At 38.2% G+C, this 123,444-nt stretch overlaps 1 protein-coding gene across 3 annotated transcripts; it reads right to left on the minus strand.

Annotated features, from left to right (window-relative positions):
• Positions 1-1,205: 1,205 nt before the first annotated feature.
• LOC117388933 (E3 ubiquitin-protein ligase SH3RF3-like) lies at positions 1,206-118,638 on the minus strand. Of its 3 annotated transcripts, none has more exons than XM_055230664.1 (11): positions 117,985-118,638; positions 42,661-42,936; positions 40,205-40,300; positions 32,079-32,387; positions 31,006-31,121; positions 27,601-27,771; positions 20,334-20,575; positions 12,608-12,939; positions 6,588-6,773; positions 6,140-6,312; positions 1,206-5,843 (listed from the first exon to the last, which is right to left on the minus strand). In XM_055230664.1, exons 1-11 carry the CDS (start codon positions 118,384-118,386, stop codon positions 5,675-5,677), a joined length of 2,472 nt encoding a protein of 823 aa, XP_055086639.1. In that variant the 5' UTR covers positions 118,387-118,638; the 3' UTR covers positions 1,206-5,674. The 3 variants fall into 3 exon arrangements, with proteins under 3 accessions (XP_055086639.1, XP_055086641.1, XP_055086640.1); XM_055230666.1 differs by having other exon boundaries at positions 5,538-5,843; positions 12,608-12,924; XM_055230665.1 differs by having other exon boundaries at positions 5,538-5,843; positions 12,617-12,939.
• Between the last annotated feature and the right edge of the window lie 4,806 nt (positions 118,639-123,444).

Raw genomic sequence — 123,444 nt, forward strand, 5'->3', positions numbered from 1 at the left:
ACTTTTGAAATAGGATTGTTAGAGAAATTTCTATGCTGTACTGAGCAGGCAGTAAGTGCCCTCAATACAGCACAGACTTGGAATTTCTCCAACAAGGATGCTGCTGAATTTCAGGTGGCATCAAGATTCTGAAGATTTTGTTAAATTAAGATGTGGGCTTATGCAGATTTTGTGATGTGGGATGCTGGTTATTAAATTAAAGATGCACTGTACCTTTTTGGGTTTAGGTTCAACCACCTGCTTGTCTCCATGACAATAGTATTGCATCGCATTGCTTATTATGTTTCACAGCATGGCATAATAATGATAAAAAAACCTTTTTTTTTTTTTTTGTAAAGCCAGAAATACTTTTTGATTACGTAGATTTACTTACTACAGACTTTTGAGTATTTTCTTCTATATCCTGTTGGCTTTACATCAAGGCCATCCTCTTCTTGCCTTGTGCCCTTGTCCCGTGTGAAGTCACTCTAAATGCAAATGTCGCAGATGAGTGGAGACAGAGCACTGCTGGAGATCAGACTGTCATTTAAGAGAGTCCTGCTGCAGCCCCATTTACACTTCGTACTCAGACTGTGTAAGTTTAACCAGGCACGCAGGGACAACAAGGACTACACGGGGAAAGAGGAAGTAATGATGTAAGATAGTAATGAAGAGCAAACTAAAAGATGTTTCTCATTGAGTTTTTATAATGTTAAATTGTCATGAAAGTACAGCAGTGGTCCACTGCTTATAACAGGATGCCTCCACGCACTGCCTGGAAGAAGAATAGGTCACATTTAACTACTTAATTTTTAGTGGCAAGGGAACAACAGCCAGTTTTTACTGCTTTTAATAAGGAGTATCCAAATGGAAAATTCACAAATGTTGGGCCCGATCATATTAGTAACTAGCTCCCACAAATTTACAGCAAAAGTCTGCATATTAACTATGTCATTCTCCTAGTCTAGTTCTGATCTCCATCTGATATTTTGTTTTTCAGTATAATTATACAATACTACTACTGATGCAGTTACAGGTACAGCTGCTCTACTGCTGGAACTATGAACTATTAACTAAATATTAGCTATGATTAAGGTGGTATACTTCTATTATGGTGATTCACACGGGACCTGTGAAAGCATGTACAATCCATAAGGTAGGGTTCTAGTCAGACTGTTGCAATATAAATGAGCTACAGATAGGAGAAAACAGACAGAATCATAGTTAAAACAAAGGCATTTATTGCGTAAAATGCACTTGACATGAAAAAACAATCAAATCAACCACGGCTCATCAGTACAAGACGATGTGTAATGACCACATGGTAGAAAGAGCATGACTTCAGCGGCACAAAAGGCCTATAAATATTCTGCACAATATAGAATCATTATATATACTTTTGACTTTGAGCTCCCCTTTCACAGCCAAACCCCAACCAGTCCCTGTGCAGTATTAAAGTCCACAGCACATGTCCATGAAACTCATTATTTATGTAAAAAGCTACAGAGGCCCTGCCCATTTGATCCCCCCCTTTCACTCACACTCACATACACACACACACACACACACGAGCGCGTCAGTATCCATAGGACCAAATATAACATCTAATTCAAGATGGTAAAGGCTCAGGCTTCCTGGAGGGAACAGAGATTTAAAGGAACAGTTTCATGATTATTTAGGTTTGCTTTGGTTATTTTTATTGTACTTAGTTACCCTCTCAGTCAACTATAATTCTACCTTTAAAATAGAATAAAGGAAAGAATTTTATCCAATTATTTTGTTATCCCATATCAAAAATGTTGTAATAATTTTAATGCCAATATGTAAATCACAATACAACTTTGAAACTGAAATTATTACTGAATAAAATATGCATAATGCCCATTAATAACCATAATACAGTCCCTTTAAATCTGTCAACTCACTAATACAATGTTATGTCCTGTTTTGAAAATGCAACAATACAAATCAAGGTGAAAATCTGAGGCTGAAACATTGTAGAGAAGTAGTATTTACAACCAGGAAGCCCAGACCAGTGACAAGCATTTTAACATCAACAAGGAAACAGAAAAACAAATGTCCGATCGGCGCTTCAAGTTATTTTACATAAAGTGAACACTGTGCCACCGCGGTTAGGTTCCTGATGTTGTAAACTCCCTCACAGCATAGACCTCAACACACAAAACAACATTTTCAAATATTATTCAAAATACAAATCAATACAAGAAATCCTGCCTAGATTTGAATACTGAGTTATGATCTGCTGGTTTGTGCCTATAGATCTAACAGAACATTGAAAGACACACATTATAGCCAAGTTGTTAAACCAGAACAAGAGACGAAACTGCTTCGATAGTAAACAGTGTGTGTTGGCGTTTATAGGCACTAGGGTCTGACTGACAGCTTTCAAAGGCAAGTGATTTATTTATACATCCATTGTTAAGTGGAAGAAAAGTAAAACAATTAGTTGAATGTAAACATATAAAGTCAGTACTCTCAGTGAAAATGTACAGGCATTTATCTTATGTGAAGTTTATTCGTTACTGTAGAAAGAATATGACATAAAGAAGCTCAATAGTATGGGCTTCACAGGTCCAATACTCACGTTGCTGTTGTGTCCTTAGGCAAGATACCACCTCTAGCGTTTATGAATGCATTAGTGTTTCTGTGTGGTGGTTGGGAGGGCTTTTGGTGCAATATGTAAATGCTGTAAATGTTTCACAGCGAGTACTGAATGTATATGTCTTACATTTTAAACTTGAATTTGTTTATGTGCTCCCTGGATGAATATGTTAAAGGTGCACTGTGTAATTTTTCTGGTGGGGTGCCCGCTACATCTTCATGGAGATGTAATTGCTTTGGCTGGAATGTTTCACAGTATGGGATTAAACATTTTTATCACCATGAAAACAAGCAGATGCCAAGTTACGGGTCAGATCTGTTGAGACCCCTGCCCACTCAGTAAGAATACATGTATTCAAGGTGTCTTTGAGCAATAAGAACACATGAATAGATGAAAAATAGTAAGTTTAAGGCCATACTGTGGAATATTCCTGTAGATAAGCAGGTAGTGGATAACCCATCAAAAAAGTTGCATAGGCACCTTTAAGAAAACATTTAAAAACATGACTAAATTGCACAATCAGTCAGTCTAGCCCTAGTCGGCTAGTAGCTTTTGGTTGTTCGGATGCACAGGATTACCCATGATGCACTGCAGGGAGATGAGCTGATTAATCCCCCCTCTCTCTATAATCATGTGTGAGTATTTACTTGGTCCAGTTGCTCTCTGCTTTTGTCCCTTCACAGCTTTAACACATTTTGAGCAGATTTCCAAAGGAACACACAAAGTACAAATCTCTTGAGCTTTCATCGACTTAAAGTTAATACCATCACAGTTGTCTTTTGCTTTTAGTTCAAAGTAAACACTCAAAGGCAGTATGAACACATTTTTTACATTACTCCCACTGATATTACTTGTCTTTTTGCCTCTTGGTCTATACAGCCCTCAGTTAAACCAAAATGATCACTAAAGAAAAAACATGAATCAATCTCATTTTCATCTTAGCATCTGTTATTATAATGTGAACAATCTCCAACACTAGTCATTGGTTTCAGTTTCCTATAAAAATCTATAATATTTAGTTATAATTTTCTTCATTGCTATGGCAACGGTGCTGAAATTTTCATAGCTCGAACCAATGTATAGCAATGGTGTATGTTCTCAATCTACAAGGTCTTCCCTCTAGCAGTAATACGCAATCAGGCGGTGAGAGATTCATCTTTGACATTTGTGCTAAAGCAATGCCTATTTTTGTGATTCTCCTGTGCTTTTATTCTGAAAATGTATCATTTTTAAGTTAGCATCTTCAACATTCCTATTGAAGGGTTCTGTGTATTATTAAGGCTGTATTTTTCAGTTAGTTCTCTATGCGTGAGGATGGAAAGTTATTTTGATATTGTATATTTTTCTGGGAATTATCCACAACAGCAGAAAGCATTGATGAGTGCGGTGGTAAACTAGACAAGCCTTCAACATGTACTTAAATAGCTGGAGATGAGTGTTACATGTTGTGTCAATATCTTCAAAAAGTCATGAAATCGTACAAATACAGTACCAAATCTTAGACAAATAGCACAAATACTTTGAAACTAGACATACAGCAAAAAATTGGCAATTTTTTTTCAAAGTGCCTTTTTGTATAAAACGTTTGGCGCAACTTTCACTGTCTTGGGATGTTAGGTAGGCTTGTTTGTGAAATGGTCATATTTAAATAATAATAATAAAAAAAACTAAACAATTAAAAAACAAAATGAAACATAAATTACTCCAAAACATCTAGCCAAATCGACATATAAAACATAATGCTACATGCACTATTATTACTTATTTAAAAATTGTAAACTTAACATGGCAATGTGCTTACAATGAGTTAAAATTCCTTTCATTTTTTCGTATCAACAATAAAGCACCCATATTCAAGTTGTGAGGTCTCGGTCCGAAGTTTTTGTGCTAGGTTTTGCTGGTGGATAGATGTCTTATAGAGGAGAGTTAATAGGCAGCTTGCATCTCTCTCTGTGCTTCTCAGTAGTCTCACACAGTCTAATAAATGCCCTCTGAACTTTGACCTTTGAACCCAGCACCGTCTGCAGTAAAATGATCCAAAGCTGCCATGCTCAGAGTGTAGGAGGGTCGGCTAAAGACAGGGTCAGCACTTCTGTCTGAGGATCAGTGGGATCAGAACTGGTTTCTCCAAACTGCTTCCTTTTTGTCAGTATGAATGTAGCTATGCACAAGGTTTATTGTGTTTAAAAATTTGTTGAATTTTTTTAGCCAAGAAAACATCAACAGTGATATTGGATTGTTAAGTGTGACATCATCACAGCTTGTTTTGGTCCAAACGTTCTGAGTTGCCCAGACAACGGCAGAAATAGAGACCTGCTGATGAATAAAAGACATCGTATTTCACAATAAAATCTGTCGTTTTTGCATTCTTATTTTAGGTGCTAAATTAAAACTGATTTCGCTGGCTCATTTTGTGCTGTTTTAAATCTGAAACTGGCATTATATAAAGTCCTAGAGCTGGTTGAAATCTGCCAAAATTCCATTATAGTGAATGGGGCTGGAATTACTTTGGACCTGGAAATAGCCAAAGTGATGACATCACATACTGTATGAGTATAATAGGTCAGAGTTTGGTATATTTAAGATTTATAAAAAAAAAAAAAAAAAAAAAAAGTTGTACCATTTAAATTTAATCACTATATGTCAATATGGGACAAATCCTTAAGTTTTAGATGAAGGATCAAAGATAAGGCATTTACCCTCTAACTGCTGTTGCTGTTAGGATTAGGCAATATTTGCTGTTACAGGTCGGTTGAGGTCTGTTTTCTAAAAGTCTTTAAGGCTATTCTGTTTCTTTCTGTCTCTTTTTGTCTTATAGCCTTGTACACAACCCAGTGGTGTGTAAAATGTTAATTATACTAGACATTATTTCAGTGTGTTTCAATAGGAACTTGCTTAATTCTAATGCGACAACAAAAACCAAGGAAAGGAATAACTATCTTTGTAAAGTTCAACCCCCTGGACTTTTCCTGCTAATACTCCAAAGTGCATTTCCAGAAGCCAGCCCTGATCCCGCTTGTGCACTGGTCCAACGCTTGTCCTCTGAGTGAGTCATTGTCCGCACTGTTCACTTCAGAAACTCTCCACAAAGCTGCCAGGAAACAGGCCTGTCTGCCCATTCCTCTGCAGTGTGCCTTTGTACCAGCCATCCTCGCGTTTCTTATGCACAAAAACCACGTCGCCCTCCCTCAGCTCGATCTCCGCCTCACTCTGGGGGGGGTATGGTACCACCACGCGATACCTGCCGGTCAAAACAAATGGTCTTTCAGCATATTCAAATTGGCCCAACATGAAGCTCTGTGGAACTAAATATAAATATTATTAAAAAAAAAAACAATTAAAAAAAATAAATAAATAAATGTCTATGGGGTAACCACAAAACTACTGTAATCATGTCCAAAATTCTTCTATAGTTATGTATTGGTAAACTAAAATGACAATAACAAACTAAATGTTCCATACAGTTTCCATACAGTTCTTTATTGAGTGTAACATTTTAAATCCTATAACCACAATAACTGTATATGCTGCACCTACCTCTCTCTGGACAAGGGTTTGGGCTCTGGCCGCAGCACCATTAGAGCATTGACGGTGCGCGTTGCCGGGGGTGACATGGGGAAGTTTGTATCCAAAGACCCAGACTTCCTGTGCAGTGGCTCCAGACCGATGGCCCCGCCGTCAGTTTCGATAGGACAAGAGCCTGCCCTGCCCTGCCAGTACATGTTATTGTTGAATAAACATGATTACATGAACATAGGCTAAAACGATTGCTATTAATGTAAAGCACACATTACACAATTTGATCTCACATATCTGAAGAGCCTACAAAAATATCTTCCATACTCTATAGCCTCAGATATACAGGGAAATCGGGACTAAATACGGTATCCTTGATTAGGTCCACATCAGTTAAAAAATATATTGTGACAGCTGTAGCCACAATAATAGTAATAATAATAAGAATAATTCATCTTGACATTCTCACCTGTGAGGCCATGGGACAGGAGCCTGAGCGTGGGTGGTAGTGGTGAGGGTGCGGGTGGGAGGGGTCTGTTGCCACGGCGCCCAGTGAGGGGGCATGGGTCGGCGGTGACGAGGGAGGGGAGCGTGGTTTCTTCTTAGCTGCTGCTCCGGACAAGAGCTTTAGCAAACCGCCAGCTTTTCTTTCTTTCTGTGGATAAACAGAAATACAAAAACTTACTGAGTTACATTGATAATATATTTATTTAATCATAAGTTATTCTTTACCATTTGTAAGTAAAACATAAAATAATAAGCATCAGAAACTTTAAAATTATTAGTCAACAATTATACGTGTAGTTTCTGTTTATTTTTACTTTTCACTTCTAGGACTTCCACACCATGTGCTGTCTACAAGAGTGCTGTAATTTTTACATATTAATCTAACAGATTTTAAGATGGATGCCCTTCCTCCCACAAGCTCGCCCATGAATCTATGACAAAAAGAGCACACTGGCTTGTATCTTTTAATGGTTAGTTATAAACTTAGTGAAAGGTTCTTACTTTGGTTATAACTGATTCAAAATGACTTTTCCCTTTCTTTTACAGAAACGCTCTAGAAATATCAGCCCAATATTTTAGAAAAGATAGGATAACATTTTATCTTCATGCTTCATTAATTGCAATGTCCCATGGTGGTACTTAAATCTCTTGCAACATAACAAACGTGTTTTGTTTCTTGTCACACACTCAGTCCGAACACTGCTTCCGATCAATACTCATCTCACTTTTTATTGACGCCTGAAGGTTTGGATCTACTGCTTCATAGATAAAGCTGTCATCCCCACTGCTGGAGACTTAAAATCAATTTAAAATCTAAGAAAGACTAACTAGTACTTGTATTATTATTTTTTTTACAATAAATATTTAACTGTATCATTTATATCAGGCATCCATCAAAACTTGTCTTATTATAATGGTAGATATTCTTCAACATTAGTATATCAAATAGTGGCTTAAAGGTGCAAGATATGTCTTATGGTGGAAGATCTGTCACTTTTTTGTCTCATGAAAATGCTATTGCTTTGCCTAGAATGTTCCACAGTGTTGTATGAACTTATCTATCTTATTTATTCAATTACAGGTGTCTTAATTACCTACAGGTGCTTGGTTTGGTGGTGTCATTTGCTTGTCTCCATGCAGATTGCTAAGCTATATGCCATTCTGTTGAACATCATCAAGACAAAACAACAGGTCTAAAGAAAAAAGAAGGTTTGGACATTCCACCTTAAAACAAATATAGTTCCCCTTTTTGTCACAGATGGTAACCTATGAAATGATACCAAAAATTTATTTGTATAAATGTTGCTTAAGTTAACTTATGCTACTATCAAACCAAATCTGCAAACTCCTCAGACCAAAACAGGGCTCTTTATGATGTATGTCATGGATATTTGCAAATAAACATCACACTTTGTCCTCAGTATCTCGTCTTATCCCTGATCTGTTGTTCTAATGCCAGCTGCTGCCTCTAACAGGGCCTGGCAGCTCTGCACCAGCTGATGTGACTCCAGTAACATTGACATGGATTCTGGATAAACTCTGCACTTTTTTACAACTGAGGAGGATGCTAATTTAAAACTGCTGCCCTCCAGCAAATCAATGTTACAAGTATATCAGGCTCAGTAAACAGCCCCAGTTCAGCTCTGAATCTTACATCAAACATTATGGTAATCATGAAGGCACACAGGCTGGATCTTGTTATGTGATGTGGTGTCATAGTTTGAGCAGATGCAATGAAATCAAACACTGTATTTACATCTTGCCTATGCATTTGTGCGACTGTGCGAGCAGTAGACGGGCAAGACACAGTATGGCAACTAGAGGTGTCTTGTCACAACCAAGTGAGTGAATAAACGAGGCAGCAGATAATAAAGTGACTTTGATACTGATACTGATACTGATACACAATTGTTTATACAAGAAAAGTTGCATTATAGCAACCTTGGTAATGGTGGGTTTGTCTCTATTGCTTTGTCTGGAGAGGTGAGCCCACAGACAGTAAGAATGCATGTTTTCCATGGTAATTTTAGAAATAATAATAACACGATTTAAATAAAAATATGCAACATAAATGGGTTTAATGTCATACTCTGAAACATTCCCAAGCAACAACATCTCCATGGAGACAAGCAGGAGATGGTCCCTCACCAGAAATGTTGCCTAGTGCACCTTTAAAACGCAGTGTCGTTATCATTTGGCAAGGCAATTACTCAACTCGACATCACTGTCTATTTGAGAAATTTATATGTGTCAATGAATGATTAAACGTAGCTTAAACATTTTAGAGAGGAAGATCACAATACTAAAGTGACCATGGTGTAACTACTGAACTTCAAAACAACATCTATTGCAACCAAGGGAGTAATTGTTTTTTATTAACCTTTCCAGAAGCTACACTTTGGTGAGTAGCACTGTTCATTCAATATGAATCTTTATATTTATATCTTTTATCATCTGAGCTCTGATCCCCAGTTCTCTTACAACACTGAAATACTGTAGTGCTTCTTAAAGATTCGATGAAGGTCAAGTAAAAAGAGAAACATTAAGGATTCATAGTTTATTGACCGGTCTGATAGAGGGAGGTGGGCGAGAAAAATGCTGTGCAAAGCAGGGAAGACTATAAAACCACAGCATACAGGGACACACACGCACACCCACGCACACACACACACACACACACACACAATGCAGAGACCAGAATACGACCAAAAAGATACTCACTTCTGGCTATGAAAGAAGGGGTTTGATATATATATATAAAATCTTTGAAAGCTTTGAAAGACTTTGGTGAGGATAAAAGGATAGAAATATATGATAATGCATGTGAATCAAAGCTGAACAAAATGATGAGTACTTAAATGAGCAAAGTATAGGTGGAGTAGAAAGTGTCAAAGTCACCTCTCTTTTCATCTACAGGCTTAGAGTAGTATTAAACCTCCCCATGATGTGACTATGCTTTGATAGGCTGCAAAGTTGTGACCAAAATTGCCACCAGAGGGCAGTGCGCATCAAGGAATACTTAGATAAAGATGTAGGCAGTATGTATGTGATTATTCATGATGAAGTGCACCCAGACGCATTAGGTTATCAAAGAGGAAATATTACTGAACCAGTGGGAAAAAGCTACATGTTTCACTGTATTTTGTTGCACTGTATGTTGGTGTAGATTTTAAATGAACTGCCAATTTGTAAGTTCTATTTTACAGACTGTTTAAACACTTTGGTCAGTGAACCTTGGTGAGTCACAGGTGCACTAAATATATTTTGTGTTCAGCTTATTTGAAGTTTTAATATTTGTTTAATCACATATGAATCATGTACGATTATGAAATAGGTTTGACTATACAAACAAACAGTGATTTGCATAATGATTTAACAACCCTCAACAGCATTAGAATATGAAGTTGGTGCTCTATTTAGCTGGATCATGTGTTGCTACAAAACTCTACAGATCAATGTTCCACTATGACACGGTAGTCAGGAATACAGATGTATAAAGGCTATCAATCATCCTTTTAAAAATCCAATCATCTATAGAATTTACACGTTAAAACCAAAACTAAATGTGCTTTCTTAACTATTACATTTGCGTTTACATAAATACAGCACGCAAACTAATTTAAATGCAGTTAAAAGACACACTGACATAGCTTTAAGTGCTATTATTCCAGCCTATTTGGGATTTTATGTCTTGTCTGCAGTCCACATTTGACAGTGATTTCATTAGGAAGTTGCAGCTTGTTATGTGAAGACTTCTTGGAGACGATACAAACATGTCCGTTGTGGTATGTGTCTGTAATGCTGGCTGTAGAGACAGTGTGACCAAGAACTCAGAGGAGATTATTCAAACTATGTCGAGCTAGACCGTTATCTGAGCAGTTTTATCATCATATCATGCTTTGTAACATAGATCCAGTCTGCGAGGCGTCTGAGCGACTTAAATATTTCACATTTATAAAACAGAAAAAGGATTACAGCTTCACTAATGGGTTTATCAGTGCTGTTATTTTTGGATTGCCTGTTGATGTGCGTGCTGATTTGAGTTAGGGGATTTGCTCCCCCATAAAATGCTTTTAACATCCATGAACCAGGAATTCACCAAAGCTAAAACTATATTCAGTGTACTGTTAGCATGGCAGTTGTTAGTAGTGGTGCGATGGCAAAATTCTGCTCTGACCGCTGAAAGTTGGTGAAACATGCGTATAAACATGATACAGTGAATAATTAAGATACTAGGAATGTGTGAGGGAAATAAGGGATAAGTTGAACCACTATTTAACATGAACTAGTTCAGTTTTTCATGTAAAAATCAGATACAGTGTCATGTACAGCCAAAGAAGATATTGTTACTTTTTATACAGAGAATGAATCACTGAGTCTCACTAATCCTAGGTTTCTGTTGTATTGTGACCAAGGATCAGAGAGAGCGCAAAGTCATACATTTTGAGCCTAGATATTGCAGTTATAAGAGTAAAAAACATTTCTCCTAAGTTAAAAGATCCCAGCAGCAAATCATGTAATGGATACTGTATTTACAGTTGCAAAACTGACCCAGTGTCTCCAAAATATATTTTTTGCACATGCAGAAATACTAAAATAGGTTACATTATAAAAAAGGGACATCATCTAACATACATTTAAATAGCTTAATTCCTGTATACGCAACATGACAAAACATGATACTATTTAAACATGTCTAAAAAGCAAAATTTGTATGATTGTTTGTTTAGTGGGATGCTATAAACAGGACTGCTGCTCCATAGTCAAAGAGCTGTTTGTCAGTTGGCCATGTACTTAGATTAGCTGTCCCACACACTGCAGCCAACACAGCAACAAATGGAGCATAGACAGATGCCATCCTTTAGTGTCAGCGCTGCTTGATTTACCATCTTCAGCTCAGAGGGACCCACCAAGATAGAAAAACACGTCATACCAAACCCTGTCATAAGAAGGAACCTGCAGAAGCAAGGCGTCAACACACCTAGCTTTCACCTGCTGTGGTGCTAGAGGCAATTAGACTGGTTCTGACACCAACAGAATTCGATTACAGTCTGCTATGCCATGTATTGTACTCGTGGGTATGCAAATAAGCAGAAAAGGTCACATATTTTGGTTGTTAAATAAGGATTTTCTTGTATCTACATTGGAATCAGCGCAGGCATTGGGATTAATTAGTTGATCCAATTAGCTGCACACTATCCCCTCAAATTCCATCCGTCTCTGTGCATCAGTGGGCGATGATAGTTGTAGGAGACAGTGTTTGTGTGTGCCTGTAATAGAATCTGGATCTCACTTTTGTAGATAGTAGACAGTTCACCACAATAGTCAGAGTTCTAGTGCTACTTACTGCATAGTTGGTAGAGTGTTCAGCCACTAACCCAAAGGTCAGCGGTTCCTTTTAAGAATGCTCCTTCTTTCATGTAAAAGTGCTTTGTGCGTCCAGTGGAGGTGGAAGAGAGCTTTATACTATATACAATATATGTGACAGTTTATGGTTGTTTTCAAAGAGGTGTGGAAGTGGATAACAATAGGGATTAAAATAACACAGGCTCTCTCAATCAGATCAACAAAAAAACACTTGTCTTTAAATCAATCAATCAATATGACTTTATTTGTCCCTTAAAGGTGCTCTACATAACTTTCATGGAGGGTCTGCCACCTTTTTTTATCTTTGAGACGTTATTGCTTAACCTGGAATGTTCCACATTTCCATAGTGACAAACAATGGGTGCTACCTGGCCATGTTACTGGTCAGATCTGTGGACAGTAAGAATGTATGTTTTTAAGGTATTTTTGGAGCAATAAAACACCTGTAATTGAACAAAGCCTGTAATTGAACAAAGGCATAATAGACATGTTTAGTGTTATACTGTGGAACAATCCAGTCAAAGCAGTGACATCTCTATGAAGAGAGGCAGGTGATAGAACATACACAAGAAAAGTTACAAAGTGCACCTTTAACATATTACAATTAAGACATACCTTCTCTACCTTAGGTGCGAGTCCTCCTTGTATGGTCACATGGGAGGGTCCCGGTGATGGCGGCTGGACTGGGCTGGCGGGTTCACTGTGGAGGAGGGCGGCTGACATGTTTGGGGGGGTGAGGCAGGAGAGAGGGGAGGAGAGGGTGAGCAGAGGTCTGGAGGCGGGGGAGGAGAGTGGAGAGGGTCCCAGACTAGGACCAGGGGACACCATGGAGAGGGGGCGACCAGACTGACGGGAGGGGGAGCAGCTCTGAGGGCGCAGGGGAGAGACGGCTACGGAGGGGCGTTCAGGGCTGCCGGCTGGAGGACTGTGCACTGAAACACACAAACCTAATACATATAAGTATATATGAGTGTAAGAAAAAAAACAAGCTAAATAATGCTGTTTACAGTTTTCTTTAAGCATTTTCTAAGCAATGCCTTACACGTATTAAAGCTGAGGTACCTGACTTTATTTGTGTAAATGAGTAAATGTGTTTTCCCCCCATAGAGTATATTGTAAAAAGAAGCACCCAGGAGTAAGAGCCACAAGCAGTATTAGAATTTACTGCATATTGATGTCTATCCCATTTTCACTTAACTGCATGAAAAACGTGTTCTAAAGCCATACATTATGCATTTCAATATTATCGATGTGCTAAGTGTTTGTGAGGGCTAGGAACTAGTTAGATATATCTAAATACCTACTTCCTATCTTCGCCATTTGAAAATCAAGTATTTGCAGCTCAAATGTTATTCACAGCGGTAGAGTGCTTTCCAGCCAATAAACAGGAATTATAGGTTTGACTCTAGGCCGTTATGCCATGTATGCACTAGTGACAGTCAGTCAATCTAAAGTGCCACAGTGCTGCTGTGAGTGCACTTGCCCTTTAATGTACTGGACATTGTATCCCATCTCAGGCCCAAAGTATCAGGGATAAACTCCAATACCACATAAACCTGACAGGACAATTGACAAGAGAAGCGAAAAGTGATGCAATAATGATGTGTAATTGAAGTTCAAAAGAATCAGTCATATACTAGTCCCACCACAAATCCAACAAAGACAGGTGATTTGAAGTCTTATTACTGATGGAACAGGCAGACTTAATATTGGATGTACTGTACATTTGTGGAAAAAAAAAAGAAAAAAAAAACTATCAAAGGACTCATATCTGAGGAGAATGAATGTGTAGTTAAAGCAGTGAATGGTCGAGAATGAGAAGTCAGTGGATGGCCGTGAATCTTAAGGAACTCATGGTATGTAGTACAAAACGTCAACTTGTTCAGACATCACTTGAAATTATTAGATTTCAAATGAAAGTCTTTAAGCACAAAATAGCAAGCTTTCTACTTTAAAGAAGACCTACTGTGCTTGTGCCTGCTATATAATTATAATCTACGACACCCACCAATCATTATGTTGTAATTTGGACATTTTAAAACTCAATATTCATCTAAAACAACTTAGTAAAAGAAACAAGTCTGCTAACTTCTGTGTTAGAAAACTGCGGTGCCCAATGGAAGCTGATGTCATCACAACAAAGAGCTGTGAAGCTGTCAGCCCCTCCTATGGATAGCTGCACATTTGTTTTCATTTGTACCAAAATGACTATGGGACACTGCTGAATCCTACGCATTTCACAAATTAAAAAAAAAAAATACAATTGGAGAACAAAGTTATTACAGAGCAGTGGGTGTACATCGGTGGTGGTGAAAATGAGGGATTAGCAACATGGGGTCTTGAAATTAAGTGACTAAAGAGTGCTCAAACATGCACAAATCATCCAAACACAACTTTGGGTAAGTAAATGATGAGGAGAAACAAATATAATATGGTTAAAAGCTCTGAAAAGATGCTGCTTTAAAACACAAATGTTCAAGAAAGTGAATTTTGAAGGTTGGTCATAATAACAAAGATATATGCATTATTTATGAAGGTCCCTAACAAGCAAGAATCTAGAGAGAATAACCAGAATAAAAAAACCTAGAGAGAATAACCAGACATTGCTTCGTTAAAAGGTTTCAGCCTTAGAACAAATAAAGCAGTTATGTCAGCATCTTAGTGTGGCATTTTGACTCCAAGCTCAAGCTCTCAACACACTAACACAGTGTGAAATAGCAGAAGTATCATGTTCCCTCATTCCCACTGGCACATAATCCCTTTTTATTAGAAACACCAACAAACAGTAACCACATAAGTCTAAACTAACCCCTGAAGAAACCTAAACTTGCTGTCCTGCACTCTGCATACTTGTCTGAGTCCTTTAATCCCCACAGTACATGAAGTACAAGTGAGGATAAAAACATACTCCCACATATGCACTCTCTCTATATACACAACATTACACAACATTACAGCCACCTGCTTCACTCTAGACCAGAGAAATCCCATGAAGACGCTTGTGGTCATGTGACAACAACCACCAAATGCCAAAACTATGCGCATGCTTGATTTTGTAATGGGATCCAGATGCAAATGTGTGTGTGTGTGTGTGTGTATTTGTGTGAGAAAAAGAGAGAAAGGGAAAGAGGTCGTGGTGCTCTGTCATTACGCCTCCATAAAACAAAATGGCAGTGATGTCATTCAGCTGAGTGTGGTGTGAGTCTATGTGTGTCTGTGGTAATGCACATTTGTACTAGAGCTGAGAGTCTCGAGCTTTTCACACCATGGAAAATACACTATTTATCTTAAAAGTGCGATCTAAAATGGAGTTATATATTAGCATTAAGACTAAAGCTGTTACAAGGAGTAAGTCTGAATCTGCACAGGCAAAACCAGCAATAAACCCTGCCTAAACTAGGTCTAAGCCAGTTACACAGGAGAAATCTAGGACTAACTCAGTCAGCACTAGCTAGGCTGGAACAAGGTTTACAATAGGGCTAAACCAACTCACAACCAAGGAAAATCTAGAACTAAACCAGAACTAAACTAGGTCTAAACTATGTCTTTGCCAGGGCTAAATCAACTTCAAAATAGAAAATAAAGAACTAAGCCAGACCTAAGCCAGGATTTATCTAGATCTAAGAACTAATCCAGGACTAAGCAGTGATCTATATAAATGGAATAATGTCCAGTAGACAGGACTCAAAAGGGATAAAGTAAGATCTAAAATGTACCTAAATGTTTAGAACTAAAACAGAACTAAACTTTGTTTAACAGGGACAATGCATATGAATGAACACCTGTGCAGTTGTAAATATGCTAACAGAAAGAGTTTCTATCCAAACCCATACAAAAGAATTATGTAAATATACATAATACTTAAAAAAAAAAGGTCTAAAGTGAACTAAATCTGGACTTCAACTGCTAACGCTGCCTGTACTAGAGTGCCTGTGTTTTTCTTGGCAATACTTCTCTAGTCCTGAGAAAAACCTTCAATGTTTTTCTCCCACAAAGCTACGCAAAGAAAAAAGCTGAGAAATGGGCGCTGTGGAGATGAATAGGCCCTGAGTGGAGAACAAGGTTGATATGATCTCAGTCTTGCAGAAAACAGAGAAGCGCGCACGTGTGTGTGTGTACTGAGAGAGAAAGAGAGCAGAGGCAAGAGATAAAGAGAGAAGAGAATAGAGAGATAGAGAGAGGAGAGAGAGAGACAGTGAGAGAAGGAAGACAGAGGGATGAGCAGGCACAAGCTGTACTACAACATAAACAGTGTGCAAATGTTGTGACCGTAACTCATGCAGCTTCATTTCAACTTGTACAATGACCTAGTTATAAACTGTACTGTACACTGCATTGCATAAAGACAAGTAACACCCTATCTCTAAGGGAACACACAGCCACCCTGCGGAGGAAACCCATTTCGGCTGTTTGTATCAGCGATCTTGTCCTTTCCTTCATTACGCAAAGCTCATGGCCATAGGTGAGGGTAGGAATGTAGACTGACCGATAAATCAAGAGCTTTGCCGACAGTCGAACAGTCCGACACAGTGACAGCATAACTGGAAACGCTGCGTCGATCCGCCTCGAGGTACTTGAACTCCTCCACTTGAGGCAAAGAAAGACCTTACCAGGAAGGCTAAGGAGTGTGATTCCCCTATAACTGAAACACCCCTCATAATTGAAACACCCTCTCATCCCCCTTCTTTGACAGAAGGACCACCACCCCAGTCTGCCACTCCACAGGCACTGTCCCCGAACACCACGCAATGTTGCAGAGACATGTAAGCCAAGACAGCCCCACAACATCCAGAGACTTAAAGTACTCGGGACGGACCTCGTCCACCCCCGGAACCTTGCCACCAAGGAGCTTGCCAACCATCTCACTGACTTCAGTCAAGGTGATGGACGAGTCTGCCTCTGGGTCCGCAGTCTCTGTTTCTTCCTCCTTGGAAGGCGTAACACTGGGATTGAGGAGATACTCAAAGTATTACATCCACCATCCGACAACATCCCCAGCTCGCCACCTGCACTGTAAACTGTGTTGGTGAGGCACTGCTTCCCCCTCCTAAGGCGTCGGACGGTTTGACAGAATCTCTATGAGGCCGTCCGATAGTCCTCCTCCATGGCCTCCCTGAACTACTCCCAACCCCGAGTTTTTGTCTCCTCAACCCCACGAGCCGTGGCCTGCTTGACCCGCCGGCACTCAGAAGCCCCACAAGCCAGTAAGAACGGCATCCCTTCCGGTGTCCACTGCCGGGTTGGGGGGTTGGTGCTGCAACAAGCACTGCTGAACTTATGACCACAGCTATGAGCAGTTGACAACAGAGGAGGAAAACATGGCCCACTCGGAATCCATGTCTCCCGGAGGTGTGAATTGCAGACCCCTTGTGTCCTTGTGCCACATGCACTGATGGAAACCCTTGTGTTCGAACATGATATTCGTTATGGACAAATTGTGGCTAGCACATAAGTCCCGTAACAAAACACCACTTGGGTTCAGATCAGGGAGACCATTCTTCCTGATCACACCCCTCCAGGTCTCACTGTTGTTACCCACGTAAGCGTTGAAGTCCCCCAGTAAAACAACAGAGTTCTGTCTACTACCCCTCCCATGGACTCCAAGAAGGCTGGATATTCTGCACTGCCGTTTGGCCCATAGGCCGACACAACAGTGAGAGATCTGTCCCCTCTAAGGTGCAAGGACACGACCATCTCGTTCACCGGGGTGAACTCCAGTAACATGGAGGCTGAGCTCTGGGGCAATAAGCAAGCCCACAACAGCTCGCCGCTGTTCCCTGCAGGCAATGCCAGAGAAATGGAGAGTCAAGCTCCAGTCAAGGAGTTCTAGAGCCCAAACTGTGAGTGGAGGTGAGGCCAACTATAACTAGTCAGTAATGGTCAACCTCCCGCATAAGATCAGCCTCCTTCCCCCCAGCGAGGTGACATTCCTTGTCCCCAGAGCCAGACTTCATGTCATGACTTCATCATCCGGTTGTCGAGGCCTGGTCACCAGGCACTTGCTGTCAAGCACCCACCCCAGGCCTGGCTCCAGGGTGGGACCCTGGTAACACCGGTCCGGGCGACATAACAGGCCTTGATTGTGTCCTCATCATGAAAGGCTTCTGAATCCCCCAGGACCTGTTTGCCATGGGTGACCCTACCAGGGGCATGAAGCCCCTGACAACATAGCTCCCAGGATCATTTGGGTGCTCAAACCTCTCCACCACATTAAGGCGGCTGTTCAAGGAGGGGTGTGATTAAAAAATTTTCTTTATAAGTCTTTAAAGCATTGTGAGATAATTATACATAAACAGTTTACGTACCTCATATTCATAAGTTTCATGTATTCAAAGAGGGAGTGTTATGCATTTTTTTGTGATGTGATAACGTTGTTCCCTCATCAAAAACATGCCTGAAGAGGTTTTAGTGGGCCTGTCACAATAACAATATGGAAAAAAATATATATATACAAAAAACGTTAATATTGAAACAAATTTATACCACTGACCCAATGAGTAGAATTATCCATAAAAACTATTCTACTCTTCGAAATGTACAATATGGTTTAAAAACACAAACAGCAATAAATAAATAGCAGAATGAAACACTTTGATAGTTAGTTTGTATTTATAATGAGTCATAGAAGTTATTTATTCAACCCTCCACAGCTCAAATCTAATCGTGCAACAGGAAAAAATAACAAAAAGTTTCCAACTAGTACTAAAAATGATTGTTCCATCTAACATATATTGAATGAGAAGTCAATATCGTATTTATCGTGACAGGCCTAGGTCAGATGTCATTCATGCATGTTTAAGTAATTTTGCAATCTCTCCTGGGCCCTGTTCGAATCCCCTTATGGTTAGCTATAAGATTCTGTGCAATGCTCAGCCCAGAAGCCTACACCATCCATGCTCCCACATGAGAGTTCTTTATAAATATACAAAAGCATCATACAAAACTATACACAGCTTGACAAACCTGATGCAATGTGCAGTACTTTCATTAATGGTATGCATGCCGTTTGTAATGTGAGAGCGCTATGAAGAAGGAGCAAAGGAAGGGGGGACTAGAGCATTAAAAACTGAAGTGAAACTTATTAAAACTTATAAAACATCTTTTTAGAGAATACAGCAATTTCAAAACAATTAATTTTTTTTATGTGTTAGCTGTTAATACCCCATCGAAGTGAAAATACCCCTATTAAAAAAACAAACAAACAAAAAAAAAAAACTAAAGAAAAAGAAACAAAAAAACATTCGTAATCTTATCAATAATTAAATATAACCCTATAATTATATATTACCCTCTAGTTTAACTTTCATCAAAAATCTAACATAGCCATCTGTGATTCATAATGTAACTGCATCAGTTTGATCCTCAGCCAAAATAATTCTTTGATAGATATATACCACAGTAAATAAATAAATGTAGGTGTTGCATTTAGATGCATGCTGTGTTGGAGAAGTGACAGACACCCCACCTAGAGCGAACTTATTCACATTTTTTTCTTTCACTTTTTAACAGTCCCCAGAGACACATATAAACAATCATCTGTCCCTTCAGCTGGATCTTTTTGTGATGATCGTCTCCTGACAGCTGCTTGTCATTCACATTGGTATCACTGCAAGTTCACCATTCACTCTAATGCATTTTGATTCTAGATACTTTCTAGATCTTTCTCATGAACTTTCTTAAACAGAGTATTGAACAGACTATTTAAAGGGGCACTGTAACTTTTACGGTGGTTAATCAGCCATTATGATCTCCATGGCGATGCATTGTCCAGAATGTTCCACAGTATGGTATTAAACTCATCTATCTTTCATTAGGTGTTTTATTACTATAAATGACTTCAGTAAAACATTAACATGGTTTGTCTCTTCTAAAATATTCCACAATTTGGCATTAAACTTTCCTCCATGGAGACATGCAGGTGACACCATCAGCATTTAGAGACACCTCCAGTAACCAATAATTATTTTAGAGAAATATATTCAGTGACTATTAGATTAGTCAAATAATTGTTTCTATTATAAGATCTTTACTTAACATTTTCTTAATCATATTAAGAAAGTTGATGACAAAAACCTTCTTGAAAAAATCTTTTCATTGAACTCACAAAATGTGTATCTATCTGAATTAATATCTATCTGTGTTAATTTTTATATTATGTGTTTTGTTTTTAAAAAAAAACTACAATACCAGTGTATCTGCTAACATTTGCGCCGCAAAACCATTTCAATGTTAATGTTTAATGCCACTTGAATATGCATCTATAAATAACTGTAAAAATGCTTAGATATCAAATTCTTTGTATCACTCCTTTACTACTGTGAAGGTATAGATTTCTGCTTACCCAGCTGCATGGAGGTGCGTTGGTTAACCGTGTGCTGACCGGACCGGAGGCAGTTCTTGAGTTGGGCGGCTGCACTTTGAGGCGATGAGGCAGGACTGGTGTGGTTTACAGAGTTTATGAGAGGTGTGGACGGTCGAGACGAAGAGGGACCAGGGGACGAGGGGTCAGACACTTTACTACTGCTGCTGCCCCCTACTGGACTGGACAAACAGCTCCGGGAGGAACCCACTCCAAATGGGGCCCTACAGGAGAAACAGAGGGATGATACTTTTGAGTTGAAAAGTCATGGCATTCTATGTGGGGATCAGGCAAATTGATGATTGACATAGGCTAAAATAATAAGCTGTGCAATTTCTCTACCACTCACTAATTTATCAAGTTGTGGAATTTCGTTTTGGACCATTCTATGTAAATTACTATATAATACTTATGCATATGTCCCCTTATTCTCCTTTCTGAGCGTGTGTTTAACCAGAAATGTTATACAACTATGCTGTAATCATAGATTGTGCAAGTGAGTGTGATGTCACCCATAGCGTCCGGCTCTAGTCAAATGAAGCTTGTCAAGGCAGTTACGGGGGTGAATTTGGAGCCAAGTTCCATATTTGGAATTCTGATTGCAATTATCATAGCAACCAAAAAGCCAATCTGGAGCGAGGCTGATGAAGGTAACGTCCCTTTCCCTGCTCCCTGCTAAATGAGCACTGTGGGCGCTTAGCAACACTGTCAATCAAACCTGTTGCTAATGCTAGTAGGAACAACCTTGGGGAAAAATGGATCACATAGAGTGGGTTAATACAAACATTTTAAGAGCAAAATGACAGGCCTTGGAATGCAGCGGCTTGCAGGTTAGCTCTGTCCATTTATATATACAGTCTATATTTCTATAGTAGGGAAGTACTTTATCTTTTATGGTATATTCTTAAACCTAGGTCATGGTTCTGTGCCAATATGCTTCATTCAAAATAATCAGTATATTCAGCTAATGACCTCAAAAAAGGTTGCACTTAAAATATATATTATGTTTAAACCAAACTAAATACAAATACCTCCACTTTTACCTGTGATGCTCTCCTACAGCCTCATCACACCTGCTCACCTGTACCACTTACACTTCTGTCAGAGTGAATGATTCCTGTGATGTTATCTGAAGCGCGATCGGCTCTGCTCTGTGTCCTGCTGTAACATACATGAAGCAGGGCACTCATGTTTCAGCCCAGAGACTGCTGAATGAACAGAACAGAGCACAGCCGTATTATTGACTCACTGGTATTCACAGTCTTATGGCTTCCTATCGACTTCCCATCACATACACAGGGAGTTATGGCGCTCACGGTGAATGGGAGCATCCAACAGCAAGATGCAGTACGCAGACAATGCTCATTCACTTGTACTGCTGCTGAGAGTAATAGGAAAACTAATAGGAAACTTGAGTTGGATCAATTTTAAGTAGGCCTAAAGGAGCAGACAAATGCAGAGTTGAGATGCTGGGATGGAAGTGTTGGTCTTGGTTCAGATATCCTCACATTTATAAGGCTATAAGCAGTGTGAGTTTATACGGAGCCCAGTGTACCAAAACCAAGCAACAACACACTTTTAACATTGTGAGGCTACATAAAATAGATAAAAGAATAAAATAGTACATGCCTACAACTGTGTAGTAAGCATACAAAATGACAACATGTTTCACATCAACAGCAGACTCATAGCAGAGAGTGAAAGAGAACAATATAATGAGATACAAAATTTGAAATGAAGATTTGTTCGTACTTATAATTCTAATGCTTAAAAAGGAGTTTGACCAAGTTGCCATCCAGAGAAAATGCTTAAGGTTCTAATCCTCTCATCATAATTGTAAAGAAAAGAAAAAAAAAAACACTACCTTTACACAACAACCTCAAAAATGTACAAATAAAAAACAACATAATTTTTACATTTTAAAAAATCAAATAAAATCCAACTTCAAATTTTACCTGGAAAAACATAGCCTTCAAAAAAATAAAAAATAAAATAATAATAATCACTGAATTGAAAGGTTTACTGTTGTTGTATTTTTTTTATTTACTGTTGTAACTACACAGACAACTTAAACAACCTTTTGTGTCCCTGAGTCCTCGTTCTGATTTGGTGCAGTTTTGGCAAGGTCTGCTAACACTTTCCCCAGCTCCACCACTGGCAAAGGCAGAGGAGCGCCAAGTGTAGAGGGAGGGAAGGAGAGGAAGGAGACAAAGGAGGCAGGAGGGAAAGAAGGAAAGGAGGAAAGGGAGATGGAAAAGAGGAGACAAAGAAGGAGGAAAGGAGGGGAAAAGACAGAAGGAAGGAGATAGGAGACATGGGAGTAAGGAAAGAAAGAAAGGACAGAAGCATGACTTAGGACATAGGAAAAGAAAGCAGAAAGAGAGAGAGAGGCAAACAAGGGAGGAGAGAGGATGAAAGGAGAGAAGAAGACATGGAAGAATGAATAGAAAAAGCGATAGAAGGGTAATACAGGTGAATAAAAGGAGAGAGGGGGACAAAGAAAGCGATAGGAAGCAGGAGGAGAAGAAGAATGCTTGGGAGGAGAGGAAAGACAGAGACACAAGAAGAAAATGAGACATAGGAGGAATAAGAGGAAATGGACGCATGAAGTAGAAATGAGGCATATCAGGAAAGTAGAGAAGAAGATATGGGAGGAAGGAAGGAGAGAGAGAGGTAGAAGCAAGAAGGGTAAAATACAGGTGAAAGAAAGGAGAGAGGGAGACATGGGAGGACGGAGGGATGGGAGATGGGAGGGAGAGAAGAAGACAAAGCAGGAAGAAAGGAAACAGGGAAAATGAAGGAGAGGCAGAGGGAAGGACACATAGGAGGAGGGAAGGAGACATAACAGGAAGGGAGTTAGACACAGGAGGGTGGGCAGAGGAGAATGCTAGCGTAAAAATAACAAATTGCCTTTCATTTGATTAGTTGCCCAAGCGTTTCTCTTTGTCTGTCTCTGTGGCAGGTTGCATAACGGCAGAATGTGAAGCAGCCATTGATATCCTTTGGAGGGGACACCTGCTGTTTTTCAGGTTGCATCTCCTTCATTCATTTTCTCTTTCCCCATCACCTCTCTCCCTCTCTCTCTCTCTTTTTAACAATTATATTTTAAAAGTACAGTATATAAACTTCACCTGCATCCATGGAAATACAAAGTTAAAACCATATACTACGGAACATTCTCTGTGTAAATATATATGTTTTATGCCATACTGTGGAATATAATAGCCAAATGATGAGGCCCACCTCCAGGCCAAATAAGAGTCAGGTTTGTGGAGCTGCAAGCCCGCAAAAAGATGCAGTTTTGCTTGCTGCAATCAGAACATCCGTAAAAAAAAAAAAAAGTTACATACTATGGAGTTGAATATTGTGAGAATATTGTACTTTTTAATAGTAGTTAATGATGCGTGGTGAGGAGGGGGCTAAGCAGTGTATGTGTTTTTATCGGAGTTTTAGTTTTAAAACTGTTCCTCTTTCAAAACATGAGACTATCTCCCTCTATCTGTCTCTCTTTTTTCCTTGCTTTTTTTTCTCTTCTCTTTATTTCTCATCCAAATCTCTTTCTTCACTTTGAACAGCAACTTCGACCTGCCTTAAATTCCCCAGTCGTCCATTCAGCCTCATTAACCCCCATCATCTTTGTCTATGCCACTTCTTTCATCCTATTATTTTGAATATATTTTTACTTTCCCCTCCTAATCCATTTTTGTATCATACCTTGCACATTCACTGCACCACAGAGCAGAATACAGATGAGGTGAGCAGGCTGTGCAAATGTTTTTATGCACGCAGCAATAATGACAGTAATTAAATTGCCAAATATGATTCCCGTACACCATTTTGTGTTTTAATGGCTTTCAATACTAGCATATAAAATGTAATGATGAAAATGATTATCTTTTGTATTACGCTGCAGTAAAGTAGGAGTTGAAAAGGATATCTTTTGTTTATAGTTTTACATAAGACACTGTAACCTACCCGATATATAGGTGGTTTTCAGATTGTGATGATGTCATACTCCCAGATGGGGGGCAAGAGCCAGTTTTCCAATGCACCATGCACTTTGACATGAAATATCCAAAAAAGGTAAATTCACAAATGTTGAACCTGATCATTTCTATACAGCCTAGTACTTGTTATATGTAAACAAAAATCAGCATTTAACAATATTAATTTTAGCTGCCCATCTGGCTTAAATAATAGAAATAGCTTTTTCAGCATGTTTTTAGATTTTTGGGTTTGTGTTGTTTGTTGGACCAGACAGAGAACAGTGTATAAAGGTGGTAAAGAGCGTGGAGAGACATTCAGACGCATAAGCATAAACAGCGTCTGGAATATGTGCTGCGAATATAGGAAAGAAATATATTGAAATACTGATCTGAGAATGCAGATTGTACTGTCTTCTATTAAAAATATATATATCTAAAATACTACAAAAAGAGCAAATTAAGAAAAAAAAAATCATCTCTGAGACAAGGGTACAAATTTTGTAGGTAATGTAACATTTTCTATCTCAAGATAAAGGTATGTTTTTCTAATTATCGTAAATAAACCTAGAACACCGCATTGAAGCTTCAGTTGGAAAAGCTCATCAGCAGTGTAGACATCAGAATTAGTTGGTTCTCAAAATATATCTACAATCTTTTCCTCCTACTTTAACAATTAACTAATAAATTTACTTGCTGCCTAAAATGTTCCGACTCACAAACAGTTAAGTAAAAGCAACCATCACTGCATTGTGTTTTGAACAGCAACAAAGATGTATCCATGGCGGTCTGTTTTGTTCTAGGGCACTCAGGAGGGGAGCATTTGTTTCCCGCGGTGAAAAGCTGCTGATAAAAACCCATTATTTTGTTCCTTGTGATGGCCAGAGGTGAAATCAGTGGGACAGTGGTGTGGAGAGGAGAGTGCTTGGAGAAACTCAAAGAATACATAATAAGAGCAATGGAGACAGCACTGCCAAAATACTGTTTTTTATAGTGCACTATGGCATGACAACACAATAGTAGAATTACATACATTTGCAAGTATTACTGGAGTTCTGCCAGCTGTGTTTCCAACTTCGCCAGTAAATTATGCCGGGAAAATGACATTGAGAATTATAGCTACAAGGGAGAGGCTGGATTTATATAGCAACCTCACAATATGGAGAAGGTCAGGGCGGTAGTGAAATTATTGCCTGATTTAAATGCATTCATAGCAAAGTAAGGTGAAATGAGGTGCACTCTCACTCAATAGTAAGGGTATGAGTGGACTTTTCAGGGAGATGCTCTGTATGTAATAGAAAAGTTTTGACAGAAGAGGTACAATCGATGGTCATATTTTAGATCAAGTTGAAAACTGTCTCTATATAAATCTACTGCACTATTAGAAGAGTAGTAGATCTGTCACTGCAATCTTAAATTAAAGATACAGGTTTTGTTTTTTTTCTGGTACCACCTACTAGTCTCCATGGAGATGTTATTGATTTTTTTCTGGAATGTTCAACAGTGTGGCATTAAACTTCATATATCTTGCCTTTAGTCAATAAAAGGTGTTTTTTATTGAGGAAAAAAAATCATCTTTACTGTGAGTGGGGCTTGCTTTTCCACACATCTGACTTGTAACTTAGTGCCACCATCTCTTTGTCATGGAGATAGATATGCCAGTACGCTAAAACATTCCATGCAAAGTAATAGCAATAAGCATCAAGTCAAAATCTTCACATGGAACAATACATCTAGAGCATAGTTTCCTGTTCAGCCCAATTTTTTCATACACTTTAAATGGTGAATGCAGAAGCCCTCAGTGAGCCATAACATCACCAATGCCTTGTAAGTCTGGGTAAATATAGAAGGTAATCCAATACTGACTATCTTCAAAAAGTGATCCTCTAAAATGCTATATATACACACACTATATTTTCCGAGGAATATAAAGACAGGTACAAGTGTAGGTAAATTGTAGAAAAAAAAATCTTAACAGACGATTGCATTCGTTGAAGCCTGATTTGTCTGCGCGGGAATGAGACTTAGCGACACTGGCTCTACTGTGCCCTGGCAGCCTCAGTGATATTGATGATAACTGATGGAGGGAAAATAGCCTTGGGTCTCCTCAATAGTTAGGGCCAGTGCAATTCTGCCTCATATCTGTCTGTGTGTCAACACAAAACCTGTTTGCGCGGTTTGATAAGTGAAGTGTCCAATGAAATAAAACCATTTTAGAATCGGCTGTGTCTTGTATCTTTGGACAAATTGGGGCAGTGTTGAATTCCAAGACTTTTGGTTGAGAGTTGTGTAAATTTGTTTATTTTTAAGATATTTTCTATTACTTAAACAACCTATAATATGCTAAATTGAGATTTTCTAAACATTTCCTTGTCAAAAACACAGCTATTTTTAGTCCATTTAAACCAGTGCACTTGTTATGGATATATTTAAATTATAGATTAACTTGTAGAACAAAATTATGTAGTGAAGGTGTTTCAGTCTTGTTCAAAAAGTTTGAATGATTCATAATAGGTTTCTAAATATCAGATTAACAAGTCAACAATACTTAAATGTAAAAGTTATGATTGTATGTAAGCCCTTGAAGACCAGTGACCAGATATCAGTCACTATTTTTCAATCTTTATTTATTTGAAAATGTGTTTACAAATCTTGTTTGACTAGTTGACTAGGCCTGTCACAATAAATACTATATCGACTTATGGCTCAGTTTATGATTGCTGGAACAATCAGTTTTGGGGGTCAATATTTATTGTGGGTACTTTTTTATGCTTTGAGCTGTAGAAGGCTGAATTAAGAACTTCTGTAACTCATTATGAATGCAAGCTAAGTACTTAAGTTGCATTGTACATTTAGTATGTATATTTAGAATACTTTTTTGAGATAATTCTGCTTTATGGTTTGGTTTCAATATTACTGTTTATGGTCTATATTTACTTTACAGCAATAAGTAGCACAAATCAGCTGCCGAGGTTGCTCTCCCTCGCGTTGGCAACCGGTTTGATTGACAGCGTTGAATAGCTTTGTTCCAGATGGGCTCTTTGGTTACTATGATACTTATAACTGCTACCCTCGATGAGCTTCATTTGACTGGAGCTGAACGTTACGGGTGACATCACACACTCCCTTAGCCCACTTCTTTATACAGTCTATGGCTGCAATAGAGATATTTTTCCCTTCAAAACCCATTGGTCTTTTTGTTGCTTTCACAGTTTAATAATTTGTTTTTATCTTGTTACTTAGTTTGAGCTTTTCATTCTACCCACCTGGACACTGGAGTCACGTAGTTCCCCGGAAACACTCCAGATGCGGCCGTTCGGAGCGAGGTGCCTTTGAACCAGCCGTCTTGACACTTCTCCGTGACGCGATACATTTCACCTTTCCTCAGCTCCAGCTCGTCTGCCTTCTGGGGTTTGTAGGCGTAGAGGGCCAGGTATCTGAAGGGAGGAAAAACAGTCAAAATAATATGTGTGTGATAAATATTTATAAACTAGCATTTTTCTACATTTTTATCAGGAAAAAACCCGAAAGTGGTCGTGTTTGGAGAGTGTACAGTGTCGAGGATCAAAGGATGAAAGCCTCCATGGCATTGATGCTACAGCAGCTCTTTTAGTACACCCTCCCATTTTTTGATGTACAACGTGTTTGTAAAGGCAAGGAAAAGAGCTGTCTGGTCCTCCTATGGATACAGCCACTCTATCAAAATGATACATCTTCATACCAATAACATGCTGGGCTACTACGATACATATGACGACTTTTACATAGCCTTTTGAATAGCTGTGTAACTCATTGACTTTTACTCAAGACTGAGATGCAGTCTTTTCTAATCATCAATCATCAGCTTGGGTAAAAGCATGTGGTTTGAAGCACAGTTCAGATTTTTTTTAGTGTTGTTTCTTTTCAGGAAGTTCATATTAAAAGCTGTTTTAATTTGTTAATAAAACAAAATACAATGAAAACAAAAACTCATACCCATTAGTGATATTGAATACTATAAAGTGCCAGTACATTTTGCATTAAATATATATCCATGACTAACATTGAGAGCGTATTCTATAAGGGACCACTTCAAACATCAAATCAGCCGTAGCTCAAAAATGTGTTTTTCAGTCAGAGCGAGACAGTATATTTTCCAGCTCTCTCCAAGAAACTAAAATTAGAAGTAGAGAAGAGAGGTAGCTGTTAGATGTAAATTAAATGTATGTACATTTTTGAATGACCAGCCACCACTGTCTGCTAAGCCACAAAACACACAAAAAGATATAACATGATGGCCATGAGATTTACATTAGCTGTCTTAATGTCTTGTAGGTTGTTCAATCAGTGCCAAACATTTCCCACACCTTGTATGGGTATGACTGTGATGTGTGAGTGAGAGCTTGGTTATCCAAAACCCAAAACATTCACAATAGGTAGAATCATCCAGCTTAAGTCCTGACCAACTCTATCTCAAGAACTGGAGAGTACAAAAATTGTTAAACTACTGGATCAGAGTCTTAACTTCACTACATTTTGCCATTTAACCACTGTTCATTCATTCGACCACAGGTAACAGATACTAACCATAGCAGATCTGAAAGACCCATAAGAGCGGCAGTATTGGTGTTGTCAAAATATTAATATTTCGATACTAAGAGAAAGGCTTTGATAATACCACAGTGATAATTAAAAACACTCTTATACAATATAAGGTAATTCAATACAAAAATTTGTTTATTTTATATTTACATGTGGTCTCATACTTGTTTCAATAAAGATTAAGGCAATTCAACAAGTATTCAGGCCAGGGAAGGTCCAAATTTGTCCCATTAATGTGATTTTGGTCATTTTGATTGACAGTAACTACAGGTGACATAACTTCAATAGCACCTTTATGTAAAATCCCAACTCACTGCACACAATGAGCCATTATAACCAGTGAAAAATGACAATGGCATACTGAGAAAATTGCTGTATTTTATTCCAAATGTGGCTTGGGATTTTCTGTTTCTATTGCAATCATAGCTGAAACGTCAAGTGATTTTTCTTCAAGGAACGAACGCTGCCACAGAAAGATGAATGTTTTTTTCTTTCTTTCGCAAATGCTGTGCTTTGCTATGAAGTCATGCCTAATCAATATGTCCCCATTTCCCGGCCAAGTTGTGATAGATGAAGCGTTTAGCATCTTAACCTACGAGGCAAGTGAGCAGTGAGCACTATGTTTAGTATTTCCAGCGCGTTAACATATAAATGAGTTTTCTCTCCGCATGTCTTTTTGGAGACATGTGTAGTTTATGTGCTGCTGGTGGTACCCTTCTCTGACAGTGGGGACGATAAGACCACAGTGTAAACAAGCCCTATATATGCGTCACTCTCTCTCTCACTCACTCTCCATCCCTCTCTCTCCCCGTTGCCTTGGTAACAGATGCGGGGACCATCCTCCCGTCTCCCCATGGCAACAGAAACAGTTGCCAGGTCAAGATGGAATCGTCCGACCTCATCAGGAACACTGAACTCACTCAGGACATGTGCTGGTATTCAATGTGTGTACAAGTGTTTGTGTTTACGGGGAGCTTTCAATTTGATGTTATTAAAACTGACATTGTGGCTGTATTCGTTTCATATTATGAAGCCAAGGCATCAGTTGACAATAAACAGTCTCAAGCCCAGTATTTTAGGCAAGATAAAATAAATGTACAAGAGCATTTGTTATCTTTATTTGACCCATTTTATATTTTAGTTGGGTAGCCTGTCTCTCAGTTAATTGGAAAGCTTAACTGTGCACTATGCAACTTTTCTGGTGGAGGGTACATCACCTACTTGTCTCAGATGTTATTGCTTTACCTGGAATGTTGAACCTCTATGGAGATGAGCAAGTGGCCAAATTACAATTCAGACTGGTGGAGAGGAAGAAATAAAAATGCCAAGATGGATATGTTTAATGCCATACTGTGGTACATTCCAGGCAAACTAGAAACTTCTCTATATAGAACAGCACAAAACAGAAGCTAGATAGTGCACCTACAAGTACAGAAGATGAAGAAGATGATAGCACATGGGAAACAAACATGTAGCACACTTACTTTGGGATCAAGGATTTCTACTAACAAATGCACAAACTATTTCAAAACATGTGACCCTATATCCCTACTGAAAAGTTTACAATAGCAGTAGAAACACAATCTCCTTGACGAAACCTGTGTCTTTTACCTGTTCTCTAGATTAATTATGAGGCAATTTATATAACAGTCTTGTGGCCATCTGTGCCAAGGCCATCTGGAAGTTGCATGTAAGGCTTCATTTTCAAACAGATGTAATTCACTTTGTTTATGGATCATGTGGACTTGATCTATTTAATACAGTGGCCATCTCATTAAGTTAATACAATATGTAACTTTAATATGTAAAATAATGAATTAAACAACATTACACAGCTGTTTGCTAATCTTATGCTATTAGCTATAAGACCTCTGTAATTCATAAATAAAGATATAAAGGTTTATGTCAAATAACATTTCTGTGAAGATAAGCAGGTGACCGACCACCTCAGAAAAGTTACATAGTGCATCTTTAAATCAATGTAGTGGATATTTTAATAGCAACAATTCAAAGGATAATTTTTTATCAAACTGCAACTAATTCAGCAACCTAAGAAAAACAGTATTTGTGTGAGGTGGTGGTGTACTCACATATTGAGAGGCAGCTGCACCTTGGCATGGGCCAGCAGCTCAGAGGTAATGGACGCCACTTTGGGGGGCACCATCACCCCTGCCGAGGAGGGGGAGGGACCAGGAGGGGATGCATCCTGACAAGAAACAAATAAATGGGCAGTTAGAATTTTATTAGAATGTACTTTTTAACATAAATACACAAATTCACAAACGTTAAGCCTGATATTTTTGTTAGAGGTAATAAAAAACGATATCTATACAGTAGCTGATTTACTAATATCTTTACTTCAAAATCACGCATTTCATAGAGACATTGTACTTGTTAGATAGTGTTGCAAATTGTACATGGTAGTACGTTATAGAGTTAGGTGGTGGTATATATAGTATGGACACTTCACAGTTGTGCAGTTTTTTCAAACGCTTTCTGAATGTGAGAAAACAGAAAATTAGCAGCTAAATGTAAATGCAGCTGGATGATGTTTATATGCGATGTGTTTGGAAGTTAAATGGTTTTGGTCAAATAAAACTGACAGACTGGAAATGGAAAGTAAAGGGAAGTAAATAAACCAGTGCTCACTGCATTCAAGCTCCTGTGTTTACGGCAAGAGCTCACAGGTAAATCAATGAATCAATCAGACTGATGTGCTACAGGCTTTGTAATCTGCACATATTTGAACAGGTGTGTCTACACTGAGCGGCTCTACACTAGAAAATCAAACGTGTGAAAACGTTTTTTAATATCTGAACATTTTGGGATATAATATTTAATAGATTCTTTTATTTGATAGAGGTTGATTTACTAATTTCCCTATATTAGAATCAGTGGTCTTCTGTGGCCCATCAAGTGTGAAGGGCTGAAACAAGTTAATTGATTGATTGCAACTGATTATTGAGTTGAATTATTTTTGAACTGTGTTATCTGTGCTATAAAGACTCCAAAACATGCCACGTGCCGAGAGAAAAGGTCAAATTTTGTAAAAAAAAAAAAATCATATTTAGAGCCGATGGAATCTAAACAACTAATCAATCAAAAGAATAATCACTAATACCAAGAAATGTGAGAAACCATTTAAATTTAACCCTGTATTTACCTGGATGCGTGCGGCTGCTCTTGGGTCAGAGGAGCTGATGAGCACTGGGTTGGAGATCTCCATACTGTGTCTATTGTTGAGTTGTGCTGCTCTCTGGGTGACTGACAGCGCTGTAAACGAATGCCTTTTCTTGGCGTTTTTCTTGCCCTCCCCTCGCCGCGGGCCAGAGCCGTTCCCATTGGATGGTGAGGCACAGGGGGAGGGGCCAGATGAACAGGAGCCCAGCGTCGAAGGCTCAGAGCTCGGACCAGGAGCGTTTGTTGTCGTGGGTTTGTCAATCTCCATGAGCTGTTTGGCGGTTTCATTGAGCTGCACGTGAAACAAATGATACAACTATATGGTCAAATATTTTACAGTACTATCACTTTATAGTATAAATGATTCAATTACATGGTAGCAGAGGTGGGACTTCCTTGTTTAAGTGTAAGTCTTTTACTTCAAGTCCAAGTCCATCGCACACAAGTCAGAGTCAAGTCCTGGTAGTTCCCAATAAGGTGTAATAAAAAGCAAAAAAAAAAATCATGCTAGACAAATACATTGCGCTATTCAATGTAGCCACAGCTACTGTGAGGCCTCTCCGACTACCACTCACATGAACACCGCATTGAGACTTAGACAAGGGCAGCAAAGTGTCTTGCCCAAGGACCAGCTAAAGTGTACCATGCATTTATTGGAGATTTAATTGAAACGTTAAGCTTCTAGGTAAGAGTTAATGATCATATGACTATTGATTCATGTTCATGATTCATTCAAGTTAAAACTGCTATTTTTATAAAAAACTACACACATCTTTTTTGCCTGTGTTGTATGTGGCAGGTTTGTCAACTGGCAGCATAACAATCATCACTTAGAGCAGCTGGTCTAGTGAGACTCTGTTTACCACATTCTCCTGTCAGGCACAAAACAACCCAAAGGTGAAGCACTGCACCATGAATTTTGCTTTTCTCTAGTATTTGTAACTGAGGAAACTCCTCATGTTACAAGAGGTATGCAATGTACCAGATTCATACTATCACAGACACTATCACTCCTTAAAAAATCATGTTGAATTAAATTTGGATGTTCCTTTAATATTTAACACAGTTAGTTGTACTACTGTATTTTTAATGCAGGAATGTAATGGCCCATTCTGTACATGAATCAGGGACAAAATATTATGGCTACAGTATATTTATTTGAGCTAACTAAGACTAAACCAGCACTAAATTAGGTATAAAAAAAACAAGACAAACAGGTTTAAACTAAACTAGGTCAAAATAAAGATGTTTGTAAATTTCCGTCAGACAGAGAATGATAACATTACTGCATACGTCAGGGACATAGCATCTAATCAGGAGTTACCAATAACCACCCATCTGATTACATAATTGTGTTGTACAACTTCCATGTATAATGACAAATAAATAACTTAACATAACGTAATCTGCATATTCCTGCAATTCCATATCACTACGCCTATTTTTCATTGTCTAAATCAACACCAAAAACAGTGCTATCATTGCAAACTTGGTTCTCGATGAGCTGGTTGTGATGATTACAGCATTATATAGGCCTATGTAAGCTCCCCCTCTGTGGTGATTTCAGTGGATTTTCGGCGGCGTCATGTTTATCACAGGAGAGTATCTGCAGGGGATTTGAGAGCTCTTTGCTTCCTCTGTTCGGCTTACTCAGACCTGTACTAGGACACAACAGAGGACAATGAGTCACACAGGAAAAAAAATTAAAGGTGCACAATGCGACTTTTCTGGTGGAGGATCTGCCACCTGCTGTCTCCAAGGAGAGGTTATTGCTTTGCCAAAATTCTTCCCCAGGATAGCATTAAAATAATCTATCTCCATGGAGACAAGCAGATGACGCCCCCAAGTGAAGTTACAGATCAGATTTGTGAGGAGATGAGCCCGCTCACCTTAAGAATTTATATTTTGCAAAGTTTTTTTTTCTTTTTATTTTAGCAATAAAAGTGTATGCAATTTAATACATGAAAGACAGATAAGTTTAATGTCATACTGTAGAACAACCCAGGCAAAGCAAACATTGCCATGGAGATGTTTTCTAGTGGCTGAACCCCCACTTATATATTATTATTCTACATGTCCATAGCTAATTATAACTGATAGGTTGTAGGAAAAGTTGCTAGATGTATTTTACTAAAATGAAACTTAAAAAACTCAACACTTTTGGGAAACAGTCATTTTTCTACACAGACACTGAAGTTGGTGTGGTAATGTGGCTAATGTGTCACTTTTGAGCAGAAATCATAGACATCTGTGCTGTTAAAAATGTAAGAACGCAGCCTCCTGTGCTGCATTTTGCCTAGTACTTATTTTAGAGAGAGATTCTTGTAAAGCCTTTATTGGGACTTAATGGATTATTTCATCTGAAACTGAACATACAACAATTCGTTTCTCTAGGTACAAAGTGAAATCACACTACTAATTTGCCTCGCCAGCTAAGACTGCACACTTTTCCTATACTTCACAAGAACTGAATGTTCAAATGGGAATGATTGCAAGGCAGATTAACCAAATCGAGAATTATGTACTGTTGTTGCTTTTTCATTCAAACACAACACGTAAGGGACTGGCTTAGCCAGGCTAATCCATAAAGGGATGGCATGATTGTATTTTATACCAATGCAAAACAGGTTGGTTAACCAGATTGCCTGGTTTATAATAGCTTGGCACAGTCAACAGTGATATATTCTTATCAAATATGCAGAAACACTAACCATTTTGCTACCGTACTCCCAACCCCTACTCCCAGATCCTTTGGCGGCTTCATTCAAATTCATTCACTATCTCAATTATTCACTAATTCACAATAGATAGAGATAGATAGATTTAAATCCACCACTTCATCTGAGACATCATCATCTTAACCCACTTGTAACTCATAAATTTAAATTTGACACCTAATCACCTAATAACAATGTAGGTAATACATGGGGTCCGTTAAAGGCATGACAATATGGCTTACTTCACCTCTTCATCCTTCAAAACCAATTTACGCGGGACTCAAATCTTCTTAGTGGAACCTTAACTATCTAAACCCCCTTAGAGTAATAACGGCCATGCATTTGTGTTTGAGAGATGGGAAGTGTATGGGACAGACCTAGCTTGGCTCAGCCGTAATGTAGGGCTGCAGCATTTCCATATTAATAGAAATGCTAATCAAAGCAACTCGTATGCTAATGAGTGTGATGGATTGATGCAGTGCTATAAGTCAGTCTGCCCTCACGAGACCAGACCAAAGTCGCAGTCTAAACACACTCCTGCTTAGACACAGGAGGTCAGAGAGGCATGCACCGGGAACCAATTATCTCCCTATTACAACCTCCTTTTCACTGCTCATAGAGAGGATTCAGCAGACGCCCCACACGCCTTCGCTGCTCTGTCAGTTTTCCCCCCATAACTACTGCCTCCCCTGCATCGCCCTGGACACACTACAGCGGAGAGGGGAGTTCATATTCTTGATAGAGACAATTCTTCACTTGGTGTTTTTGGCTGCCTGAAATCTCCAAGGTCATCTTTTGTGTGTTAAACTCAAACTCGCTTTGTTCTTTTGCGCTTTTTGTGACAGATGAGCGGCCTCTCTCTGTTGCTCTCTATCTCTCTCTCTTCCTCTTTTTCTCTTTCTCTCTCTCTCTCTCTCTCCTCTTTTTCTCTTCCTCTCTCTCCATTTCTTTCTCACGGGTAATAGCAGTGAGGTTGGAAGTGATGATCTGATATCTGCACCACGAAAAGGGTGAAGCTGATAAAATACATGCAAACATGAACATCAGGGTTTGTACAAGAAAATAAGAGTAAGATGTGAGAAAGATAAGTGAACTATATTAAAGTAATAGAGATATGTTAAGGGAACTTTCTGTTTATAAAGATCGTATTTCTTCATTTCTGGCTTTTACAAAATTTTACATCAGGTGCCCTCCCTGATTGGCAGTTTCTTCTGGACTGGTACAAATGGGTGTGCTCCCATTCAATAATAGTTACTTTTCCTGTAATTCATTAAACATATTTGGTGAAGAAATAGCTACCATTTTCATTAAAGACCTTCATTCATTCAAAATGTCACACACTGTTTCAGCACACTTAAGAACAAGGCCACAGACTTCAGTACATTCAGATCTCTTTGTTATAAAATGAATCTTATTCAGTTGCTAGATATTCACACTACCAATCACAGCGTGCAACTATATTAGAACTTTGCTCACTCAAGAAAAAGAACAAATATGCGGTACAAAATCTCTAAGGAAAACATTGGCCTGTTGACAGATTCGTTTTTTTGGGCAGTGTTGATCTTAAGTTTTGAAAGTAATTGTTTAAACATCACCACATGTAGCAATAATGGAAACTCCAGACAAAAACAGACACCAAAAACATATGTCATAGTGTTGCCATTACCTGCTTTTTTCCATGCAGATATTATAGTGTATATTAAACATGTCTAAAAAACATGCACTCTTATTGAGAGTGGGCTTGTTTATGCACAGATCTAACCTGTAATTGTCCTGGTGGTGTTTGTCTCCATGGTACTAAATTTGATGCCGTACTGTGGAATTCTCATTTCTGCCTGGAGACAAACCAGTGGTGGACCCTCCAAAGTTACATAATGTAGTTGTAATTTGCATACATCAATAAAATGCATATACTTTCAGATCCCAAGTGACAGTGTGATTCATTCACTAGATTTCTTGCCAAGCTAACTTGGTTTTCATTTTGAAGGATACCTGAGAGAGACGTGCCAACGCAAACTCACTCCTGAATCGTTTATCAAGCTCTATAATTTCACCTAAAGGGAAATGAACGAAAGTATCCTGCTCCAAGTGCTGGCTGCCAATCACTTCACACGTGCACCATGTAATTTGGGCCTATTTTGTCATCTCTATCAAATCCCTAATCACCAGCTTAGGAACATCATCTCCATTGCCAAATATTAACACAAGCAGGCGGTAAAATCTACTCCTGACAACAGCTACAAGAGGCTCTTTACCCGATAGGCACTCAGACAGACAGGAGAGGGGGCGTCCAGCTGGGCCCTCCTCATTAAGGCTTTATCTGTGGCTATGAATGCGCCCTAGACTATATTAATATACAGTACACCACTCAACTGCAAGAGTGCATGGGACTGTGATTTCTTAGAAGCCATATTAGCTGTATTTTTTTGCAATGTTTGTATCTTGTTCTTTTTGACCTACAAAGAGGAAAAAACTAAACCCATTTGTGTAAACTTTTCTTTAGTTTACTATATAACACATTAAGTAAATTAGGTCTTACCGGGTCTATTAAGCTTTATTGGGAAAAGGCTTATAAAAGCTCAGTAGTATGCAGACAAAGTTAAGTAGTTACATTCCCCAATATAGGAAATGGAACAACCACTCATTCTCTCAGTCCACTTCATTAAAGCTATTAAAGACTTTATATTTAATTGATAAACTCATGTTGTCATTGTTCACTGTAAAAACAAATTGTAATTCTTACGCAATAATTTGTATTTGTATAATTTGTACCTTGAGATTTTCAAAACATTTAACCAAACATAACTATGATGACTAAATGCTTCAGTGCTTCAGTCAATGGAGAATATTTACAAATAAAGAGTATTCTTGATTAAATGATTGATTAAACTGTGTATTTTATTTTGACAGTTGATTTCATGATGCTACTTTATGTTACAAAAAGGTCTACTACTTCTACTATTACTACTACTATACTTCTACAATAACTTTTTATAGTGGACTACTTAGTTTATTAATCGTTGCAGCCCTATTCGCTTCTCAAGTTTATTTTAACTGAAGTGTTTCGCAGTGCTGAAGTAAGTCTACATTTACAAGAGATTTTCTTCCCTGTGCCATCCTGTGTCAGCCCTGCACATGGGACGTCCAGCTGTGGCCTCCTCATTAAACGTCCCCACACACAAACACCAGCTCAATATGCCACTGGGCTGCTGCGTCAGCCTGATCAACGCCTCTAAATTATTGATGTATTTTCTATCTAATAAGTGCCCAATGGTGTACGCACTGCACCGTCTATGTGTGTCTATATAAACACCTTCACCTATGAGAGTCGTTTGGCTGGAGAGCTCATTTCAGGGACCTTATTGCCTTTCAGAGAGGCTAGGTCCATGATGGCTACTAACAAAGAAAGTGTTGCGGGAGAGTGGCGATATGCGGACTGTGAAACATTAAAAACAAGGGAACAAAAACAGCTACTTGAATGGAGTTTTATGATAATTCTTTGCAGATGAGGTCCTAAAAGAACCATTAGGAAAAGGAGTGAGTGATAAGGGATGCAGCAAGTCCTGGTTTGACTTGTAATTAATTTCTTATCAGAAATATGCTGAGTGCTTTGGATGTGATGCCAAGGCGCAGTGGGAGAAATCCCTGGATGTGTTTTTCTTCCATGTTAATTCTTTCAGTAGGACTGGGTAAAAACACGTAGGACTCTATGCTGTTGTAATACAATACTATGCCCCAATTTTGCAGTGATGAAAGAAGTTCTCAGTTTTGTTACTTAAGTAATAGTACATATACAGAAATAAAGTAAAAGTATCATATAACAATGTAATAAAAAAGTGGGGTCGAGTAAAAGTAAACACTTTTAATGAATTTATTATTTATTATTGTTGAATTTTATCTATATGCTTTCAGGAACATCATCTACATTTCATTCCAGTTAAGAATGTAGAGGAGTAGAAAGTAGAAATACCTGCAACTGATATTGTGCACTGTATATTTAAGAGAAGCAAGCAAATAAGAATTGCATTTTATAGTTTAATTAAATTTTTATTATTAATTAATTATGTTTTTACTGTGTACCAGCAAATACATTTCTTGGAATTGTTTAAATGTAGTGCAATAAAAGTAAAAAGCATCCACTGTAACATTTACACAAATAAAATACAGATCACAGATACCTAAAAATACTATACTTTTAAAGTTGAGGTACACTTAACCTTACACTGTAGGGAAATTTGTCCTCTGCACTTGACCCATTCTTCAATGCCACCGAGGCAACCTGTCAGGAGCAGTGGGCTCTTTGGTCAGTACTTCCTTGGCTGAACGATTTTACCTATTGTGCATGTTTCGGGTTTTACTGTTGTACACTGCAGTACTGCAGTTTTGTAAGTAAAAGACACATAGTGTGGAATAATTCACATTTGGGTTTACAGTTCATTATAAGAAATACTTGTCAATTTACACCAATGATAAATGGCCCGAGCATGTGCCCTATAGAGGGATACTATTGTTTAAGCAGAAGTGACATTACAGGCTGCAGTGCCTGTGGGTCCAAAGCAGTATAAAAGGGCATTTTTTCAGATAGTTCTACCAAAGCAAAATAAAGAGTATTATAGGATTGTCCAAACTTAATTAGCTTTTTGCCAAGAAAGTGCACCTATGTGTAAACTTTTATTTTCCCCTGCTTTGCAAATTGGACAACATCCTAAAGAAAATAGAAAGGAAGAGTAAATAAAGCCATTGTTAGGTCTATTAAGGTTTATAGAGGAAATACCTTAAAGGAGAAACTGCTATAAAAAAAACAAAAAAAACAAAAAAACAAAACAAAACTGCAGTCTGTGCAAACAAGAGGATTATACATATATTGTAAAAATCTTAAAGCTGTCTCGCAATGTAATGTAATTGTAAACAAACTTCCTTATCGACCATAGCTGCTTGGAGGTTGATTTTGTTTGCCGTTAACCAGAAGACTATACGGATATTGGTTTTATTGTTACCACTGCATAATATACAGGCATCCATGTTTCCTGCAGCAACATCAAAATCATTTCGAAAAAAAAAGATTATCTGCATGACTCATGACACTGACATGCACGGATGTCACTGCATGTGCGTGTGGGTGTTATTTATCACACTGTGGTAACAAAAATTTGGACACTCAATTCCTACTTTATGGGGGCAAAAATCAGGACTCATGACGTAAATCCTTTATTATTAGATCAATAACATGGTTAAAAGTAAGATATGGTTTAAATAGGTGAAGGTTTGGGTTTAGAGTTAGGTTAGGTAAGTATAAATTATGTTTAAGGTTTTGGCTACTCTACAGGAAATGAGTGCAAGTCAATGTATTGTCCCAAAGAAGCATAGAAATCCAGCATGTGTGTGAATGTACCTCCACGTAGAGTATGGGGAAAATGCCGATCTTGTCTCCCAGCATGCCCTCTGCCCAGTTCTCATCCACTCTCCTAATGACCGTCAGCACCTCGTCCTGAAACAGCGGAGGAGAAAGAGGAGTCAGGGCAGGTTTGTAGTGACATGACCTATCTTTTATTAATAAGTCACTCTCACAGGGTCCTGTTTTAACAAAATTACACTCAGGAAATTAGTTTGAATTTAGTTTGGAATTTCTGATACATTATTGAATTCTTCTATGTAATATCACTATACTTCTGTTCAAATGAAAGTAAAACAAGTGGCATAAGTTCACACCCCAGCCACATTATTACAATAAATTACAAATACTCTTAACTATATATGAATTCTGTGTAACTACATTAAACTGCCTACAAAAAACACTAAATAAAGAAATGAACAGTGCATTTTAATATCAACCAAAGTTTAATTATAAATCAAGATAATATTATAATGTGTATCCTATGCAATATGCAGGTTACCAGGATCACTAGTGTTTTGGTTTTTTTTCCCAGTTTTTGCTCACAGTGGAAGTAATGAAAAAAGTTTTTGTTTCTCAAAATAACCACAAGTAGAATTTGACACTGTAACTTTCATTTACACAGAATGAAAGTCCATATCATTTACACAGAAATCCCAAATAGCCGTAATTGTTTTGATGCACATATTTCACTTCCCCGCTGCTGCTCCCTGCACAGCTCAATATGGCGGCAAGGGGCCATTATGGAGGCCAGTGATAATAGAGCTAAATGAGATGTGTAAGGCTCACACTGAGTAATTACGATTTACAGAGAGAAAACAATCTCTCACACACTGCTCTGCACCACCGGGACACACAGCCCTGCAACACAGAGTGGATCCCCGTGATCTTCACTCATTACCTGTTGATTAATTTAGGCCTAGAACAATGGACGGCTAATTAGAATGTGGTAATACTACTGCAGCTATCTATGACAGTGGTTGGACAAAAGTGGGCAGTCATTTAATTGGAAACACTTCAGAATGACTCACACTGTACAGCAATAGAAGAGGGGTAATTAATTAGTCACTATTGCAAAAAATTCAAACAGAAATGGAAATAGAAAAGTTCTTATACAATTTTTTTCTTAAAAACTGCAGATGTCCAAAGTTCCTGGAATAACTATATGAATAAATCAAATTCATTTAAATACAGAAATGAATGTATTTTTATATGTATACAGTGACCAGTATTTTTGTAAGAATAATAGCAAATGTATGACGTTCAGTGGCAAAGATGATGACTTAAAAATATTTGATTTCATTTGTGGAGAATAAATGTCACTAATTTAATCAATAAGTATTGTCAGTATTGTTTGTAACAATTTGTTTTAACAATACATTGATTGAACAACAAAGTGTGGTTTTATTGTGGGCTCAGAGGACTTGTGACAACCCCAGAAGCAAAAGGTGGATTCTGTTAATTCATTCATCTGATTGGTCAATATCTAATGTTATATTATTGTTCATAGTGACAAGTTAATTCCAAGTGAATTATGTAACGATTATTTTGTCTGTGAGTATACAGACAGTGGAGGATTTGAATTGTCTATGTTCACAAATGAGCATAGGCAGCAGCAGAAAAAAGGAGCAGCAAAGCAGCAGGGAATACAAAAGATTGTTCAGGACCCAGCCTTGATACTCTCACACAACGTGCGTCTCGCAACATTTGAACTGTGTACAGAATCAGATCGATGTTTGTTTGTCCTGTTTGAAGTAGTTTGTGTTTACATTTTCAGCGCTGGCTACAGGAGAGAGTCTGAAGCTATAAATTATTAAGTGCCACAAAGCAACAAGCTTTTTTCCAACATCACACAGTAGTTTCATGTAAACACTGAAACTCGTGAATGAAATGCTCCTAGAAGTAAAGGAAGACTTAACTGCTTAAAGGTGCACTATGTAACCTTTCTGGTGGAGTGTCTACTGCCTGCTTGTCCCCATGTAGATGCCATTACCGTGTGTAATGGCATCTACATACCGTACATACCGTATGTTCCACATTATGCCATTAAACTTATCTACATCCAAGTAGGTGCCACCTATATCTGTCTCTGTGTCATTTAATAATGTACTGTGGAACATTACAAGCAAATTAATAATGTCTCCATGGGGACAAGTAGGCTAAACACAAAATTTACAAAAGTGCACATTTAACTAAAAGATTTATATGTATTTCATAACATGTTTGTAAAAGTCTGAACTATGGCATTAGCAGTTTATAAATAATGAAATCCAATAGAGACAGGATCTAATTACAACAAATTATGATTCCATTGTGTTTCATCTTGCAGCACAGTGAGCAGTGCATCTATTGACGTTTATGGCAGCACCAAGAACTAGGCAGATGCTCCTAGATTGTCTGCAATACAAAGACGTTACATTGATCGAGTTGTGTGTATAAATGTGTATTTTGTTCACCTTGCTAAATGCCAGACAGTCCTTATCTTGATCTTTGTCTTTGACCTCAAAGTCGTATAGCGCCTTTCCCTGTGGCGGCGTCTGGCTCAAGGGCCGCAACAGCTGGATGTAACTGGCAGGCAGGAAACCGTGGCAACCGTTCAGCTCGCCGTGATACCAGTTGTCGTCCACTTTGCGTCGCAGGATGATGATGTCACCTTTGGAGAATTGTAGGTCTCCCGGTTCCTTGCCCTCATAAGAATACAGGGCTTTACCACATGGCAGTGCTGGGATGTTCTGCAAACATAAACAATATAGAACAATACAGTAATTATAACATTTGTTTCGAAAGCGTTCCGAATCATTTTATAAACCCATTTGAAGTGCAATCATTTTCAATTTCTGATTTCTTTTATTCAAGTACCCTTATCATCAGTATGTTCATGCATTTTACTGTACCCTGGGTTAAAAGCAATTTTCACTTGCTTTTATTCTCATAAAATGATTTGTGCTTTTCTCTTTCAGAGCAAGGCAGCCTTTTGCATTCAGACAAATAATGTAGTTTTTTTGGAGACCGCAGATAATAGCCTAACAGTGAATTAACACAAAAGCTAACCCTCAAGTATTTTACATATAAATGTGACTATTAACACGGAAAAGAAAACAGCTGGCTTTATCTGTCTGCCAAAATATAACTGTGTGACAAGAGTAAAAAATATTAGATACAGGGTCACAGTACTAAAATGTATAAGCCAAATTTCTTATCAGGCCACAAACAAATATTGTGCCACATAGTAGAAGATGTGATCAGCAGCAGGTGAATGAATGTATTTTATTTTATCAATATTACTTATTTATAATGCTTTTTATAGTGTATATAGGCCTGTCATGATAACACATTTTGAAGTGTGATATACTGCTGAATTAAATACAAACGATAAACAACAGTATTGCAACTAATTTATGCCACACTATAATCCAAGAGCAGATTTAAGTCACAAAAACTATTCTAAATGTACTATGCTGCTAAAAAAGCTGCAATAAATAAACTGCAGAATGAAACACTTTAGTACTTAATTTGCATCTGTAATGAGTCAAAGAAGTTATGAATTCAAACGTATAGCCAAAAACAACAAAAAATGTCCCAGTTGTGCAAAGAAAATGTACACACAATAAATACTGATCCCAAAATATATTGTTCCAACTTTCATATATTGAATGATAGGAGTCAATATAGTAATTATCATGACAGGCCTAAGTGTATGTGTTAGTTTTTTTGTCTTTGATTGTAAAATGTCCTACAGAAATAAAGTGGACTTAATAATGCTGAGAATACCTATTTATCACCAAGTACATTTTCAATGAAACTCTACTCAAGAAAATGAGTTCAGTTGTCATTTGTTCATTGCATCTGTTTCTACACTGTTTGATTACTGTCAAAATATGCAAGTCCTTAGTCAGGTTTTAGCTCAGGGAAAAAGTCTGAAATAACTGGAAAAAAGTTGGAAATCCAATATGTACAAACCCAAACCCTACAGGCACAATTTGTTGTGCTTTATTCCCCGGGCTGTATGTGAGATATGACTTGTTATTAAAATGTTGCCAGGTAATTGTCGTTTCCACCTTGGGCCAAACGGAGTAATTTAGAAAATGTCATTTCCGAGTGGTGCACAGCTCTCCCGAGTTTCATCAAAATCAAGACCCGAGTGCATGACTTATCACGGGGGCTGAGACAGACTGACAGTTTTAACACACACCAACTTGTAGCATTTCAGCAAACATGGTCAGTGTTTAGACAAGCTGCTTTTAAAAAGATCTTCAATGAATTAACAAGCTCTAAACACAAACTTTGAGACAGTATTTGGCAAGGTCTTGGCATTTCAAAGGCAATCACATGTTCAAATAAACTGTAGAACTTTACGCAGGTGTGAAAGTGTGCAGTTAACTGATACCTTCCAAAACTGATTTTTAGTTTTCACTTTGAATTTGTAGGAAATAAAAGGCCAAGGACAATTATTAATTTTGGTTCTTACAGTTTCAATGATTTTTAAGTTTAAGGTTTAAAAGCTGAAACAAGACAATATAATTACTTTCAATAAATCCCCCAAAATCTTACACGTGGATTACTGTCTACAATATATACAATTAATACTAAAAACGGCTTTAAGTTTCAATATTTATTTCCTGAACCAAAACGACTTTTTAAATTCATTGCCATTCAGCACAAATATTAGTCAAATTTCTTCTTTCAAAACCAGATTCAAGCTGATTCTTGATGATTAGAAATGATTTAATCTCAATCTTGATTAAAATGAAGATCGAGGACTACCTAACTCATTTCACTTTAAAAATACACACAAAGTTGAAATAAAGGTTATAAATGTAAACCAATTACCTTTCCTTGCTTTTTCGCAACCACAACTCCAATCTCCTCTACTACCTTCCACTCTCCTTCCTCATTGCCATTCATGGATTGCTTGCTTACATTCGCAATACCTGCACCCTCTCCCAAACCGACATTGTAGTCTTTGTCACTCACATAGAATGAACACATCCTATTCCAGACAGACATAAAAGAGCATTATTTTTAGTGACAACAAACAAATAAACAAAACAACAAGAAAGAGGGACAACTACAACTTCCTTCTCTTCTTCCTACGCAGAATGTGTTTACAATCTGAGGAATTCTGAGTTTTTATTCGCTCACAAACAGTATGACTCTCCCCAGACGCTTCACTGAGCTGATTTGCCCCAGGCCTTAACCACAGCACTGTTTTGAGATCAGCGCTGATGCAACACGACGAAAGGCACAAAATACATATTACTGTGATGGTGTGTACAGCATTTACTATCAGTCAATGAGGTAAGCAGAAGAAACGGGATTACCTGCAATGAAAATACATTATTATTACAGTGGGGTCATTCGCAGTACTTTGAAAACTATTGTGAATTCAAATTTACTGGCAAATGTTTGATACTTTTTTGGAATATGATTCAACTGCTGTAGTTGAAAACTGTAAGAAGTGTCTGGGGTGTGAGAAGTCTGGGAGTTCCTGCTTAAGCTGCTGCCCTGGCGACCTGGCCCCGACCAAGTGGAGGAAAATGCATAGATGGATGTTGAAAACTGTAATTTACCCATTGTGAGACAAAATGCTCAAAATACAAAAAATAAAAAAAATATGGCAAAAGTATTGCTTGTAAAGGTCAATGTATCTCCTATACCTACGGTTCTTTTTGGACAGATAAAGAAGAGACATTTGTACAATCTAAAGTAAGTTCACAATGCTACTTTTTTTTTTTAGGAGTATTGACTTTCACAGACACATTTTACAGAGGGTAGGGTGATGTCTGCGAATGTTCTCCATTAAACTTGTTGAAGGTTAAGTAAAGATATAGCATTTACATCTCCGACATGTTAGTGCCATAAGAACCATCTCGCACTCTGACGGACTAAACATGGGGAATCAGCGTTTCAGTTTAATGCAGCTAAAACCTGGAACAGTCTTCCTGACTGATTTGTTTGCATTATGATTTTAATCTTATTCTGCAAAGCACTTTGAATTACTTTGTTTTCAAATTGTGCCACTTCAATTTTAAGTAGACTGCCTAAAATTACTAAGGCCATCGTGCTAAAAAGTGATGTTACATGCTACTATAGTCTAACTTCTACTGTGCATGGACTACTGTTAGTTAGGCTAAATAAATTAACAATTATAAAAATCACCGCTAATTATTATTATTTTTTTGTAATTTCATAATATTCCTACAAAGTCCTTTATAAGATTTGAACAAAGAAATAGAAAACCAAGGTGGATTTCTAAAACTACCAATTAACAAACAGTGACTTAACAGTTCCTCAATGTGATATTCAAGGCTAAGGAGTTAGGATGGCTTCGAGGAGAAAAAGAGGTAAAAAAAAAAAAAAAAAAGTATTTATCAATGTCACAAAAAAGCATACGCAAAAATTTAGATCAAATTTAAATTGAAGACATGTAGTATCATGTCTGTCCATTAACATGTACTGTCCCAATCAAATAAATAAAATAAATACATTTACCTATTTATAAATGCAATCATGTATATATTTTGAAATAAGTCTTACAGTGATTGCATAACAGACTTACATTATAAAGCATTATCCTATTATGTGGAGAACCATTCAGACCACTATCCAAGGATTTGTGGGAGCTATGAATATTTAATACATTTTCCTTCTTTTTGTTGGTGTTATTTCGATCCTTTGTCAGTCATCTGCCGCCCACTCGCCCATTTTAAAGCTGGTTTTACTGTCACTCTCCCCATATATTCCCCTCTTTAGCTCTATTAACCATGCTAGTTAAGTTAGCACGGCACTATGAATGCTTTGCTTAGTGTTTTTACGACACATAAACGCTTTTAATGTGACCATGATAACCGTTTATAGTCTGCTAAGTGCACTTTTTGGCATTGGCCCCCCAGACACGTACTGTACCCACACTTATAGTAAATGTCTACTGCTGCCAAGATATTTCATCGTAATAAATGTAGCTTTTAATTAGCATTTCCCTATGCAGTGGCTAAGGCATCCATTACAGAAAGTAGTTATAAAAGAATTGCTGCGTATAAGCCAATTTTGTCTGCAGTTTATAGTTGAGACATATTTGAAGCTTCCATTTTTAAACGTACCAGTGTTGGGAGAGTGGACGAAATCCGACTTACCAATTTGCATGCTGTCTGCAGAGAACAATAAAACAATCAAACTTTTAAAAATTTGTGACAGCTTAAGAGGAGAAAATCCAGCTTTACCTACAATGCTCATGTCAAGAGTGTGGAAAAGGGCTAACTGTCAGGAAGAAAGTATAAGAAGAAAGTGCACTCTTTTTAGAAACAAATATGTAGTTAAAGTGTACCTTACTTATTTCAAGTGTGAGATATGGTTCATATTATTTGATAATCATCACTATTGTCTGTGTAATCCTTCAGTCATCCAGGTATGATCCATAGCTTCTTCAGTTCTGATCAGATTGCTGAAGGACATTGCCTGATATGCAGTATGTCTGAAGGGAGGAGCTAACTACACTGAAACTAACACACCTATTGTTTACAGTTTCTGTTTGTAGGCTAGGTCTAATGAGCTATACTGTGTGGACTGTGCCTGAGTCATACTTAGCATAATGGCTTAACGAGTGCTCTCACACCTATTAGCATACTGGTTAGTCCTATTGTTTTCCTATTGTTTTGATTTAGGTCTGAGGATGGAGTTATAAATAGGAGATAGATGATGTCTAAGGACCCCATTCCTGTTCAAAGATGGATTGTCTTTTCTAACAAATGTTGCCTCTTTAACTCCACTCTCAAACCATTTCTTTTCTCTGGCTAAGATCTGTACCTCACTATCTTCAAAGGAGTGGTTAGTGGCTTTGAGATGGAGATGCACAGCGGACTGGGATCCCGAGCAGCTCTCACGACGGTGTTGGTACATTCTCTTATGGAGTGGCTGTTTTGATTCTCCAATATAACGCACACTGCAGTCTTCTCTACACTGTATGCAGTAGACCACATTACTCATGATTATTATTTTTGTCCATAGGTTTGGTTAAAATCCTAGACGTCAATGAGGATTTGAGGGGGCTACGCTTCCAGTAGATATAAGGCAGTGTCCACCAGTAATCTGACCAGAACTGAAAAAGCGGCTTGGATGAGCAGCAAAATGTTTTCACTCCTACAACGTTTTGTCCAGTTGACAGATTTTCTTTTTCTTTTGTGATGGAACAGACCCGGACAACAGGGATTACAGATACAAGTGCCTAACACTTTATGGGTGAGAAAGTATTTTTAATGAAATCTCCACAAATATTGAACAGGATTATTGTTAGCGCTTGGGTACACAAACTCACTTTATCAATCTGATGGCCTCTACTGCTAACGACTGTGCGACTGGATAATGCAACCACATTAATTATGAACAAATAGTTTATTAAGAATGATTCAGGCTTATTCATGACCTCATTAAAGGGTTAAGGTATGAAGCAGTTACTAAGTTCTGCAGAATATTATATAATTGTCATGGTGCACGTATTTCTGCTCCTTGCTTTGTTCCCTGTGTGCTCCTTCCCCTCCCTCACCTGCCTGAGTCTGGAGCTGGGCGGAGTTCCTGGCTCCTCCCGCGCACACCTGCATCCCATCAGCACAATCATCGCCACCTGCCATGGATAAGAGGAGCCAGGACGAGACACTTGGGGCCAGATCGTCCGCATGTCTAACGTGACTACTCAAGCTCTGTTTTAGTACACTTTTGTTGCTTGCTTTTTGATGCTTATTGGATTTTTGCTACCCTCAGATTCCTGCTCCCTGGACTGTCCCAGCTCCTTCGTCATTGGCTCCGTTCCTGACCCTGCTTCCCTGTTCCAGTATTGTCTGCTCTTTGTCTTCACCTCTTTGTCACGTCTTGGACCCTGGCTTGCACCTCGCTCCCTGCTCTGGTTCCTGTTCCCTGGACCGCCCCTGCTCTGTCGCCTCTGGCTCCGTTCCTGGTCCTGTCTTCCGCTCCGGCACTGGTTATTCCCTGTCCTCATCCCTGCACTCCGCGATGCGTTCCCGGACTCTGGTTCGCACCCTGCTCCCAGCTCCTTGTCGGTCTTGCCATCATTTGTCTGTTGATTCACTAACTGTAAATAAACACTGTAAACTTGCTCTGAGTTCTGTACTCTTTGGTCCCGCCTACACCACCATTATGACAATAATTAGAAAAGAGGTATATGAATGACATTTTTTTTTTTTTTGTGGACCCAGTTTTATTTCACACGGACAGAAAATTCTACCATGTCTTACCTGTCTATTGTAATTATATAAGGGCTCTTGAACACCTAAATGCAACCTATTCCAGTCTGCAGTTGGCTTTGAAGTGGTCAAGAAAACCAAAAGTGGTCCCAGGAAAGTACCAAGATGGAGAGGCGGCGACAGCTAAAGCTAGTGGGGAGAGAGAGCTGTCTGCTGCGGTCTGGTGGGAAGCAGAGGATGAATGAATAAATAACTGAATGGCTCTAGTAACCAGAGATAAGTGAGAACAATCTTCTGGACTGGGCTCATTACTTATTTAAGACGGCTCCAGCTCAGACCCAGACACACATTGGTGGGGCTTTTAGAGGATGATAACTTTGCCCTGTCAAACACAGACCACTGTTATTTCAGCCAGGGACAGGAACAAGCCGTACAAATGAATATCTACGTCTGGGAAAATACACGGACATTTTTCTTTTGGCATTTTAGTCTGAAGGTTATAATGTCATTACTCAAGCAGCAGTAATGGATCATGACAAACTGATTACATATTGCATTATTAACATTAACATTAACATTATTAACATAGACTATATATATAAATGGACATAGCTAACCTGCTAGCGTGTTTTCTGGCTCCAGTTCACTTTCTACTGAAAAACTGTCACCCCTCTCTCTGTAACTCCTGCTGTTAGACTTGTCATTTTGGTCTTAAGCTGTTCGTATTAACCCGCTCTACATGATTCAGGCATTTATATTTCGCGATAAAGACATGAACATTAATAACAGACAAATCAGGCACCTTCTGTTGCCGTGGTTGCTTTCGCTAGCGTTCACAACAGGTTTGATTGACAGTGTTGCTAAGCACTCGCTCTCTGCTAAACCAGCAGTGTGGGCAGAAAGGGGCTTTATCTTCAACAGCCTCACTCCAGATTGTCTCTTTGGTTGCTATGATATTCGCGGTCAGAATTCCTAATAACTGCTAGCCTCAGTGAGCTTCATTTGACTGGAGCTGAACGCTATGAGTTACGTGACTTTCTTACTCCACTTCTTTATACAGTCTATGATTATTAACCATATTTTGATACTGTTAGAGTTTACTGGATTTTGATGCGCAGTAACATGCAATCAGAATCAGAAGACTTTTACTGCCATCATCAGTGAACACAGCAAACTAGGAACTTACTGCGGTGATAAAGTGCAACATAAAAACAATACTTAGAGGTAGAAAATATATACAACAGCAGCATCAGAACAACAGTGGCTTATTAATTGTACTATTACAAATTCTGGGATGGTTGTATGGCAAAAAAAAAATCCCATTACAACAATTTTTAAAAGCCTCAGTTACTACTTCTATTTGCTATATAATATACAAAAGCCGACAGTTTCATCTGAAAGTTCACACTTCACTAGGATTAGTTGGAAAGCAAAATTAAAAAGCTTTTTTACCTTAACACATTAGAGGTACTAAAAACTCAACATTTTCCAAACTAGAATTTCGTAAAGGCAAAGGCAAATCATTTTAGTAATAAGACAATTTGCGTCCATTTTCCTCGGTCTTGTAGTGTGAAAAATGTAATCTAGCGCTAGAGGCTCATAATCTGTGGTGCACTTCCTCTTTCTTAAACATTCTGGTGGAAGATCAGCTTGTCTTATTGGAATATGGTATTAATTTGCCTGTAATGTCATAAAACCAATCCATCTTGCATTTGAAAAAAAAAAAAAAACAAAAAAAAAACAAACAACAACTGTCCACATATCTGACTTTTAACGTGGCCTGGTCACATGCTTGTCTCCATGGAAATAGATAACTAAATGTCATACTGTGAGAGGACAAATATTTTAATAACACACAATTAGCTTCTATTTTCCTCAGGTCTTACCACTTGGACGGTTTGAAATTAGCACTTCCTTTGCACTTTCTGTAACCCGCATAATAGGAAAAGTCTGTGTGTTTACTTGCTATTCGCACCTTCACCCACAAATCACGCCTGGAGCTGCGAATCGCTACTCAATGCACATATGGACTATAATGAAAGGGCTCCGAGAAAGTAGGGCTGCGATGACGTCTTAACATGAGTCATACGGACTGGATTGAACCATAAAAAGATTAAAATGCACAAACAAGACAATATTCCCAGCTAGTTTTAATGTGAACACGCATTAGAAATAAAACATAAATCACAAATGCCTATTACAGGATAACATTCAGTTCCCCATACACACACAAGAAGTCTATTAAATCAATAATTAGCTCTGTGCGAGAGTAAACAGCGAGAACAATACGCCACTAAAGCCATCACTATGAAGCATGTTGATCCACAGTGGCACCACTCATCTCATGTACTCATCACTGTTAAAAAAGCAACAAAACAAGAAAATTAAGCCTTTTAAAGTATTTTTTATAAAGCTGACACTTCATTGAAAAATGTAAAATACAATAGAGTAGGCATTTTGAAATTTTGAGATTTTCCATGACAGGAAAAAGAGAAAGAAAGTTCAGAGATTTTGAAAATTGTCAGTGGTTGTCTTGACGATGAGTGAAAATGGGTATAAAGGGAATGTGATGCTACTGGCAATGTGGAATCAAGTGTTCTGTGCAGATAGCAGCTGCTTAGACTTATAAGTATTTACAAGAACAAGGGAAAATATAAGAATGAAGAAAAACATACAAAAGTGATGTCATTACTCGAACATTACATAACACTATATATATTTTCCTGGATCAGACATTGTCTTTTATGTGTTGAGTTTGCATCTCATCTCCCCACCTCTGCTTTGTTCTTTTTGCTTTTCCCTACCTTCAAAAATATGCAGGTCAGGTTTCATTGTACAACTTCTCTGAATGATGACAAAGCATTCTTTAAGCAAACCAGCATTCGGCAATCTTTACTGATCTTTATTATATTGTAACAGAGCAAAGGTCTTTATCATCATTCATAGTATGTAATGTAATGGCCAAACTCCTCCTGCAAATGCACCCTTAATAAGGTTTAAGTTTAATTGAATCTGACAGTATCATCCTTATCTGAAGTGACTGGACTCTGGAGGCTAATATAGTGGCCAGGGAGATATGCAGTCTGCCCTCTCTCTCTGTCTGTCTTTCTTACTCTCTCTCTCTATCTCACTCAGCCTTAGTTCTGCCCATATCGACACACGGACTGTATTAAAGGCAGTGGCTTTGATGTGCATCGCATTCATGTCATATTCCTACACGAGGTCACATTGGACAAAGGAAATTAACATATTGGTCGGCTAAAGAATGTACTAATTATATACCAGAATAGACTACACATGATGATGATAATGCTTGGAATGGGAATTTTTCTGTGACAAACACGGGTTTTTAAAGCTTATTATTGTCCCTGTGGAGAAGCATGTGTAAACCAGCAACTCTGAGCCTCCCAACTCCTACCATGCTGTTATTGTGTCCACTTGAAGCTTACCATGCCCAACTACAGAACTTCAAGCAATCATTTTTTGTTACATTATAGTACAGTGGCTAATCCAGTGCTGCATTAATATCTGATCATAGTGGGTGGATCCCTAACATTATGCATCTTATTTTAAACTATGACCACAAACTATAGGGTTGACAAAAAATCTAAATCCGGACTAATCAATACTAAAACTACATACACTCACTTAAAGGATTATTAGGAACACCTGTTCAATTTCTCCTTAATGCAATTATCTAATCAACCAATCACATGGCAGTTGCTTCAATGCATTTAGGGGTGTGGTCCTGGTCAAGACAATCTCCTGAACTCCAAACTGAATGTCAGAATGGGAAAGAAAGGCGATTTAAGCAATTTTGAGCGTGGCAATGTTGTTGGTGCCAGACAGGCCAGTCTGAGTATTTCACAATCTGCTCAGTTACTGGGATTTTCACGCACAACCATTTCTAGGGTTTACAAAGAATGGTGTGAAAAGGGAAAAATTCAAGCTGATAGAAGAGCAACGTTGACTGAAATAACCACTCATTACAACCGAGGAATGCAGCAAAGCATTTGTGAAGCCACAACATGCACAACCTTGAGGCGGATGGGCTACAACAGCAGAAGACCCCACCGGGTACCACTCATCTCCACTACAAATAGGAAAAAGAGGCTACAATTTGCACGAGCTCACCAAAATTGGACAGTTGAAGACTGGAAACATGTTGCCTGGTCTGATGAGTCTCGATTTCTGTTGAGACATTCAAATGGTAGAGTCAGAATTTGGCATAAACAGAATGAGAACATGGATCCATCATGCCTTGTTACCACAGTGCAGGCTGGTGGTGGTGGTGTAATGGTGTGGGGGATGTTTTCTTGGCACACTTTAGGTCCCTTAGTGCCAATTGGGCATCGTTTAAATGCCACGGGCTACCTGAACATTGTTTCTGACCATGTCCATCCCTTCATGACCATGTCCATCCCCTGATGGCTACTTCCAGCAGGATAATGCAGCATGTCATAAAGATTGAATAATTTCAAATTGGTTTCTTGAACATGACAATGAGTTCGCTGTACTACAATGGCCCCCACAGTCACCAGATCTCAACCCGATAGAGCATCTTTGGGATGTGGTGGAATGGGAGCTTCGTGCCCTGGATGTGCATCCCACAAATCTCCATCAACTGTAAGATGCTCCTATCAATATGGGCCAACATTTCTAAAGAATGCTTTCAGCACCTTGTTGAATCAATGCCACGTAGAATTAAGGCAGTTCTGAAGGTGAAAGGGGGTCAAACACCGTATTAGTATGGTGTTCCTAATAATCCTTCAGGTGATTGTACTCATTTGAAGTATCAATACCATAGACTGTATGAAGAAGTGAACAAAGTGAGTGTGACGTCACCCCTAGTGTTCGGCTCCAGTCAAATGAAGCTCATCGAGGCTAGCAGTTGGGGATGAATAGGGAATGAATTTGGAGCAGAGTTCCATATTTGGAATTCCGACCACGAGTATCATAGCAACCAAAGAACCAATCCAGAGCGAGGCTGATGAAGGTAATGTCAATTTCCACTCGCTCCACTGGTTTATCAGGGAGCGTGTTGCTAACGCTAGTGGGAGCAACCTCGAAAAAGACGTTCATATCTTGATTTACGGACACAACAGTGAAATAAAAACACCAGGATCATGTTTTAATACCAAAATGACGAGGCTGACAGCAGCAGTTACAGAGAGAGGGGGCACTGTTTTTCAGTGTAAAGTGAATAGGGGTCAGAAACGATGGAGCTGGAAGTGCACCCATGATCACTTCCTATTTGGAACATGAAGGCAAACAGGTTAGCTACGTCCAGTTATATATACAGTCTACGATCAATACTGAAAATAATACAAAAATAAGATCAAATCTGATGATTTCTAAGTAGTTTTAGTATTGGCTCGTTTTAGAACAAGTATAACGCCCCAAAATGATATTTAAGAAACCATTGTAATTTTGTAATGTTAGTGTTGTGACAACACTATAGCATATCAGACTGCAAGCTAAGAGGCAAGACTGTTAACCACTTTTCCAGTCCATTTCTTAAACCTGTGTATAGTTAACAGTAGAGTCATTACATCCCCGCCCCCATTACTAAAACTGTGCCTTGAGCTAAAACTACAGCATGCCAATCCAAACACAAGTTCAGATAATTAAAGCACTCAATGTGACAGTTTCTCATGCCCTACTCCCAAACTAACCACTCTCCACATTGCCCGCCCGGGGTGCCAGATCACTTTCAAAAGGTCAGTGAAGCAAGAGACTTAGACATTGCACTATATATTTTAAAAGAGGAATAAATGCAGAGAATTGTATATGAAATCTTGACTCCACATAGAAAGCAAATGCAATAAATAGTTAACACAACAGCTGCAGTGATGCTGATGTGGTGCATATAAAATTGGTTTGTGTTTGAAAGTGAAAATCAAAGGTTACATTGATTCATGCATTGATGGAGGCAGTCCTCTGTGACTGAGTTGCTGTTTATTGTGTTTGTGTGTCAAATTATGATTTTCATGTTTTATACAATCCCTTTGATAGTCTCTTGTGTTCAACTTGATGGAGCTTTGCTAATGAAGAATAAAAGGAGGTGAAAGGTCATAGAAAACTAATCTAGCGTTAGAAGATAATTTTGTGGGTAGGGCTGCTGCTAAAAAGTGTCATTTCTTAATTCATGGTTATCACAAAGACACTGGTAATAAGTTAATTAAAGATTCTCACACATTATGGTATGATCTTTATACTTTATGTGGTGTCACAGTGGTGAATGTCCAATTACGACCACAGAAGCTAAACAAGGCCAGACCTGGGCAGTAGTAGGGTGGAACCCTGGGCAGTAGTGGATACTGCATGCTGTCATTGTGTCCTTATGCAAAACATTGCACTTTACTACACACTTTGATCGGAGGGACAAATGGTGCAGCTTAGCAGCCTCATTTCTGTCAGTCATGCCCCTGGTTGTGCCTACTGTTGTGGCTATTGAGTAATTGACACTCTCAGTGGTGGTAAGCAGTAACTTAACTTGAGAATGTCTATGGCTCAATAACTACTTAAGCCATCCAAGATCATAAGAGAAAGTTGATTTAGAAAAGCTTTATTATACTTTAGATACAAGAAGTGAACACAGAACAAATACTTGTCTCTAACACACATTTATAGAGTTCTGTTTTTTATTACAGCTTAAGCCTAGAGTCCTGAGAACCTTGTATATCTTCAATGTTATTTGCAATTTGACACATTCTGTGTGAAAGCAAGGGGGCACAAAGATCACAATGGTTTTACTCACATAGTCCTTACACTGGGTGTCTGGTGGTCAGACTGCTGCCCTTAACAAGTGGGATCTCTATAACTGAAACTGCCTCATCACTACTATACTCCACCGAAACACTCCAGAACCACTCTGAGCACCTCCAAACTGCCTCTTACGCATCAATCAGGGTGAGTACAAAATAATGACTTTGGCAAATTGAACTTTGAAATGGGACGATACAGTCACACACTAATAGTTAACCCATATGAGGTCTTTGGAGAAAAAAAAACAATGAACATTTTCAAACAATTCTGCTGCCTTGGAAATGGACCAGCAGAACTAAAATATGTTGTACTTGAAAATAGCGCTACTATTGTGGGAAGAGCTGCCATCTGCTTGCTCTGAAGACTGTAGTTTCACAAGGTTAAAACAAAAATGCACTTTTATAGATGTCTTCTCTGTATATTTGTGATTTGGATAATGATAATAATTCAAGATAGACTACCTTTTTTTCCGTTTTTTTTTTTTTTTTTGTGTGAAGAGTCCGCCACCATGGCTCCATGGAGATGTTGCTTTGCCTTTTCCACAGTATATTATTAAACGTATCTACTTCCATGGAAACAAGCAAGTGACACCACCAGGCCGGGTTACAAGTGTGATCTATAGCGAGGTGACCGTGCACACACAAAGTATTTTGACGCAATAAAACAACTATCATTTAAAAAAACAGATATGTTTAATGCTATAGTGTAGAACATTCCAGGCAAAGAAATAACATCTCCATGGAGAGAAGCAGGTCGTAAACCATCCAGCAAAAAAGTTATGCAGCACACTTACATTTACTTTGATGTCAACAAAATATGATTCAGATGATGGTTGCTGCTGCACAGATTCTAAGATTTGACTGGATTTACTGAGGGCAAAAACATTTCATAAAGAAACATGTTTTGCCCTTACAACATCTGCCCATGTTTACTTGACAATCCAATTTCCCCATCGTTATTCATCTCTCTGGCATGTGTAGCGCTCATGTAACACACGAAGGTGAAAAATATGGCAAGAAAAACAGATTACTTACTGCAACAGACAATTCATTTGAGTTGTGTTTCATTTAGTGTTTAACATACTAAACTTTCAAACCGGATTTTGATACAAAATCCTTAATAAATCAATACCATTATGATATAAAAATGCTATTTTTTTAGATAACAATAGGCTGCTTTCTTACAAAGTGGTCTTATTCTAGTTTTGATGAAGCTCAAAATCATTCTAGAAGTGTTAAGAAAAGCTCACATTTTGCTACATTTATGTGATTTTTTTGGTATCTAGTTTTGAGTTTAGTATAGAGATCGAGAAATATAGGTTTTTTCATAGCTGATGCTGATTGTTTAGAATACAGAGCAACCGATGACCGATAAGCTCTGCCAATATATTTGGGGCAATTTTTATTATTTTCCCCAAATTACGTACAAACTTCCCCCAAGGTTTTTACCACAAATTTACAAGACAGCTGTGCAGTCACTTTTTGTGCAGCTATTTCTTTGAATTAAAGTGTTAACATAAATCTTTGTATTTTTAGGCAGGAGATGGACCAAAACAAAAGGCCAATAGCCGATACGCTAAACAGTCCATATACATGCCTATCTCTAGTTTAGTGTAAGATTTCTGATACTTTTGACAACCCTGGTTCATTTTGTATAAATTTACTTTAAATTCTGATGTGGCTGAAAAACATAGCTCCAATAAAGAGTAGCCATTTTAGCTTCTGTCAGATTATTTAATTTAAGAGCACGTGCAAAATATTCAAATTGTATCATCTGCATCTGCCAGAGAAGACCAAAAAAAAAAAACTCTGGAGCTTTTTAGTTCAAAGAAGCAATTTGCATATAGCTCCTGGAGGGAAAGGGAGGAAGAGCTGCTGGTTAAGTGAAGGAAATAAGGTATTAAAAGGGGCTAAAGGGTCTTATTTGGAGAGCCAGAACAGGTATCAGGAATGGATCAGGTCTGTGTGCAAAGCCTTCTATAATTCAGGGAGAATAAGAACGGTGAATAGAACACTATGTTCCACTAGTATTTTTACTATCTAAGAAATAACTCTCATGTCAGGTGTTATTAATTTATTTATGTAATAATCTTTCCAAGGTTGTATTCACAAAGTGCAGCAGTCTGTAAGTTAACCCAGTCGATTTTTTTCCTTAACAACTGACAGATTTTTATTTACATGTTTTATTGTATGATCCAGAGCAGAGCAGTGGGTGGAGATAGGAGGTAAGTGAAAACATAATTTTCAGAGCACTCAAGTCTCAAATGCAGGGTAATGCAGGACTGCTCAAACATACACACAATAAACTGAAATACAACTGAGTAAGCTAATGATGAAGTAACACAGTAAAACCCTGGTTAAAAACTCATAAAAGCAGATTTTGTGAGATGTTTTTTTCCACATTAAATTTGGATTGGACAAAAAGAGGTTAAGCACTAGCGAGTTACACCTTTGAGAAGCTGTAGTTCCAAAACGCAGTGCTATAATAATGACAAAAAAAATAAATGAACTAAAGAAAAATGTCCTCTTTAAACTCCCAATAAAAATATTTCATGCAATCAACCAGTCAAAATATTGCCCCACTAAGACACGATGGACTTTCATACCACCCTGGCTACGACACATCTCGCCTCCATGGTAATATTCTGTCAAGCCCTTTCCCCTGTGTCCATCTGTGTGAGTGAAGGATGGTGAATGGAACAGGATGTACCACTCTGCTCAAATACTCATCTATTTTCCCAAGCATTTTCTATGTCCCCAAGTTCATCTATTGGCTCCCTATAGACACTCCTTAGCTGTAATTACTTTGCTCTCTCAGCCGTCCTTGGTGGGGCAGTGGGCCATTACAACTTTCTCTTTTTTCCAATCCATGCTCGCTGTGTATGAATGCGAGTGTGGTAATAGCATAGTAAATCTACACTGCTCTTTTTCCACTCTGCTTTGAGCGCAGCATTCGATCAAACCGGGCCTTTTCATTGAAGCAGACACTTTTTATATTTATGCAGCCAGTTAAGGACGTTTTGGGAAAGGTATAACACTTTGCTTTAAAAGGAAAACAAGCCAAGGCACGTCTATGGCCGATCAGGCATAAAATTATAAGCACTGACAGGTGAATTGGAAACACAAATTATCTGGAGATCACACCACCTGTTACATGTGGGATGCAGTAAGAGAAGATTTGGAAACAGTGTTGCCACGATACTAAAACTTCCTATTAGACTCTGATACTATTGGAAAAAGTTACTTGATCGCATCCTAAATATTCTAGGCAACAATAAAGCTTAAAAACATTGTATAACTGTTCAAATTTCTAACATTTATGTGATCGTTTTCAGTATCTGGTTTTGATAATTGTTTAGTTTAGTATATGATTTCCAATACCCAAAATGAACTAGGGTTGCCAAAAGTAATTTTACTTTCAGTTCTGATGTGGCTGTAAAAAATAGTTCCAATATAGGCAAAGCGATAACATATAAAATCTTCACTCTTCACTAGAAAAGTTACATAGTGTGCCTTTAATACATAGATTGTGAATATAAATGGACAACCTGTTAGCCGCTGCATTCCTAATAGAAAGTGATCATGGGCGTGTTTCCAGCTCCATCGACTCTGGCTCCAATTCACTTTACATTTAAAGAACTGTCTCCCCTTTCTTTGTAAATTGTCATGATCCTGCCTTTCCTGTTCTCCCTGTGTGCTCTTCCCCCTCCCTCACCTGCCTGTGCCTGGAGCTGGGCGGAGCTCTTGGCTCCTCCCGCGCGCACCTGCTGTCTATCTGGCTAATCGCCACACCTGCCAGGGATAAGGGGAGATGGGAGAAGACACTCGGGGGGGAGATCGTCTGTTTGTACTCACCCTGTCTGTGCTGCGTTTGTCGTGTCTCCTGTTTCCTGTGTTCCTGTCATGCCTGCGTTTCCGTCGTGCCTGTCGGTTCCTGTCGGTTCCTGTTGGTTCCAGTGTTCCTGCTCACCTCCGGATCACCCCCTGTTCATACTTTGTCCCATTTCTCCACCTTTTTGTCAATAAACACCGTAAATCTGCCCCGAGTCTGCATCCCTTGGTCCGCTACGCTCACCCGTTACGACATAAATATTGCTGTCAGACTCGTCATTTTAGTCTTAAAATGTTTGTATGACCCGCTCTACGTGATAGAGTATTTTTATTTCGGTATTGTGTCCGTAACTCAAGAAATGAACAAATCAGACTTCTTTCCCCGAAGTCACTTTCGCTAGCATTAGCAATAGGTTTGATTGACAGCCTTGCTAAGTACCCGCATCATGCCAAACCAGCGATGCGGGTGGGAAGGAGCGTTACCTTCAACAGCTTCGCTCCAGATTGGCTCTTTGGTTGCCATGATACTCGTGGTTGGAATTCCAACCTGGAACTCTGCTCCAAATTCGCCCCATAACTGCTAGCCTTTGTGAGCTTCATTTGACTGAAGCCGAACGCTATGGGTCACTTAGTCCACTTCTTCATACAGTCTATGGTTTAATGGTCACATCACTTAAGTTCCTGTTGATGTTAAACCATCCAATATCATGAGAAAATATGGGTGATAAGTGGTGCCACAATTCAAGAACTTCATACTTGATCTGATACTCATTACTGATTTTGAAACCACAACAAACACTACTTTTTAGACAGAAGAATCTAATTTTGAAAACAAAATAATAGTAGTTTCATTGATATTACCATGTTGTCTTATACTAGTTATGAAGTAGTCATGTAGTGTTAAGCCTGTTCTAATGTTTAATAGTTACCTTGACATAAGTTTAAGGACATGAAAATTGATTAAAATAACAGTTGTACAATGTTTTATATTACAAGTGAGTAGATCAAGCGATTGCATGGTAAATAACACTTTTTATACCATCAAGATAACTGTTAACAAGTAAAATAAACATTACCAAAGAAAGTATCTTAGAACTGACCTCAATGCAAGTGTATGCAGCCATTTAGAAAGGAACACTTTGCTTTGAAGGCAAAATTGTCACAGCCAAATACTCACAAGAACTGCAGCGCGGCAAAAGTAAATAATATGCCTAATTGATTTTTAAAATACAATTTACACAATCACATTCACAAAGCAAAAAGCTGGTGCGAATATACAGTCTGTCTGGCAGTAATTCACTGCACTATTGATTCACTTTCCATCTATAATTCATGCTACAATACACACCTCAGCCTTAAGTGGACGCGCGTGCACACACACACCCACACCCCCACACACATACACACACACACAGACACTGAGAGTTTCTGAGAAGCATGAGCAGAAACTCAACACCTTCCACTGCCTGGATACAGTGGCTAACGATTGCCTAGTCACTTTGAGCTAGAGTTCATTCATTTTCAACTTGTTTTAGCTTTGTCCACATTTTTGACAAGAAAGGTATGTCTCCATTTTGACCTAAAACCAACTAAGAAACCAGTGGCCAATGCCAAACAATCCCAAAACTACAATTCTGTTTCTTACTCCTAATATTTTTAGAAAAAGTACACTTAGACTAAGACAAACTGTATGTATCCACATAGGGAAGTTACTTGGACACAGTAGCTCACATAGTATTATTCTTAAGTGTTCATAGTAAAGCTTGGATAAAACCTCTAGTCTGGTCAAAACATGAAGGAATTAAAATTTTATATTATATTACACAACTTGTTATATATAGTGCAACAATGGGGCACCTACAGCTCATGTTGAGATCAATTATGTATTTCAAATTGAACAACATCCTTCCTCCATGTTCCTGTCAGTCACATGACCTGCTGTCAGCTGCATATGGAGGATATAGAGAAATATCATGCTACGGTAAGAACAACTCAATATTTTTTTCCAAATTCTGCCTTTATTATCTTACTGTAACTTGTAAGAAATGCTAAGAAGAAGGATTTATTGTTGTTTAAGGTTATTTTCTTGTTACCAACAATAAAGTGGTTTCTATAAAAAATATTTATTTCAAAATATATCATAAATAATCCAATCACCACTATAGGTTGTGTTCACGTTCTACAATTTTGGCATGGAGGAGAGGGGCCTAAATGTAACTCTATGGGCGTTTTACAGTTTTTGAAATATCCAAAATAGAAATCCACAAAAGTTCAACCTAATCAAAATTTGTTATAGCTACTAGATGTTAAGCTCAAAAAACCTGTAATACGAATCTCATGGTTTAAACCAGAGGTGCCCAAACTTTTTTTTATTGAGGGACAATCTTAAAACATATTCGAAGCGGAGGGCCACAGACCGGTGATCAATGCGATGCAGTGCTTTTTACACAGCTTTGACAGAGCCGCTGTATATTAATAATGCAATGTGATGTTTGAGGTTATAGTGGTAGAAATAGTTTAATTTGCTGTAAAAAGTACTGCTTATGATCAATTGGGCCGGTTCAGCAGGAGACCTGAGGGCCAATAAAAACTGGTCTGAGGGCCGCATTTGGCCCCTAGACCATAGTTTGGACACTCCTGGTTTAAACTCTTTTCAACTGACAACGACACTTTTGGAGTTGAATCATGGGACTATTTTCAAAGACTATTGCAATTTCACATTTGTTTATTTATCCTAATAGAGAAGACGTTGAACTTTGTGTGAGTTTTTGTTTCCTGTGAATAGGTACAGTAGTCCAGAGACATTACCTATAAACAAGGTTAACAAATCTGACAGTTAAACAACAAATTCTCCCATAGAATTTTGACCTATCCTCCAGCTCAGTATTAAACTATAGGGAATATAGAATGTTGTGATGTCACGCAAACCAATTGAACAAGTCCTCAAATAAGCCACTAAAATATATATAAATTCAAAAGAACTCAACACCACTCGTTTGTTCTCATCAGATATTTATATTTTCTTATCATGGTGAGTTTAATCCTTAATCTGAATTTAATTAAACCATTATTAAAGCGTGTTCCTATATTCAATAAAAATTATAAATATGTATTTATGAACAGTACTTGACTAGAGCGTGTCTTTACATGCAGTCAAAGCGTTCCTAAACAAGCTTTCCAACACCAAAGGAAAAAAAAAATCGATATTCTTACAGAGAGCAGTTATCGCTCAGCTCGCATGAAGGAGGACTCACACGAAACGCACCGCTTTTTATTAAACTTAGAACTACATCCTCATAATGAATCCTGCGAAAACCTACAGGGACCACGTTTTAGTTCAGAGCTGTATAGTAAAGTGCCAGCGATTTAATATGTGCCATTCCTTTAGTAAACACTACATAAAGACACACGAACACCATATGGCCAGTAGTGTCTGTTTCTGTTTTCATACAAATTTGTGGGTCACTGAAACAGCATGGATGCTTATCTGCAGTCAGGCTAAATCACGTGAGCTCTGGTCTGTTGTCTAATTCCCAGTTGGAAACAATCGAAGAGGAAACTGCTGCTGCTGGGGTTTTGTCACTCATCCTCTGTATTTTGGACATTTCTTATGAGTTCGGCTTTCTTTACAAAAAAACAACACAAAATGAAAAAGGCATATTCAGACTTTATATCATGGGTGTAATCTTTGACTATATAGGCTTGTAGCTATTTTGATTATTTTGAGGTATTTTTGGTCATTACATCTTTGCCACTTCAGCAGTCGATGTTATGCAGGCCTAGAGCATATCGACGTAATGGATTTTTAATATGATAATTAATTACATTACGGATGCAATATATGTGTAAATACGACTTTGTTTTAAAATTATATTCATTCTCTATTTAGCCACATATTTTTACAGGAACAGTGTATAACAGTATGTAAAATGTCTGGCTCAAAGACCCAACAGCAATATATGAGGCTAGTATTGTAGACCAAACTTGCAAAATTAAGTGATAAATAAAAATAAATAAATAAATAAATAAAAAAAAAAAAAAGAAACACCAAAAACCACAATTTTAACTCAGGTCTGCTTAGCTCAGTTGGTAGTTTGTCCACTGATCTGAAGGCTGGCAGTTTGAATCTCGCTCTCAACATTAAAAAAACAAAACAAAACAAAAAAAAAATCACTGTTGAGCGGTCAGATCCACTGACCCACAGGTTGGGGGTGCGATTCCCATTACCACAGACGAATACTGTTGTTGTGTCCTTGGGAAAGTCACTTAACCCACCTCGCCCCCCAGTGTCTGTGGTGTATAAATGTGTGTGTAAATGGGTGAGTGGTTCCTTGATGTAAAGCGCTTTGAGTGATTTGAAGGTGAAAAATCGCTATATATATAAAAAAAATGAATGTGTGATAACAAATAAAAGCATGTGTCATTCTGTGTATTTAAAAGTACCAAACAAAAAGTGCCTTCTTCAGCAGTAACAGCCTGTCGGTGAATCAGACCTCGTCACGTAACACAAAAAGCCTGCTGTTATCTCCAATCTCTCCTTTCACTTTTGAACAATGTCAAATAAACTTTCCCTCTCCCACTATGCAGCCTTTGTAAATATCCTCTACGGTCGACTTCATGCTACGATGGATAGGCTCGGCTCGACTCGCACTTCAAGGCGCAGGCAAAACCAATGACAGAATACGACTGGAAAACAGTTACGACAGCTTTAACACACAGCGCTGGGATCATGCATATTCATAAGAGCAATTTCTGAGCTGTGAGCAGAGGACGCACATACTAACACTGGTTATATATGCAGCAGCCTGTACAGCGCTGGAGGAGAAATCAGAAATGTCTTACCTGATTGAAGATTCAAACGGAGGAGAGAGGAGGAGGGGAGGCCATGTGGGAGAAAAAAAAAAGAGAGAGACAGTGGGTAATTAATATAAACAGTGATATGGAATGATTGCAGTTTTATTTATTAGTGATTAACAGCAACAAACAAAACATTAGATGCAATTTGGACATCGGAGACATGGAAATATGCTTTGAACTAATCGCCAGGAGGGTAGTTCTCATTTACATTTAGTCAAATATATTTACTTAACTACGTTTTGTAATCGATCTTTTTTGGCCATACTTGAGTAGATTTCACAGAGTAACAGTATTGCAGTAAAAGTTTTGGTTACTCTTCCTGTTACTGTGAGTAAGTCTACAAGTGACAAAAGCTTCCCTGTGGCAAAATAAAATTACTTTGATATTTTTGTTTCTTTCTCTGCACCTTCAGATATCGTTTTTCTTAATTTTTTGTAGTCTATCCTTTGAACCACATTTTGCATTATTTAATGTTTTGTCTTACTAATTATATTCACTTAAAATTATAAATCAGTTCTGACGTTGAGACTCTTACTAGTACTCTTACTTTTGTAGTAGTTTTCCAAAATATATATAGTTTTTACTCTTACTTGAGTAACCACTACTTCTACTACTACTTCTACTACTTCTACTACTACTACTTCTACTACTACTTCTACTTGAATAGCATTAATTTGAAGTAATGGTAGTATTATTTAAGTACTATTTTTGGCCACTCTACCCACCAATTGCCTATACAAACCATAGTGTCTTGCAAATATTTTCATTTCAACAAGCTCTTTTTTAGGGTGTGATGCAATCTTCACCTTATGCCCAAAGCATTTTATCGATCCATACATTTTCAAAGCTACACATGTCTAAAATTCCTGGCAGTATTTATTTTGGATATTCAACAGGGACTAGGTTGGACCCCAAACACTAGGATGAATGCTAATGAAGTGCCAGGCTGCAAACAGTGAAGGCAATTTTGAGGAAGATGGCTACTTTTGTACCATTATAACACAAACAAAACTCCCTATTCCTCAAGCATCCACATACAGTTGAAACCAGGAGTTTACATGCACTATATATTTCTCACTGTCTGACATGAAATCAGACTAAATTTTTCCTGTTTTATGTCAATTATTTCTATTTGCTAAATGCCAAAATAATGAGAGAAGGATTTTTTTAGACAATTTAAAGTCAAACAACGTTATTTAAAATAGTTGTATTACTCCGGTTAAATGAAAGCTCTGCACTTTCTCAGAAACCATTTGATATTACTGGTTAGTATTCACAATGTCTCCAAGACATTTCCTGTTTAATTCCCCATATGTGCATTTGCAACAGGATAAGTGCTCGTTACATCATGCACATCCTATATATAGATTAGATGACCTTTATTTTCACGCTAAAAAAGGAATCAACTGGGGCATAAAGCTCAACTAACTTATTAATATTGAAATATTGTTATACTTTTTTCTTTCTCCTCAAAAACAAAGTGTTGGTTGAATGTGTGAAAGTAAAAAGTAAAATAAAAAGATTGCCATAGTAATGCTTTAATGAAGAAAACTAACTCGTAGAGAGAAATCACACTTCCAGTGGTTTATACAAGTGTTTTTCACATGACATTATATAGCCACTACTACTAATTAAAAAAGTTAGAAATACACATTTGATTACAGCTATATGGAAGTTATGTTTTGTTGATATAAATGCAAAAAATATGTGTAATTACTGAATTGAGCTATGAGCTGCACACTTTATTTAATTCAATTTAATTCAATAACACTTTATTTATCCCCAGGGGCAATTTAAAAGGCACATAGAGCCGAAAATTGCACACAGAGTGCAAGATTACAGCAACAGTGAACCATTATACAATTCAGGTAGATAAAATAACATATATTTTCCCTGATTTCTCTTGTAAGAGAATAAAAACTCATGGAATTTAATGCAGTCTAAAGCCAATCGGGCAGTATGGTTTTGGAAAATAAATCTAATTGAGAAGTATTTTTGTTTGTGATCAGATTTGCTTAAAGGGTTCATATTACACTATTTTCTCATATATGTTATGATATTTCCTCATCAAAAACATACCTGGATTTGTGTTTTGTTTCATTCACACATGTTTAACACACAAATCCTGCATATTTAGGTTCAAACAGAAAACACTCTGTTCCACCTTGTGATGTCATCTGGTAATATAAGAAGTGGTCCTCTGTGTTAAGAAGAATCATCTGGATCATTTCACCACTGAAATTTCCTTTCTACTAAACTAAAAGTAAAAGGTACCCGTCAACTTGAAAACTATCACTAAATGACATCCCAAGTTGGAAAAGTGCATTGTGAGCTTTGGGGATGCAGACAGCCTAATCACACAGGATTTCTCAAACATTTTTGAAATAAAACAAAACACAACATTTAAATAATTGCAATTACTACTCTATGATATGATATACTATGGAGCAGCCAAATGGCAATCTCTCCAATTCTCAGAGGATCTCTACCTGACACTACCACTGAGAAACCAGACAGACAGGGGCCAGGTGAGGTTGCCAGGGGTGACAAGTTCTTCGCCATTTCGTCCCTCCCTGTTACTACAGCAACGGGGTGTGAGTGACAGATGGAGCTGAGGCGTATTGCTGGTTGGGAGCGCTAAATGTGTCAATCACAGACAGCTATAAAGAGCTTAAAGGATAGAGCAGGGTCACGAGAATCAGTGGGAGAAATGGGATCCCAAATACACATGATATGAGTCCAACTTCAGTAAGTATTACATTTCAGATTGTGTGAAGATGGTGGAGTTTTTCTGCAGAGCCAGCCAAGATTACAGACGCTATGCCATAGTAGATGTGTGGTATTTTTGATTCATTGTCTCGCTTTCTAATATTAGTTATAGATTATATTTTTCACTCATTAATTAATCAACAACAAATCTTCCTTAAGTTTACAATAGTTCCTTTCCTGCTGTCTGTCACTGACGAAATTCACAAACAAGGAAGTTGCTTGGCCAATATGGTGCAACATGAAACAATGGATTGGGGCAAGGAGCAATTTATTTTTTATTGTGAATAAATCCGGCAATGTGGAAAAAGAAAGTGGGAAGAGGTAATCCAACCCACAACCTTCCCATTAGTCGCTGACATGTGCAACATATTAAAAGAATCAGAAAAGAGAGAACATTGACACTGTAATTGCACTGAAACTATACAAAAAAAATAAAAAAAATCATGCAGCACAACTTCTCTCCCTTCCTCTTACACACTATATGAACTGTATATTAAATATAATCTATTCACAGCATGCACACACATGCACTCCAGTCATGTCTAATATAAATGGTGTCATTCCCTGAGGCTCTCTGCTCAAGACGTGTTGAAAAGAAGATTCCTCAAACATGAAGTCAGACGAGAGCTGAATTTATAGATATAATAAAACTTGAGCAACACAAAAAAGGATATTTTAGATATCATACAGAGAGATGTGTTTATTTTTGTTAGCTTTGCTCTTATATGGGAGTTAGATGGTAGAAAATGGTGGGTCAATACACTTCTCATAAAAACTTGGACCCAGCTGGACGGAGTTTACGATTTCATTATCACACATCACTGAGTTAGCTATAGAATGTACTATGCAACTTTTCTGCAGTAGAGTATTTGCCACCTGCTTGTTGTGGAAATGTTATTGCTTAGCCTGGAATGTTTCGCAATATGGCATTAAGCTTATCATAAATCTCCATATAGACAAGTAGATGACATGCCCAGGTCATCTTACAGGTCAGAGGCCTCATTTATAAAGCTTGCGTCTCAGTCAAACCCACTGATTACCGGCTCATGTTTAGGCAGATCACATTCATGTGTCACTTTGCATGTTCACTTTATGGTGAATTGGAAGTGTGGAGAGAGCGTGATGCAACATGGGTTCACGTGAGCAGATTCCAGCTGTAGGTGGGATTTATAAAGCACAGATTGCGTGTTGGGATGTGGATGGAGGGTTTTACAAATTAGGATGGCGCATGCCTCTTTTGGCCACTAGGAGAACGCACTTGATTAGGAAAATCCCTACGCAATCATTTATAAATGAGGCCCCAGATCTGGAGAGAGGCATGGTCAGAGTAAAAATTGATGTTTTTCTCGAATTTTTTAAGCAATAACATCACCCATAATGAAATAAATGCTTGATCAATTTAACACATATACTGTGGAAGACTCTAGGCAAAACACTGACATCTCCAGGGAGACATAAAGGGGGCCCAAGCAAAATCTGTATTCCAAAAGTTCAGTGTAGTGCAAAGTTTACTTGGCTTTACAAACAAAAGAACACACAACCTGTATTATATAAGAACTTACAGAAAGTGTTGAAACAGCTATTATTACATTCACCTCCTAATTCTATATAATTATTCTTTCATTGTGAGCTCAACATCTTGTTTGAAAACAGGCTGTTTTATTGTGCTTGGTGTTTATACATGATTTACCACCATGCACAAGGTCAACAGGAATCCACTAATTGATGTATTATTCAATTTCAAATCTATCAAAAATAATACTTCAATACAGAAAAAGGACTTTCCAAATGTAAGTACATGACCAAATTAGATTATTAAAATAAATTATCTTACATGAACAATTAGACTGGCAAATGAGTCCTATTTCAACACATTGTCCTTAAAATGTGAGGTAACCTGCTCACTTTGTGTGATGCAATACATTTCTGCTGTCATATGACCATCGTACTTGTTTTCTTCCAAACTGACAGTGTGGACTAGAATCCGAACCATACTGAGACTGAAAAATCAATATTTCTGCATGAGTCACACCTTTTATATAATAAATCTATCAGGAATAGACAGTGCTACACAAATAAACACTTGGCGATAAGCTGCTTAGCTAGGCCAATCACCTGCAGGAGGAGACAGGGACATTGATCTGAGCTGTCTGAATGCATCTTTATAACAGGCGTCTTCACCTGTCTGCTCCTGTCACGTCTCTCCTGCATCCACTGCCCTTTGTCCTTGTGTCAGCCATCACTTTTTACTCTTTCAGTGGGTTGGATTGAAGGAGAATAAGATGTAATAATCATGTTGAAAGCAAAAGAAATACAGACTGACTGATACTGAAGGTCTTGAAACTCTCACGTAACACAATTTGACATTGAAGGTTTAGGCTAAATTAGCAATATTCTGCAAGTTTTCGTGGCACAAAAACAGCAGTAAAATCACAGACACACATGTTTCAGGTAATGTATGCCACTAAATAGACTTTAGTTGTGGCACTGATGGTGAGCAGGCGCTACACCCCTTGAACCTGTAACAACCTAAAAAAGGGGTGTTCCCGCTCACTCAGGTTCTTTTTTCCACATCTTCTCTCAAGGAAGAGTGGTCCTCCTAGCTCCAACTAATATCTTGCCTCTTTCATCCTTACCTCTCCTCAGTCACCTTGGTTGGCTACACTAACTACCTCTCTTCTATTTTCTACCCTCATACAGCAGATGCTTCAAACTTGGATCTCAGACAACACACAAGATATTGGCTTTCAATTGTTGTTACAAATATGAATGATTCAATTATGATTCAATGTATGATTAATTGTGATTACAGATCAAATTAATTGTACAGTTTTCTAATGGCTTTTTAATGATGTCACATTGATATAAATTTGTTTTCAATCATAACGTATGATTTAATAAAGCTGATCAGATGCTACAAGTATAGAAACGTATTAGAGTGACTTTCCACATGTTTTGCTCAGAAAATCTTTAAGTTTCTTCAATGACATCATGCCACCCAAGTAAAACAACAAAAGCTGGTACTGAGTGGTAAGAAAGAAAGCCACAATATCTCATGTGTTGGATTGAACCGCGGAGGCCAGTCTTTTTCTTTTAAAAACACTACTACTTGAATGGGCAATTTGCTCAAAGAACACGGTGACTTACTTAACTATTTGAATGAGCCCTGCTTATCCCTGGCTCTGTCTCCGCTCAATGTTGTGGGGCAGAAGCAGGGCCGTGCAGTGGACAGTAAATCTGGTCCACTAGAACATAGGGACATTTAGTGAAGTGTAATTGTAGATATGGGAGCTTTACATCAGCAGGAAAGGACAACACAAGAGGGAGACAGTGAGAATACGCACAGAAAACACTCATTAAGTAGCTGTTTATTTCATGTTTCCCAAGGTATTGAGGTCTTGTACACATCTGTGCTTCTTTCTTTGTACAGTAAAATACACTGGTCAATAGTTTAATAGTTTAAGTAACTAAAAATGGCAAAAGGGTAAAGAACTACACATTGTTAATGGTACAAATGTGAACTGAGAATTTATTGTGTTGCCAAATAAGCAACAGTATTGATTCTGTAAAAAGTAAAAAAACATAAATACAATGTTAAAAAGTGGATAAGTAGGGGTTTTGGGAAATTAATTTACTTAAATAACTAGTTTTGGTTTGTTGTTCTTGGTTTTACAGTGTAGCTTCATAATATTCATTACCCAGCCATACATAATTATCTTATAGCTGTCTAACTACATGCATGACACTGTCATTCATTGTTCTGCAAATACTATGGCAAAATAAATGCTAATTTGACATTTACATTCCCACGACGACTGAATGTGACAGACAAGAATCTAGGCTTCAACAATACACGATGTGAACCACCCATTGAAACAAGAACACCGGAAGGTAAAGAGGTCTGTGCTAAACATTGTAAGCAAATGGAAGTTGAACAACATCAAGAAAATAAGCTAAAACACACCATTCTTTAGCAGAGCTCCTTCCTGACCACATATAATTATGCCCAATTAAAAATACTGGTTTGGTGCACAGGCCATGCCACAACCACTAGTTCTACTGTTCTGAAGAGCCACTTTAGCAGAAAACCTTCAGAATGTCTTATTAAAGATAATTGTTCTGTTTTCACCAGTCCATGTCATAAAGTCAGCCCACAGCTATTTGCAGAGGCATGGAGGAGTGAGTGCTGCACAAATATGTTAGCAATTATTTAAATTAAGTTTTTTTTAAGTTTTTGTGACCAACTACATTGTAACCAATTGGTGGTTTTCTGACTTTAGAATGTGATGTGATACTCCCAGACGGCGGGAAAGAGCCAGATAAAATGTTCAATTAAGTATTCAGGTGATACTATACATACACTTATACATAATTAAATAAACAAATAAATAAATAAATATGTAATGTGTTCAATAGTCAAACTATATTGCAGGTCTGGGCCAACTCTTTACCACTTTTTCAAGACTATAAGTCGCCCTGGAGTATAAGTCGCAACAGTCAAAAAAATGCATAATAATGAAAAAAAAAACCCAAAACAAAACATAAATAAGGTGCACTGGACTATAAGTCGCATTTTTGGGGGAAATTTATTTTACAAAATGTGAGACCAAGAACAGACATTTTATCTTTAAAGGCAAGTTATAATAATAACAATAAAATCGAGAACAACAGGCTGAATAGCAGTACAGCACACTGCACACAGCAACATAACACATTTATATTTATTCAGCTACATGAAGCATAGACAGTGAACTGAACACGTGAGTGGTATGTTAACATAAGTTATTAATAGCTAATCAGATAACTAAAGCATAAAAAACTAGATAATAAGTTTACTCTGAATCTCATTCCAAATCACTAAATCCACTGAATTCTTCATCCTCGGCGTCGCTTCTGAACAACTCCAACTCTGTATTTGCTAATTTATTAATCTATGTATGTATCTATGTTTGTATTTCATTCTGGCATGTCTCTATACAGTACCATATGCTACTTTGTATACTTTTACAGTTAAAACACCACATTGGTTTGACTTCTTTAGTAGACCCCACTGTCTTTCATTCACATAAAAAAGATACAAACCTTTGATTTGGCTCACTTATTGGTTGGCATGTACTGAATAATACAGAATATTCACAGAAAACTGTAAAAAATGAGATTTCGTTTTGGAAGTTGAAAGTGCCAGTGGCTGGAGCTGTAATGAAGTGGATGAAGAAGTTTCTCCTTGTGAGCTGGGCCTAATATCCTGAATCCATTACTGTGAGGAATCAAAGGTAAAACCCCTCCGGCTCTTCTGAAACACACATGCTCATATTCATTTATACTGTACCACCTTTACAAGAGGGTACAGAGCAGAACTAATAAGAAAGAAACTTGAAACCCAAAATAATTGTGTTATTTCAGTTGGAAATGGCTGGGTTATGCATAGCAAATTTAATATACGGGACTTTAATGTATAGAAAAAGTACTTCACAAGCTATATTCTTTGAACTGTCATCACACCTTATAACAGAGCAGTGGTTCATAATCATAAACTGTGGTCGAGGTCCGGCTGGTTTTACACATGCAGCTTTTCATGTTGAATGAGTTTGCGAACCTTAAAGAAACTACCACCAAAGTGACAGTATTTCACTCATGATTCAAAATTGTATACAGGCCATTTAAGTCAAGTTTTTCTGCTTTAGTTCAAGACTATTCCTGTTTTAATTTCAAGATAACATTTCGCTTAGTCCTAATTCAGGCTCATTTTAGTCACATCTCTTTCTTTAGCTGTAGATGCGAGTTAAGTTTAAGAGCTACTGTGGAGGTTGAGTTACTTTCACAACTTTGGGTAAGTGTCATAGCACACAGCAGTATATTATAACAATCCAGCACTTATCCATATTTTATCCGCTTCAGCAGCCTCCTTATCTCCAATGCCCTTTACTTTGAGAGGCTCCATTTTATTTTTATTCACTTGGACATTTATATATTCTTTACAGCCTGAGACGAGTGCAAGCAAAACTCAGCATACAAGTAAGTTTCAGTTTAATAAAAGCAAAATGCAGTTCACAAATGTTTATTTATTTATTTATTTATTAGTTTATTTGAATCACAAATGTATGCTGTATGTTTCGGGGACACACTGTGGTAGTACTATTACATTTGACCACAATTTTCCAGACAAGCAAAAAAACAATCAGAAATCATGTAGTGGGGATATTACATTGCTCTTCCTGCTGTGTAACCAATTGAACCAGTGGCCACATGTGGTTTTATGTTTTCTCCAAACACAAGGTACAATTCACACGGTGATGTAGTTGGATAAAATACAGGAGGTGGCCATAACTGTGTCTACAAGATAGTGTAGTGTATTGTGAACTAAAATCTATTAATTTAGAGTATTTAATTTTACTACTGTTTTTCTTGAAACATTATGTGCTTTAAGGTTGTGGAATAGGCTACAAATTGTTTTCTTTATACCCCTGTTGCATATTTGAGTTAGTAAAACTAATAGGAAGAGGAGGGCGATATGCCAAAAAACATGTCGTAATTTTTAAAACCAAGATCACACTGTAAATCACTGTAAATCAAATACATTTGTTATTTCATAACTGTCTTTAGTGTTTGCTCTGTGTTTGATAGAGACTGACCTATAGGAACAGTTTGTAGGGAAACCTGTCTCTGTTCGAGCACCTTAATTAAGAGAATTACTGACAATTTCATGAAAATAGCATGTTGTCATAGAGATCAGATAATGACTTGATTGATATATACATTACATTTCTAACTGCTAAAAGCAGTTCTAGTAAAAAGCATAGCAAGTAGTTAAAACCAATGGCAGACTGTACCAAAGTGAGTTGTATGTGAGTGAGACAGCACTGATGACATATTCAAACTGATCAGGCCATTTTAAATCTCTCTTGTGAAAACGTAAACAGTATTTTCCAGTCTTTATGCAAATTTATATTTCAAAGCACGGCAAATGAATAATTTTGTGGCTCCTTGCACCTTGTTACTTTGAAATGCTAATGTGGGCCATGGTTCATGATGGAGGAGCCTGTGTGGGAGTAGTGTGTGATTTGGATAGGGCCGTGCTGTTGACTGGTGACATGTGCCGCTCTCATTCGGCCCATTTGCAAACATTTTACTAATGCTTACACAAACTTAAGCAGCTTTGGTAATGAAAAGATTGGAACTTACATTTTTGGTTATTATCTTTTAAAATCCTTCTCAAACCTTACTCTACTTTCTGAGTTCATGACCGTTAGGCAAAGCTGTAGTCTAAAATGTACCATCTGCAATATCAAAAAGCAAGAGGAACACAAAGCTGTGATGACTAATCATAGACTGTACAAAGAAGTGGACTAAGGGAGTGTGACGTCATCCAGAGCGTTCGGCTCCAGTAAAATTAAGCTAATCGAGGCTAGCAGTTATGGGGGCGAATTTGGAGCCAAGTTATGAGTAAGGAATTCTGACCACAAATAGCACCCCTTCCCTTCCGCACTGCTGGTTATCAAGGGCCTGGCGCATAGCAACGCTGTCCATCAAACTTGTTGCTAATGCAAGACGAAGCAACCTCGGCAAAGGCACCTAATTTGTCTCTTATTAATGTTAATATCTTGAGTTACGGGCCCAACAGTGAAATAAAAATACCAGTCAATACAAACATGTTAAGAATAAAATGACGAACCTGACAGCAGCAGTTACGGTTTTCCAACATAAAGTGACTCTGAGCCAAATTCAATGAAGCAAGAAGTGCCCCCATGCTCACTTTCATTTACATATACATTAGTCTTTAGGACTAATCGTTAATCATACAAAATGCAATATTTTGTATTTTCTTCATGTTGATTTTAAAAAGTTAGTAATGCATCATCAAATGACATACTAAAAACTAACACAGCATAACTACTTTACCAAACTATAGGTATTTCTTAAGTGCCAAGTTAATAAAAGCTTAGGCTGCTTTCACATACATTACTATCTAAATTGGGACTAAACTGGGACTATACCAAGACTAGAACAATGCCAAACCAGCATCAGAACAGAACCAAGCCAAGCCTTTACCAGGACTTCAAACAAGGACTGAACCATGGCAAGTAAAAGACATTTCTGAACCAGATCCAATGAAAGTATTTGTGAAGCAATGCTACATTTTAAAATAACTAGAGGAAACATTGCTAACAGTTCAAATCTGTCAAAATGTTCACCTCATAATTTAAGATTTGATCGTTTCAGTTCTTTTTTCCCACAGCTTGTGTCTGTCTTGATGTATGGGGACCTGGGGCTGTGGGGAGGTGAATGTAGCTCGTGGTCATTTTTCTTCACATGTCAGTTCACTCCCTGTCTCTATCAGCTGTACATCTCACAGCCGCCATGCTTTTATCACTGCTGTTACCGGTGAAAAGGTCGTGACCTATGTGTGTTCATTAATCATGCAGGACAAACCGCTCTGATTGGTGGGCTCACATTTAGCAGAAGGCGGGGTCTGACCTTTGAGAAATGTTGGCGCTCATGGGAGACAGGAAGTGTGATAATAAGTGCTAGTGATAGCTCTCAGTCACATCTGAAAGAGTAGAAATCATTAAGGATATTGTCTTCAAAATTAGTTGAAATGATTTGGACGAATAGAAATAATAAAACTTAAAATTCATATTGTAATTCATTGTTAACAGTTGGTTTCAGGCATTATAATATTAACTACATAATTCAGTGATGTATTAGTTTTGTAATATAAACTTTAGCAAAATGCAGATTTCAAATGCTTGGTTGCTTTTTCATTATTCAAATTCCAAAACAACATTGGCTTTTACAACATAAAAAAGCTCCAACTTTCCCCTCCTGTCACAAATTGCAGCTGTATTGAAATTTAAATTTGAATAATCAGAATAACCAAACTGCAAATTGTCTGAAAAATCACAGTTAGATCTTTGCCACAGCACATCCATTTCCGCAGGTCCAAATCTCAGGCAGTATAAACAGGCACAACACTATAGCTGAAAATACTTGCATATAATACAACCAGATTTGAATCTAACCTAGAATATATTTTCCTTTACACATCTGCCTTGGGAGGGATTGCCTTACATTTTATTTTGTCCTGTGTTCAGATATAAAACTCTCTTTTGTATTTCCTCTCTGACTTCCCAGACTGCTCCTGCTGCGCTCCCAGTGTTAGCCGATCGCTCCTGTGCATTAGTGCTTTAGACTTTCGGGTTTGGAGATTTGCGCGTGGGAGTGTGTGTGTGCGTATGTGTACGTGTGTGTTACGCATCTCACTTGGCAGCCCCATAAAGAGGCGCCACAGGAGATGACAGTGAATGCTAAAAGCCTAAGAGGAAGCTGAAATGAAATGGTTGGGAAAACATGCTGCTTTATGTAGAGATTGGATTTCTTTTGGGGCAGAAATACTCAAGAAGTCAAAGTGAATTTTGTTACCCAAGTCATTTCTACACATTAGGTAATGGGGTATTATGCAGATCAGAGAAGTGGTTTATTCAAATTTGCCAAAAAACATTCAAAAGATGTTTAATTTTCTACTACTCTATTTGTGTGCTGAGGAGATTCAGCAGTTGACAAGCTAATAAGTAGCCCTGGAGATTGTGTCTCATTCACGTTAAGCCTTCCACATTGAGTGCAGTTGAAAAATGGCTGAATTTTGTTAAACAGTAAATGGGCAAGTCTAATTTGCCCCAAGTAAAAATATGTGAGAGTGAATGGTTGTCAGTATCAGCAATGTGCTTTTTAGAAACGAAAATGTGCAAATAAAAAAGTGTATGGCAAGTCTAACAGTTCATCCAATCTGTTCACACTGACAAAGTTTATATCCTCCTTCACAATATTCATTCATTTCCCTGGTCTTATTTTCCGCTTTGTACGCCTTTATGCATTTTGTTGATTACTCTGTGAATGTTGTTGAAGTCAACCAAACATATCCCTTGTCAAGTAATTATTTTATTATTTTATTATTATTAAGGATTTATATGAACCCTAGCAGGAAGAAGTGAGTTATCTGGAGTTTTGGGAGTGACTGGACAGTTTAAACAAACTTTTTAACTAATGTTCAGTAGTTAACTTCTTGCAGACTTTGTAATCCTCAAGATTTTAACAATAATTTTAAAAGCTCTTGTCAGCGCCATACACTTTTACCTTTTTTGTCAATTAGTTGGGGCGACAGTAGCTCAATTGGTAGAGTTTGTCCACTGATACGAAGGTTGGCAGTTCCAATCCCGCTCTTGGATGCAATGCAATTCCAGCTCACACAAATGAATGCTGTCGTTGTGTCCTTGGGCAAGACACTTAACCCCCCTGGCCTCCAGTGTCTGCGTACACTAGTGTATGAATGTGTGTGTGTGAATGGGCAAATAGTTCCTTGATGTAAAGCGCTTTGAGTGCCTAGAAGGAGGAAAAGCGCAACACAGAGTCAACCAAGATTTTTAGTCAACAACACTCACACTCGACTCTCACTATCATAAACCGAAGCAGCTCATTTTTCAAGACCACAAAATATTTAAAGGATGCATAATTTCCTAGTTTCCAGATGTAGGGAATTTAAACAAACATGACAAGCAAATCTGTGCAGCTCTGGGCCCTTGGTACACCCTCTGTGCGTGAGCCAAATGTTATAACGAGGCTGCTAACATAGATAATGCAAAACCCTATCTTATCTCTCAAGTCACAAACTAAACCCACACAAAGTTTAAACCTTTTCTCTAATTGTGCATACGTACAGTTCTTGTAGTCATATGCAGGAACAAATATGGTAATAGGGTGAAGAGCAAGTCAAACAATTTGCATTTACAGCCTGTGTCTCCACTCTCTCCCTGTTCTGTACCTAAATGCAGTTTGTCTAGCTAATTTATGCTGGGATTTGTGCGGATGAGGCAGGAATATCAAAACAGTAACAAAGCAACAAAGCAGCCAAGTCTGAGGAGAATTGGGAAAAGAAATGGGTAAACACAAACAGTGCCATTACAATGACAGATTATGTGATATCTGAAAATGATGGAGATATTTATTTTTTGTGTTGTAAAAATACCCAAAAATACGCACTGTGAAGTAACTGTGAGTGCAAGGTGGTTAGAAAATCAGAGATGCATATTATTCATATTTATAGTAATGCCTAGAGTAAACAATAATAATAATAATAATAATAATAATAATAATGAATTGGTCTTATACAGATGCTAAAAGCTGCTTTACAATGTTGTGCATTATTAATTCATTCCATACTTGATGGTGATATGATATTATTGTAGCCACAGCTGCACTGGGGCAGAATGACAGAAGCAATAGAAGTTACCAATCTGTGCCATCGGCCTCTCTGACCACCACCAATTACACAACATGCATACTAGGCTATGTGGGTGAAGTGTCTTGCCTAAGGACACATTATCAATATGTAATAGAGCCGTTGCTGTCTCACTGTGGCACCCATTCAAGTACTAATCAGGCCCAACACTGCTTATTCTGAGTTCTGGTGAGATCAGGCATTCTCAATATGGTATGGCCAGATATGGATGAAAATAGATTCTCTTATAGGAAATTCATGTTTAAATGCATTAGGAGAAAAAACAGCTCTAACCCAAGTTGCCAAGCAATTTAACAAAATACATCCATTTTAAGTCCATCATTGATCCTGGTTTTAAATGTATAACAAAGCCAACTAAAGATTTATGGTCTCCCCAATAGCGCCAAGTTGCTGCATTTTTCTCCTGCACCGCTACAGTAGAGTTTAAGGTAATTAGGACAATGCACCACCTCCTGATGTGCTGCACTGTACGACTACGGCCCCCAGAGAGCTGCCTTAGACTGCAAGGGATTATGTAGCAGTGTGACTCCAGCAGCCACGGGGGTGACACGGATCAGGTAGCGCGGATCAGGTGGGTGGGCCAATGGTCTCCACACTCTGACACTAACATATAACCCACTAAAATAAGCACTAGCACGGGTAATATATGGCTTGTAGTAAAACGCTGTCAAGAACACGTTTCAGAGCACACTGTATACACGGATGTGGAAGTCTTGCATATGAAGAAAATGGCTCTCTTCTTGACCCTCTCCTGACTGATGGTGCCCTGCTCTTGACCCCACACCATTAGCCAAAGCCTTTACTTATGTCTGTGTGTGGGTCCTCTCAGCTGTTCTGCTCATTCAACCTCGCAGGAACTTGACTTTCATATGATTCATTGCCAAGCTTTAGAGAAAAACATTGCAAACATTTTAAATCTTAAAAGCTGAAATTGAGGGTTAGTTGTGACCAACTAACTACGTTATTTAAAGGTGTACGATGACAAACAAGCATTATATATATATAAACTATATGTTTATAGTGCTTGTTTGTCTCCATGGAGATGTTATTACTTTGCCTATGTTCACAACATAGCATTAAACTTATTGCCATGGAGACAATCAAGTGACACCAAAAGGCAAACTTACAGGTCAGATATGTGGAGAGGCAAGCCCGCTCAGAGAAAGAAACATGTTTTTAGTCATACAAAATGCTGAACATGTGCAGGAGGGTAAGCATTACGGACTAGCTATAGTCAGCCTGGGGACATGGAGTCCGAGTGGACTATGTTCTCCACTGCCATTGTTGAGGCGGCCGATTGCTGACTGATAGTCAAAACTTGGATTCAGGAGCAGCAGTGTGGTTTTCGTCCCAGACATGCAACACTGGAACAGCTTTATACCTCCATCGGGTGCTCCAGGGTTCATGGGAGTTTGCCGAACCAGTCCACATGTGCTTTGTGGATCTGGGGATGGCGCTGAACCACGTCGAATGTGGTGTCCTTTGGGAGGTGCTCTAGGGGCTGCCTCTGCGACCCAAAAGAAGATGAATGGATGGGATAAATAGCTGGATAGATGTATATGTTTAATGTTATACAGAAACATTCAAAGTAATGACATCATGTATTGTATGTATTTTTTTTTATTAGATATTAGGCTCATATATATAGTTAAAAAATAAACATATTACTAAGAGGTTTTTTCCTCCTGCTCCATCTCTACTCTGCCTCTTTTCAAACTGCTCTTAGCATTCCCTGAAAAAATGAAGCTATTTTCTCCTGCTAAAATCCAGTAGCTGGAAGGAGTAAGACGAATGTAGGTTATGAGTTACAGAAGGTATTGCGTTTGTCATAATCAGAGTTAATAGTTAATATCGCTGCCACAGAAAGCATTGCACATTGAGCAGGCCTGAAAAATTGTGGCTTGTATTTTTCCTCTGTATTAAAAAGGCAAAAAATATGTGCTTCTTTGCAAAGTAAATGTATGAGCTAGATCATAGAGGTGAAAAATTGGGTACATGGGGTACTAGACTAATCAGAGTTTTTTTTTTCTTTTCCAAACAGTTTGCCCCTTTTTTTTGCAACATTTACTTTGTAAAAACCTGTACAAGTGTCAGCAATCAGAAAAAAATAATCATATTACTCACAACAGATGTAACCATTTATATAATCTACTACTCTATGGGCAGATTTGTGGTGTACATGTAAAATGCCTGGATCTTGTACAAAAACAGATAAGCATAATTACATCTGAAAATTTGACAATGTACCACCATGCAAGTACTCAATGATGAGAGAATTTGGTCTTGAAACAGAATATCTCAAATATGGACATTTGGGGGGATAGCAGGCTAAGTTAAAGATCATACACACAACCATTCACTCTTCGGTTACTGGACAGGGCGTTAACTACTCTGCCACTAAGGAACAGCATTTTGTTTATTCATTATGTAGCGGTGTACCAATTAGTACTCTTATGAGTTGTACACTGCTCTTTCCCTTTCAAATTCAGCAATGTTCCCAGATTCTGTCTGAATTTTGAGTTAATTTATCATTTCCGCAACATATACTACACAGGGAGTTAACTCCACAGCTGCAGCCAGGGAGATCAGTAACAAAGACAAATATTCATCAAATCCCACCAGACAATGCATTATTCATCACATGGGTATTTGAATTATATATCAACCATCAAATATTTACACTATTTGCAGTATTTTCAAAAATGCCGACTACTTTATCTCGCCTTAGTTTGTAGTAACATGAGAGGTACTGTGTCACTAACATACAGTAAGGCTGTCATCTGGCAAGCTAAATAGCATGTGGATGCAGGCATGCTAGGGCTAACATTGTTTTTGTAAATCAGATGGACTGACTGCATAATCTGCACATCTAAACATATTGGATTCAACATAAAATCTTGTCAAAAACAGAGATTTGGAAAAAGACATTTTATAACCTTATGGGTGATCTGGCATGTAGATTAGAGTTTTATTGTCATTGTAGAAAACACAACAAAACTTCACAGAGCAAAACTCCAGCAGCAAAAAATCATAAATATAACCACATTCTCACATCTATATCAACAAAAAACAAATTCATTAAATAAATAAATAAATGACTGCACTGAGTCCCTTTAGGCGTTTTATCTGTTCCTGTGGGCAGCCTGTTTGTGCGTGTGATGGGTATTTGAAGCCTTCTCAAGGGGAGAGTGCAGAAGAGGTTGTTCCCAGGGTCCTGCAGGATGTTGGAGGCCCATGTCATGAGATGTGAGGAGTAGATGGTGCCCAGGTCTGGGAGAGAGGAGCCCACCGCCCTCTCTTCTGTCCCCACCACGTGCTGTAGGTCCTTTTCAGCAGCCATGTAGGCACCAGTACTATGGTGTGCAGCAGTATGAAATAATGCTTTCAATAGTAAAAAGGCAAAAGTTGATCAACAGTTTCTGGAAGACCCCATTGTTGTGGAAAGTTCACAGAAAAAACTGTCTCTGCTGCTTTATGATGCTGGCGGTGTTTAGAATCCAGGTCAGATCCTCACTGATATGCATCCGCAGTAACCTAAAATTTGGGACCCCCTTCTCTCCATTGACACACAGGCCATTGCAATGCATTTTTTTGTTTTCCCTAAAGTCAATTATATATATTTTTGTGTTCTTTGTGTTCAAGTGCAGGTCATTCGCATTGCACCAGGTGGTCAGTGTCAAGACCGCCTCCCTGTAGGCAGCTTCATCACTGTTTGTTATGAACCCCACAATGGTCGGTGTCATCAGAGAATTTTATGACGGTGTTGTGATGTGCTACACAGTCATGTGTGAAGAGGGAGTAGAGAGCCAGGCTTAGGACGCAGCCTTGAGGCAGACCTGTACTCACAGTTATGATGGAGGAAGGGTGCTGATCAATTCTGACATGCTGGAGTCTGTTAGACAGAAAGTCCTGTATCCAGTGACATAGGAGGGGTGAAAGGCCAAACGTGAGCAGCTTGGTTGGGCTAATGTTGAATGCAGAACTGTAGTCTACACATAGCATCCTGACGTAGCTGTTGGAAGTTTCCTGGTGTGTAAGAGCAGCATGCAGTGCAGTGCAGATGGCATCATCTGTGGATCTATTAGATCTATTTGGTGATGGAGAGACATTCTGAGTAATAGTGCTAAAATTACCCATTGAATAGACGATTTATAGCTTTAAAAGTCAGATTTTGTGACCATAAGCGGTGATTATCCAAGGGTACATATGAGTGTGTATGCATGGGCTTGTTTTTTAAGCAGATTAAATCTTTATTTTGGCAAACATCTTAGTCAGAAATGATCCTTCTTACATGCGTTCACACACGAGGCTATCCACTGCGGGGGTTGTGATTGAGGATGTGGGCCAGATGTGAGTGATGTGTGGAGAGGAGAGAGGGGAGGAGAGAGAGAGGGGGAAGAAGCAGCATGAGAGGGGAGAAAGCAGAAAGAGAGATTGATAAAGGTGATGAGGGGGCAGATGGGTGAGAGAGAGGGTGGGAGAGAGGAGAAAGATGGGAGGGGTAGCAGAGAAGAGGAGGGAGAGGGAGGATAGAGGGGAGGACGTGGGAGAGAGGAGGAAGGAGTGAGAGAGGGGGTGGACAGGGGGAGAAAGCAGGGAGAGACTGCAAAGAGAGAGGGAGCGGAGTGACAGAGGAAGAGAGACGGCGAGGACATGAGAGCGAGGAGGGGGGTTGCGGGAAGAAAGAGGGAGCAGGGAAAGAGGGAGCGGAGTGAGCAGGGAAGAGAGAAAAATGGGGAGAGTGAGACAGGGTGGGGAGCAGAGGGGCAGAGGGGCGTCCTGCTTTGGGAGATACAGTACAGAGGAGGAGCAGGCAGTTAGGACAGTTGGGACAGATGTAGTGGGCCGCGGTGGGTCAGATAACACTTTGGTGATGGTAAGAAACATGAGCCTACACTCGTCTGTGTGGGAGCCGTCAAGTCGGGCAGCTGTCAGCAACTTTGTCTATGTCTCACAGAGCATCACAAACAAATCACTGCAAGCACATTACAGTACACAAACTCTGTTATATGCTGTGATAAGTCAGCTAAAAATATATGAGCGGGAAATATATTTCAGGAAATAAACAGGAAAGTGGATGTCAGCTGTGCTAAATATACAATTCAAAGACTATCACCAAGCTGCGATGTACAGTACACGAGCTGAGTTTGAAACAGCAAGTTATGCGTAGAGCGAACAGGTAAGTATGTATTTATTGTAATAGTAACATGCAATGTATAGCTAAAAAGTAGAACTGAGAATAGGGTAAACAAAAAATGTAATCTGAAATTTTGTGAATATTCATAAATTAGGGTTGGATATACATTAGTCCAATGTCATACAGTGAGACTATTTATATTGTTATCATATTGTTTTTGCAAAGTTACAACAAAAATAAAATAAAAAACATACATAAATAAATGGGGTTATATTTATTTAGCAGTGCAAGTTGCTAAAACAGCTAATCTTCCATAGAGTTCATAACCTTTGTGCACTATATCTCTCGACAGAACATCTCATCTAAAGTTGGCCTAAGCACTGCAAGCAGATCTATTCACGGTAACTTTTAATTTTTCTTGGAAGCACCCTTCACCAGATAAGGGTCGCTGCTAATGAAATAAAGTTGATAAGGAATAATAAAAAGGCTTGATGGATTATGAAGCGACCGAAAATGAACTCGATAGGAGTCACCATTTTAAAGAACCCAGATAAGACACATTGTGGTTGATAACAGAATAAAGGCAACACCACAGTCACATGGCCTGATATAAGGATTACATGTAAGGATGTGTAAGGATATGCTTGAATGCTTCAGTACATCAAAAGCTAATACAAGATGAAAAAAATAATATTACCAACCACTGAAATATGGAAATCTGCTGCGTGTAAGTCACTCTCTCAGACAAGCTCATATAAGGATGTTCCCAAAGATAATATAAAATCAAGTTGTGAAACCTGTGATGATTTTTAGAACTTATTATTATTTTATTTGTTTATTCTCTCTACTATTAAGTGAAATGTAAACTCTCAGAGGAAACAAGTACCTTTAGGCAATGTAAAGCTAAACCACTTCAGCATTTGTGATAAAAACAAAACTATCTCTCAGAAAATCGTGTTTGGTGGTGTGACAATGAGAAAACTTGATTTCAATACTAACAAAAAGACTCAATACTTGATACTGATTTTGAATAGGCTGTCATTTTCAACACAAAATAATAGTAGTTTCTTTATTATTCCCATGTGGTCTTATGCTAGTCTTATGCTAGCAAGGTAATTCAAAGTGCTTTACAGAATAAGATAGGCATTCAAATCACAATACACCAAAATCAAAACATAAATAATCGCAAATAATCATCATAAGATTAACATTAAAGGTGAAAAGTGCAGAAATACAATCTTTCAGTCATATGCACAGCTAAACAGAACTGTTTTGAGCCTGGATTTAAACATTGTCAAAGATTGTTCCAGGTTTAAGCTGCACTAAACTGAAATGCTGATTCTACATGTTTAGTCCTGACTGTGGGCACCAGCAGGAGGACGGTCCCTGAAGTCCTCAGAGTTCGATAGTTCATATGGCACTAAGATGGGGGAGATGTACTTTGGTGTTAGTCCATGGAGAGACTTATACACAAGCAGAGCTGCTTTAATGTCTATTCTCTGAGCCACAGAAAGCCAGTGCAGAGACCTGAGCACAGGACTAGTCAGGACCAGAGCAGCAGCCTTCTGGATGTACTGCAGCTGTCTTAATGCTCATTTGGAGAGGCCAGTGAGCAGGCCGTTACACTAGTCTAACCTACTGGAGACAAATGCACAGATAAGTCTCTCTAAGTCTGATTTTAACAGTATACCTTTGATTTGTGCTATGTTTTTAGATGGTAAAAATCTGAAGATGTTATTGATTTGATGTGGCTGGTAAAGTTCAGTCTTATTATCCCTAGATTTCTAGCTTAATTTGAAGGTTTTAGAGAGAGAGACTGGAGGTGACTGCTGACACTTTCTCTATGTTTCTGTGGGCCAAAGACTATGACTTCAGTCGTGTCTGAGTTTAGCTGGAGAAAGTTGTTTTGCATCCACACACTGATCTGTTGGATGCAGTGGCAGAGTGAATCCACTGGTCCATATTCACCTGCTGCCAGTGAGACATAGATCTGAGTGTCATCTGCATAGCTGTAGTAGGACACATTATTGCTGCGTATTAATTGGCCTAATGGCAACATGTAGAGATTAAACAACAGGGGTCCCAGGAATGACCCCTGGGGCACCCCACAGGTCAGGGACATTTTATCTGAGACACATGTTCTAGTTATAACAAAGTACTCAATGTTTTCTAGATAGGACTTGAACCAGTTTAGTGCCGTACCATTTAGGATTTTTTTCTCAGTAGTAGTTCTTATTCAATTGAGTATCTAGTATTGACAATAGTTAGTATCGATTATCTTGAGAGGCAATACTTATTATATGATTTTTTGTATATTTTGTCCACCTCTAACTTATCTTGCTGAGTTTCAGATGACATCAAGACATTCTATAGTCCAATATTATTTAATACAGATGGGCCTAAAATTAATGGCAACTAAAATTAATATTGGTAAAATGCTGACTTTTGTTGTAATACAGTGAATTTTTGGGTCTAGTCACTAGTAGAAATGATCAGGTTCAACATTTGTGCATTTATTTCAACAGAAATGTTATCAACAGGAAAAACATTACATTCTACAATCTGAAAAAACAAGGTAAATTTCCAATGTAACACAATAATTTCAAGGATAAAATTTTGTCAAGTATTGTAATTGTTTCCTCGTATACCCCATGCACTTGGAACCAATGCACCATGTCATAACGTTAAGCCTCATCAGTGTATAAAACAGTGCTGTGTCTATAGGGAGTATGACAATGTAACCAAAAGGGAAACGGTCTTTAACTGAATTGTTGGTTATAGAAAAATAACTTCTTAATTGAGTGAAACAACATGAAGCCATTAAAAAGACAGGGTTGGCTCACAGCAGACTAAAGTTGGTGCAGATGGCGCCCATAGTCCGTGACTGAACCTCCTCACTCAGGGGGATACAGTGGGGTTCAAGACTCCCTCCACCCTCCATTGCCTCAATAATAGACACAGAAATGCAAATGAGATGTTCTTTTTCCTTCTGCAGAAAACTAGGAAGCTAAGAGCAGATTTGTTTTGGAAATGGTGTGATTTGGGAAACTAATACAGTCACATTTGTAGCATAACGCACAGACTTCCCACAGAGCGCAGTGGAGGCAGTAATGGGAGTAACGAGGTGAGGGGAAGTGTATTTGATGAGACGGAGAGAGAGAAAGAGAGAGAGAGAAAGAGAGAGGAAAGAGAGAGAAAAAAAGAATGGGCCCTATCGTCAGATGGAGCAGGCAGATGGTGGCTCGCTGCGTCTCCAATCAGCCTGATGATGGGGTGAAAACGCAAAATCCAGAAAAATCCTGACTTTAAAACAACCACATTTACTGTACACGCCCAAGAAACAGATTTTCTGAAAACGGCTCTAGGCTTTGCCTTGTGTGATAAATACATTAGCAATAACAATGAATATTAATAATAATGGTTTGGATTTATAAAGCACATATGCACATATCAATACATATTTATTAAATCCCAGCTGATAAGAAACGCCTGTAGCAACAGCTGTCCCAGGGCTAAGTGACAAATATGTCGCTGCTAACCATTGGCCTTTACAACCATTACATACCACATTAATGCATTGGCAAAGTAAAGGAAGTGTGTTGCTCTATGAACTGGTCAGATATGGGATTGTTGTACAATTGTACATATTGACAGTGGATCTCTAACAAAGGCCTTTGTTAGACTTGATTGAGTCAACTGGGAACAACTGGGAACATCTAAGAACAATTTTCTTTTCAAACTGGAAGAACTGGCCAGACACTTTGTCCACATGTTAAAGCCCTCCTGCACAATACTGTACATACGTGTGTGTCATTTTGGGTGGAGCAGCGAAGTGCGATGTCATCATTAAGAAGCAGCTGCCTGTTGACATCATCACCGTGGGACAGCCCTGAGCAGCTGCATGGCCCCAGAGAGACAGACAGGCTAGAGCTCCAGAGAGGGGACTTTAGGTCATTAAACCCAATATAACCAACTGCCACCAACTTTTATACATTGTACATTTATTTTCTTTTCAGCACTAGCTGTGCAATAACACCTCAACCACAAAATCATTGCAAAAGTTTAACTTTGGGAAGAAAAATATATGGTGTGTGGCCATAATTATGCGTCATTCAGAAAGGCAGTCATCCAACAAGGATTTTTTCTTCTACTTTTCTCTCTTACACATACAATGTGCTGGATTTAACCTAAAACATAAACATATATCCGCACCAGAGCACAAAACAGTGGAAAACAGACAAATTTGTGGCCAAAGTTAAATATTCATGTGAGGGAAGTGAAGTGGCACTTTAGACATACTGTAACTTAACCAGATCTGCTGAAGTGACCGCGAGAAACTGTTAGTTTCAATTACACCTAAGAAATCAGTGCTGGTGCCACCACCTGGTGATCACAGTCTAGGAAATGAACTAATTTTAAAGGACCTGTATCCTATGTAATTGTCTTGCCCTATATATTGTATAAGCAATTGATGTGAAAATATGTCCTGCTGCTTGCTATCTGAATCTAATTAGATCAGCAGGAAGTGCACGTTAGCATGCTAGTTGTTCTTAGCTTTACTGTCATGGCAAAATTAGAACATTCAGTACAGCGTGTTTAAATAAAAAACAGTCCAGACAACATAGTATATACATTATCTGATTGCACTGTTGTTTTCCAAATTAATTAACACAGACAAGTGGAACAATTCAGTGCTTAATTACTGTTAATAATACAGAATTGTTGAGCTGTCACAGATTAGATTTTCAGAATGGGTTTACATAACAGTCGCTTCAGCTCAATCCACTTTTGGTTGCAATCAATACAGTGTTTATTTTTTTTCTCTTGAATGTGAAGAACCGATATAAACTTCGTTCATTCCAGTTTTTCTCTGCCTAGACTCCAGCCCCTATGATCTGGCTGTGGATAAAATGAATACAATAGAATATAAACAGATACAGAGAGACACAAAGGACTTAATGGACTGAGGCTAACGCACCAAAATATGGCAAAATGGGACTGAATAAAGACAATAATGACTAAAATCTGACTGTCTACATTAATAAAAACTAAAAAATATATAGTAATAACTAAATGTAAATCTATATGGATGAAGAACCTTAGTGGTATGTGTCATTTCTTGTAATATAGATATTTCACTAGTTGATAACGCAATATTTATCATTTTGGATTACACTGCACTGCCCTAATAGATAGATTGACTTTCAAAATTTTTCAAAACCTAAAATTCCTCTCTGTAATATTTTTAACAATCAAGCTGAGTGTCCCCATATGGAAAGTGATACCCATCTCTGTTTGTGTGTGAATGCCTTGTCTGGCCAAAAACCACAAAGCCACGAGTCTACTGTTGCTCCAGACGGCTCCACGTGGATGTACACACACACACGCACACACACACCTCCATCTGTCTGCTTAGAGGGTCAATCATAACCTCGTTCAAGCAGAGAGTGGGGAGCGGCAAAGGGCCAGAACCTACCGCTATCCCACCAAGGCCTAAGGCGCATTCACACCACCAGCGCTAAAACCAAACCAAACTGCCCCGCACAGGATTAGGTCGGACTCAAACGGGATTATAATAAACCAAAGTGGATCATCTGTGTCTCAAACTGATTAAAATGAATTACAGACTTACACGGGGCGGAGGTCCGGACATAAAACTAGATTTGGGATACAATTGAGTTCAGTTGTCCTGAATGTGGCGAACTTAAGGTCTGGCTTTAAGCTTTAAACATAGGCCTATTACAAAGATTCTAATATGTTTATCAACTTTTTTTTCTTTTCTTTTTTTTAACAAGGATTTCATGTTAAAGAGTGGTTGAACTGCTCTAGCAAATTTGTACCTACAATAAAAAAAGCATCAGTGGTTTCAGGGTTGTAAAAAGGGTTGATAAAATTTTGTGGCTAGTCTAATACATTCTATTACCACTATTACCATTACTTTAATTACTACCACTACTACTTCAACTCAATTTATCTGTGTCCCCAACAGCACAGAGAAAAATGCACAGTGAAACACACTGCAATAAGGTGTAACACACAGTACACTGGCTAAAATCAACAGAGCAGGCTAACAAAGTACAAATGGAGTATGATCATTACTACTCCTTAGACCTGTCCTTTGCATTCTGAAGGACAATATATTGTTACAGAGAAATATTGCAGTAAACAATATTGACAATGACACAAAGCAAGACAATCCCAGTAAACCTATTTTTTAATATACTATATCATTAAAAGGCACGAGCTGAAACAAATAGCAGAATGAACCAATATTTAGCCATATAATGTATTTATTCAACTTTATACATCCAAACACAATTTGCAGTTAGTAAAACAATTTTAACTAGTGCTTTGTGTCTGCAGAAAATTGGATAATAAAATGACACTAAAATAGCCTCCCCATCATTGCAGTGAGTACAACAGGACACAGGTGGACTCCCCCAATAGGGCTAAAATTGAGCCATTCGTTCTCATTATTTGACTGTAAACTGGTTGGGTTTATTACACCTTACTGCGCTGTTTCTGGGACAGTGCTGCGAAATGCCTCATTCAGGTGGCAGGTCAAACGAAGACGACCCACAAGTGATGACTCACAACTCATCTTGCATCAGGGAATCCTCCTCTGCACAGGGCAGAGAGTGATCCATGCAATGGAGCATGCTCATGTTTGGAGACCACCAATGGAGCAAGAACATCCACCAAACTCGGACAATACCAAATGAATCACTCATGTTTTATGGAAAATAATGGGGCAAAATACATTACATTTACCTTTAAACAATTTACAATTATCTTCACGTCGAGTTGTCTGCATAGTAACCACATTTCAAATGGAATGCCCCTTATCACAAAGCAAACACTGGTCTAAGCACTGGAGCATGCATGCTCACGTCTGGAGACCACCAGTGGGGTAAGAATATCCACCCATCTCTGAATATCCTCCATCCCGGGACCACTAAAAACTACAGATGCAGTGTTTTATAGAGAGAAATGGGGAACAATAAGTTGCACAATTTTCTATTATTTCAGTGTCAAATACTCTGCATAGTAGCCACAGTGCTAAAGAGACACCTATTTGCTTACTACTAAGCTGCAGCTACTAACTAAGCAGCAGGACCTTTCAGTTTATTTTAGTAATTTTGTTTAAGTTATTAGCCTAAATTTATATTTATCTTGTTTTCCACACTGTTTTATTGTATGATTTGGGGTTTACTGTTGTATGTTCAGGACTTTGGCCAACTGTGGTTGTCTTGAAATGTGCTATACAAACAAAATTTTACTTGACTTATCACAGTTGGAATCCCCCTCAGCACAGAGCAAAAACTGATGCAGGCACACACCTGGAAAGCACCAATGGGGTAAGAATATCCACCAGTGCAAGTGCCAGTTCCCAAGACCCCTAGAAACTACAAAATCTGTGTCTTATGGGGCAAAGATAAGATGCATTTTAACAAATCACAATTACATTTGTGATAATATTTTGTTCTTTCTTTTTGTATTCACACCACAATGGGAGTGCTGAACCATTGTTAAATTCACATTTCACAAGTTACACGGTGTTCAGGAAATTATCCGATTAACCTACGTTGGACTGCTCCAAATCGTCCAACGCACCTGTGTTCAAGAAATAGTTAATTATATCATCAATGAGGTAAAGTGCAATAAGATAAGAAATAAAACAGAAAAAACATACACTTGTATATTAATTTTATGTTTGTCAAAATGCATTTTACAACCCCATGTAATTTTCATCAAAGGTAAATGAGTCTTTTCTAGCTCATGGCCCACTATAAGATTCAATTAAGAAAAACAAGCAATCTTTATTCACTATTGACAGCACACAACATCTGCAGGGTCCACAGCCATCTGCTATGACAAACTGCTCCATCAGCCCCACGTGGATACACCAAAAATCTGCAACAACTGTTTATGAAAATGTATCGGACAAATCAGAATATCAATACAGCTAATGTACTGAGAGTCAGAAAGGGCATCTGACGTAAGATATACATACACTTAAATGCAAATACTGACACACTTAGCAACAGATGTTATTACTGTATCTGTTATAGTATAGAAGAAAGACAGTCCCTCGTGGATACGCCAAAAATCCGCAACCTTTTAAGAAAATATATTGGACGAATCAGAATGTCAATACAGCTAGTGTACTGTGAGTCAGAAAGAGCATCTGACATAAAATATACGCACACTTAAATGCAAATACTGACACACTTAGCAACAGATGTTATTACTATATCTGCTATACTATATAAGACAAGCAATGTAAATTATCTTTTCCATTATAAACAAACTTGCCATATGCAGAACGGGGAAAATACTAAGCTTTTCTGGAGTCAATGTAGTGTGACAGTTGGAGACATTTCTGGAAGGACTTCAGCTGCTGGAGTGAGGAGCCGCAGTGATAATAGATGACATTTTCTTGTACACGTCAATGCGGCTTTGGCTTTTGTGGACGACTTTTCATGGATTTACAATGCGCAGAGTGACATCGCTGGGAGACAGGATAAGGACTTAAATGTCCCACAGACAGACCTGAAATGAAAAGTCACACTTGAGAAGTAAAAAGTTGATTAAACAGAATGTAACGGCCAGACGCATAGGGAGATAGTCTGCATATTGTTTGATTAGATTTTTTTATATACCTAAATGTCAAATTTTGAAGTTTGATATATCGCTGAAGAAAATATACAATAAATGATAATACTGAAACAAATTTATACCACTGACCAAAAAAAAAACAAGATTTAAACCACAAAAACTAACTAACTCTTCTAAATGTACAATATTGTGCAAAAAAAATCATGAGCTGCAATAAATAAACAGCAGAATGAAACACTTTAGTTCTTTTTAGTTCTTAGCTTGCATCTGTAATGAGTCATAGAAGTTATTCATTCAACCTTTTATGGCTTAATTCTTATCATATTACCAGAAAATAAAAAAGTACACATTGCATATTGTGTTTAAAATGTATAACTATATGAGAGAAAATATTAAACAGGAAATGGTTGCCAACTTTTATTTCTCAAAGCTAGGGCTGAGTACCATCAAAGGATTCTAGATTTTTCTACAACAATGTATCTAATTTGTGAATAGTTAAATGTAATTGTAATGAAAGGCAATCAGCTCACATCATACCTACTTCTGTTACATAATATTCTGTTGTGTAGGAGCCATATGATGTTTTGGTTGCTATGGCAATGCGTGAGGGGCGGGGTTCACGTGGGCAAGGGTGACGTACTGGTAGGTACAAAGGCACCGGGTTTCCTGCTGTCTGACAGGTGGAGAGGGGAGACACCGGGTAGCCGTATTTTTCGTTGACCGCTTTATTTTATGCTTGTTACCATACCAGTTTTCTGTAGGCCTACAACTTACTTCTTTGTATGTGTAACCTGCTTAGACACGGTTGAACCAACCCATTAAAACACCATAAAACGCACTTCATGAGTCATTCAGGTTTTCCAAACAGCAGCGCTTCAGATCGAGGTACTGGACCCGGACTCCTCTCGAAGCGACACAGGCTTATGGACGCTACAAATTTGTAAATTTGTATCTAGTACTTGCTTGATTGACACTGGTTAGATGCCAAAACTGCATTTCGTTGCACTGTACTTGTATAAGACCAATCACAATAAACTTGAATCTGAATTCTACACAATGGTTAATGCAGTAATGGTACCAACAAGTTTTTTCAGGTACCAGTACCAAAGAGCAAGGTAAAGACTGAAAAAAGGTACCCAGCTCGTACTCCCTTCCTGAATGAAAGACATATAAGGTTTTATGCTGCTTTGCCTGGCACACTCTGAATTTATCTGGGCTTGGGAACATCACAGTGGTGCAGTTGTAATCCTCTAAATCCTTCTCTTTACACGGTAATGCTTAAATACATTATGTCTAAACCCATAAGCTAATCATTTCAGCAGTTATGACAAATCCATTGCAGCTGGTTCAGTGGAAAAATTTTAAAGAGTACCATTATATAAAATTCACTTTTGCTCCATCTCTAGGAATTTCTCTACCTTTCTCTACAACACAGTTTCAGTTGAATAATTGATTGAACAAACACCACAACATCTTTTATTCTCCAAAAATGCATAAATTCAAAAGACTTTTAGAATTTGCAGCGAAACAACGGGGCTGACCACAAAAGCTCACATCGTTGCAGCCCTATTAAACGCTGTATGTGTACATATCTATATGCAAGTGCCGAGGGACATGAGTGACTTATCTGGGACATGGACATCACAGGCAACAACAGCAGGAGAAATTGAATTTTCTGCAGCTGGAAGTACAGGGAGCAGAGCGTGACTGAATAGGTGTGACTGCAAAGGCTTTAATACGGCCAAGATCACAGCCCCAGTACACAGAGGAGAGCCATCCTGCTGACTTTGTTTAATGTCGGAACATAGCACAAGTTTAAGCCGCTGTATCTGAATGAGGCAGATATAAAGAAGAATAGAAGTGTCAATCAGAAGTAGAAGCAAAGAGCAGAAAGTACAGAAAATCCCATAGAGAGCACATAAAACAAAATGACACAAGTAGAGAGAAGGCATTCGTCATCACAGCTACTGTACAAGAGGGTAACTTTATTATGGAACAAGAAGAAGTTGTTTTTTTAATACTTTAGCTGCATCTACAGTGGGGTAAAATAAAAGTTTCAAAAAGTTAGAACTTTCACTGCTTTTGACAGAAAGATAAATCACAGGGACTCAAATTGAAATTGAAATCTGAACACAACGCGCAAAGCTGTAATTATTCAGGCAATAAATACAACTTGATAGTATGATAGTGGAGATGTTAAATGTATATATTGTTGGTGGTGCCTAAGGGGTAAGGAGTATAAGGGGTGCTGTGTAGGGATGGGACAAAAAACAATAATATCATTTATCCTGATAAAAAGAGTACACAATAATCGTTCATGGGACATTTTATATAAACTTGATAATCGCCAACAAAGGTAATCATCATTATATCACAAACATGTGCACAAATAAGATGACGCCATCATGTTTCTTCTAGATGGTAAAAGCTCACACTTTTATGTAGCGCTTTTCCACCTTCAAAGCACTCAAAGCACTTTACGGCAAGAAACCACTCACCACACACACACATGCACCAGTGTACGTAGACACTGGGGGTAAGGTGGGTTAAATGTCTCACCCAAGGACACAACGGCAGCATCTGTGGGAGCTGGAATCACACCGGCAACCTGTTTGTGAGTGGATCCAACCGCTCTTCCAATGATGTTTATGTCGAGAGCGCGATTTGAATTGGCAACCTTCGAATCACGAACCCTCTACCAACTGAGCTACTGTCACCCATTTAGATCATTGTTGTTTTCACTTATAACAAAGTACAATTATGTAAAAGTTGTTTAAATACGGAATCTATTCATAATATTAAAATGATAAATGATATTTTTAAAATCAGAATCTTTAATAATTATAATGATTTAATTGTTAATTACAATTATTCTGGCCATGATTATCGTGACACTAAATTTCAATATCATCCCATGCCTCGTGCTGTTGGGTTGATGCAGTGTGGCGGCCAAGTATTATGTCATTTCCAGGGCAGCCTTTGCAAGAAAATAATTTGCAAAGGGCAATACAATACTAAACAGATAAATCTAGTTAAGTCTCTTTAAAGTAACATTTGCACACTCAGAAACAGTTGAGGTCATTATTTGAATAAAGCCATCACTCCCCAAACCCACTAAGTGCCTTGTGATCACAATAAAAGATCACATGAACAAAACAGTGCTCCGGCTGCAGAGCTGGAAGCACAGGGACAAAGAGAGGAGGTGCAGTGAGAAGAGCTGTGTGAGTGGAGTGTGTTGATGAAGAGCAAAATGGGTTAATGTGTGAGGAGAGCGCATGTTTTTGAGAGGGAAACACTGAAAAGCTGTGGCTCTGGGCTCTGACTCTGTCCCACTTTCTCTCCATGTCACTGCCTCCTGTGGCTCTGCCTGCACACTTCCACCCAACTGATTAATGCTCCCATCACAGCCACCCTGCCAACCGCTTTGAAGACAAGAGGGAAAAACACCATGATCCACATAACATTTGTGCTCCCAGTTTTTAGCCTAGTTTTGTGTGGAACAAAAAATTCTGGGACAGCGTGCATGTTGGCCTGTCACCATAACACAGTTTGAAGTGCGATGGGTTGCTATAACAATAATACAGAAGACCACTTTATGCATCTGAAATAAGGACTCTAAAAAACATTATAATCAGTAAATCCTTTTCTAAACGAACCATACTATAAATAAAATATAAACTGCAATTGATAAAAGCAGAATGTAAGTTTTAAGCTGATAGTTAGAATGTGTTATGGTTATAGATGTTAATTATTTGACCATCTCCAGCTCAAAAGTACAGCAAGAAATTAGAAAAAGTTACAAACCAGTAAGGCCGGGCTATATCACATCGCTCATGAAATGCCAAAGTTTGTTTTAACATTGACTGTGAAGGAGATGCTGATGCCAAAGCACTAATAATAACAACAACAGAGAAAGGATTTGCAGAGAGGGCGCAGAACTTTTAACTAACTTTTATCGCCTGAAACTTATAACTAATAGGGTAAAGGTCATGCATTTTGGCAAGCATAAGTTATATTGTGTTGCAACTTTTGCTCATGCTAATTTTATGCCATATTGCTCAGTGTTTCCCACAGGTTTGTACTTAGACTATGCACAGAAGGGTTGTCAAAAGTATTGAAAAATCAGATACAAATCGATAATAAAACTAGTATTGAAACTAGATGCTGATTTGAGTAAGCATCTGTACTAAAACAGTCACATCCACAGAACAGAAATGAATCTTTCCTGAGTAGCTTTAGAATGATCACGAGCTGTATCAGAACAAGTATAAGAAACATAGACTACTATACACCCATGGACCACTACGGAACTTACCTGAATAACTGAGGGATTACACAGATATAAGTCCACATGGTGAAAATCACATTCTATTGACTAAATAGAGGGTTGTTTTTTATTATCACTGTGGTATCGCAATCGGTATCAAAATTGAGTTACTTGCATCATTTTATTGAATACCATTTTTTGCCTCTACTAATAAAAAAAATATAATAATAATTGTTGAAAGATTAAATAAAGCTTCCTCTATATATTTTTTGATAATGCAATAATTGCTCAGCTTGATGTAAACCATGAAGGCAAAACTATAAGGGACTACCGTATTATTTTTTTAATGGAAAACACTGCCCAATCCACTATTTCAAAAAAGGCATACACACATACACTAAGATAATCTCAAATAATAGTCAATATACTTATTGTGAGAGGTCTGATTGTGACAGGTGCAACTACAGACTATGTGTCAGAGGCGCTAAGACACAGGATGCTCCTATAAATTTGCTTTAATGGTGGTGGCTGGAGAGAAGAGAAAATCGTTTTGTGAAAGCTGAACTTGGTGCAGATAATTTCTTCACACTGACAGTTTTATGCCATCATAGTGTTTTTTTATTTCAAAATGGCAATGATGGATGGTTTTGTTTTCTTCATACAGGGTGGTTTTCTGTGTTTGGGTAACTTTGAGTGAGGTAATAGAGATAAATAGCTGCAATTTCAGGATATAAATTCAACATCAAATGAAAAAAAAAAAGAATTATTTATGAATGAGACTTAAATAAATGCTCTATATCTTGTGTTCAATGCATACTGCCTTGTGATATTAATTGATTCAGTTAAGAAGCAACTTTCGGATCAAGTCACAGCCAAGATGCCTCCACTATAGGACATTTTCAATCCATACATGGGGTTGTCATGGTGCAGCTAAATCAATGGGTCCAACGTTTTTGAATCCCTTGCACAACTGGTCCCTCATTACAAATGGCAAACAAAAGGGAAAGCACTCACATCATCATGCAAGTCCTAATCAGAGGCAGCTGTCAAACTGATTTAACATTCTTGACCTGAACAAGTTTCCACGTCTATCAAGTCACAAGGAGTTACCATCCACTCTTAGATCGGGACATCACAGCATCATCAAAATCTGAGTAATTCCCGTATCAATCAAGATACTACCAAATGCGAAAAAGAGGGCAGAAAGTCCCCGCTGCAACATGCGATTAACCATCAATCAGCTTGGGCTCGGTTGGTAAGGGAATGGCATACTTCACTGAATAAGACTTGCCCATGGCTCCTCATCAGTTTGTCGATGGTACACCATGTACCCATCCCACGGGCTGAAATGGAGTACCACCCTGGAGCTCAAGTATCACACATAAACACAGTGCTCACAGACACACCGTCCAACCATGAGGCCATGTCCACTGTGATTGTGCACATCAGCTCCAATGACATTAAACTACAACAGTCCAAGGTGTTGAAAAATGACTTAAAATCTCTTATGGACACGGCGCTAAAGTCCAGAAAACAATGAGCAATGTCTAGTCCAATTCCATCTCCCAGTTTCGGTGATATGAATTTAAGTTGGATCCGCCAACTTCACATCTGGTTGAAGAGTTAATGCAGTGCTCTAGGAATTCTTTTTGCGGATAATTTGTGTGGGTTCTGGAAGAGGAATAATCTATTTGCCCTCGATGGCATTCATTTAAATAGTGCCAGAAAAGACTGTTGAGTAACAATATCAAATTCACGCTGGAGTCTGCACCTAATACTGAGTGACTCCTGAAAGTTTCGTACTCTCATTTCGGCCTCTCCCTGTATAAATAAAGATAGATGAAATAAATGATAGGCTAAAGAGTCAAATACAATTCAAATTCTTAATTAAACTAAAAGCTCCTTAAATGACAAAAGTAGAAATATATCAAATCAGACGACTGTGGATAACTGCTAAAGATGTCTGTCATGATAATATCAACCAACCTTCATTACATTAGAATTAATATTTATCAATCTATCAATTTATCAATATTTATCAATATCTATCATGTGTACATTTTCCACTGGCTTAAAACTTTTTCCTGTATTTGTGCTTGTACTGTAACCTTAAAACTGTAAAGGGTTGTATACATAGTAAAGAAGTATTTTTATTGCATCTCATCTTTTTTAGGATTATAAATATTTAAGGGTTTACTGGGATTATCTTGTGTCAGTGGCAAAAAGCTGTTTCAATATTAGCTGTATCAGAAATTTTCATCTTCGACAGAATTGCTGTATTTGTATGCCCTTTGTTTTGATTCTTTACACTGTCTGTATCTAAATATGAAGATAATAACTTCTCCCATAAGCCATTTGTGCTGCTTCATTGTGCATTTATATCAGTGACATTACATTACAGGTCCACACACCTCCTGATGAGTGGGAGCGCTCATACCAGCTCCTCTCTGTGTGGTGAGCTACGTGCACAGCTTCGGCCAAATATTAGTCGGGTGACCCATGGTGTTTTAATAGAGCTGGCAAGCCTCGCACAAGTAAAGCTGAGATGAGTTTGGACCTGATCCAGTTTGAGCGCACATAAAACCGATGAATGAGAGCCAAGTGGAGAAGTGGCTACAATCATCGCTCAGTCTGTCTCTAACAGGACACACATCACTCACACAGGGAAGCATGACACTCATAAAAGAGCAGAAAAACACACCAAGACAGTGCATGACTAATTGTTCAAATAGAAAAAGAGAGCTTTAAAGTCTCATGTATCTCCACTATTAGGTATCATTTTTACATGCCACATGAAGAAATGTGTCCTCTGCATTTAATGCCAACCTGTCAGGAACTCTGAATGAGCAGCCACAGTGCAGCACCCAGGGACATATCTCCAGATCCTGAACTTGGCGAGGAGTCAGGACCACCTTAGCTGGAGGTTTTGATTTATTGTGCTTATTGTAGATTGATGAGCAAAAACAAAGAAAATCTACTAAACACCCAGAGAAACATGGGAATTGAAAACAGAACAGCATCCTTCGATCTGTGAATCAAACCCAGTCCAACACTCTATGAGGTGAGAGTGATAACCACTCAGTCACTGAGTCCCCAAGAAGTTTGTGCCAGAAAAGTCACCTGGAGCAAATTCAATTTATAAATCAAAATCCAAACTTGGAAAAACAAAACAAAAACATTAATAAATAATACTAAAGAATTAGCATAACATTCTTCTAATCATCAGTCGTTTTATCAGAGAAGTAGCGCGTGGCTCAAAGCTACAAGCCAGCAGCATTTATCCTCCTCCCTGTGTTTTGGGATGCTGATTTAATTAGTGAGCAGACTTACTAAAATATAAATGTACAACTTTTTAGTCAAAGACAAAGTGTCTCGTTAGAGAGGCACTTAAATGCATCGCTTATAGCCCCCATACATTATTAACAAAGCAAAACAAAGTCACTATTGCCTATGAATATTGTATGAATTGGGGTTTAAACAAATCTGTAGCAGTATCCTTGTACTTAAATCTCTCAATGGACTTTGGATTCAAGTTTGTAGAAAGGAAAAACAAATGAACAAAAAATATTACATTTATGTGAAACAAATCAAGAACAGTTCATTAGAAAACAATAAAAGATAGATGGAATATAAATGGTTGGTAAATAAATGCAAGTGTTTTGATTGAGCAATATTATTCAAAAACAACTAGTAAAGAATAGATAAAGTTAACCCTTTTCCCTCGGAGTGTTTCGTACAAACTGTGTATTTCGTTTTTTGTTTTTGCCATAAAATCATCACACATTTTTCATTTTATGTAAAGCCAATTTGGGGGAAAAAAAAAGTTACAATGGGTATGTTTTGGTTTGTAAACCTCCATAAAAATTGTCAAAGATGAACTTTTTTTTTTTTAATTCTTAATTTATTTTTTCCCTGGAGGAGTTATCTATCCATTGACATAGGGATTCTATCCATTACCAAAAATTATTAACTGTTTAAATGCCAGTTTATGCCCAATACCACATACTGCAAATTTCAATTATATGTGATGATTCAATAATGATGTATATTATTTTGCTCAGGCTCCGATCAGTGTCAGTGGCCTATCAGTGTGGAGAATTAGTGGAAAGATTTACTTTGGTGCATTTTTTGTTTTTGCATAAAGCTAGTTGCGTTAGACTCCCAATATAAAATATTTATTTTGATAATCCCCTTTTCTTAAAAACCTTTTATTTTGTTGGTTCCTGTTGAAAACTACATACTACTAGATAATAATAATAATAATAATAATAATAATACATAATAGCTCTGTTGTTACTATTTTGCCATATATTGGCATATACTGTAAATTCATAAATGAAAAGAAATGTGACTTTTCCTGATATCCTTGTGACTGCCTCACCATATAAATGTCCTATAGATGATTCTTACAGGTGCATAGCAAGAGAACAGACACCGCATGCAGCCAATACAGTCTCATAATAAAGCTCTGGCTCATATTTAGTGCCATTAGAACCATAAGGTTACATATGTGCTCTATAGCACAAGATCTATTAACCTTAATAACGCATATAACTGTGACCTTTCACACAGTAGGGCAGGAACTATATTATCTTCATCAACTGACTGAATATATACTCAGTTGATATGAGAATTAATACATCTGTCCAATGATGCTGCCACACTAAAACTGTACATTTACATAAAATGTCTTATAACATATAAAAATCATTAGGCTCTGTTATGATAAAACAGATTTTTAGTTCCTTTACTGACCCCCTATGGCAGAGGTCTGTTTTTTTTGTTTTTTTTCCCCCTTTTTGAATAATAAAGCAAAAGTAACCGATACAGTCCATCAAAAATTGCAATTTTATCTACATTATTTATTAAACTGAAATTGACGACTAACTTCAACCATTACGTTTTTCAACCATCACACTTGACCTACTATAAAAATAATATGGGTGGGAAAAATAATAATTTTATAGATGCATCATTGATTCTACTAAAACTCTAAAACTCTGAATCGATGCAGATGCTCCCATAATCTGGATTTTAAATTTGATTGAAGCTGCCCACGCTGGAGGGACTATGTCTCTCGGCTGGCCTGGGAACGCCTTGGGGTCCCACCGGAGGAGCTAGAGGACGTGTCCGGGGTGAGGGAAGTCTGGGAGTCCCTGCTTAGACTGCTGCCCCCGCGACCCGGCCCCGGATAAGCGGAAGAAAATGGATGGATGGATGGATGGATGAAGCTGCCCACTCTCCCTGTTTATTTTCCCTGTGTCTCACTCCGAGTCCTGCCCCCTCCCTCCTGTCACTCCTGCTTCTCTCATCCCTCTCATCAGAGCTGTCCACTGTTATACAGTGACCCACTGGAATATCGCTGTTCAAGATTTGTCTAAGGCTTTATTTTGCTCATGTTTGACTTTTCAGAAAAAGGCACTCACAGGTGACAAAAGCATAAACTTTTTTCCGGTTCTGAGATGAAGGCAGCTTCGTGTTACACACTCGAAAAGCACTTCTAGAACAAAATAGGCAGACAAACTGTTTTAAACTAACTAGCTGTGTCCCTGTAGGGGACAGAGCTGTGTAGGCTGCTTCCCTTATAAAAGTCAGCAGAAAAGCTATTTCACACATGCTAAACTATTCACTATCACAGAAAAAACTATGCAATTGACCATTTAAATAAAACAGTTCTGTTAAATAAAAGTCATTGCTTTGTCCTGCAGCTCTGCACATTTAAAAAAAGTAGCCACTAATTTAATTTGAATGGTAAAATGCATAGTAAAACAATGCATTGATCCTGACTCGGCTTGTGAGCCTCAAAATCGTAATCAAATTGAATTGTGAGACATTCATAGATTCCCACCCCTAATAAATTAATGGATTTTATTGTAATTAAACCACTATAAAGTAGTCCAATATACCATTCAAACCTTATAAAAGATACTCTTTAAATGTCTGATAGGCAATTTCTGAAGCATCACACCAAATGTTTCCTCTTTCTCACATATCAGGAAAATTACGGCTAACAAAAGTATGTGAAGTTGCTATGGAAACACGCCTCTGATGATATAGCGTTGGAAATCTTGGTGCTTTCTTTGTGTCTTCTGTTGTGACAATGAATGAGCAAAAAACAAAACAGGTCTAATTTCTAAAGGCTGAGGAGAGACAATCAGCTCAGTTTTTACACAGTGGCTTTGATTGTGCCATTTCTGCCCATTGTGACCAAAAGCAAACAGCAGAGGAGGGGGACGCTCTTCTGACCTCACATAATCCTGTCCTGGAGATAGATCCTCCTTTTCACTCACAGCCAAACACTCACTACATGCTACCACCGGGCCTTTGTACTGTCGGCCCAACTCCTCTTTCATAAATACCTTTAGTCCAGAGCGTGACCAGCAGCACACTTACACATTTACACAGCATGGAACACAGACACATACACATACAGCTCAAATCCTAGACGAAGGCTTTGGAAGTGGGGTTCAAAAAGTCACACTGTTACCAAAAGTATAGACAGTTTTCTGTAACTGTGGAAAATCGCAAAATCTGATGTGAATATTCTGAGAGACCAAGATCAGATTACTCATAGGTTTTATTTTAATAAATGTATAACTCCAGAAAATGGATACAATAATAATAATAATAATAATAATAATAATAATAATAATGATGATGACGAAGTGTGCATGTGTCCACATCCAGTGTTTAGAAATTAATAAAAACTAAAATGGTCATAGTTTTCTCCAAAGACTCAATGAGTGCCTATGGCTAAGCAAATATCACAGAACAAAACAATAATTAAAATAATATCTTGTTCCAATAGTAAAATTGTTATTGGTTCAAACTGTAAAGAATAGTTTAAAAAAAACACTCAAATTAGTGTCTTGGGCCATAGATGACAGAAACTTGTGCTGTGAATGAATGTGAGAGGGTTTTATATGCATGTCTATCAACGCACAGTGGCAAGTTGGAAAAGCACTCACTTCACAGCAAGACGGTGACATGTTTGAGTTATAGATCCAAACTAAGGCTTAGTTGATAATGTACCTCCAGTAATACTTACACAAACAAAAACACATAGTTGGGAAAGAATCAAATACATTTAGCTCCAAACTGCACGCTTTTACTGAGGTTTGAGGACTGTTTGTGGGCCTCTCAGCTAAAAAGACCCAAGTAGATCATTGGTGATTAGAAATGACTAAATCTCAAGTCTCGATTACAATTCAACTAACAGTAAAGCCTTACAATATACATATCCTTTTAGTAAAATAATGTTAATAAGTTAATATTTTCACACTTTGCTAAAACTAATTCTACATACACTGCTGAACATTATACACAGACAAGCAACCCATGTTATGAGCTGAAATATGCGTACATAAATGGAGATTACATGCAGAGCCAGTAGAGCATGTTTGGACACAGACGTCAGTGCAGAAAGCTGATCGCAGTCACTCAGATCTGTGAACAGGAACATCATGCTGTCCTAAAATAACCTCAAACTTTTGCATTCAAATATTCATGTTTGCATGTAGCAACAACAGCATTTTCAAAGGAATGTCTAAGCCGCTTCCTCAATATATCATTTACCAAGTTTCTGGGGGTTAATTACTAGAGATCCTCCAGATAAAGAATACAAGCTTAAGTTATTTTATTCCACTCCTTCATGGCATACTGGAGCGGAAGGAATAGGATTACAATTAGGCATCATGATTAATCAAAGTCAAATTGAAAATAGAACAGTTGCAATGATCAAATTGCAACAGCTGCAAATTATGTACTCTGCAACTCCCTGTAGTTTAGACCAGTGGTCCCCAACCACCGGGCCGTGGACCGGTACCGGGCCACCGGCCGTCCAAGAAATAATTAATTATTTCCGTTGTATTTATTATCTGAGTCTGAAAAATCGTTTATTTTGAAAAATCTTTTATTTTGAAAAATGACCGGATTCTCTCGGTTACATTTCCGTCACTTGAGCGCCGACAACTTAACCACTTAGCGTTCCGACGGCCCACCCGCGTTACACGTTACAACTTTACAGCAATGTACGTGTATTTCTGCGTCATCCACACAAACAATCTACACATCAAATGAAAGCTACGGCATTCATATTTCTGAATATGTAAACCATTTACACCTCGAATCACCACAGTGCTGACAGGAAAGCCGTTTTTACAGAGAAGTCAGAAATGTGAATCTGGACTTCACTTACCATTGAGCGCTCTGGTTCTGTCAAACATCAACATATTCACACAAAGTTGGTCTCATTCGTTCCGTAAAGGTCCAGAGAATATAATCCAGTCAAGAAATTATATCCACAAAGGAAGTTAGAGCCTCCATGTCCAATCTGCTGCAGGAAAGTGAAATTTGTTCCGTCACTTCTCCGCGTAAAAACACGAGACTGGATATAAAGATGACGAAACGAACAAAACAAAGGAAGTACGCGACCGAGGACACTGTGGATGTTTGTACAAGTTAAACTAGAGGCATCTCGGACCCGGAGTGGTTCGTGGAACCGAGTGAAGATCTCATGGTGGACTGAGGAGTAGAGGGAGCTTATAATTTGATGGACTGGATGCTGTTCCTGATCGGTAAGCGTGGTTTATTCTGCTATTAACTTAATTGTCAAATCAAACAGTTCATATTTCCGCCTTGTCTAAAATACTTACGCTCCTGGTGAAATCGTAAATTGCAACTGTAATTGAAATCACAATATTTCACCAAAAACACAATTAGATTTTTTTGTTTTGTTTTGTCATCCAACCCTATTGATTACTCGCATGTTTTCGACATCCCTTCCTGACAGAACCATCTTCAACTCGCAGATTAAGAACTAAAAAAACTCCACAAAGAAAATAAGGATTTTTTTTTGTGCCAACTCAATAATGGGCGACAGTCACTCAGTTGGTAGAATGCTCATCCATTGATCCGAAGGTTGGCCGTTCGAATCCCGCTCACGATATAAACATCATTGGTTGAGCAGTCAGATCCACAGCCCCACAGATGAATGCTGTCGTGGCTGAATAAACTGGTGTACGAATGTTTGTGAATGGCTGAGTGGTTCCTTGATGTAAAGCGCTCTGACTGCCTTGAAGATGGAAAAGCTCTGTATAAAAATGTGACCATGACCATTTTATAGTGCAATGACTATAATAAAATATAACATAATAAATATTGTAAGTAATTACTATCACTATTTTTACAATGGCAGGATTTCAGAAGTAGAATGAACTTGAAAGCAGCAGTGACAACAGTAGAGGTTTTGAAAGCATGATTTAGATAGAAGAAAATTACCCAAGGTTAGAATAAAACATGTTTTCAAAAACTTGGAATAAACTAACTTGAATGCTCTGTCGTGATGCAGTGCTAAAGTTACTGTCAGTATTCCAAAACAAGTGAAGTTTACACAACCATATGGTATTTTAGGGTTTTTGTTTACACTCCCACACTGCTAGGGTACAGGAAGTTGTATAACCAAGTAGTACACAGACTATTTTAACTCTTAAGCCATTCTGATACAATTCACACATGCTTCAAAACAATATGCCTTGATTTATGTTGTATTTATTTTAAACCAAGGCATAATACAATGCAATTATACTTCCCTGGAAAGCTCTTTATGCTTTTCACAAAAGAATCCAATGACTCTAAAAACGTCCAATTATCACATTTTTAAGAGTAATTTATGACAATGTTTACCAAGCTAAATCCCCTCTGGACTGTACAAGCCATCCACGACAGTTTAACCACTCCTCCAAGCCAAATAAACACCAGCAAAACAATACATTCAGATGAGAGGAATGGTTTTATAAGAAATGCTGAAGATGAATTGGTGTCGATAGATGCAAGAGTGAACAGTGAATCGATATGAGGCTAGTTTTAATGTTTCCAAATTCAAACACTCTGGACGGGCCAAGTGTCTGTTGCCTGCCAAGTCTAAAATGGGTGTTTCAACTTCTCTTCGCTATGCTGAAAGATGAGGAGGAGGTAGGACTTCCTGATAACAAAATAAATAAAACCATAATTATTTGGTTATTGGGGTAATTGATACCAATACTTGATCATTACAAGTATCTGAAACAGTTAATAATGACTGGTCAAAAGTAAAGGAAGACTCTGGAAGACTTTTCTGCTGGAAAGTGTGCCATCTGCTTGACTCCATGGAGATGTTATTCCTTCTCAAAAATATTTCTCAGAAGGGCATTAAACTTATGCATCTTACAGATCAGATCTCAGATCTGTGAAGAAGCAGCCTGCTTACAATAACAACGCATGTATTTCTGAGCAATAAACAGGTGTTTATGTTTATTTGTGCTTATTTATTAGGTTCCCCATTAGCTGTACCCGAGGGGCAGCTAGTCTTCCTGGGCTCCTGGTGTAAGTGAATAAATGCAAAATAGGTAAATACACCATACTGTGAAATATTCCAGGCAAAGCAATAACATCTCCATGGACACAAAAAGGTAGCACACCTCGAAAACCAGAAAAGTTACACAGTGCACTTTTAACATGTTGAGGAGGAATAGACTAATTTATCATGAGTCATGTTTTGTGATTCCTGTTTAAAGCTACTGTTGGCATCATGATTGGTTTTGTGAGGCATAATGTGCATATCATTGAGAACACTTTAAGCAATAATTGCAATGATCACAATTAAAATCCAATTCACTGCATAAGCCTAGGAGGAGTATGATGAAAGAAAGAGCAATATCTGAATAAGCTTTATAAAACTAAACATGACAGAAACATGCAAAAAATACAAGCTAGAAAAGTGAATGTACTCAGAGGAGCAACAGGAGGCACTGTTGGATGATGTTACTCCCACGGGAGACGCTCCATTTCTTCAAACATGTCACAGACTGTTCAACACAGCAGCAGCTGCACAGGTAGACTGTGGACCGCAAGAAGACTGGCAGTGCACAAATGTCTATCAACTTCTATGGGATGTGTACAGAAAAAGTCTACATGCATTTTAGTTCTTAGTTGTTTCTTACTTGTCTAAGTCAAATGCTTCACATATCAATGCCTTATAGAAAATAGATTATTTGTATTATTTAAAATTCTTAATTGGTTTATATGTATTTCTAAATGCTAATTATTTTAATGTGGAACTTTTTATAATTATTGCAGAGGTTTTTCCAGTTTATTTAGGACAGATGATTAGGACACTTTTGAGAGCCTAAAATGTATTTCCCAGCAAGTAACCATAGCTAAATATCCCACCTCATTTTCTGCTGCAAGACTTGAAATATTTTGGCATTATCATATTTTCAATTAAAGTCTGCCACCGCTTCACTCAATCCAATTCCATTGGTGTGACCGGTGGCTTTGACATCTCACCCTCATCTCCATAGTAACAATAGTTATGGACACAAGGGTGTTGACCTTTGGCCTATGACTGTGCATGTGAATCGTGCTACAGGGGGATGGTCTTCAGACGCCCATGGGAATAGCAATGCTGGTTTAGTCTTTACCATCGCAGCCCCAAATTAAATATTATAACATTAAATAAATACAGTTTTCTGATACATATTTTGAAGAAAACTCACAGTTGTTCACACTTTTCCTGGTTTGGTCCTATTTTAATCATAACATAGTCCTGATCTAGACCTTATAGTCTAGTTCAGGTTTAGTTTTTTTCTTTCCAAAAAAACCCTGATGAGCCTTGAGTTAGGGTGGCCCCAATGGCGTTATCAAAAAGGAGAACAACTGGTTCGGGGTCAAAAAAAAAGGTCAGTGTCTGAAGTTTGTAACGTTTGGTGAGACTATTCACATGTAGCGTGTGTGTGCCATGTATGTGCGCCGTTTTGTGTATGTAACACAAAAACTTTTTCAATTGGGATTTATGAACATATCTCTGAAAATATCAGACCAATTTTAGTTAAAAAGCGGTGTCGGGTTGAGACATGCTGCACTACATTATGACAATCAACTTCTTCACAATAGTGTGCATGCCTTGTGATACGCTTAATAAATGTCAGTGCATTTTCTGATCAAAAGGAGCACTCTGTCCACTCGGTCTGTCAGATGTGAGAGCTCACAGGAACGACTAGGGGAAAGGCGGAGTTCAGATTTATGCTGCTGGAGAGGTATTGTTGTTTGTATCTGATCAGAGGAGCCAAGATTGTTGCAAAAACGAAAAGTGGCCCACACAAAGCGGAACATTCGTTTGGTCACCCTACTTGAGTACAGTCACTTAGCATCATTTGAAACATTCACCCTTAAGAGCTTAAACAAAGGCATGTGAAAAAAACATTTGATTTATGCCAGCAGCACTGTAACAGAGCAACATACTCTGTGTAGTTTGCCCTTGAGTTTTTATATTAACAAGACTTGGCAATATCACAATATCTCCTGTTAACCATCATTTTACCAGATTTTGCACATCCTTAGTCACACACACTCACTATAATGTTGGGCGATATGGTGATAAAAATCAAATTATTTTAACAGATCATTTTTCCAGACCAAGAATCAATAAATTAACAGAAGACCAAATAATCCACATTGGACTGTGAAGTGTGAAGTAGATTACTCTTTTTACCTCTTAAAAGTAAAAGAAAACTACAAGGTGTGCATGAATCATGATATAAATGAAATCGTGATCTAACGCCCAGAAAACTGTGATATTAATTTTTTGCCGTATCTCCCTACACACACATTATTCCCAGTGTCTTATTAACCCATCTCTGGAGCGGGCGGTTCCTGTGAGTGCACCCTCTCTCCATCCATCAGTGTTGTGTGACCAGCTCATTTCATCTCCATATCTGTGAGCACGGGGCCAAGGATGACACACTGACAGATGACATCCCGCAGATCCAAGGCCACGCACACCCCAGTAATTACCCACACTCTTATGTAATAAATGCTCACACGGCATTTAGTTAAATGACACGCAATATGTCATTGGGATAAATGATTGTGTCAAAACTGAGAAGATGCTGTTTTGCTACTGTTATGTTGGTCTGATAACGTACACCCACCATTGAGAGGAAAAGCACTAGTACATTTACATTGGTTGGTTCCTCTTGTGGCTACCAGGCTGACTGAGCAGTTTTTGAAACTTTTTGTTTTTGAGCTCAGTTTTTAACATCATATAAAGGGATTTTAACCAACTAAGAAGTGCAGCATGTGCAGTTCAAAGGACATTAGTAAGGGACTGTTGGATGATGTGAAATTAGTTGTTTGTTTTTCCCGTATCCATGGAGACCGTGCAAGAGGTTAGCTAAGGAATTAGCTATAGACCTTTAAGATGCTGCAGGCTTTTTACACCAAATGTGGCAGCAAAATGACAGAAAACCTTCCAGAGGAAATCCTCCAAAAGCTTCCAGGGGAAATACTTTGAGGGAATGGCCCATTTCATCTCTGACCGAAACAACAGAACAGACTAAGAGTGAGTCTTATAAGAGGGTTTCCTGTTGTGTTCACCTGGTTCCCCTTGGATCTATCACAGTTTATTTACATAAACCAGCTCTGATCATCAATAACACAGATAATCAAATAATAATTTTTGTTATGCCTGAAAACATAAACACGATCAAAAATTTGATCATACAGTTTTGGTCATACAGTTTAGTATTATTATATATCAACTGGGAATTGCCAGAATAGGTGATATGCCAAAAAAAAAACACTTCTTTTTTTTTTTTAAGCCAGATCACAATGTCGATTCCTGCACAAGACTAGTATCTTCTTCTGGGAGTTCTTCTGTGAGTGGTTACATCCACCTGTCACTCACTCAGACCATGATGGAGGTTGACCAATAGGAGGAGTGAGGGTTTGAGTATAGAACTGCATTAAACAGGGAATAAGTGAATCTTTATATAATGTTGTCACCAAAATAGCAGCTTGTCACAACAATGAGATCATATTTTTGTTTAAAATATAACATAAAATTGCTATGGAAAGGAAAATGACAGTGAGATTTGTTTTGGTCAATCATAGCAAAGTACCATATAGCACACAGAAAAGGACCCCCATTTTACTGTTTTAGTTATATTGTTACAAAAACACAACTTTATAATAATTTACTCTTTTGTTTACTTATTTATTTCCGTTTCCAATCATATCTTAACATCTGTTGCCTGCCTCATATGGATTTTAAGATATAAACAAACTAATTGCCGTTGACGATACAAGACATGAGGACAACACCAGCTGTTCTACGATGCTCCTTCAGAGGGAGTAAGGACTATAAAAGCTTGGGTACAAAAGAGCCACATACATTGAAACAGAGGTCCATGTGGCAAAATCAGATATTTCCCGGACAGTACTATGATATCCAACAAATTAATTAGACGTATATCTTTGCATGTCTAGTTTTTTCAAAAATAAAAATAGAAAATAGGACAAAGTATATCCCCTGTTGGCAAATGCACTGTTTTGACAACAAATAATAAATACTGGCTGCAAACTGTAATTCCAAATCATTCAGCCGGTGCCTTATAGCTACTATCTAATAAAGAGAGAGTAGTAAAAGATGCACAGACTTGCTCACCAATAAACTGCGTTGTTACAAGCACTCCCCCAAACACAAATGTCTGCTGTTACTGTATGATTCCCCGGTCATCCCAGGAGACACACAAAGAAGATGTGTCTCTTTTATTTACCATTAAAACAGCATGCTTGTCGGGATGCTCTGATATATTGTTAAAAATAATTGATTTCTTTTCCAACATCAGTGAATAAGTCAGGATTAGAATTAATTAAGAGCAGCATCTAAGGTGATTTGTTTGGGCTTTAAGACACACAGTTGCCAGTCAAAAATTGAGGATTAATATTAACTTCACTTTCAATATATTAAAAAAAAAAAAAAGTAATGAAAACTCTTGGTGAAAATTTTAACAGAAAAAACAAAACAAAAAACTTGTACAGCATTGTTAGATAGGACTAAGCACAGGGAGTGTCAAGAAAAACAGTTTTTAATGGAGTAAGCAATACCGTAAATTTCGGACTACAGAGCGCACCTTGATATAAGCCGCACCAGCTAAATTTGAAGAGAAAATCAATTTTGTACATATATAAGCCGCACCTGAATAAAAGCCGCAGGTTTTCATATTGTAACGTGAGATATTTACACAGAAAGACGGTGCACCGACACGCTTTTTTTTAAACTGTGCCTGAAAATTGGCACCAACACGACAACAACACGGGATGAACACATCTGCAGGTTTAGAAAATAAAGCTGCACCAACACGGAAAATCTGCTTTTATTTCCTCTGAAAACTTTTGTCGTCTTTTTACATTGACCAAGTTGGATTCATTGATGTCGAGCTTACGTGCAGTGGCTCTATTTCAGGGGTCGGCAACTCGCGGCTCCGGAGCCGCATGCGCCTCTTTCCGCCTCATACTGCGGCTCTGCGTGGCTTGGGAACTGACACAGACACAGCTCAGTCCTGCGTAAAGAGCCCTGATTTTCAGACGTTGTGCGCACAGGGGTCAGGAGCAACTTTGGCCCGTCCCTAATGACACACTAATAAGCTCGTCCATAGATGTATCATGAAAATCCTGCTGGAAATCGCCACAGAAATCTATTTGATGTAGTAGCAAGTATATTATCTGCTCTTGTCTCCACGGTGACGTATCACGTATAACACATCAGACACGATGCATTAAAGTAGAGCCACAAGCGAGTGAAAATGAGCCAAAACAAAAGTCTTTGGAGATCTTTTTAACAAAGGGGAAAAGGACAACTGAGGAGCCAGAAGAAGAGACTACGACCTCCAAGAAAAAGAAAGATAAATTTAACAGACAATGCCTACTTAAAATCTGGGTTTGTCGCTACAGGTGACTCACGCACAGAGTCTGCTCTGCGTAACATACGGGAAAAGCAAATAAGGCAATGAAACCTTCAAAACTGCTTTGGCACATGGAGAATAAGCACCTGGGATTAAACGATACGCTACGAGTTTTTTTGTTGTTGTTTTTTTAAAGAAACTGCGGAGTAGAGTAGACATAATCACATAATCAGCGCGATGCATGATGCAGCGGTTTGGTGAGTTGTATTTTTTTAATGCACTTAAGTTGTTTTTGCCATATTTATCTGCCACGTGTAGAAGGCTTGTCCGTGAAAGTAAAACCTACATTATTCCGTTACATTATTGTTATTATACAGTGTTATCTTCATTTTAGATGTCAAAAAGTATTTGCGGCTCCCAGTGTTTTATTTTATGTGGAAAGTGGGTCCAAATGGCTCTTTGCGTGCGTGTTAAAGGCCGACCCCTGCTCTGTTTCCTTTCTGTTTCTTTATCTTAAAAACTGCATCATATCCATTTCATGATGCGCAAAATGATCGTTCAAAATCAAAACTAGTGAATTCTTCAGAGCAGAATCTTTCCCCACGTCTGTCTCACTTTTACGTTTACAGCTAGAGAGCGCCCCCCAGGGTCCGTTATCCAGTAAAATTCCATATATAAGCCGCACTGCTGTAAAAGCCGCAGGGTTCAAAGCGTGGAAAAAAAGTAGCGGCTTATAATCCGAAATTTACGGTACATGCAAATCCATTTACAAATCCCTCTACAAATTACTACAAATACACATCCTACTTCTTTGTGAAAAGCACACTCACACTTACTACAACCTTATGGTAATGACAGGTCAATGCATTGTATCAGAGATGAAAGGCCACAACATAATTTCTGAGCCCTCCGCCAAGGTAATAGAGGCGTCGCCACGGCAGCCAGGTAAATACAGGTAAGACGACAAGGAGAGGATTCAAGGGATCGCATTGACAAACTACCTCTGCAGTGGACGGGCCTAAAGTAAACAGCAAAGGCATGTTTAAAAAGCTTAAGTTAAAATGTGTCTTTAACCAATCCCATAGTAAGTACAGGAGACACTGCATCTGTCAAAGTGCAAAGTAGATAAATGAACAGGGAAAAGGTATTGAGATTCTTAGTTGATTAAGAAACTTCATATATAAAGGAAACAACTGACAGCTTTTGTCTACAGGAAAAAGAGGTTTACAGTGCAGACAAGGTAACAAGAGGTGCAAATAAGGTTTTAAAGAGGTCGAGATTATTTTAAAATATCTAATAGGAAAGTTAAAAAAAAGAGTTACTGGGACAATGCATTTGAATAATTCACAAAGGATATGCATGAGGCCTGACTGAGCATAATGCAGATTGATCAATGTAATGAAAGAATGAGAACTACTGAGGACATTTTGAATTCATAGCAATAAACTCTTCTTCCTAGAGTCCTGTCAGCACTGTCAGACTGAACTGCTCCTTCAGAAACCACGTGGGAATATGAATTTGTCCAGACTAAATTATGAATGAATTGAAATGTCTTGTTTGTAAATATCACATGATAATAAGTTAGTATGGCACTATCAGCCTGCTTGCTGCTACAACAAAGCCACCTGGTTGTCTCCATGGAGCTGTTATTGCTTTGTCAGGAATGTTCCACAGTATGGCATTAAATGTGTTTTTATTGCTAAAAATCTTGGGGAAAAAAACATATTTTCTTTTGTTGCTTCTTCACAGATCCTGCAACCAGAGTAGTAAGTAAAAATAATTTATTCCAAGCATTCTACTTTGTCATTTCCATTGTACATCCACTTAAAAAAAGGTATGCCTACCTATATCCATCTATATCTACGTAAGACATAGTTTTTATCATGTATCTGGCATTAAATGAGCAAATCACTGCACAGTTTTAAGGATTATAATTTGATGAGAGAATTTCAGGGAAGGGAACTATCAAATGCAGTGGAGTTAAGGTTCTTCATAAGCATTTGCAATAAAGATACTATGTGCACTGGGGTTTCAAAGACCAGACAAATGTTACGTATTGCGTTAGGCCGGACTCAGAGTGACTTTGAGCTAATTCTTATTGCACAGCCGCTGTCTGGTGAGTCATCTCTGCATCTGATGTACTCTGAGCACAACAAAGACAGAGAGTAATAATATCCTACCAAAGTTTTTTACTGCTGAAACAGGACACTGTGGGAGACAGTCAAGGAACGACCAAAGAATTAACTAAGATTTGTTTATATGAAAAGTTATACAGAACAGTAGACTATGAATATTCAGAGTTAATTTTTTTTTTTTTAAATAGTGACTGAATTACTGTTTGTAAAGAATTCATGTATAATATACTTCTTCTTTATCATTTTTATGAGTGGGAGAAAACTTTTGCATCTGAGGTGGAATAGAGCAGACCTCTGGACAGTAATAAATTAACTGAGAGTGATATTTACAGGCAGTTTTGAGGAAAATGTAAAGTTATAGATTCACACACTTGAATTGTTGTAAGACGTATAAAATACCCAAGTGCTACCTACTCTGCTGGTGGGTTTCATTCATTTTAGCTTTCAAAAAGGAAATAAAGCCTGTGTTCAAGTTTGATAAATGAAGAAGGTAAAGGTAGTGTCAAAAGGGCATCCAACATAAAACTGTTTTTCTAAATCATACCGTTGGTAAAACCAAATTTAAGATATAAATAAACAGGAAAAGTTAATCAATTTAACAATATTTAATCTCATGGATAAAATTACAAAGTCTCATATAAAAATATGTGACTAATATAAATGATTAGTTAGTGTAAGTACAAAAGTGTCCCGTAGTAGCAGGTCCGCAGCAGAAGCCCAAACTGCACTGGGGGATAAGCTGCCCTCACTGTTGACTCAGCACTTTTCCTTGTCATCTATTTCCATAGCAACACATATATTCCCCTCCTCAACCTTTATTACCTCACATGGACATTTGGGACTGGCCCATTTGACTCCCCTGGTGCTGTATTACATTACTGTGTCTCTCAAAAACACATTTTCGACCCTTCACAAGAGCCTTAGCCCAGCAGGAGACTGACATCCACATGCACTTACACACGTCCAATGAATGAAGAGATTAATTCAGACTTTCATCACTGGGTGGAGGTCCCGTGGTGGGGGAACTGCGGGGGTCTGGGGAGGCTAATGGGCTATATGTGTGAATGCGGCGTGTGTGTCCAGGACCAATAAAGGCGGCACTGGAGCGCACTCTCAAAGGGCCGCTAAAACAAACAGAAAGTGGACAGGGCTAAGGACAGAGTAAGCTCTGAGCACTGTGGATATTTCACTTCAGGGTTTATGTACTTGATATGCCCGGCAGTGGAAGACAAATTTAAGTAAAGCTGATGCTTTGAACAGTAGAAGTGAGTATTACAATTAACTAAACTATTCTTTTATTTACCATTGCAGTCAATGCAAATACCAATTCCACCACCATACACTACTCAGTATGTAAGCAAAATATGTGAGAAAATATGTAATTTTGCAATATATATTAAAAAGTATTAAATTGCAAGCTCTTTTGTGTAGCTGATATGAAGAAATTATATTTAATCAAAGCATTTCATTTTGATATTGACAAAACAACAAAAAAGTTCAAAGTTCAACTGATTGACTATATACATCCCTTTGTAAATACATTTTCTGTCTTACACAGTGTAAAACTATAACAACCAATTTCAAAGTTTATGATCAAGGCTACCCCATAAGATGGAGTTAGTGCTTGCAGTTTATCTGACAATAAAATTTACTCTTCCTTGTCTGGGCGGTTAAACTCTATTGACTGTATTGAAATAACATGTTAAGCGTAGGAGGAAACGTCACTAAGTCTTTGGATTCCTGTTCATTGGCTGTGAATCAGTGACCGTTTGCTGCTCTGCTCTTCATCACATTGAAGTGCTCTACTGCTTAAATCAATGCTGCTCCCGACCTGATCCTATATATCGCAGGGGCAGGCACAAGCTGATGCCAAAGCTTCTGTTACTGCAATAGTTCACTGTGTTCCTATTCAATAAACATCAGTAAAAACCAAAGGCAACAAAAACCCAAACCTACTTGTGCACAACCACCTTTTATCATTTAAAACTTGACAAATCTCTTTACATTTGTCAGGAGATTACCATTTTGACAAATGTAGATTTACCGTAACGGGTTACAGCCTGTGGTAAAAAGGCTGCCGTAACAGCATCAATGGTGTTGTTCATTTGACAGTGTTACTTTTTCCACATTACATCAGAAAATATTTGGACATGAACTTCCTTCTGAGCCTAAATTAGGGCTAATGTCTAAACAAGGTAATAAAATGTGTATTACTGAAAACACAACAGGCCAAGGACTTAATCTAAACTCAACTGGACCCAATCAGAATAGAAAGTTAGAGTGAACCAAAGCTGAATGTGGGAAAGTTGAAAAATCTACAACATAACAACAAAAAATCTGTTATTTCACTTGACAACAGGATATCCCTAAAATAAACTGAAAAGTGGTCCTGCTCCTACAGTTTGCAAATCACTATCTTAAACCAGAAAAATGAGTAAGCTTTTGAGTAAGACACCACAACTGCCAACTCTCATGGTTTTCAATGCCACCACAAGAGCTTGAGGAAATATTTTGATACTTTTAAATCCTCTGTAAAGCTTCATTCTTTATCTTGTATTGCAGCCATAGACAACACTGATCTCTCTCACAGACTAGAGGTTATGAAATAGTGCACAGCTGCAGCATGTGGCCACAGGGCAGGAGCAGGATGGTAACAACCCGAACAGACAGGTGACCCGCAAGGTCTCCCACATCCCTCTCCCGTCTGTGGCTCACCACAACTAATTATACATCAATCACAAACATCCAGAGGCACACCCAAAACAATACCTAATTTAACACAAGTGGTACTCTACAACAACAATGTAATAACAGCAATCCAAGTGAAACAAAGAACACTTCCTCAGTAAGATTTGGAGATGCCTGTTCCTCTACAACTTCAGTCTGGTACAAGTTTGTCTTCAACAACTGTCACATGAGTTCTGCTGCACTCAGTCCTGCTGTATGTGCCCTCTCTGAGCACATGAATTTGCATGTATGAGGGCAGCATTTGAGGCAGGGACCAACCATGAACAACCGATTTTTCACAGCATGGATACTGGGCTTTTCCTTTTAACCATATCCCATTACTTTTCTCAAGCTGAGATGAACAAGTGAAGTTGACAGTTCTCTAACAGTTTCCCGTAAGTCTTGTTTTAGGTTTTGCAGTGATTCAGTGTTTGAAACAGCAACAGTGAGTACATTACCTACCTTTACAGGGGAGCTCCTCGTGGCCGTGGGCAGCTCTCTAATAGCACTGCCCGGGGAAGAAGCGCATATTCCGGCTGCGTAGCCCTGAAGCGAGCCCCCGGGAAGGGACTGCCTACTGCCCGTTCCATTGCCTCGTTGTGGCCGCTGCTTGATCCCGTCCAAGAGGCGAACCAGGAGGATGTTCGCGGGGAGGTCGTCCACCCCGCAGTCCACCAGGATGCGGCACTCCGGGCAGCGGAGCTCGTTTCTGGAGCTCACTATGTTCTCCAGGCAGCGGCGGCAGAAGGTGTGCTGGCACGGCAGCACCTTGGCCGTGGTGTCCAGGCGTTCCAGGCACACCGAGCACTCCAGCAGATCCAGCAGCGACGAAGACTCGTCCATGTCGGCGGAGAGCGTGAGCATCTGGGCTTCACTGTCCGGGACGTCGCGGAGACTTGTTTGTGTTCAGTGTAAAAGAAGCGAGGCCACAGAACATTCTGGGAGGCGGACCCTGCTCCACAGCGGAGTCCCCGCGTGCAAAGAGGCAGTTTCCGGGAGTTGTGGAAGAAGGCTCTCCGCTGATCACTCTCTGACTCCCGCAACGTGTTTGTGTTTCGGTTGCTCCTCGCTCGTCTCCTCCTCCCGCTCTCTCCAGCAGCAGCTGTGCACAAAACGGTGAGGTCACGCTCTCATCATCATCATACGCGCGCCCATCAGAACCGCGGCGCGCGCACGAACCTAAGGCAGAGATACAGGGAGAGAGAGAGAGACCACCACCACAAATGGGAAGGTCCCCCGCCGCTGCTGTTGTTGCCAGCCAGGTTTTCTTCCCACACCTTCTACACTGGGCAAAACCAGAGCTGCTCTGACCGTGGAGCCAAAGAGCAATGAAACAAAAACGCACAGTCACTGTACATTAAATAACTGCACTCACTAAACCATGAACTTAAAGAGGCTGTTTCCAGCATTTTTAATATTGTCTATAGGCTAGATTTGATATGTCGATATGTATCTCTAAAAATGTCATCAGCTGTTTGTGCATTACATCTAAAACAATCCTGTTCAATACGGAACAAAAGGGCTGAGCTTGATAAAGTGAAGAGGCCATCACCTTGCCCACCTGGCACAGACCTCCTGCATTACCTCAACAACTTCAACTCTACATTGCACTGAGGAAGTAGGTTTGTGGCGACACCTGGTGGTATCCACTGCAATCCATCTTTTTATTTTTATACATACATTTTAGGGTTAATGGTGTAATATTTAGTAACCCTTTTTGGTGTGTTTTTTGTGTAGCTATTTTATAAAGTTACACTGTACACTGTACTGTTTTATGTCAACTTGGAAGCTCTTGCTTGCTCTTCCAAGCATATTATAAAACAATTACAAAATGCCTGATAATTAAATTGTTGACTAGTCAGACTTATAACCTATATGTATTGTTGTTTTTTCAATGCCTATGAACTAGCTTATTCCCTTTTCACCTGTTCAGACGTGCCCTGCTCTCACTCACTCAGCCTAGGGAAAGATTTACGCGTGTGTGTGTATGTGGTATGACAAAGACGCCTTCCGAAGCATGATGGGGGCTCGCTTCTTACCACCCACGATGAATTGTGAAGGCCGAGACTGCAGTACCCAATGAGGTGTGAGACTGATGTGTTTTGGCTACATAATACAATTCAAAACAATGAGATCCAGGCTATGTTTTAGCCATTTAAGTGCACACATGCATGGGGTAAGAAAAACTGATAGAAAAGCAATCTTTGTAAGCAAACTGTAAGCTATGCTGCGCCATACAAAGGGTAACTTCAGGACTTGTGCCATCACTAACCCAGCTTTGTATTTTATCTCCAATCTACAGACATTTTTATTGGTCTATTTTTGCCCATGATAGCTTAATATTGCTATAGCCCAGCAATCTCAACAGCTAAAACCTGTGAATTTGTATTGCTGAAAAGACTTTAACACCATTACAAAAGTGATTCTCACACTAAGATAAAATGGATTAAACTAGGACTACTTAAATTACTGTGTTAGAACAAAACCAGCAAATATCCCGGACTAACCAAAACATCATCTAAAGAATGTGTATTATAGAATGTTGAAAGTCAAATCTAGAACTAAATTAGGACTAAAAAGAGCAATAATAAGCAGAAATAATTACAAAAAACTTAATCTTAATCTCTAAAATTTCAAAAAAGCCACTGCACCATCTTTAATAAATTAATTTAAGCATTACCAGTACTTATGTCTAAAGGTACTGAAGCTACTGGAGATTACCACCTTCTTGTCTCTATTTATGTTATTGCTTTGCCTGGAATGTTCCACAGTATGGCATTAAACTTACTTATCTTCGTGGAGACAAATAAGTGACACCCCAGGCCAAGTTATTAGTCAGATCTGTGGAGAGTAGAACATTATAGTGAAACAACATAAACATCTCCAGGGAGACAAGCCTGGGCTGACCCCCAAGAAAGTAAGTTAAGTAGTGCGCATTTAAAAAGATCAAGAACATAGTTAAATGAAACCAATTTGATGAAACCAAGACACAAGAACTGCCATCTGTGTACCAGCTGAAGAAGTACCAACAAAGGACCCCGCACCACGTTATGAGAGTCACTACCATAACCGCAATAAAAGTATAAGAGAATGCTTGTAAACCTTATCAAACCCACTCATGTCCCGAGCACAAATGTCACCAACTTTAGACTGTGATTCTCCACAGCCAGTAATTGAAAATGACGGGAGAAAATGATTATCAGATAAATCTCCCCTTTGATATATTTGAGTTTCACAGTTTGGGTTCCTTTCAGGATAAGACGATGTTAGCCAAACAAAGGCTGGGTGCTGCTAAAATAAAAACATGTCAATTAGAGAAGCAGCATTTTTCACAAGAGGTACAATAAAACACATTGTGGATTTCATTTTATTAGTAAATCGGGCTATTTTTTTTTTTTTTTAATTTTCATAAAAACTTTAAAGTTTGGCTGGCATATCTGCATTCAAAGTGTTTGCTTGTGCATTCATATTTAAATCAACCAATTTCTTCCCCTCTATATGGACTTTATAAGAGGCTTTTATATATAATTCCTGGACTTATTGATAGCTCTCCTTAGGCAGTCTATCACTCCTTGACAAATAGATGGGTTTTCCAAGTGAATGCCCAAGAGGAAATCAAATTTATAGGCCCAGGATGATTAAATGATGTTATGAATATATATGAGTTTGTACCTATGCCTACACATCTCTCTTATTGAACTATGTCCTGCATTTATGCAAAAAGTAGGTCATCTGACATCGTATCACCATGGCAACTGGTGCTGGTTAAAGATCAGTTAAAAGATGTGGGGTCTTTGTGTAGTGAGATTACTGGGGAGGGGGGGCTAAGAGGTCAGTGAGTCAAACTAAAGTGCTACAAGTTCTACATGAGTTCAGATTCCTGTCAAAGGTGTCATTTTGAGGACTTTTTACCATTGGTCATACCACTTTAAAAAACCCTAATCGCATGTCAAAAGCCTATCAGGGTTGTGCCTGTACTTGGATTGGAGACTGCTGATGTCACTGTGGGGCAGCAGTGGTTCTACTGCATGCTGTTGTTGTGTCCTTAGGCAAGACACTTCACTCATATTGCCTAGTATGGATGTGGTGTGTGAGTGAGTGAGTGATTGGTTGTAGTCAGAGGAGGTGATCGCACAGACTGGCGGCCTTGCTTACCTCAAAATTTGTACCATAATGATTAGCTATGCTATACTTTGTAAACATTTTGGCATTCTCCTATAATTTCTCAAAATGTTGGCGCATTCCTGTTTCCTAACTTCAGATAGATTTCTGTAAAGTTAAAGATATTTTTTTTTCCAAAATGCCAAATAAATTCAATAGTCTCACTCTCACTTCAGACTGTAACTTCAGAATCTACAAGTAATATCTATAATTTAGAGTGCTGTCTATAATATATTAGCTTTGATTAAAAAATAATTTCTACTTGAAGAAACTGTCTGTGCTATCTGAACATAGCATTAGACCCATGTTTAAAGCACATTGGTTTCATGTTTTTGAAACACTGGCCTGGAGAGAACATCTTAGTATGATGAAAAAGACATACTCATCTTGCCCTTAGACATCAAACCATTCTTAGGGGAAAAGGAAGCTTGTTTTTAATGTTTTTTTTCCAGTAAATTTAAGATATACCAACTTCATTAAACCCAGAATCAAATTAGGCCTCTACAGATTTCAGTCTTTTTCAAGCTACTACTTTGAAGTTTTCTTTTCAGGGGTCATGGGGGTAGAGTATAAAACAGCAGTGAGAGAATGATCTGTGACAACTGTCACATTATTTTTCCATGCAAACAATACTGCATCATTGAAGATGTTGTATTTATTCATACTGTAGTTTTTTGTTTACTTCTTTATTTTAATAATCAGGAAACTATATTCTTCAAACTAAATATGGTCTTTGTCTGTGCTCCTTTGAATAGGAAGTCGTTTACAGACATGTGTAATTTTTGCAGTATGTACAATTTTGTTATTCTAGCATTCTATTTGATTAACTAATCTTTCTGATTGATTGCATTTCTGGAGAAGTCTGTATTGGGATTAGAAAATGTTTGAGTTGATGCAAAATGACAAAAATCTCTTAATAATGTAAACAAATATGTAGAGTATAGATAGGGGCCAGACTCATGATAACATGGCCAAACCAGTCACACAGGGTACTTATAAGGCAATAAGAATAAGAATAAGAATAAGAATAAGAATAAGAATAAGAATAAGAAGAAGAAGAAGAAGAAGAAGAAGAAGAAGAAGAAGAAGAAGAAGAAGAAGAAGCTATTCTGGGCAGTTCTGTGCTTTGAGATTATTTCACATGTAATTCTCCTATTTAATGAATATATACTGTGTTTATTAATGTTATTAATGTTGTCTATTATTTTCTGCAAAGTTACTAGTTATTAAAGTTATTAAATATTAATATTATCAAAAATATTATCCGTCCTGTTCGTAAAGGTGCCCCTTATATCACATTATTTATGCAGGATCTTTTGTCAAGGCAGATGTTTGCATTTTAGGACCGGTGTCTATATCATTGCTGTGTTTTATAATTATTGTTGTGCACTGCACTCTGGTCACCTGTGTTGTTTTTAAAGAACAATAGAAATAATGTAGGATTGGATCATAAGTGACCATTGCCTGTGCACGTGTTGGGGTATACTGCCATCCATCACAGGACAGTAAGTACAGGGTTTGCTTAATTTGTGTTTTGGTCTGATCAGTGACAGAGCAGCCATCTTTCTCTCATCACTATTCACCAGTCTTCTTGTTATCTTCTTCATATCCCCTCCATCCTCTCCTTCATCAAATCTCTTCCTCCCACCGCTCAGTCAGGAAGCCCCTGGATTGACTTCAATGCAACTATAAAAGAGGAAGCAGACAAACTGTAGACAAGAAAGTAGAGAGAAGATGAAAACTGACTGAAAAGAGAAATAG

This window comes from Periophthalmus magnuspinnatus, chromosome 21, assembly GCF_009829125.3.
Source record: "Periophthalmus magnuspinnatus isolate fPerMag1 chromosome 21, fPerMag1.2.pri, whole genome shotgun sequence".
In the NCBI taxonomy this organism is placed as follows: Eukaryota; Metazoa; Chordata; class Actinopteri; order Gobiiformes; family Gobiidae; genus Periophthalmus; species Periophthalmus magnuspinnatus.

Excerpts from the sequence above, each read along its gene's own strand:
- LOC117388933 (XM_055230664.1), bottom strand. The coding sequence starts at position 118,386 with ATGCTCACGCTCTCCGCCGACATGGACGAGTCTTCGTCGCTGCTGGAT. Across the intron at positions 32,388-40,204 it reads TCCCCATACTCTACGTGGAG|CTCAATGAAACCGCCAAACA; the intron begins GTACATTCACAC and ends TTTCACGTGCAG. Across the intron at positions 31,122-32,078 it reads GAGCAGCCGCACGCATCCAG|GATGCATCCCCTCCTGGTCC; the intron begins GTAAATACAGGG and ends GTTTCTTGTCAG.